The sequence below is a fragment of the Moschus berezovskii genome, chromosome 2 (assembly GCF_049115385.1).
Source record: "Moschus berezovskii isolate FMDL1 chromosome 2, NW_MosBer_1.0, whole genome shotgun sequence".
Classification (NCBI taxonomy): domain Eukaryota; kingdom Metazoa; phylum Chordata; class Mammalia; order Artiodactyla; family Moschidae; genus Moschus; species Moschus berezovskii.
In genome coordinates this window covers 33492566-33636744 of record NC_142461.1, presented here as the reverse complement: position 1 = coordinate 33636744, position 144179 = coordinate 33492566, and the positions used below count along the sequence as shown (strand labels likewise).

The 144179-nt window shown below is 39.4% G+C and overlaps 1 protein-coding gene across 1 annotated transcript; it reads right to left on the bottom strand.

Moving 5' to 3' along the window:
- Positions 1 to 52092: 52092 nt before the first annotated feature.
- Positions 52093 to 126561, bottom strand: BARD1 (BRCA1 associated RING domain 1). The gene is made up of 11 exons (XM_055398369.2): positions 126282 to 126561; positions 110909 to 110965; positions 105666 to 105814; positions 93200 to 94161; positions 83061 to 83141; positions 81216 to 81388; positions 75350 to 75455; positions 67444 to 67576; positions 66633 to 66725; positions 56677 to 56774; positions 52093 to 55337 (listed from the first exon to the last, which is right to left on the bottom strand). Exons 1-11 carry the CDS (start codon positions 126422 to 126424, stop codon positions 55005 to 55007), a joined length of 2328 nt encoding a protein of 775 aa, XP_055254344.2. The 5' UTR covers positions 126425 to 126561; the 3' UTR covers positions 52093 to 55004.
- Between the last annotated feature and the right edge of the window lie 17618 nt (positions 126562 to 144179).

Sequence of the window (144179 nt, the reverse complement as noted above, 5' to 3'; positions counted from 1 at the left end):
AGACATCCAAGTTCCAATGAGCCAAAGTGGGGAGATCACTGAAGCACCTGCACATTCAACAGAGACCTCAGAAGGACCATGCTTTAGTAATGGGGCTAAATTAGTCCTACAGTAGGGGCTACACAATACTCACTCAAACAAACCTTAAGAAGAAGCCTCAAAACTATCACAATATCCCAACTGCTTGCCAAACAAAATGCAACATTCTTTCTAAAAAGGACAAAAAAAGCTTGATTCTCAATAACTTATCATTACAACGTCTGGCATCCAATCAAAAATCACTATACATGCAAAGAAGCAGAAAAAATATGATCCATAACCAAGAAAATCAATCAAAAGGAAAAGTCACAGGATGTCAGAGGTAATTAAACTAGTACATAAAAACTTTAACACAGTTACTATAAATATGTTCTTGGATTTAAAGGAAAACACAAGCAAAATGAAGAAAGAAATGGAACCTGTGGGAAAAAAAGTAATAAGAACTTCTAGGAATAAAAAGTATGAAGTGATAAATTCACTGTATATGCTTAATATCAAGACACACACACTAACTTGAAGATACGGAAAAACAAACCATCCAAACTTAATCACAAAAAGAAAAAAGCAGCCTAAAAGTTAGCAAAATGAGACAGTATCAAGACTTTAAATATATATGAAATTTAAATACTGAAATTCAAGAATCAGCAGAGAGCAAAGGAAGAGACATTAAAGAACTAATGGTCAGTTTTTACAAAATTTGTTGAAAAACAGAAACCCACAGAGATCCAATATACTCAACAAATGCCCAGTAGGCACATCATAATCAAATTGCTGAAAACCAGTAATAAAAAGGCAATCTTAAAAGCAACCAGAGAAAAAAGACACGTCACTTTAAGGAAAACATTCCAAAAGATGGTAGAATGACATCTTTAAAGTGATGGAAAGGAAACTATCAACCTCAAATTCTATGTCCAGTAAAATTAGACTTCAAAGATGAAGGGAAAAATAAGGCTCTTATCAGACAACAAAAAAGAGAAACTTGTCACTAGAAGACCTGTTTGCAAGAAAAATGTATGTAATATTATCTACAGTTAACATGTAGGTAACATATACTTTTTATATTCCAAAGTTTTGACCTATTAAAATTAATATGAATATATTGTGGGATTTATAACAGTTGAAAAATTATAATGAAACAATGATAGCAAATGGGACAGGAGGGAGAAATGAATATAATGCTATTTAAGGCTCTTATATATAATATAAAGTTAGACTCAGGTAAGTTAAAAATAGGTATTAAAAATTCTGTAATAATTAGAATTCAGCAGACATAATTCTGAAAAGCTAAATACTATAATTTATAATTTATATAACATGAAATTTTATATATGAAGAAATGTCTAGAGTGAGGTAGAATATATTATTTGTCTGAATTTTGTATTGCTTGTGATACCTATCACCTCCACACAAAATGAATGACTTTTTTGTGATTGCTTTCTCTTTCTAAATACATACTGATTTTTACCTGCAATTTTGAATTTGGCCTTATGTACTATTTTTTTTCTTAAAGAAAGCTCTCAGAAGTATTTAAGCTTTAGGCCACACAAGACCTTTAGACAAGGCACTGCCTGGGATCCTGTAAGAACAGAGATGGGTTTTGATCAAGCTTTCACAACAGGCTGCAAGCTTTTGTGCCTGCTTGCTAATAAATGTTTTTATACGTGACAAAATTGGACTTAAGACTTGTTTCCAATAGAATATACTACCCAGTAAGGAGGTTACTGGGGAGGAGATCAAAGCAGGGTAACCATATAATTTATCATCCAAGTAGGCCACTTTTAAGAGTGCTAAGCTATTAAACTGAACGGTACACTAGAATAATAGGCACTAACAGAATCTGGTCCAAGCAAACAGAAACAACAGTTGCTCGCCTCCTTCTATCTACTGGAAGCTACAGATAGCTGCAAAAGGACATTTGACAGATAAAACGGGCTAGGTCAGTTGGTGACACGTATAAATATATGTGTAAATGCATTATATATATATATATACACACACACACACACACACACACACTTATGTGTGCAAATGTTAGTCTCTCAGTCCTGTCTGATTCTTTGCCATTCTATGGCCTGTAGCCTGCCAGGCTTCTCTGTCCATGGGGTGGCAAAGAGTTAGACATGACTGGATTAGATACACTACAGGCAACTATACATATATACCTATATATGGATACATGTATGCAGGTGTGTATATATGTATACACATATAACTGTGTATTCAGTTCAGTTCAGTTCAGTCGCTCAGTCGTGTCTGACTCTTTGTGACCCCATGAATCACAGCACGCCAGGCCTCCCTGTCCATCACCAACTCCCGGAGTTCACTCAAACTCATGTCCACGGAGTCGGTGATGCCATCCAGCCATCTCATTCTCTGTCGTCCCCGTCTCCTCCCGCTCCCAATCCCTCCCAGCATCAGAGTCTTTTCCAGTGAGTCAACTCGTCGCATGAGGTGGCCAAAGTAACTGTGTATACACGTTTATATGGTTTTATTTTTAGTAATTTGGTCCTCATTTTAGATATACTGTCTCTTTGGGAACAACTGGCAACCCACTCCAGTGCTCTTGCCTGGAGAATCCCAGGGACAGGGGAGCCTGGTGGGCTGCCGTCTGTGGGGTCACACAGAGTCGGACATGACTGAAGCGACTTAGCAGCAGCAGATTACTCTACTTAAAAGATACCGCTACCCAAGAGCAAAATGAGGGACTATTTTAGGCAGAATAATTCTGTTATTTGTGTTATTTGTCTTCATTATGGAATCCAGTTCTTCTTTGTGAGGCATGGTAAGAAAACCCCAGATGTCAATGTTTTCTCAGAAATCCATCAAGGCAGAGGTCAGGGTGCAGAATGTTTAAAGGGCTCTGCAAGTAGGAGCTACATTAAGTGTTTCTGGATGTCTGCTCTCTCTGAATCTGGTCCACAAACCTCCCTCTTTATATGCATTGATGACTATCTTTCAAAGAAACATGATACAGGAGCTGTTCCTGCCACTGTGATCTCATGAAATAAGTAAATATAACTACAATTCTCACAATCTTCTATTTTGGTCTGACTTCCTTAGACTCTAGAATTTGAAGCCAAACAATTTTGTAAAAATCATCAGATTTTTGGCACGTTAAGTTTTTGAAAATCTCAAATATTTTCAACTGATGCTCTTTGTCTATTTCCTATTTTGAAAGAAATCTGCCATCTCCCATTTCCCAAAACAGTTGCCAGTGGGTTTTCATCAGAAGAGGTTCTGGGCATGCATGTTAGTCAATATCCAAGTTTCCAAATGCAAGATGATACAAAGTCATTTGGAGAAAACAACTTCTCACTTGAGTGGCTTTACAGTTTCTCATTTGACAGTATGTTAAAGACAGAGCAAAGTAAAGATGGGCAACACAGAAAAAACAAAACACCCACTCTTGGTGTCCATGATTAAATCAACATTTACATTAAGAACAGTTTTTAGAAAATCTCTTCTGCCTACAACTTTAATTTTAAAAAATTCAAAAACAGCTCATTTTAATAGAAGTCGGACTACAGTCAGCAGAATTGTATGATTGCTTTCAGAGGCTTTTGTAAAAAGGGTATTGTGTTTATTTCCTGTTTTATAAATATTTCTAATGCTATTTGTACCAAGTTATTTGTCATTGGCCCCATTTTCATCAGCAAATTTGAAGCGAAATGGCTATGGATTGGATGAGTGAATTACAAGGACTGTAGGAGTTTAGGGAACTATAAATTGATGATTTGCTTGGCCAGTCGGTGTAACGCCTGGATTTTGCCTCATAAGTCCCCTACTCCAAAAGATCCCTTCATTCTGTTTCACTCTCTTGCTCTTTTCTGTCTTTATTCTTTATCCCTCCCTCCCTTTTTGATCTTTAGTTAATCTTCAGTTCAGTTCAGTCGCATTTGAGTCTTTGAGACCCCATGAATCACAGCATGCCAGGCCTCCCTGTCCATTACCAACTCCCAGAATTCACTCAAACTCATGTCCATCAAGTCAGTGATGCCATCCAGCCATCTCATTCTCTGTCGTCCCCTTCTCCTCCTGCCCCCAATCCCTCCCAGCATCAGTCTTTTCCAGTGAGTCAACTCATCGCATGAGGTAGCCAAAGTATTGTAGTTTCAGCTTTAGCATCAGTCTTTCCAATGAACATCCAGGACTGGTCTCCTTTAGAAAGGACTAGTTGGATCTCCTTGCAGTCCAAGGAACTCTCAAGAGTCTTCTCCAGCACCACAGTTCAAAAGCATCAATTCTAATGCTGGAGAGGGTGTGGAGAGAAGGGAACCCTCTTACACTGTTGGTGGGAATGCAGACTGGTACAGCCACTATGGAGAACAGTGTGGAGATTCCTCAGAAAACTGGAAATAGAACTGCCATATGATCCAGCGATCGCACTCCTGGGCATACACACCGAGGAAACCAGAATTGAAAGAGACACATGTACTCCAATGTTCATTGCAGCACTGTTTATAATAGCCAGGACATGGAGGCAGCCTAGATGTCCATCTGCAGATGAATGGATAAGAAAGCTTTGGTACATATACACAATGGAGTATTTCTCAGCCATCAAAAAGAATGCATTTGAATCAGTTTTAATGAGGTGGATGAAATTGGAGCCAATTATACAGAGTGAAGTAAGCCAGAAAGAAGAACATCAATACTGTATATTAACGCATATATATGGAATTTAGAAAAATGGTAACCTGAACCCTGTATAAGAGACTGCAAAAGAGACATAGGCATTTAGAACAGTCTTTGGGACTCTGTGGGAGAGGGTGAAGGTGGAATGATTGGGGAGAATGGAATTGTAGCATGTATATTATCATAAGTGACCAGTCCAGGTTCGACGCATAATTTTTCCTCTGTTCATTTCTTTGCATTTGTGCTTTTTTAATAAAAATACTTTTAACTGTAAAGAAAATAAAATTATAAAAAATAAATAAATAAATAAATAAAAGAGAAAAGCATCAATTCTTTGGCGATCAGCTTTCTTCACAGTCCAACGCTCACATCCATACATGACCATGGGAAAAACCATAGCCTTGACTAGACGGACCATTGTTGGCAAAGTAATGTCTCTGCTTTTTAATATGCTATCTAGGTTGGTCATAACTTTCCTTCCAAGGAGTAAGCGTCTTTTAATTTCATGGCTGCAAGCACCATCTGCAGTGATTGTGGAGCCCAAAAAAATAAAGTCTGACACTGTTTCCACTGTTTCCCCATCTGTTTCCCACGAAGTGATGGGACCAGATGCCATGATCTTTGTTTTCTGAATGTTGAGCTTACACACAATTAAGAAAAGGAGGCTCTCCTCATAGCCCATCATCATTCCTAGCTATCCACTTTGTTTTATTACGTATCTGTGTTGTCTCTGTTCCCATCCCGTTCACTTTCTCATCTCTAGTCATCTACTTTACTGTATTTAAAATATACCCCTAATGTACCATCTTTATGTGTAATTGATATAAACAAATTACATCTTTTGACCTAATTTGCTTTCTTTTGCTAACTTCTAATAATTTGAAAATATTTTTTACTGAAAGATCTTGTAAATTCTGTTAGTTGTATTTCTCAACATTTCATTGTTTCTTTTGCTCTTATGAAAGGTGTTTTGTTTTCTTATATTTTCTACTTAGTTTTTATTCTCTTTTGCAGAAGAAAGATATTGGTTTTTGCATGTGGAAATAATATCCAGCAATATTTATTTAGATATCTTCTATCTTCTGTTCTTTTTTTTCCCTTCCTTTCTGGGATTAATATTAAAGGTATTGGCATTTCTAACTTTAAGCTTCATATCTCTTAATTCTTTCATTCTTTCCATTTTTTAGAAATACTTATCTGATGCCTTAAAAGAAAGCCCCCAATGTAATCTTCCATCTGACTAAGTCTTACTTCAATTGCATTTTCTCTTCACTTGAACCCATCCATTGATTATTTCAACAGCTTAAATGTTAACTAAAAACTACTGAGTCAAAGTCACTGATGCTACATAGTGTAATCATGAGATCACACCTGGGTTATCTCTGACCTAATCCCTCATACAAAAACTTGTTAAAAAAATACATTTTTTTTCTTAAAGATGCCACTAATTTTTACCCAGTTAGCTACACAACAATTGATAACCAGACCATCACGTGCTTAGTCGCTTCAATCATGTCCGACTCTTTGTGACCCCATGGACTGTAGCCCACCAGGCTCCTCTGTCCATGGGATTTTCCCAGCAAGAATACTGGAATGGGTTGCCATTTCCTTCCCCAGACCATCATGAGATGGTGGTAAATGAAGCTGCAACTTTGAGAGACAGATAAATAAAACTTCAGTCTAGATTTTAAAAAAGAAAATAAAAATAATCTAAAAGAGTTTAATCTAGACTTTAAAAGGAAAGTAAAAGCTGCCCAGACTGGTCTCATACCGATGGCCTTTTCCCTGCTCTTACCACTCCATGGAGTCACAGGAGTCACAGCATAGTAGAAAGGTTGAACTCTCAGGGGCTTGCACATCACTAGATTCATGTGTGGACCATTGAGGGGCACTTCTGTTCAGAGTTCTGTGTCCTGTTTATTAACTGAAGGAACTAGCCTCATTATGAATACATCAGATTGTGCTTGTGTTTGTTCTTTGGATTCGCAGAGTGATTTTTAAAATACCTTTTTATAGGCTGAGAGCTTCTAAATGAACACAGAAACCATCAATTCAAAAAAAAACATCAGGCTTCAAAAGGAATGGGTAAATATCCTTTTTGCTGTGACTTGACAGCCCACACATAGGGGTCAAATAATAGACTGTCATTCATCTAAAGAAGACAACCTACTACTGACCTTGAGGAAACATGTATTTGCCCTTAATTTGTATGTAAAATTCAAAAGTCACTTGCACTGGAGAGAAGGCTGAGTACCTGTGTGAGGGGAGGAGTGAAGAGTTGTTGATATAATAAACCCAGTGTTCAGTTCAGTCGCTCAGTCGTGTCCGACTCACTGCGACTCCATGAATCACAGCACGCCAGGCCTCTCTGTCCATCACCAACTCCCGGAGTTCACTCAAACTCACGTCTATCGAGTTGGTGATGCCATCCAGCCATCTCATCCTCTTTCGTCCCCTTCTCCTCCTGCCCCCAATACTTCCCAGCATCAGGGTCTTTTCCAATGAGTCAGCTCTTGGCATGAGGTGGCCAAACTGGAGTTTCAGCTTCAACATCAGTCCTTCCAATGAACACCCAGGACTGATTTCCTTTAGGATGGACTGGTTGGACCTCCTTGCAGTCCAAGGGACTCTCAAGAGTCTTCTCCAACACCACAGTTCAAAAGTATCAATTCTTTGGTGCTCAGCTTTCTTCATCGTCCAACTCTCACATCCATACATGACCATGGGAAAAACCATAGCCTTGACTAGACAGACCTTGGTTGGCAAAGTAATGTCTCTGCTTTTTAATATGCTATCTAGGTTGGTCATAACTTTCCTTCCAAGGAGTAAGCGTCTTTTAATTTCATGGCTGCAAGCACCATCTGCAGTGATTTTGAAGCCCAAAACAATAAAGTCTGACACTGTTTCCCCATCTATTTCCCATGAAGTGATGGGACCAGATGCCATGATCTTAAGATTTCTGACTGTTGAGCTTTAAGCCATCTTTTTCACTCTCCTCTTTCACTTTCATCAAGAGGCTTTTGAGTTCCTCTTCACTTTCTGCCATAAGGGTGGTGTCATCTGCATATCTGAGGTTATTGATATTTCTCCCAGCAATCTTGATTCCAGCTTGTGCTTCTTCCAGCCCAGCGTTTCTCATGATGTACTCTGCATATAAGTTAAATAAGCAGGGTGACAATATACAGCCTTGACCCAGTGTACCATGTGGAAAGAGTAGGAAGGTCCTCAGGAAAGTTGTTTTCTGTCTTTGTCTGTTTTTCCTACTTATCTTCAGCTTTATCATCCATAGAAGGAAGATAATAATACCAATTCTCAAGGCCAATGTGAGATTTTAGTGAGAATTTATACCTATATTGCCTGCAAAGCACTCCATAAATGGTAGCTGTCACTTTTATTACCCTCATCATCATTAAAAAGGAAGGAGTGAATCTCAGTAATTCAGCTACCCACTCCATTGTTCTTGGGCTTCCCTGGTGGTTCAGACAATAAAAAATCTGCCTGCAATGTGGGAGACCTGGGTTCGATCCCTGGGTTGGAAAGATCCCCTCGAGAAGGGAACGGCTACCCACTCCAGTATTCTGGCCTGGAGAATCCCCATGGACAGAGAGATCACAGAAATAAAGCATTTTATTAAGATGTCACTCCAAACCTAACAAAGCTTTAGATTAGTTAGAAAACCAGCAGAAACGCCACAGCTAAGAGGCTTGGGAACACTGAACCAGAACCCAAAAAGTCACTTTAGACAAAGCACTTAAATGGAGTCAAAAGGATGAAGTGTTCACATGGAAAGAAAACTGTTGACCCATATAGCCTGTCCCACTCTCCATGCCATTTTTAAAGGGCAATTTGCCTTGATCAATCCCCATCATAATGTTCAAGAATAGGGAAATCTGTGGAGGGGCAATAAAGATAAAACAGGAGAGGGAGAAGTCATCAAGAATTCCTCTTGAAAAGGGCAGTCACCATTTGGAAAGAGTACTGTGAGAGGTTAGCAGACACTGTCAGCATCCAGTCTACATCTTCTTGGATCCCTCATTATTTTCGAACTCCTCATCCTAGCTTCAATGTGCACTTGCCCTCAAGGCCCACGGTGGTACTGTTCTATAAGGGACAGCACTTAGGGTCCAGCAGTTCTTTACTTGCACATATGGACAGCCTCAAATACACGAGAGTTTATTACCCCCAGGCTAGTCCTTGGCCAATGACTGAAAGTGCCAAAGCATGGAAGCCCAGTCTTATTGCCCTAAGTCACAAAATATGAGGTGCAATTTGTATCACAGAGTTTCAGGTGAAGTCTAGGGTATCATTTGCGGTTACACCTTTGTTTGGTTTCTTCCTCTTCTGTGTTTTACTTCCATCACTTCTCTGGTTTTCTCCTGAGAGAATCTTAAATAAATCACTTGAGCTTGACTTCTCCTCTCAGGGTTTACTTCTGAGAACACAACCTAAGACAGGGAACTGCTTCAGTTGTGTTAGCTGCAACAAGAAAAGAAAGCATAGGTAACAAAAGGCAACCTACTCTCTGATATTGGCAGAGCCTATTAACTGGAGAGCCCTTTGTTCCAGTGGATCTGAGAATTTAAACTTAGCTGAGACAGAGCTGGTATTTGTGTGATATAACCACTCCCAGACAAACTTATGTTCAAGTCATCTTCTCTGTAAAATATCAAATAATGTCTATGTCACCCTCTAAGATGTTCATACACATAAGTGGATTCTTTTTAAGAACTGGCCATGTGCTGAGTTTTCCATTAGGAGGAGCAAGAAACAAATGCAGATATTGCTCTGGTGAACCTATACAGGCACAGATTTAGGGTGCATTTCATTCTGGTTACGCATATAAAATTGTGGGAGACACGAGACGGTGTCTCAACCCCTGGGTCAGGGAGGTAACCTGGAGAAGAAAATGGCAACCCCCTCCAGTATTATTGCCTGGAAAATCCCATGAACAGAGGAGGCTGGCGGGCTATAGTCCATGGAGTTGCAGAGTCAGACACGACTGAATGTCTGAGCATGCACATATATAAAATACAGGATTTTAAGTTGTATTCAACAAGATGGAACTGAAAAAACAACAGCCATATATTAGACTAATCTTAATGTATTTCTTTTCCAGTGAGTCAGCTCGTCACATGAGGTGGCCAAAATATTGGAGTTTCAGCTTTAGCATCACTGGGTATTGGTTTTGCTTTGGCTCCATCTCTTTATTCCTTCTGGAGTTATTTCTCCACTGATCACCAGTAGCATACTGGGCACCTACCGACCTGGGGAATTCCTCATTCAGTATCCTATTATTTTGCCTTTTGATACTGTTCATGGGGTTCTCAAGGCAAGTATACTGAAGTGGTTTGCCATTCCTTTCTCCAGTGGACCACATTCGGCTGAGGTCCATGTGATCAGATCGACTAGTTTTCTGTGACTATGATTTCAGTGTGTCTGCCCTCTGATGCCCCCTCGCAATACCTACCGTCTTATTTGGGTTTCTCTTATCTTGGTTGTGGGATATCTCTTCACAGATGCTCCAGCAAAGTGCAGCTGCTGCACCTTACCTTGGACGAAGGATTGGGGGCAGGAGGAGACGGGGACAACAGAGAATGAGATGGCTGGATGGCATCACCGACTCTGTGGACATGAGTCTGAGTGAACTCCAGAAGTTGTTGATGGACAGGGAGGCCTGGTGTGCTGTGATTCATGGGATTGCAGAGAGTCGGACATGACTGAGTGACTGAACTGAACTGAACTGAATGTATTTCTTCTCCTCTTTCCTGAACACTTTAGTTATATAAAAAGCTTAACCCATCTGTGCCAAGTTTCTCATTCTGCTATCAAAGTCTAACATAATTGTAACATTTGCTTCCCTCCTTCCTTCAGTGATCACACACTGCTCTTCACCCTCTCAGCACCTCGGCAGCTCTTTTCTACCTTTCCCTGTCTCCTTTGTCTGGGTGTCCTCCCACCCTCCAGTAATTGAAGGCTGATGTCATCTGGAGGGGATATGCAATCTCTATTTTCAGAGCTCTGTCATCATTGCATCCGTCTGGCATCCTGTCATCACCCATCTCTGTCAGTTAATACGGGAACACAAACCTTCAGTGACATTATGCAAATGTATCACCTTCCCTGGAGAATTTCTACCTGGATGCCATTGTCTGGCTTTCACTGAAATAACACATTGTCCACTTCAACAGCTGTAATCTAATGTGTCAGAAAGACAAAGAAAAATCTTGACCTCAATTGCAAATGGAATCTATAGTTTCTAGAATGGAATAGCCTTCTAGACCAAAGGCCCCACAAGGAAACAATGCTTTAGAAATCCATGAGCCATGTCATGCAGGAGGAGACTTTGATAGAAGTTGAATTTAAAACTCATTGAGTAAAACTGCTTCTCCTGGGATCCAACAGTCAATGTAGGATTTTCATGATCTATACCACAACCAAAAGTGAAGTCACTCAGTCGTGTCTGACTCTTTGCGAACCCATGGACTGTTGCCTACCAGACTCCTCCATCCGTGGGATTTTCCAGGCAAGAGTACTGGAGTGGGTTGCCATTTCCTTCTCCAGGGATCTTCACAACCCAGGGATCGAACCTGGGTCTCCCGCATTGGAGGCAGACGCTTTAACCTCTGAGCCACCAGGGAAGCCTCAAAATTGAAGGGGAAATCACTCTTCCATTTTAGTCATGTTCTCCTCTTCTTCAGGTTCACTGGGTCAATGCAATTAACCTAGAAATACTAACCTTCCAAGATACTGAAGCATATAACCCCTCATTACTTATGCATCCTAATCAACTGCTGCTAAGTTGCTTCAGTTGTGTCCGACTCTATGCGACCCCATAGATGGCAGCCCACCAGGCTACTCCATCTGGCTTACCAACAATTACTCCTCACGATCATTTTAGCCACCGACATCCTTAGTCTTGTGTGGCCCTACATGCCATAGCTCATAGTTTCATTGAGACAAGTATTCAGTTTGGTTAGTTTTCTGTGACTGTGGTTTTCACTGTCTTCACTCGGATGGATAAGGGTAAGAGGGTTACGGAAGGTTTCTGATAGGAAAGACTAACTGAGGGGGAAACTGGGTCTTGTTCTGATGTGCGGGGCCATGCTCAATAAATCTTTAATCCAATTTTCTTTCAATGGGTGGAACTGTGTTCCATCCCTGTTATTTCAGTTCAGTTCAGTTAAGTTCAGTCACTCAGTCATGTTCGACTCACTGCGACTCCATGAATCACAGCACGCCAGGCCTCTCTGTCCATCACCAACTCCCGGAGTTCACTCAAACTCATGTCCACAGAGTCAGTGATGCCATCCAGCCATCTCATTCTCTGTCGTCCCCTTTTCCTCCCGACCCCAATCCTTTCCTAGCATCAGAGTCTTTTCCAGTGAGTCAACTCGTCGCATGAGGTGGCCAAAGTATTGCAGTTTCAGCTTTAGCATCAGTCCTTCCAATGAACATCCAGGATTGATTTCCTTTAGAATGGACTGGTTGGATCTCCTTGCAGTACAAGGGACTCAAGAGTCTTCTCCAACACCACAGTTCAAAAGCATCGATTCTTCGGCGATCAGCTTTCTTCACAGTCCAACTCTCACATCCATACATGACCACTGGAAAAACCATAGCCTTGACTAGACGGACCTTTGTTGGCAAAGTGATGTCTCTGCTTTTTAATATACTATCAAGGTTGGTCATAACTTTCCTTTCAAGGAGTAAGCATCTTTTAATTTCATGGCTGCAATCAGCATCCACAGTGATTTTGGAGCCCAAAAAAATAAAGTCTGACACTATTTCCACTGTTTTTCCATCTATTTCCCATGAAGTGATGGGACCAGATGCCATGATTTTTGTTTTCTGAATGTTGAGCTTCCAGCCAACCTTTTCACTCTCCTCTTTCACTTAACTCATCAAGAGGCTTTTGAGTTCCTCTTCACTTTCTGCCATAAGGGTAGTGTCATCTGCATATCTGAGGTTATTGATATTTCTCCCAGCAATCTTGATTCCAGCTTGTGCTTCTTCCAGCCCAGCGTTCCTCATGATGTACTCTGCATACAAGTTAAATAAGCAAGGTGACAATATACAGCCTTGACATACACCTTTTCCTATCTGGAACCAGTCTGTTGTTCCATGTACAGTTCTGACTGTTGCTTCCTGACCTGCATACAGGTTTCTCAAGAGGCAGGTCAGCTGGTCTGGTATTCCCATCTCTTTCAGAATGTTCCACAGTTTATTGTGATCCACACAGTCAAAGGCTTTGGCATAGTCAATGAAGCAGAAATAGATGTTTTTCTGGAACTCTCTTGCTTTCTCCATGTTCCAGCGGATGTTGGCAATTTGATCTCTGGTGCCTCTGCCTTTTCTAAAACCTGCTTGAACATCTGGAAGTTCACGGTTCACATATTGCTGAAGCCTGGCTTGAAGAATTTTGAGCATGACTTTACTAGCGTGTGAAATGAGTGCAATTGTGCGTTAGTTTGAGCATTCTTTGGCATTGTCTTTCTTTGGGATTCGAATGAAGACTGACCTTTTCCAGTCCTGTGGCCACTGCTGAGTTTTCCAAATTTGCTAGCATATTGATGATAGGATACTGAATGCTGAATCCCCAGGTCGGTAGGTGCCCAGTATACTACTGGAGATCAGTGGAGAAATAACTCTAGAAGGAATGAAGGGATGGAGCAAAAGCAAAACCAACACCTAGTTGTGGATGTGACCAGTGATAGAAGCAAGGTCCGGTGCTGTAAAGAGCAATATTGCATAGGAACCTGGAATGTTATGTCCATGAATCAAGGCAAATTGGAAGTGGTCAAACAGGAGATGGCAAGAGTGAACATAGACATTCTAGGAATCAGTGAATTAAAATGGACTGGAATGGGTGAATTTAATTCAGATGACCATTATATCTACTACTGTGGGCAGGAATCCCTTAGAAGAAATGGAGTAGCCATCATGGTCAATAAAAGAGTCTGAAATGCAGTACTTGGATGCAGTCTTAAAAACGACAGAATGATTTCTGTTCATTTCCAAGGCTAACCATTCAATATTACAGTAATCCAGGCCTATGCCCCAACCAGTAACGCTGAAGAAACTGAAGTTGAACGGTTCTATGAAGACCTACAAGATCTTTTAGAACTAACACCCAAAAAAGATATCCTTTTCATTCTAGGGGACTGGAATGCAAAAGTAGAAAGTCAAGAAACACCTGGAGTAACAGGCAAATTTGGCCTTGGAGCACGAAATGAAGCAGGGCAAAGGCTAATAGAGTTTTGTCAAGAGAACGCACTGGTCATAGCAAACACCCTCTTCCAACAACACAAGAGAAGACTCTACACATGGACATCACCAGATGGTCAACACCGAAATCAGATTGATTATATTCTTTGCAGCCAAAGATGGAGAAGCTGTATACAGTTAGCAAAAACAAGACCAGGAGCTGACTATGGCTCAGATCATGAACTCCTTATTGCCAAATTCAGACTTAAATTGAAGAAAGTAGGGAAAACCACTAGACCATTCAGATATGACCTAAATCAAATCCCTTATGATTACACAGTGGAAGTGAGAAATAGATTTAAAGGTCTAGATCTGATAGATAGAGTGCCTGATGAACTCTGGACAGAGGTTCGTGACATTGTACAGGAGACAGGGACCAAGACCATCCCCATGGAAAAGAAATGCAAAAAGGCAAAATGGCTGTCTGAGGAGGCCTTACAAATAGCTGTGAAAAGAGGAGAAGCGAAAAGCAAAGGAGGAAAGGAAAGATATAAGCATCTGAATGCAGAGTTCCAAAGAATAGCAAGGAGAGATAAGAAAGCCTTCCTCAGCGATCAATGCAAAGAAATAGAGGAAAACAACAGAATGTGAAAGACAAGAGATCTCTTCAAGAAAATTAGAGATTCCAAGGGAACATTTCATGCAAAGATGGGCTCGATAAAGGACAGAAATGGTATGGACCTAACAGAAGCAGAAGATATTAAGAAGAGGTGACAAGAATACACAGAAGAACTGTACAAAAAAGATCTTCACGACCAAGATAGTCACGATAACGTGATCACTCACCTGGAACCAGACATCTTGGAATGTGAAGTCAAGTGGGCCTTAGAAAGCATCACTAGGAACAAAGCTAGTGGAGGTGATGGAATTCCAGTTGAGCTATTTCAAGTCTTGAAAGATGATGCCGTGAAAGTGCTGCACTCAATATGCCAGCAAATTTGGAAAACTCAGCAGTGGCCACAGGACTGGAAAAGGTCAGTCTTCATTCCAATCCCAAAGAAAGGGAATGCCAAAGAATGCTCAAACTACCCTGTTATTTACCTCGGGCCAAAATATAGTGGAGATAATGAAGATAATGGTGACCTCCTTCAAAAGGTCACATGCATGCACAGCTGCACTAAGTGCCCCTGACTCTGCAGCAGGCCACTGCCAACGCACACCTCCACCAGAGGCTTCTGGACACTCACGGGCGAGTCTGGGTCAGTCTCTGTGGGGTCACTGCTCCTTTCTCCTGCGTAATATAAACACAAGGTTTTTTCTGTGCCAAACAGGATGGGTCATGGTGGAGAGTTCTAACAAAACGTGGTCCACTGGACAAGGGAATGGCAAACCACTTCAGTATACTTGCCTTGAGGACCCCATGAACAGTATGAAAAAGGTAAAAAGATAGGACACTGAAAGATGAACTCCCCAGGTCAGTAGGTGCCCAATATGCCATCGGAGATCAGTGGAGAAATAACTCCAGAAAGAATGAAGAGAGAGAACCAAAGCAAAAACAAAGTTGTAGATGTAACTGGTGATGGAAGTAAAGCCTGATGCTGTAAACAGCAATATTGCATAGGAACCTGGAATGTTAGGTCCATGAATCAAGGCAAACTGGAAGTGGTCAAACAGGATATGGCAAGAGTGAACATCAACATTTTAGGAATCAGTGAACTAAAATGGACTGGAATGGATAAATGTAACTCAGATGACCATTATATCTACTGCTGTAGGAAAAAATCCCTTAGAAGAAATGGAGTAGCCATCATAGTCAACAAAAGAGTCCAAAATTAAGTACTTGGATACAATCTCAAAAATGACAGAATGATATCTGTTCATTTCCAAGGCAAATCATTCAATATTACAGTAATCCAAGTCTGTGCCCTGAGTAGTAATGCTGACAAAGCTGAAGTTGAATAGTTCTATGAAGACCTACAAGACCTTCTAGAACTAACACCTAAAAAAGATGTCCTTTTCATTATAGGGGATTGGAATGCAAAAGTAGGATGTCAAGAGATACTTGGAGTAACAAGCAAATTTGGCCTTGGAATACAAAACAAAGCAGGTAAAATCTAACAGAGTTTTGCCAACAGAATGCACTGGTCATAGCAAACACTCTTTTCCAACAACACAAAAGAAGACTCTACACATGGACATCACCAGATGGTCAATACCGAAACAAGATTGATTATATTCTTTGCAGCCAAAGATGTAGAAGATCTATACAGTCAGGAAAAACAAGACTGGGAGCTGACCGTGGCTCAGATCATGAACTCCTTATTGCCAAATTCAGACTGAAATTGAAGAAAGTATAGAAAACTACTAGACTATTCAGGTATGACCTAAATCAAATCCCTTAGTTTATACAGTGGAGATGACAAATAGATTCAAGGGATTAGATCTAATAGACAGAGTGCCTGATGAACTATAGACAGAGGTTCATGACATTGTACAGGAGGCAGTGATCAAGACCATCCCCAAGAAAAAGAAATGAAAAAAGGTAAAATGGTTGTCTGAGGAGGCCTTACAAATAGCTGAGAAAAGAAGAGAAGCGAAAGGCAAAGGAGGAAAGGAAATATATACCCATTTGAATGCAGAGTTAGAAGAATAGCAAGGAGAGGTAAGAAAGCCTTCCTCAATGAATGCAAACAAATAAGAGGAAAACAATAGAATGGGAAAGACTAGAGATCACTTCAAGAAAATTAGAGATACCAAGGGAACATTTCATGCAAAGATGGAGACAATAAAGGACAGAAATGGTATGGACCTAACAGAAGCAGAAGATATTAAGAAATGGTGGCAAAAACCCACAGAGCTATACAAATAAGATCTTCATGACCAGATAACCATGGTGGTGTGATCACCCAACTAGAGCCAGATATCCTGGAATGTGAAGTCAAGTGGGCCTTAGGAAGCATCACTATGAACAAAGCTAGTGGAGGTGATGGAATTCCAGTTGAGCTAGTTCAAATCCTGAAAGATGATGCTGTGAAAGTGCTGCACTCAATATGCCAGAAAATTTAGAAAACTCAGCAGTGGCCACAGGACTGGAAAAGGTCAGTTTTCATTCCAGTCCCAAAGAAAGGCAATGCCAAAGAATGCTCAAATAACTACACAATTGCACTCATCTCACAAGCGAGCAAAATAATGCTCAAAATTCTCCAAGTCAGGCTTCAACAGTATGTGAACCATGAACTTCCAGATGTTCAAGCTGGATTTAGAAAAGGCAGAGATCAAATTACCAACATCTGGTTATATCATCAAAAAAGTAAGAGAATTCCAGAAAAACATCTATTTCTGCTTTATGGACTATGCCAAAGTATTTGACTGTATGAATCACAACAAATTGTGGAAAATTCTTAAAGAGATGGGAATACCAGACCACCTGACCTGCCACCTGAGAAATCTGTTTGTCGGTCAAGAAGCAACAGTTAGAACTGGACATGGAACAACTGCTGCTGCTGCTAAGTCACTTCAGTCGTGTCCGACTCTGTATGACCCCATAGACGGCAGCCCATCAGGCTCCCCCGTCCCTGGGATTCTCCAGGCAAGAACACTGGAGTGGGTTGCCATTTCCTTCTCCAATGTGTGAAAGTGAAAAGGGAAAGTGAAGTCGCTCAGTCATGTCTGACTCCTAGCGACCGCATGGACTGCAGCCTACCAGGCTCCTCCGTCCATGGGATTTTCTAGGAAGAGTACTGGAGTGGCTTGCCGTTGCCTTCTCCAATGGAACAACTAACTGGTTCCAAATCAGGAATGGAGTACATCAAGACTGTATATTGCCACCCTGCTTATTTAACTTCTATGCAGAGTTCATCATGAGAAATGTAGGGCTGGATGAAGCACAAGCTGGAATCAAGATTGCCAGGAGAAATACCAATAACCTCAGATATGCAGATGACACCACCCTTATGGCAGAAAGGGAAGAGGAACTAAAGAGCCTCTTGATGAAAGTGAAAAAGAAGAATGAAAAAGTTGACTTAAAACTCAACATTCAGAAAACTAAGATCATGGCATCTGTTCCCATTGCTTCATGCCAAATAGATGGGGAAACAATGGAAACAGTGGTTGACTTTATTTTTGGGGGTTCCAATATCACTGCAGATGTTGATTGCAGCCATGAAATTAAGACGCTTGCTCCTTGGAAGAAAAACTATGACCAACCTAGACAACATATTAAAAAGCGGAGATATTACTTTGCCAACAAAGGTCCATCTAGTCAAAGCTATCTTTTTTCCAGCAGTCACATATGGATGTGAGAGTTGGACAATGAAGAAAGCTGAGTGCCAAAAAATTGATGCTTTTGAACTATGGTGTTGGAAAAGACTCTTGAGAGTCCCTTCGACAGCAAGGAGATCCAGTCCATCCTAAAGGAAATCAGTCCTGAATATTCATTGGAAGGACTGATGCTGAAGCTGAAACTCCAATACTTTGGCCACCTGATGCAAAGAGCTGACTCATTTGAAAAGACCTTGATGGTGGGGAAGATTGAAGGCCAGAAGAGAAGGCGAGGACAGAGGATTAATGTTTGGATGGCATCACTGACTTGATGGAAATGTGTTTGACCAAGCTCCAGGAGTTGGTGATGGACAAGGAAGCCTGTCGTGCTGCAGTCCATGGGGTCACAGACTCAGCACCACTGAGCGACTGAACTGAACTGATCCTTAGTCTTTTCACTCAGCAAAGAGTTCTTAATTATTAACTGGGCCCAAGCACTCAATATATCCCAGGGAAAAGAACAGTAATCAATCACTAAGGGCCTGTTGTCAATGAGCTTGGAACCCAGTAGGGTAACTAAGAAATATATACACACAAAATAAGTAAGAGATTGTGCATTGTTTTGATAAACTACCAGTGTTTCAAGAAGGTAACATTTATAAGGAAAGATAGAAAATGAGTTTACAGTAATTTTTTTCTAGTTCCAGCTGTAACAAATGATCACTAACTTAGTGGCTTAAAACAGAACAAACTTATATGAAATACGGTCTCATAGTAAATAGTTCTGGAAGTCAGAAATCCACCATGTGTTAAAACACTAAAATCAATAAGATAATGCCGGTTTCTTTCTGAGGCTCCGGTATGAACTTAGTCGTGTCCAACTCTCTGCAGTCCCATGGACTGAACCCATCGGCTCCTTTGTCCATGGAATTTTCCAGGCAAGAATACTAGAATGGTTGACATTCCCTACTCCAGGGGATTTCCCAACCCAGGATCGAACCCCAGTCTCTCGTGTCTCCTGAATTAGCAGGTGGCTTTTTACCACTAGCACCACCTCGGAAGCCCCAGAGGAGAATACAATCCTTGCCTCTTCCATCTTTTCAAGGCTATTTCAGCACTTTTTTAAACTCATACTAACATCATTCCAATCACTGCTTCTGTCTTCCTTTCACCTTCTCCCAATCTGATATCCTGTGTCTCTTCTATAAGGACCCTGTGTATACATGGGACCGACCAGGGTAATGCAGAATAATCTTTTCATCCCAAGATTCTTAACTAAACCACATCTGCAAAGTTTCCTTTGCCATACAGAATAACACAGTCACAGATTCCGAAGATCAGGATGTGGATATCTTCAGGGGTAGGGAAGACATTATTCAGCCTACCACGAAGTGTTCCAGGACACCAAAGCTTTCTGATGAAAGGCATGGAAGCAGATGGGGATATTGCCCCTGGAGGAATGATTAGGGAAGAGCTTATACAGTAGAGGTAGGACATTTAAGCAGTAGGACAAAATGCTATAAGGGAGGCTGAAAAATATTTAAAGACAACTGGAAGCAATCAAAAGGGTAGAACAGAAGAATGTTTTTAAAAATTAATATAACAGTGTTGTACGGAATGATTTGGAATAAGAGTTACAAATATAAATGCTCTCGGGGCCAATCAGGTACCTTAAGTGAATGAAATGCTCATAGTATAAAAAGAACACACATGGAACTCTACTCATTATTATGTGCCAACCTGGATGGGAAGGGGTTTGGGGGAGAGAGAATGGATACATGTATAAGTACAGCTGAATCCCTTCACTGTTCACCTAAAACTACCACAACATTGTTAACTGGGTATACCCCAGTACAAAATAAAAAGTTTAAAGTTTAAAAAAAAAAAAGAACACCATCTTGGGAGGACAGGCGAACACAGGCTCCATTCTCAAAAGGCCAGCAATGGGCAGTCAAGCCAATTGTGGCCCTGAAGAATGCAGACCCAATGGTATCATAGCATCACATTTTTCAAAAGAAATGAGAAATCAGGATTTTTTAAATAACATTTCTCAATTTGTAAATATAAAAACCTCAAAATATATCCCCCAAACACTGTAATTTTGAAACAAAGCATGTCTGTGAACTTGACACACCCACAGCTGGCAGTCTGCAGCCTCTGGATGGATGAGAGGAAGGCAAGAGTCAGTCATTCAGTACTCTGACTGAGCCAGTCTCTGCTCTGCAAGTGTGACTGGGATTAGGAACAAGGCCATGAACTTAAGGGCAAGGAAACTGGAGTGGGTTGCAATGCCTCCTCCTGGGGATCTTTCTGACACAGTTATCAACTTGCGTCTCTTGCGTCTCCTGCTTTGGCAGATTTGTTGATCTCCTTTTGTTGATTTCCACATGTCAAAATATTATCTACCACTATCATCTAGATGGGGGGGAAACAAAACATAGACATACATGAGCGTATAATTAACTCTAAAAGTTCAGACCCACTAAGTGTCAGTGAGTATTATATCAACAGTTGCTTCAGGAATCAAAAGGACCTTGATTGTTTGACCTGAAAGAAACCCCTTTAGACACAATAGTTTCTCAAATTGGATTTGTTATTTGGCCCTATGTGTGTGTGTGTGTTAGTCACTGAGTCGTGTCCGACTCTACAACCCCATGGACTGTAGCTTGCCAGGCTCCTCTGTCCATGGAATTCTCCAGGCAAGAATACTGGAGTGGGTTGCCACTCCCTTCTCCAGGAGGTAGAACCTGGGTCTCCTGAATTGCGGGCTGATTCTTTACAGTCTGAACGACCAGGGGAGCCCCCATTTGAACCTAGTCATGTTCAGTCAAATGTCTTCATTCCTATTGCAGATAGAGTTGTGGCCTAGCCAATAGCCAATACCATCCCCGACTTCTTGCTAAGAAAATCTTGATTCTGCGCAAGCATCTGTACCCTTGTATTTAGTGAAAGCTGGGCCCCTCCCCAGATTGGGGAGAAATCCTTGTTTAGTATAAGTCAGTCATGGCAGTTCCATTTCCCTCCTCAGTGACTAGTTTCAGAACTGGTCCAACAATGCAGTTCTGACCACTGAGATGGGAAAGCAATTCTGTTGATGTTACTTGTAGGGGAGTCTTTTTATGCTCTTATGGAATGTAATCCACTTTAAGGACTGGCTAAAGGTCGGACACGACTGAGCGACTTCACTTTCACACGTTGGAGAAGGAAATGGCAACCCACTCCACTGTTCTTGCCTGGAGAATCCCAGGGACGGGGGAGCCTGGTGGGCTTCCGTCTATGGGGTCACACAGAGTCGGACACGACTGAAGTGACTTAGCAGCAGCAGTAGCAGTAACAAAAGTGCCACCTCACAAGGACCAGTGAATTACATCCTTAGGGAATTTCAGCCTTTGGGAATTTCAGCAGTACACGTAATTGCTTGCATAAATACAAATGCTTTCAGTTCGGTTCAGTTCAGTCACTCAGTCGTGTCCGACTCTTCGCGACCCCATGAATTACAGCACGCCAGGCCTCCCTGTCCATCACCAACTCCTGGAGTTCACTCAAACTCATGTCCATCGAGTCGGTGATGCCATCCAGCCATCTCATTCTCTGTCGTCCCCTTCTCCTCCCGCCCCCACTCCCTCCCAGCATCAGAGTCTTTTCCAGTGAGTCAACTTGTCGCATGGCTTTGGGTGCCTCATAAAATACAGACTGGCTTCCCAAATGGCACTAATGGTAAAGAACCCATCTGCCAATGCAGGAGACATAAGAGACGCAAGTTGATAACTGTGTCAGAGAGATCCCCAGGAGGAGGCATTGCAACCCACTCCAGTTTCCTTGCCTGGAGAATTCCATGGACAGAGGAACCTGGCAGGTTACAGTCCATAGAGTCTCATAGTTGGACATGACTGAAGCGACTTAGCAGGCATAAGTTTTTTTAAAATGTAAAAATTATATTAGTGTTCTCAGATGTTTTTAAAGTATAGTTAGTTAACAATGTGTGTGTTTCAAGTTTACACCAAAGTGATTCAGTTATACATATATATCTTATACGTGTATGTATTTTATCCTAATTGCCTACATTAGTGGTTCTCAACATTTTTTTTTCAGCTTTAACATATGTAATGGACAGTGTTCACAAGTTTCATTCCCTTCGTTATACAGATTTTGCTGATACAAAGAAAGAAATAGCTGGGAAATAAGAAATAACTGCATTACCTCTGGATGTAATGTAGTTACAAATCACATTTTTATTCATCCTTTCTTTATCCTTATATTCTTCCTTACTGGTAAAACTAAACAATAATTATTAAAATTGCAACTTCTAAGGATTTAAATGACTCATAATCTCTCACATATTATCAGCACAGTAATAGCAGTTGCATTTCAAGGACAAGGCTGTGAATTACAAACATTTCCCACCCAGCTAATGAATTACAACTCAACTCCCTTCCTCCCATATTAGAAAGCTGGTAAGAGAAGAGTTTGGGGTACACCTTAATTTTCAACAAAAGATAACTCATGGATAAACTTTAGTACTCTTGTTAGTAATAAATGACCTATACCTGGGTTCACAATCCATTTTATCACAGATGTGTAAGTGTGGCTTGACATCATTTTTGAGAACTGCTAGCCTATTAAAGGCAGACTAAAGTGTTTGTAAAGAAAAAATTTAATTTCATATGCTTGTGCCTTTGGGGAAAAAAGACATGCTCAGCATAGTAATTCTGGATCATTATAGAACATGCATTTGGAGAACAGGGTCAGTGTGTATTAATAATTTTTATTATTTTCTATCTCCCAAAGTCACAGCATTCATTCTACCTGTGGACTAGATTTTAATGAAAATGTGAAATGTTATTATATGAGAAATTGCATAAGAAAATTAATTCATCATGCAGATCTTATGCAGATTTTCAAAATCTCATTATGACCTTAATATGCAATTTCTAATGTTCCTTGTGCCTGGTGAGACAAAATGGTGAGGGAAGGGCAGCAGAGAAGTGGCTTAAAGTATTTAGGAGTCTGTGTTGATAGCGAAACTCAATGAGTCAACAGCAGTAGGAGGCAATCACAAAATCTCACACATTCTTTATTAGAAACATAATATTTAGAATGAGTTCTTTCTCTGCCTTGCACACTGTACCTAGATTCAGTTCAGTTCAATCACTCAGTCGTGTCTCTTTGTAATCCCATGGACTGCAGCACACCAGGTCTCCCTGTCCAGCACCAACTCCCAGAGCTTGCTCAAACTCATGTCCATCAAGTCAGTATTGCCATCTAACCATCTCATCCTCTGTTGTCCCCTTCTCCTCCTGCCTTCAATCTTTCTAAGCATCAGGGTCTTTTTCAAGATTAATATGTGCAAGTTGTACCTTACCTCCCTGAATGGGATGTGGGAAAAAAAGAGAATTCAAAGAGTAACTGGGATGGGTTTGGAATCCCACTGTATAAAAACTGCTTCAGAACATGCTAGGTGAGATAAGCCAGTCCCCAAAACTGTATGATTCCACTTATACGAGGGACTTAGAGGAGTCAAATTCATCGAGACAGGAGTTCAGGGGAAGGTGGAGTGTCGAGCTGTCATTTTGTTTTACTTTTTGCCCACACTGTGTAGCCTGTGGGATCTCAGTTCCCTGACCAGGGACTGAACCCAGGCCACAGCAGTGAAAGCCTGGAATCTTAACCACTAGAAGGGAACTCTGGAGGAATCATTTTAATGGGTATAGGGTTTCAGTTTTCTAAGATGAACAGAGCTCTGGAGATTGACTGCACAACAATGCTAATGTACTTAATTCTGTGGAACAGTTGACTTAAAAATAGTTCAGATGGTTAATTTTATGTTTTGTGTATTTTATCACAATTAAAAGCTTTAAAGGAAATCTGCTGAAAGGACCAACGGACTGGCTTATCTTGCTATTCAAAAGATAGTAAAGGAGAAAAGTCTTCTAAGACTAGATGAGGCCTTCAGCAGATGAGCTATTTCAATGTATTTCTAGAATAGAAAAAGCAGATGGAAGAATTGACAAATGAGATAAAATTATTGGAGCTGTAAGAGTTCAAACAAAGTAGAGATAATCTAATCTCCAGACTTAGGACAAAGACAAGGAGCAGGTAAGACAAAAGACAGGAGGGAGAGAGAAAGCAGATAATAGGTAATTGATTGCTGGTCTGTGTGCACCATGGAAAAGTTGATTCACTGCCCACTTACCCTCACATCCCACACTTGCATGTAGAGTAAAGGTGGCTGGTATTTACCTCCAAGGGAAAAAAGAAAAAGCAGGGAAAATTCCTAGACAATTTTTTTGAGATGTAGGGATAACTAGGGTAGCTAGTGAATGTATTCAGGCCTTTGAGGATAGTTCTGCTAAATCTGACACTTGGCAGTAATAGATAGCTGCCTCAGCAGTCCCTATGGAGACAAAAAACGAAACAAAAAAAGCTTGGTGGTATAAATACTAATACTGCCCTTATACATAGAGCTTCCCACCTATCAATTCCTTTTTCTAGAATTTTATTTAATATCCAAGGTTATCAAAAGCTGAGAAAAATCTAAAACATTAATGGTGAAAACCAAGATAAGTAACTCCAGATAAAATGAAACGGATTTTGCATCTTTAGATATTCACAAAGATACTGCATGCAGAAGATACAAGCAAAACTGGTGCCATGATTTTTTTCAAGTCTTATCATTTTTAATAAAGCTGAAAGGAAATTTTTCACCAAAATTTTAAAGTCAGAAACCTTCTTTAGGGTTTCAAATTTATGTATCTTTTTCCTCACTGTTGTTTTAAATATTCTACAACATCCAGGAAATATGTTAATTCCAAATCAATTTATAGTATCACTTGAGATAACATTAAGGAAAAAAACCCAGAAACTTATGATATTTAGAAAACAAAAGCACTTAAACAATTTCAATGTTTTTGAAATAAATTTTTCAATAGATAAATTGAAAAATATAAGAAAATCTCCCAGAAGATAGATTTAAAGATACAAGTATGAAAATTATCAAGAAAGAAAGTAAAAAAAGGGGAAAGAAAGCAGAAGGAAGGAAGGAGAGGAAGAGAAAGAAAGAAAAGAAGAAGAAAAAAAAGAAAAAGGACCTGGAGTTTACATTTGAACTGATGGGCAAATCAAAAAGAAGGAAAAAAAAGGAATATAAAAGATGTGTACATTCTGCACGATAGTTTAAAAAATACTTAACTGCACAACCCGGTACTCAGACATTCTGATTCAGGAGATCAAGGGTCAGACCTCGGCAACTATAATTTTACAAGCGCCTCAGTGATTTTGACTTTAGTGCAGTTGCTGAAAAAGGCTATTACTGTTTGGAGTGATCTTCGGTTGGAAGTTTGGGTAGAAATAAATGTAGAAAAGAGAAGAAAATTGACAAATGTGTAAAAGGTAATGAGTACTCTTCCCAAAATCATTTCTGCCACCCCCCATCCTTAAATGCTGGAAAGCTGTATCCATGAGGAAACATAAAAGTTTATATTTCACATCAAGGCTGAACCGAGGTAGGCCAATATCCTGTAGTTTTTATGCTTTGTTTAATAATGTTCAGTTGCTCAGTCATGTCCGAGTCTTTGCAACCATATGGACTACAGCATGCCAGGCTTCCCTGTCCATCACCAGCTCCCGGAGTTTACTCCAACTCATGTCCATTCAGTCGGTGATGCCATCCAACTTTCTTATCCCCTGTCATCTCCTTCTCCTCCTGCCTTCAATCTTCCCCAGCATCAAGGTCTTTTCAAATGAGTCAGCTCTTCGCATCAGGTCAAAGTATTGGAGTTTCAGCTTCAACATCAGTCCTTCCAATGAATATTCAGGACCGATATCCTTCAGGATGGACTGGCTGGGTCTCCATGCTGTCCAAGGGACTCTCAAGAGTCTTCTTCAACACCACAGTTCAAAAGCATCAATTCTTCGGCGATCAGCTTTCTTTATAGTCCAACTCTCACATCCATATATGACTACAAGAAAAACCATAGATTTGACTAGACAGCCCTTTGTTGGCAAAGTAATGTCTCTGCTTTTTAATATGCTATCTAGGTTGGACATAGCTTTTCTTCCAAGGAATAAGTGTCTTTTAATTTCACGGCTGCAGTCACCAACTGCAATGATTTTGGAGCCCCCAAAAATAAAGTCTGCCACTGTTTCCCCATCTATTTGCCATGAAGTGATGGGACTGGGTGTCATGATCTTAGTTTTCTGAAGTGAAAGTGAAGTTGCTCAATCATGGCCGACTCTTTGAGACCCCATGGACTGTAGCCTACTAGGCTCCTCAGTCCATGGAATTTTCCAAGCAAGAGTACTGGAGTGGGTTGCCATTTCCTTCTCCAGGGGATCTTTTCAACCCAGGGATTGAATCCAGGTCTCCCGCATCACAGTCAGACACTTTACCATTTGAGCCACCAGGGAAGCCCCAGTTTTCTGAAGGTTGAGCTTTAAGCCAACTTTTTCACTTTCCTCTTTCACTTTCATCAAGAGACTCCTTAGTTCTTCTTCACTTTCTGCCATAAGGGTGGTGTCATCTGCATATCTGAGGTTATTGATATTTCTCCCGGCAATCTTGATTCCAGCTTGTGCTTCTTCCAGCCCAGCGTTCCTCATGATGTACTCTGCATATAAGCTAAACAAGCAGGGTGACAATATACAGCCTTGACGTACTCCTTTTCCTATTTGGAACCAGTCTGTCGTTCCATGTCCAGTTCTAACTGTTGCCTCCTGACCTGCATACAGATTTCTCAAGAGGCAGGTCAAGTGATCTGGTATTCCCATCTCTTGAAGAATTTTCCACAGTTCATTGTAAGCCACACAGTCAAAAGCTTTGGCATAGTCAATAAAGCACAAACAGATGTTTTCCTGGAACTCTCTTGCTTTTTCGATGATCTAGTGGATGTTGGCAATTTATATAATGAGAAGATCAAAATATTGTGAAGAGGTTGACTAGGGGAAAGGGAAGGAGGTGGGCCCCCTAGTACTATATGAGGATGCATTCTCTCCATTAAGGTAACTCAAATCTTCTGAAGGATCACTGATTGCACTGTACTTGACAGACAAGGAAGAATTAGACCCTATCAAGTTTATAAAACTCTTCTCAAAACCCAAAGTGGAGCTTTTCCATTTTGGTGTGCTGCCTCCTGGAATTATTTTTTTAATTTCTTCAGGAAAAGCTATGAATGCAATAATGGAAAAGTGAAGGAATTGGGGAATTAGTCATTAACTGACTAAACTTGCAGAAATTCTTTCAAAAATATTATAAAGCTAGGCTTCCGCTATGCCTTCATTGAAAAAAAAAACAACTATATATATTTAGATCAATAGTGGCTAACAATAAATAATACTAATAACAAAACTAGTAATGCTGTGGCATAATTTTTATGCCACATAAAGTTTACACTGGGCTATGTCCAAGAACTTGACATGAATCTACTTATTTCATTTCACCATAATCCTAAGAGGTAGGGTTTAAGAGATGAAGTAATTTCTCCAGGTTCTTGCATCTAGGATTGATCAGTGGCAGAAAGGGTCTGAAATCTAACAGTCAGACTTCAGAATTTATCCTCTTTCCTTAAAGAATTTTTATTTAAACTTTACTTAAAACTTGTTTGTTTTAAGCTGACAATGGAAATGGAGAAAATACTGTTAACAATAGGACAATGAGATGATGGAAGGTCAACAGCTGTGAAAAAAATATTAAGAATAAAAAAAAAGTGAAGTCACTCAGTCATGTTCGACTCTTTGCGACCCCATGGACTGTAGCCTACCAGGCTCCACCGTCCACGGGATTTTCCAGGCAAGAATACTGGAGTGGGTTGCCATTTCCTTCTCCAGGAGATCTTCCCAGCCCAGGGACTGAACCCAGGTCTCCCACATTGTAGGCAGATGCTTTACCATCTGAGCCACTGGGTAAGTTCAATAAAAAAAAAGTAAGAAGGTAAATGATAAAAAAATAATCATCTTAATTTCAAGTGTACTGGGATATAACATGAAAAAATGGACATAGAATTGTACAGAAAAATTACGTATGTTAGCTTCTGCTGGCATGGAAATTATGGCTAGAATGTGGATAATACAATAATCAGATGTAATACGCAAAGAAGGTATCAAAGAGAGTGGGATTATTTGATGGAAAACATTCAGGTAAGAATTAAAGGAAAAACAAGTGAGAGTTTTGAGATCAAAGTAGAGAACACATTGTATAGCCTGGCTATGGCTAATAGAGCCTTACTACCTATTACAAAGATACCCAGAATGTAGTCAGGAGGGGCTATTTCCTTTGCTTCTTGGACAGATCAGTGGAAACAGAACGGGCTCTGACATAGAACTGCATTCAAACCTCAGATACATTATTTATCAAGGTAATATAATGCAAAATTACTTAATTTTCCTGAGTCTCATATGAAAAATAACAAAAACCTGCCAGACCACATGGTATTACAATAATTAATTAAAATAATACACACAAAAAAAGATACAAGGCCATTAAATGTCAGTTCTCTTCCTGGAATTCTTGTTATGCTAAAAGTAAGAGATATACACTTAACTTTCTCTGTTGTCCATATTGCTTCCATAAGAGAGAGAAAGAGAAAAACTGTTACATTTCACTGATTGTTAAACAATTAGGAAAACTGAGATCAAAGGTGAAGAAATATAAAGCATCATAGAAAACATGATAAAACCTTGGGAAGAGCCATCCATATCATCTTGGAATACGTAATAATAAAGGAACGCAGGTGTAAGATGAAAAAGAACAATGGCATGTTCTATTAAATGAAGTAATGACTTTTAGAGTAGGATCTTGTTCATACTGTAAATCATTAACTTTTCTTTATTTATTTTTCCCTTTCTTATCATATACTTTGACATCAAGAGTAGATATACTCCTAATAATCAATTGATTAATGAAGAATTCAAAGGGAAATTCGGAGAAGGCAATGTCAACCCATTCCAGTACTCCTGCCTGGGAAATCCCATTGACGGAGGAGCCTGGTAGCTGCTGTCCATGGGGTAACTAAGAATCGGACATGACTGAGCAACTTCACTTTCACTTTTCACTTTCATGTATTGGAGAAGGAAATGGCAACCCACTCCAGTGTTCTTGCCTGGAGAATCCCAGGGCCAGGGGAGCCTGGTGGGCTGCCGTCTATGGGGTCACACAGAGTCAGACACGACTGAAGTGACTTAGCAGCAGCAGCAGCAAAGGGAAATTAGAAAATACTTTGATATTAATGAAAATGAAGATTCAGCATACCAAAACTTATGGGATGCAAATAAATTAGTACTTAGAGGGAAATTTATAGCTATAATTTCTGTATTACAAAAAGAAAATGTTCTAATGAATAATTTAACTTCAAATCTGAAAAAACTAGAAAAAGAACAAACTAAACCAAAAGCAAGCAGAAAGAAATAATAAAGATCAGAGTGGGTAGAAGTGAAGAACAGAAAATAAGAAAGAAAATCAATAAAATCAAAAGTTGGTTCTCTGAAAAGATTAGCAATATTGGCTAAACCTTTGTTTAGACTGACCAAGGGAAAAAAGAGAGAAGACTAAAATTATCAGAATCAGGAATGAGAGAGGGTACATTACTACCAAGTTTACACAAACAAAAAGGATTTAAAACGAATACCAGGAACCACTGTATGACAAAAAAATTAGATAATCTACATGAAATGGACAGATTTCTGGAAAAACACAAGCTACTGAAACTAACTCAAGAAGATTTTTTTAAAATTTGAACATATCCATAACAGGAAAAGAGATCAAATTAATAATCAAAACGCTTCCTACAAAGAACAATCCCTGGCCAAGATGACTTTACTGGTGAATTATACCACATATTTAAAGAAGGCTTACCATTTGTCTTCCAGCGATCCTTCCCAAAAAAATTAGGAAAGAAAGCAACTTTACAACTCACTCTTGAGCCCAGAATTTCCCTGACATCAAAACCAAACAAAGACGTCACAAAAAAATATAATCACATGCCAACATCTCCTATGAATATAGCCACAGAATTCAACACAATACTAGCAAAAAGAATCCAGCAATACATAAAAAGGATTATTTACCATGACACAGTGGGATATTATCTCAGGCCAGCTTTAAAGTTTTCTTAATTTTCCTTGCATAAAATGACCATGTGTGAATACACAATATTTCTTTCAATGAAGCTACCAGCAAATCTATCCACTTTCAACAGTAAAATGAAAGAAGACAAAAACAGCTCATCCAACACTTTTTGACTGATTATTGGCACTTAATCACAGGAAAAAAAACTGCAATGGACACTAGGAAATGTAGTCTTTTGGTTAAATTCAAAGATTGCAAATCTATACTAAGAGAGGGAAGAATGCATAAAAGGTGACAACATCTAGAAATCTCTGCCATAAAGTGTAAGTGCGACAATGATGAAAATCTGCCAGCTCACCAAGTCTAAGCAAACAACAAGCATAAACAGTTTAAGTTTTTTCTTCTGTTTTTATGCAGTGATGGTAACTACTCTGTAGCCATTTACAAACATATATTTTTTCCAAAGTTATGTGTTAGATCAAAAAGTCATAATGTTCTATATATACGAGTTCTTGTTTTGAATCATTACACAATGAGGACAGACATTTAGAAAAAGCAAATAACCATCTAAGTAATGACAGCATCTGAAATTCTTTATAGGATGCCAAGACAATTTCTCACCAAACATAGAGACTTCTCCCCCTACTGGGGATTGAAGATAGTTATAAATCCTTCTGTCCCTCCTTCTGTGGGCTGTCTTCCGTCCCTGGGCAGGTCCCCTGATGTGCTCTGATCAACAGAATGCAGCACAAGTGATGCTGTAACTTCTGAGGCAAAGCATCAAGAGGTCTGCAGTTTTTTCCTTCACTGCTTGAAATACTATTCTCTTTGGAGCCCAGCTGACACAGTCTTAGCAGTCTAAGTTGAGAGGTCACACAGAGAACCAACACACAAGGAGGTTATGCAGCCAATAGCGGCTGCCCATCCTGTGAGTGACATTTATTGAATAGCCCAGCCCATTCAAAGTTACAGACATCTGCAGTCCCAGCTGATACTATGTGGAAGAGAACCACCCAGGTGAGTCCAATCAAGCCACAGCTTCATGAAATATGAATTTTAGCTACTAAGTCTTTCTTTATTGTAATAATAATTGACACACACCCTCCCATGTTAGATTGAGGACAAAATATATAATTTGCTTTCATCTGACTTAGACTTAAAATACTTGTCTTTTTTAAATGATTCTTCAGTTCAGTTCAGTCGCTCAGTTGTGTCCGACTCTTTGCGACCCCATGAATCACAGCATGCCAGGCCTCCCTGTCCATCATCAACTCCCGGAGTTCATTCAAACTCATGTCCATCGAGTCGATGATGACATCCAGCTTTGTTAAATCATCAGGAAAACACAACTTATCTGCACAAATAAAAAATTATGTTTTATCTTTAAATCCATACTGTCTTTACCAGTAGTACACCTGGTCATCATGTAAATATTTATTTAAGAAATGAGGATTTTCAAAAAATATATACATAATGTCAAAAGTAAATCTGGTGTAAAGAATGAAGATTTTTTTGATAAGCAGCATGCTGCTGCTGCTGCTGCTAAGTCACTTCAGTCGTGTCCAACTCTGTGTGACCCCACAGACGGAAGCCCACCAGGCTCCCCCGTCCCTGGGATTCTCCAGGCAAGAACACTGGAGTGGGTTGCCATTTCCTTCTCCAATGTGTGAAAGTGGAAAGTGAAAGTGAACTCGCTCAGTCGTGTCCGACCCTTAGCGACCCCACGGACTGCAGCCCACCAGGCTCCTCCATCCGTGGGATTTTCTAGGCAAGAGTACTGGAGTGGCTTGCCATTGCCTTCTCCGGATAAGCAGCATAAAAATCTCAAAAAAAACATTCTTTAGAAAATTATTTTGAGCATTTTAAGAATGACACTTAGAATGATTTCCTTCAAAAAATAATAAAAAAAAAGGAAGAAAGAAAACTGACTTTTAGTAATCTGTTAGTCATATTGAGTAGACTTCTGATGGCAGACTACTTTTGAGAACATATTTCCTGTATTATTAGAGTCTTGCAAGTTTTTAAGTTCAGATCCAAATTTCGAATTTGCCTATTTTACTACACTGAAACGACAAGAATATATGCATTTTTTAGATGTCTCTCATGTGATTACTTTGTGAGTTCAATAGTCAATGCCATTAAAGTCCCCCTTTTTAGTTCTTGAAGGTGAATTTATGTATGACTGAGAATCCAATGTAAAGATCAACCTTGGTTGCAATTTAAGATTATTCGATACCAGTAAGAGTATGCAATTATGAAGAACAGTTCAAAATATTCTTTCTATTCTACAAGGTTAAAAAAAATGTAAGGAATAAGAATAAAACATTTTTGCCTAAGCATTTCTCCTTACCTAAGAATGTAAATAACCCTTTTCAAGAAATAACTCATGACCGTAAATCATGTGATTATCAGAACTGCATAATAGTTGTACCTTGGTAACAATAAATGTACCTATAATTTTGATAGTGTAAAGCATTCATTTAAAAATACCATTGATTTTATTTATTTTTTATTACCTGACATCTATAACATATTTCAAATTTAGACAGGTGGCTAATATTCTGATAGTAATTTTACAGTTATCGCAATTCTATATTTTGAGATTAGAGAGCTTCTAGAGATATTATCCATTTCTAAAACAGCATACCTATTTGATGCCAAAAACTCTTCCCATTTCTTCTATAGTCAGTAACTTTGTTTTCTATATCTATCAGTGAATTTCTTCCCTTGATAGAAACCCTGAATTTAGAAAGGGTAGTGTGGTGTCAAAAACCAATTCTTTTATATCTATAAATGAACTAACAATTTACATTTACATTATTACTTCATGTGCAAAGCAACCCCAAAGGATAGGCAAAGATGATTATTCTTGTGATATAGGTCAAGAAAAGGAGGCTGTGAAAAGCCTTGTCCCAATCAACAGTTAGTAAATGGCCCAGTGGGAACTCAGTCCAGAATATCTAACACCTTGTCTAAAGCACTCGCTACTTTATTGTGTTCCCGATGACACAATATACTTTAACTTGAGGGATTGATAGCAGAACCTACAACTGCTGACTTTAAAAGAGAAGTGTAAATTTATTTTATGTTTCATTAGAAATTACAGAATATTGTAAAGGACAGGGACGTAAATAAAGTGTGGTTACTGTCAAAAACAGCCTTTACAAAAACAGCACCTCAGAAGAACATATATCTCTTCCCCGTGTCTTCTGATTCACGTCTGCTTAGCTTACTCAGAAAAAATAAATTTTTTACTACCACCTCCTCTGTGGAACCAATCTTGCTACAGAAGAGCAAAATACATGCTATTCTGCCTCACAAATCAAAAATATAGCTGCCTAAATTCTGATTTCAGAGTCGCCACTGTTGGCAATGATACATAAGCCAAAAGAATTTTTGTTTAAAAAAATGGTTTCAGTGTTATATTTTAATATATAAAATGAAAACATTTGGCAAAACATTGTATTTGAACACTGTTTCAGAAACACTCGAATTTGTTCTGATAGAGACAGAAATGTTTGACATCTTAAGTGATGGATATGTGAGTGTGCTCACAAGAGTGGCAGTCGCAGATCTTACTATCAGGAGGTGGTGATTTAATTTCACAAATTCTTGAGTTTTGTGTGGCAGAAACATGTAGCAAAGCTCAAAAAAATTGAGAAACACTGTCCTGGCCTAATCATGCCTAGCAGTGATTTGAAATTAGGTAAAGCAAAATCCTTCAAGCCATAGACAGTACATCTACATAAATATCAGAGCTTCTGTATGACTGCATCAGCTCTTATCTTTATAATGGCAAACACCCAGCGGCTGAAGCCAGCAAACTCCATCAATGACACAATGAAACAGGCCCAACTCATAACTGCAGGACACAAATATTCCTGTCTTCCTCCAAGAGCGATGATGACTCAAACATGAAAGGCTTGGTTCTAGAATATTTTTTAGTAAATTCCCCAGACAGCCCAGCAGAATTTCTCAATTCTTTTCATGTTCCTTGTTCACTAGACAGGATAAAGTTTGCCTCTTTTCTGCATTCTTTTGTCACTAGTTTGTTGTGTATAAACGAGCAAGAATCTTCTCTGAAATGGCCTATCTTATGAAAGGGTACAAATGAATTTCTTGGACCAAAGGCAAAAGAAATGTATATAGGTCACTGTCCTCTCTCAAATGCAGGCATATTAAAATCACATTACCTTCATATTTTAAAGCAGATAGGGAGAAAAAGTCAGTTATCTTTTTCAGCCAGGCTGTTTCCCAGCATTATAAGAAATTCACCATTAGCAGTGAATCTGGGCATTATTCTTTGTGGGCTCTACTTCTATCTGTTCCATCCATCTTGCATGGCCACTCCTGAAGACTTCTTTATTTAACCCATTACATATATATATAGCTGAAAAAAAGTATAAAACCATTGTTTATCAGCTTAGCTACTAAATATTGATGACTAAATTTTTTTAAATGAAACTCACTATCATTGGGACTTCCCTGGTGGTTCAGTGACTATGACTCTGCACTTGCACTGCAGGCAGCATGGGTTCAATCCCTGGTCAGAGAACTAAGATCCTGCATGCCACAAGGTGTGGCCAAAAAAAAGAAAGAAACTCAGTATCATTAAAATTACCCTGTTTTCTACCTACCATTTCCTTGTTTTTTTTTTTTTAATTTATTTTTTATTGGAGGCAAATTATTTTACAACATTATATTGGTTGGTTTTGCCATACATTGACATGAATTCGCCCCGGGTTTACATATAAATCAACTTCAGAAATGTGCACTTACCCTCAGATGAACTCAAGCCTTGTCAAGCAAAAAGACACTAAAATGCTATCTAAATATAATCCAATCAAGTATCCAGGGTTAAATAAACCTTTGATTATATAATTGTTTGAGCAATGTAGCCCAGGCACTAGTCTTTATTTTTCATTACAGATCAATAAGGCTAATGAAATCAACCACTGGCAGGGCAAATGTCGGGGTAATCCTCTGGTTCATCCTGGTCAGGAGACCTCCGATGTGAAAAGTTTACTCCAGAAATGAATCCAATGTGCAGTGAGCTGATGACAAATGGGCCCATTCTGATGGCTGCAAAGCCCCAGACGAGCATGTGCCTTCTGTTACCACAGCCCTCCTCTTGTCCTTCAGAGCAAAGATGATGCGATCAGTTCATTATCTATTTGAATGGATGTTCTGTGGTTTGGGAGTGAAGACAGGTTGAAAAAAAAACTTACATTCATTACTGTCTGGACTACATTCATTTATGAGAAGGCTGGCCAAGGACCGATGATAAGGGAATGGGTAATTAATCTCTGTGGAGTTCAAGCCCAGTACCGAGGCTTTGTGATAATTCTGCCTAACCAATTAAGGGAACTTCTTAAGACCTGGATGTGACCTTTAGATATGACCTTAAGATCTATATATGTGACATATATATATATATATATCTGTGTGTATACATATATATATAAAATGGCATTTACACGTCATCCTTTTACAATGGTCAAGCACATTTTTTTGTCTTAATATTTTAACATAAGTAGTAGGAACATCTTTTCATACCCTCTCCAACTTATTTCCCTCAGCTTTTGTGAGGTGCTTCTGCTCCTCAGGTTTGCTGATGGATAGGATACTAATGCTTCAATTCTTCCCTAGTTTTGTGGTGGTTGTTACTGTTCATGCCCTAAGTCATGTCCAACTCTTTGCAACCCCATGAACTGCAGCACTCCAGGCTTCCCTGTCCTTTACCATCACCTGGAGTTTTCTCAAACTCATGTCTATTGAGTTGATGATGCCATCCAACATGGAAAGCATGTAAAAGAGACCACGTAGTGTAGTGGTTCATAATGGGCTAACGTTAAATTAAAGTTAATTTGAATGATTCATGTCTGGCTCTCAATTTCCTCATCTGTAAAATGAACAGAAACATGTCTTGACATGTCTTGAAGGGTCATGAAGATTAAACAAATACATATAAGTTGCTTATTGTGAAAAGAGTAATAATTATACATGGAATTTGTCTTAGGAATAGATCTGAAAGGCAGCAGTCTAAACGGGGTAGGGAATTATTTTTATCTTATGTAATACAAAATCTAGAGGCAAATGGCCCACGGCTGGTACAGTGGGTCCCATTCTCTACCTTCAGGTCAGTTGCTCGGTAGTGTCTGACTCTGCGACCCCAAAGACTGTAGCATACCAGGCTTCCCTGTCCATCACCAACTCCCAGAGCTTACTCAAACTCGTGTCCATTGAGTCGGTGATGCCACCCATACAACTCATCCTCTATCGTCCCCATTTCCTCCTGCCGTCAATCTTTCCCAGCATCAGAGTCTTTTCCAATGAGTTGACTCCTCACATCAGGTGGCCAAAGTATTGGAGCTTCAGCTTCAGCATCAGTCCTTCCAATGAATATTCAGGGTTGATGTCTTCGGCACTCACCCTTCTTTGTTGTCCAACTCTCACAACTGTACATGAAAACCGGAAAAACCACACTTTTGCTATATGGACCTTTGTTGGCAAAGTAATGTCTCTGCTTTGTCATATGCTGTCTAGGTTGGTCATTAGTTTTTCTTCCAAGGAGCAAGTGTTTTTTAATTTCATGGCTACAGTCACCATCTGCAGTGATTTGGTGTTGTGTTAGTAGCTCAGTCGTGTCCACCTCTTTGTGACCTCATGGACTGTAGCCTGCCTATGTACATGGAATTTTCCAGACAAGAATACTGGAGGGGCTAGCTACTCACTTCTCCAGGGGATCTTCCCAACCCAGGGATCGAATTCATGTCTCCCACATTACAGGCAGATTCTTTACCATCTGAGCCACCAGGGAAGCCCCTCCAAGAAAATGACATCTGTCACTGTTTTCACTTCTTCCCCATTTATTTGCCATGAAGTGATAGGACAAGATGCCATGATCTTCATCTTCTGACTGTAGACTTTTAAGTCAGCTTTTTCACTCTCCTCTTTCACCTTCAACAAGAGGCTCTTTAGTTCCTCATCACTTTTTGCCATTAGTGTCGTATCATTTGCATATTTGAGGTTGTTGATATTTCTCCCAGGAATCTTGATTCTAGCTTGTGCTTCATCGAGCCCTGCATTTCACATGATGTACTCTGCATAGAAGTTAAATAAGCAGGGTGACAATAAACAGCCTTAACGTACTCCTTTCCCAATATTGAGCAGTTCGTTGTTCCAAGTTCAGTTCTAACTGTTGCTTCTTGACCTGCATACATGTAGTTTTGTGGTAATTTGTTCTTGATGCTATGGCCTCTGGTACACAATACACACATGTATCACCATGTATGAACACACATGTAGTCACATACCTATGTTGGCTAGCTCCTGATTCTTTGCAAACAGTTCCATTTTCTTTTGTTGCTGTTGCAGTCAACACTTTGCAGATGGGGTGATCATGTGACTTTCTGATCAGTGAGACAAAAGAAGTAGATTCGGGATGTGCCTTACAGAGCCAGCGGTTCTTTTGCTCTCTCCTTTCAGTCTAAAATGCAGACATGATAGCTAGAGCTATAAGGAACACCTGTATCAATAACAATGCTGTATGGTAGAGAGAAAGGCAAACAAGACAAGGAAAAGGAGGTAAGGCAAAAGTAAAAAGGAAAGATATACCCATTTGAATGCAGAGTTCCAAAGAATAGCAAGAAGAGATAAGAAAGCCTTCCTCAGTAATCAGTGCAAAGAAATAGAGGAAAACAATAGAATGGGAAAGACTAGAGATTCCTTCAAGAATTAGAGATACCAAGGGAACATTTCATGCAAAGATGGGCACAATAAACAACAGAAACAGTATGGACCTAACAGAAACAGAAGATATTAAGAAGAGGTGGCAAGAACACACAGAAGAACTATACCAAAAAGATCTTCATGACCTAGATAATCACAATGGTGTGATCACTCACCTAGAGCCAGACATCCTGGAATGTGAACTCAAGTGGGCCTTAGGAAGCATCAATACGAACAAAGCTAGTGGAGGTGATAGAATTCCAGTTGAGCTATTTCAGATCCTAAAAGATGATGCTGTGAAAGTGCTGCACTCAACATGCCAGCAAATTTGGAAAACTCACCTGGGGCCACAGAACTGGAAAAGGTCAGTTTTCACTCCAATCCCAAAGAAAGGCAATGACAAAGAATGTTCAAACAACCACACAATTGCACTCATCTCACATGCTAACAAAATAATGCCCAAAATTCTCCAAGTCAGGCTTCAACAGTACATGAATTGTGAACTTCCAGATGTTCAAGTTGGATTCAGAAAAGTCAGAGGAACCAGAGATCAAATTGCCAACATCTGCTGGATCATTGAAAAAGCAAGACATTTCCAGAAAAACATCTATTTCTGCTTTATTGACTATGCCAAAACCTTTTACTGTACGGATCACAATAAACTGTGGAAAATTCTTCAGGAGATGGGAATATGAGACCACCTTACCTGCCTCCTGAGAAATCTGTATGCAGGTCAAGAAGCAAGAGTTAGAACCAGACATGGAAAACAGACTGGTTTCAAATTGAGAAAGGAGTACGTCAAGGCTGTATATTGTCACCCTGCTTATTTTACTTCTATGCAGAGTATATCATGCAAAATGCCAGTCTGGATGAAGCACAAGCTGGAATCAAGATTGCCAGGAGAAATATCAATGACCTCAGATATGCAGATGACACCACCCTTATGGCAGAAAGCGAAGAACAAAAGAGCCTCTTGATGAAAGTGAAAGAGGAGAGTGAAAAAGTTGGCTTAAAGTTCAACATTCAGAAAACTAAAATCAACGCATCCGAGCCCATCACTTCATGGCAAGGAGATGGGGAAACAGTGGAAACAGTGAGAGATTTTTGTTTTTTGGCCTCCAAAATTACTGCAGATGGTGACTACAACCATGAAATTAAAAGACACTTGCTCCTTGGAAGAAAAGCTATGACCAACCTAGACAACAAATTAAAAAAGCAGAGACATTACTTTGTCAACAAAGGTCCATCTAGTCAAAGTTATGGTTTTTCCAGGAGTCATGTATGGATGTGAGAGTCGGATTATGAAGAAAATTGAGCACCGAGGAATTGATGATTTTGAACTGTGGTGTTGGAGAAGACTCTTGAGAGTCCCTTGTACTGCAAGGAGATCAAACCACGCCATCCTAAAGGAAATCAGTCCTGAATATTCTTTGGAAGGACTGATGCTAAAGCTGAAGCTCAATACTTTGGCCACCTGATGTGAGGAGCCAACTCATTGGAAAAGACTCTGATGCTGGGAAAGATTGAAGGCAGGAGGAAAAGGGGACAGCAGAGGATGAGTTGTATGGATGGCATAACCGACTCAATGGACATAAGTTTGAGTAAGCTCTGGGTGTTGGTGATGGACAGGGAAGCCTGGCATGCTGCAGTCTATGGGGTCGTAGAGTCAGACACTACTGAGCAACTTACCTGAAGGTAGAGAATGGGACCCACTGTACCAGCCGTGGGCCATTTGCCGGACTGGAATGCAAAAGTAGGAAGTCAAGAAACACCTGGAGTAACAGGAAAATTTGGCCTTGGAGGACGAAATGAAGCAGGGCAAAGGCTAATAGAGTTTTGCCAAGAGAAGGCACTGGTCATGGCAAACACCCTCTTCCAACAACGCAAGAGAAGACTCTACACATGGACATCACCAGATGTTCAACACTGAAATCAGATTGATTATATTCTTTGCAGCCAAAGATGGAGAAGCTGTATACAGTTAGCAAAAACAAGACCAGGAGCTGACTGTGGCTCAGATCATGAACTCCTTATTGCCAAATTCAGACTTAAATTGAAGAAAGTAGGGAAAACCACTAGACCATTCAGATATGACCTAAATCAAGTCCCTTATGATTACACAGTGGAAGTAAGAAATAGATTTAAGGGTCTAGATCTGATAGATAGAGTGCCTGATGAACTCTGGATGGAGGCTCGTGACATTGTACAGGAGACAGGGACCAAGACCATCCCCATGGAAAGGAAATGCAAAAAAGCAAAATGGCTGTCTGAGGAGGCCAAACAAATAGCTGTGAAAAGAAGAGAAGCGAAAAGTAAAGGAGGAAAGGAAAGATATAAGCATCTGAATGCAGAGTTTCAAAGAATAGCAAGGAGAGATAAGAAAGCCTTCCTCAGCGATCAATGCAAAGAAATAGAGGAAAACAACAGAATAAGAAAAACAAGAGATCTTTTCAAGAAAATTAGAGATATCAAGGGAACATTTCATGCAAAGATGGGCTCGATAAAGGACAGAAATGGTATGGACCTAACAGAAGCAGAAGATATTAAGAAGAGGTGGCAAGAATACACAGAAGAACTGTACAAAAAAGATCTTCTTGACGAAGATAATCACGATGGTTGATCACTCACCTGGAACCAGACATCTTGGAATGTCAAGTCAAGTGGGCCTTAGAGAGCATCATGACGAACAAAGCTAGTGGAGGTGATGGAATTCCAGTTGAGCTATTTCAAATCCTGAAAGATGATGCTGTGAAAGTGCTGCACTCAATATGCCAGCAAATTTGGAAAACTCAGCAGTGGCCACAGGACTGGAAAAGGTCAGTCTTCATTCCAATCCCAAAGAAAGGGAATGCCAAAGAATGCTCCAACTACCGCACAATTGCACTCATCTCACACGCTAGTAAAGTCATGCTCAAAATTCTCCAAGCCAGGCTTCAGCAATACGTGAATCGTGAACTTCCAGATGTTCAAGCAGGTTTTAGAAAAGGCAGAGGCACCAGAGATCAAATTGCCAACATCCGCTGGATCATGGAGAAAGCAAGAGAGTTCCAGAAAAACATCTATTTCTGCTTCATTGACTATGCCAAGGCCTTTGACTGTGTCGATCACAATAAACTGTGGAAAATTCTGAAAGAGATGGGAATCCCAGACCACCTGACCTGCCTCTTGAGAAACCTGTATGAAGGTCAGGAAGCAACAGTTAGAACCGGTCATGGAACAACAGACTGGTTCCAGATAGGAAAAGGAGTACGTCAAGGTTGTATATTGCCACCCTGCTTATTTAACTTATATGCAGAGTACATCATGAGGAATGTTGTGGAAGAAGCACAAGCTGGAATCAAGATTGCTGGGAGAAATATCAATAACCTCAGATATGCAGATGACACTACCCTTATGGCAGAAAGTGAAGAGGAACTCAAAGGCCTCTTGATGAAAGTGAAAGAGGAGAGTAAAAAGGTTGGCTTGAAGCTCAACATTCAGAAAACTAAGATCATGGCATCTGGTCCCATCACTTCTTGGGAAATAGATGGGGAAACAGTGGAAACCGTGTCAGACTTTATTTTTTGGGGCTCCAAAATCACTGCGGATGCTGATTGCAGCCATGAAATTAAAAGACGCTTACTCCTTGGAAGGAAAGTTATGACCAGTCTAGATAGCACATTAAAGAGCAGAGACATTACTTTGCCAACCAAGGTCCGTCTAGTCAAGGCAATGGTTTTTCCCGTGGTAATGTATGGATGTGAGAGTTGGACTGTGAAGAAAGCTGATCGCCGAAGAATTATGCTTTTGAACTGTGGTGCTGGAGAAGACTCTTGAGAGTCCCTTGGACTGCAAGGAGATCCAACCATTCCATTCTAGAGGAGATCAATCCTGGGTGTTCATTGGAAGGACTTATGCTGAAGCTGAAACTCCAATACTTTGGCCACCTCATGCGACGAGTTGACTCACTGGAAAAGACTCTGATGCTGGGAAAGGTTGGGGGCGGGAGGAGAAGGGGATGACGGAGAATGAGATGGCTGGATGGCATCACCGACTCTGTGGACATGAGTTTGAGTGAACTCCGGGAGTTGGTGATGGACAGGGAGGCCTGGCGTGCTGTGATTCATGGGGTCGCGGAGAGTCGGACACGACTGAGCGACTGAACTGAACTGAACTGACGGATTATTTATCATCCAATGCAGGGTAAGAGGTCTACTGCCCTAAACTCCCTCAAGGTATAGATATGCTGAGAATTGAATGACTATTTTCTTACAGATAAAAAATTACAAAACCACAAGCTTATCTTTGAATAAAGAAGCTTGGCTTACCTGCAAATTCTTAAGAAATTACAATATAACATAAAATGACATAAAGCAATTATCGTATATGCTTCATTTTGTTTATTCCTTCTTCCTCTTCCCTCAACCACAGTCCTAGGAGATTGATAGACTTTCCACTTGGTATTTCGAGCCTCCAAAATGTCTAAATGGTCATCACCAACTGGCCTTATCTTTTTGTGTTATCATTACTTGATAGCTTTCTCTTCAAACACACTTTTAAAATCCCATCACCTCCCCTACAGCTAGATGACTTCCATTTCATTTAACCAGATCTCCTATGAATACAGCCTTTACTTTTAGGCACTAAGGCTCATAAATCTCAATAGTACTACCTAAGGAAAAAACTTGATGCAAAGAACAGACTCACTGGAAGACACTGATGCTGGGAAAGACTGGAGGCAGGAGGAGAAGAGGATGACAGAGCATGAGATGTTTGGATGGCATCACTGACTCAGTGGACATGAGTTTGAGCAGACTCAGGGAGACGGTGAAGGACAGGGAAGCCTCGTGTGCTGCAGTCCGTGGGGTCGCAAAGAGTCGGACATGACTGAGCTACTGAACAACAAAAACAAAGGGAAAAACATGCCTGGCCAGGAAGCGTTAGATAAGAAGGCTGACTGCTTAGAAGGTTAGCTATGAATATCACGATACTTTGCATACAGAATATCACAGATAGAATCAGTGGACTTTTCTGAGCAAAGAATCAGTCAGCCATTTAAAATCATCATTCAAAGCCCCAAATCTCATTTGGAAAAGAAACTGTAGAACTTGTATCAGTTGACAAGTTGCTCCAAGCCCCACAGAACTAGCCTGCTTATTTTGTCAAATATTACTCTAAAAGGTTAGACTACACCTTTCTAAACAAGGGTATGTCCAATTATTTCCAAATGGGAGAAATAGTCCAAAGCACCGTTTTATTCCGTTCCATTCCATCGCTCAGTCGTGTCCGACTCTATGCCACCCCGTGGACTGTAGCCTACCAGGCTTCTCCGTCCATGGGATTCTCCTGCCAAGAATACTGGAGTGGGTTACAGTTTCTTTCTCCAGGGGATCTTCCCGACCCAGGGATAGAACCCAGGTCTCCCGCATTGGAGGCAGACGCTTTAACCTCTGAGCCAAATTTCTGGTTTTCAGAGGGATGCAAATACATGTTGAAGGCATTATACCCTTGCCTGCCCCTTTCTTTGCCTGGAAGCCACACTGATGAACCCATGAAAACAACTTCATAGATAGGAGAAGGTCAAACCCCAGTGCCTTAGAGGGAAGACAGACAAGAAAGCAGAAGTTGATTCACCCCTTAAAGCTCAACTCTGAGGGAAGTCCATTACCACCTAAGAATTATTTACCAAGCCAAAGGTCAGTGGTGATGGGAGAATAAAATATTTTTCAGACAAAATATTTAGAGATTACATTCTTTCTCGTGAAGCTACTGGAGGATATTCTCCATCAAAATATTGGTGTAAAGCAGAAAACAGGGACTCCCAATAGAGAAAAGAAGCAGGGGGGTTCCCAGGACCTGTGAAAGAAGGGAAGTCACAGGATGAAAGCGGGCAGCAGATCTGACAAGTGAGCAGTCAACACTCAAGAGGGGAAGACAGAAGGCTTAGGAGGAAAGTGTCCAGAAAAACACTGAAGCCAGTCTATTGCCCAACCAGGTGTTTCTTGGAGAAAAATAATATCATTAGACCTTTCTCAAAGATCTCAGGAAGTAGTGGAAGATGTAGACATAGGTTCAAACATCTGGGTGTAAATTTTAGAAACTAATAAAAATAAAACCAAAAATGTTTGCAAAAAGGACATGCAACCACTGCAGATAACTTGGAAGAGCAAGAAATATTTCCAGTCCTTATGGTGAAAACCCTGAAGAGAGATTTAAGCCACCTATTAGGAAGGTTTGTAGAGGAAAGATGTGCCAGGAGTGCCGAGATGACCGAGCATCTACCATAAGAGAAAATCAATACATGTCTAGAATGGATGAATCAAGAGAACCGAGAGCATACACACTTACTAATGGAGAAAGCAAATGCTAATGTGAGCTGCTGAAAGTGCGCAGAACGATTGCTTCTGGGGAGAGACAGAGAGAAGTTCAGGAAACTGATGCTTTTTCCTCTGAATCTTTTAGTATTATTTGACTTTTTAAACTATGTACACACATTACTCCTCAACAAAATGTAAATTCTTTTAACCACCAACGATCCATATTAAAAGCCTTTCTTACAATACATTAAAGAAAAAACTTCTTAATGACTACATCTGAATTCAGAGAAAACCAGCATGAATATTAAAAGCATACGTTTGGGGAGAGGAAAAGGTAGATGAAATAAATCTGGATAGCTTTAACTGCCGTTTAAATTATCTTAAGATTAACTTTGGTAACTAAGCAAATTAAACACTGATACCAAAAAAAAAAAAAAAAAACCTCTCATTTCCTATTCATGGCTTCAGTAAGATACATTTCCTATTTCTGACTTGACTTTCTAATTAAAGAAAAAACCTTCTAATAAAATATTGATAAAATATCATTCTCTTACAAAATGTTTAGTGAATATCATGGTGAATATTAATTCATTTGATCCTGAGTCCTAGAACCATTTTCAAAACATTAAGCTGCATGTCCAGAGCAAACACTGGTGGGTTCTTTTGCCAAGTAAGTCACTGGTAGTTGGTGCGAGACAGCCTTCCTGATGTCCTGACATAGAAATTCCCCCTAGGGTACAGGGCTCCTCCAAGCCCTTCTTCCTACAATGGTAAAGTAAGTAAGTAAGTAAAGTCGCTCAGTCGTGTCAGACTCTTTGCGACCCCATGGACTATAGCCTACCAGGCTTCTCCGTCCATGGGATTCTCCAGGCAAGAGTACTGGAGCGGGTTACCATTTCTTTCTCCAGGGGATCTTCCCGACCCAAGGATCCAACCCGGGGTCCTGCATTGCAGGCAGACACTTTAACCCCTGCTTTGCCAGACACAGTATCTGTGCAGCCATCTGTCTACTTGTTTGACTCTCCTACTGAAGTGTAAGCCCTTTGAGGACTGTGGCCACATCATTCACTTTCACTGCTCCAAGCAAGACATGATATCCAGCAGTTTCCCAATAAATATCTAATGCATCAATGTACACACTAGTGAGTGAATCAGTATCAGACTCTTGTTCAGTCTCCTTTAAAAATGTTAATGAGATCTACATTTTTAAAAGAAAAAGGGTAAACTGCATATGTGTAATTACTAGTGCATCTTTGCATACCACTTTAAAAAAGAGGATACTTACCGAAAAAGTCAACTGCCTGCCCTTTGTGCTTTTGCCATGTATCTGTAAAAGAAAGGTCAATGAAAAATAGCTTCAGATTTCGTTTACTTTTCAGAATGTATTCCTTTTTAAAAGAAATTAAAACATCATACCTGTTAATCATTACTTCCACAGCCAAGAAATAGAATATGAATTTACCACTACGTATCAGAACTCCAGAACTTACAGGAAAAAAGAAATGATTATTACAGTGAGAACGGTGATGATTTTAAGACACATGCATCAGTCACATCCTATAGCAAATTCCACATACCTTAGCTTTATAAATGTGTGATTTGACAGATCAGCTATATTACATACATAAGATATGGCTACATTGAGTCAAATTACACCACACACATTTTGCACTGCAACAGGTGCTTGAATCAAAAAATAATCTCTAAATGGTGTGACCACATCACAAATTTCCAACAAGAAATGGTACCAAAGATGTGACTTGCAACTGTGGGAAGTGCAGGCATAAAGATCACCTAGAGAGCTTTTTCAAATTATCTTCCTCCTTCTGACTCTCTTCCTGCCTTTGAGCTTGTTTTTCCCCTTCAACTGCCAACTAGGAGGGCATGGCCTCCCAGTGGAGAATCACTTCTAGACTGAGCCAGTTACTGACTGGAATAGGTCCTATACTTCCCATACACGGTGGAGAAAGCAACACACATACAAAGATTACTTAAGTTTTTCAAGCATGGCTGGTTTTAGTGAAGGTAAATAATTCTAACTGAAAAACCAATTTGACTAGTTGGCTGTGACTGCCTGAAATAAGAAAGATTTGAAGAAAGATTTGAAGATCCTTTTTGGTCTCGAATACAGATGTGATGACTGCTGAGGTGGAGGTGGGCAGGGCTGAGCAAACGTGTGATGAATGCTATCTCCTCTTCCAGATCAGCTTGAAAAGTTCAATCAAGTAGAAATCAGATTACAGGCTCTGTAACAGCGAACGCTTTGGATTTCTTAAAGAAACAATGTACCCTGGAATGTGAGATGGCAGAAGCAGAACAACACATGCCTTTAATGTGGGTCCTGCCAATAATGAGGTATGTAACCTAAAGGTCTCCAGACCCATTTCCTCATCTTAACGGGAGAGCTCCTCACTGGTCAAATGTTAGTCACTCAGTCGTGTCCAACTCTTGTGCAACCCCATGGACTGTAACCTTAGCCGGCCAGGCTCTTCTGTCCATAGAATTCTCCAAGAATACTGGAATGGGTTTCCATTCTCCAGGGGATCTTCCTGACCCAGGGATCGAACCAAAGTCTCCTGCATTGTAGGCAGATTCTTTACCATCTGAGCTACCAGTGGAACGTTGGCAAGGTGATCTGTAAGATCATTGGCAAGGTGATCTGTAAGATCTCTACCAAAAAGCCTAAAATTCCTTTTCCTCTTTTGGTTTTAGCTTCTAACCTGTAAGAGCTGGGGTGTTCTGAACCTTACATGTAAAGCTTCATCAACTCATGAAAACTGCAGCAATCAACTAAGGCTCATTTTAAAATTTTTATATTTTAAGCATAACTGTAAGTCTTAATTTAAATAGGTAGGGTGTGCACTGCATTTTATAGAGATGATAATGATAATGACTTAGCTTGACATTTTAAAGAAATCCTCTCTCTTTCCCCAGGACCAAAATGTTTATATAAATATGTATATGTATTACCAACCCAGACAGCATATTTTCTAGCAGAGACATTATTTTTGCCAACAAAGATCCTTCTAGTCAAGGCTATGGTTTTTCCAGTGGTCATGTATGGATGTGAGAGTTGGACCATAAAGAAAGCTGAGCGCAGAATTCATGCTTTTGAACTGTGGAGTTGGAGAAGACTCTTGAGAGTCCCTTGGACTGCAAGGAGATCCAAGCAGTCCATCCTAAAGGAGATCAGTCCTGGGTGTTCATTGGAAGGACTGATGTTGAAGCTGAAACTCCAATACTTTGGCCACCTGAAGAGAAGAGCTGACTCATTTGAAAAGACCGTGATGCTGGGAAAGATTGAGGGCACAAGGAGAAGGGGACGAGAGAGGATGAGATGGTTGGATGGCGTCACCGACTCAATAGACATGGGTTTGGGTGGACTCCGGGAGTTGGTGATGGACAGGCAGGCCTGGCATGCTGCAGTTCATAGGGTCACAGAGTTGGATACAACTGAGTGACTGAACTGAACTATACAGCTTTATCTGTAATAGTGAAGTGAAGTCATTCAGTCATGTCCAACTCTTTGCGACCCCATGGACTGTAGCCTACAAGGCTCCTCTGTCCATGGAATTTTCCAGGCAAGAATACTGGAGTGGTTTGCCATTTACTTCTCCAATCTCTGTAATAGAAATAACCCAAATATTCAACAGCATGAATTTGATAAAATTATAACATGCTTTTAGTAGGCAACTATACAACTATAGGAAATTACATATAAAAATATTCAATCACACGGGAAAATATGGGAAGTATATTTAGGATTTACATCCTCAGTTATAAAAGCTGTATGTGTGGGCGTGCTTGAATAGAAAAGAATGTTAATAATTGTGCTTCTGAGTTGTGGACTGACTCAATATTCCCAAGGCCCAAATAAATGTATAAAGTGGAAGTGGAGAGGCAGGAGAGTAAGGAATGATGGAGGCTGTGGAAAACTGAAGCACTCAAGCCCTTTCAATAGCATTCAATCTATTTTTTTTTTAACATTATGAAAACCAAAAACCAATTTGTCAGTTTATGGTTCCTGAATCTGGCTACTACTGTCTTCCTTGTGTTTTTATACTTTGCAGATTTTCTACAGTAATTATGTAATATTTCTGTAAGAACTTAAAAACTTGAAGGGAGTCACGTTGGTAAAATTCAAAAAAAGACCTATATATTTCACCGATGGAAGAATATTTTGGAACTATTATTTTAGCAGCAGGCAACGGGGAGTGATTTTTAAAATTCTGTAGTATTAATAATGAAAATATGAGTTTCACAAATTATTAACTAAAGGTAGAAAAAAAATCAATTTTGTTTTTTTAAGAGATGTGTAAAGATTGGGCTTCCCAGGTGGTGCTAGTGGTAAAGAATCTGCTTGCCAATGCAGGAGACACAAGAGACATGAGCTCGATCTCTGGGTTGGGAAGATTCCTTGGAGGAGGAAATGGCAACCCACTCCAGTATTCTTGCCTGGAGAATCCCCATGGACAGAGCATGGTGGGCTCCAGTCCACAGGGTCACAAAGTTGGATGCAACTGAGCTCAAAAAGTAAGGTTATCCCAAAGTCACACAGCACAAGGGCTGAGGTTCCAGAAAGTACTGTGACACAAAGCCGACAGGAAAGGTTTGGCCAGTGCTTTCTAAGGTGTACATAATAAGTATAGAAGCCTAAGCAATCCTGGTAACCAAAGCATAATACACACAATTCAGGGAATGAAAGCTAAATAAAATCTTACCTGAATGGACAGGAGAATCTACATAGATGGGGAAGCTTCACTCATAGCTGGGGAGAGAAGTCAGATGACAGAATTAGCCAGAGAAGCCAGGTCCTGGATGCTCTTAAGGCTAACATCAGTAAAGTGAAGACAGCACAGGCAGCATTTAAGCTAGAGTTGATGACGATGGCCAGAATGATTCAGGATCAAGACAACCAAGATCAGGACCAACTGACTTCTCAACGAGCTGCTTTTAGAGATGTCTCTGATCCATCTGCTCACATAGGAATGAAAGTGATCCTGTGAGTGCCTGCACAGTGCTCAGTGCTTTCATCCACCTTGACATCCAAGGGCAACAGACAGCATTTTCATACCTTTATAACTGTAGACACAGGTTAACTAAACTAGTAGATATGGTAAACAAGTCCAACTGACTTTAAAGCCTGTGCAGGAGGCATGCCCTTCCTGGGTCTTTAATCCAGTGAGCCATTAGGCTTACTGACCCTTCGCAGAATGGCCTGCACAGGCAAACTGGAGCACTGTGGCCAAAGTAATCCTTATCTAAGCTAGGGTGTTAGTCACAAACCAGGTCAGAGTCTGAACAGTTAAGTGTTTTCCCCACTTCTCCCACATCACCATTCTAGTAGAAACTTCAAGGTATCAAAAGTTGCGTTTCCATATACCAAAAACAAGGTACCAGGAATAGAAGAAAACAGTCTAATTTACAACTGCATAAGGGGAATACAACACCTAGGAATAAATTTAACCAGGTGAGACCTGTACTTTATAAGAATTTGAAGACAACATAACTAAATGGAAAAATATACCTTGCTCATTGAAGAATTAACATTGTTAAAATGTTCATACTACCCCAGGCAATGTACAATCAATCCCTATCAAAATACCCATGGCATTTTTCACAGAACTAGAACAAAGAATCCTAAAATTTGTATGGAACCACAAAAGACCCAAATAGACAAAACCACCTTGAGAAAGAACAAAGCTGGAGGCATCACACTCCCTGATTTCAAACCATACTAGCCCAGAAATAACCATGTATATATGGTCAATTAATCTATGACAAGATGCAAGAATATACAATGGAGAAAAGATAATTTCTTCAATAAAGATATTGGGCTCAGCACATCTTTATTACTCAAAATAGGAACCAGTAAAATCAACACATTTTTGCCAATAAGTTTGTTTATTCCTGTAACATAAAAATTTGTGCTTTGGAATTCAACAAACTCTTTGAAAGTGTTTTCTGCCTCCTGCTCATTGTGGAAGCATTTTCCCTGCAAAAAAGTTATGGAGATGATTGAAGAAGTGGTAGCTGGTTGGTGAATGGTCAGGTGAATATGGTGGATGAGGCAAAACTTCATAGCCCAACATGTTCAACTCTTGAAGTGATGGCTGTACAACGTGTGGTCAGGCGTTGTCCTGAAGAATTAGGCCTATTCTGTTGACTGATGCTGGCTGCAGGCCTTGCAGTTTTTGGTGCACCTCATTGATTTGCTGAGCATACTTCTCAGATGCAATATTTTCGCCAGGATTCAGAAAACTGTAGTGAATCAGACCAGCAGTAGTCCACCCAACAGTGACCATGACCTTTTCCTGGTGCGTTTGACTTTGGGAAGTGCTTTGGAGCTTCTCCTCAGTCTAACCACCGATCTGGTCATCATCAGTTGTATAAAATCCACTTTTCATTGCACATCACAATCTGAGAAATGGGTTCATTGTTGTTGTATAGAGTAAAAGACAACACTTCAAAATGAAAATCTTTTTAGTCAGCTCATAAGGCACCTACTTATCAAGCTTTCTCATCTTTCCAATTTGCTTCAAATGCCAAATGACCTTAGAATGGTTGTTCTTCGACACCTTCTAGCATAGCTGTTAAGAGTATAGCTTTGATGATTGCTCTCATTTGATCCTTGTCAACTTCTGATGGCCAGCCACTACACTCATCTTCAAGGCTCTTGTCTCATTTGCAAAGCTTCTTGAACCACCACTGCATTGTACATTTGTTAGCAGTTCCTGGGCCAAATGTATTGTTGACGTTGAGTTGTCTCCACTGCTTTGTGACCCATTTTGAACTCAAATAAGAAAGCTGCTCCAATTTGCTTTTTTTCTAACATCATTTTCATAGTCTAAAATACATATAAAATACATAACAAGTGATGTCATTAGCGAAAAAACATAAAGCGAGCAATGCTCATTAAAATGATGTATAACATTTAAGAATGTATTCTAATATCAAACAGCAAGATTCAACAATGCAAAACCACAATTACTTTTGCACCAACCTAATTTTTTAAAAAGTGTTGGAGAGAATGAGGAGAAAAAGGAATACTTGTGCTAGGTTGATGGGAATGTAATCGGTGAAAAGTGAAAGTTGCTCAGTCATGTCAAACTCTTTGCAACCCCAAGGACTGTAGTCCATGGAATTCTCCAGGCCAGAATACCAGAGGGGGTAGCCTTTCCCTTCTCCAGGGGATCTTCCCAACCCAGGGATGGAATCCAGGTCTCCCACATTGCAGGATGGACTCTTTATCAGCTGAGCAACAATGGAAGCCCAAGAATACTGGAGTGGGTAGCCTGTGCCTTCTCCAGGGGAACTTCCTGATCCAGGAATTGAGCCAGAGTCTACCTGCACTGCAGGCGGATTCTTTACCAACACTATCAGGGAAGCCCTATAATTGGTGAAGCCACTATAGAAAACAATAGGAAGTTCCCAAAAAAGTTAAAAATAGAACTACCATTATGATCCAGCAATCCTACTTCTGGGTATTTATCTGAAGAAAACAAAGACACTAACCTTGAAAATATATATGCACCCCAATGTTCAATGTAGCATTATTTACAATAACCAAGATACAGAACCTAAGTGCCCATCAATAGATAGTGGAAAAAGATGTGACATATATGTACAATGTAAATATACAATATTAACAAATTCAGCCATAAAAAAGAATAAAATCTTGTCATTTATGACAACATGGAAGGGCTTAAAGGGTATTTTGCTAAGTGAAATAAGACAGAGAAATACAATTATGATTTCACTTATATGTGGAATCTAAAAAACAAAACAGAAAAAGACAGATACAGAAAACAAACCAGTGGTTGACAGAGGAAAAAGGGGTGGGTGGGTTGGGTGTCAGGCAAAATCAGTGAAGGAGATTAAGAAGTAAAGACTTCTAGTTATAAAAGAAATTTAAGTCACTGGGATGTAATATGCAGCATAGGAAATATAGTTAATAATACTGTAATAACTGTGGTGATAAACAGCAATGAGTTAACAAGGTGACCATTTGAAATGTATGTTTAAGTACTGAATCACTATGACGCACACATGAAACCAGTACAATACTCTGTCAATTACATTTCAATTAAAAAAAAAAAGAACCACAAGGGAATCACTGTGTAATAAATGACACTCTTAATGATGATTCCAAATTACCAATGTTACACTGTATTCAAAAAAGTTTATTTAAGTAATACAGCACTTAATATACATTTGAAATATAGTACTCAAAAAGATTAAGCTTTTGTCAGCTGAAAGATTTCCTCACACATCCTACTGAGCCTCATTCTTCAACAGTGCAGAATTAGCCCCTTCTATAGAAGAAACAGAGATACGGAAGCACAAACAACTTTAATGGTTTACGGTAATTAAGAAGGAAGTTTGAATCTCTGACTGAAAAATGAAAACAGTTACAAGTGTATCTATACAGAAAATTCAAGAGCTTAACATCAATTAGCTGCTGTGAAAATAAATAGTTCAGGAAACCAAATATAAAAGTGCTTAATAGTGGGGCACAACACATGACAAAGAGGGAGGACAAACCGAGAGAATGGACGAAGGAAAGCGAGATGTAAATATCAGAAGTGTTTTTACAAATAGGGATTCAAATCAGAGGAAACAAACACAAATTTGTCTAGGATATGACCAATGAGGCAATAGAAAGCAACCAAAAGTCAGTTATAAATCAAAAATGACAACCAAAATCCCAGCGAGTCTTAAATTATTTAATCCAGACATTATCTAACCCCTCAGAATTGCTTGGTGCTAAATATGTTGTTCATCATTCTCCATTAGAATGAAATGCAAAACAAACACATTACTGGTTGAAGAGAGTGTTTCAGAGCTAATTCACCCTTTGAAGGTCAGGATCAGCAGTATTATTGTGTTCACATAATACATTTCTTGATATGGAAAAATAACATTGCAAAGAAGAAATTAAACTTTATTTTGAAACAATCAGCCAAATTTCAAACTTCAAATAAATGGATCTTAAAATGTTCATGAACTTCAGACTCTCCATATTCTAACCTAATGGTTACCAAAAGGGACAAAGCTGGCAAGTCTCAACAGTAATGCCCGTCCCATGTTTTCAATATTATAAGTACATTAAATTTCTAGAAAGACTTATTAAAGAATTCTACTTATTAGAAAAATGTTTTTAAATGATCCAATCTACCTTGCTGATTCACAAATAAGAACACTCAGATCACAGTAACCCTCCGAGGTCTCCCCATTCTCAGATGATGTCCTGTCCACTACTTTGAAGCCTTGGTGGTCCTGGAATCACGAGTGAGCCCTTTTCATTGCTACCATTAAACTTATTGTCACAGCCTTTTGTATCACCTGGACAAACTCTGTTCAAAATCAAGTAATTACCAACTTCTGCCCTCCCAGAAACCTAAACATGAAAAACAATTTATGAAGAAATTAAGACCTATGTAAAAATTATGTTAGGGATATATGTTAAGGTCTACTAGAAAGACTGCCTTCTAATTCACTTATATTTGACTAAAAACTTGTTAGTCTGGTGAGACTTCCTAAGAAATACTGAAATCAAAATATGTTAGAGAAAATGTTCTACACAGATAGATACATATACTATTAACAGTTATAAGCTGATTATTAATAAGCAAGTATATACAATAAAATTAATGAGCCCAATGTTGATTTTTACCAAAAAACAGTAATGTGAAGATGCAAATCATGATTTCCTGATTAAAAGACGTTTGTTCTTTTTAGAAAAGGGGGATACAAATGTAGGAACAAACATCCAAGTAAATTATAAGCAACTAAAACACAACTGTAGAAAGCAAAAGAATTTTAACACCTATGGTGGCACATTTAGACCAGGTAAACTATTATAATAAAACCAGAATAAATTATTTGATAATATTATCTGATTACTAAACGAAGGCAAATAATTTTGCTGGTGGCAGGTGTGGATTTTTTTTCATCAAAGAACATTAAAAGCAAGAGACATAATGATACCACTTGTAGATGTAACCAACAGTTCTGATACTGTCTCATTAATCTTTGATATCTGATAGCATGAACAGTGACTGCCCGGGTGGTGGTGGTGCTGCTGCTGCTGAGTCGCTTCAGTCGTCTCTGACTCTGTGCGACCCCACAGACGGCAGCCCACCAGGCTCCCCGATCCCTGGGATTCTCCAGGCAAGAACACTGGAGTGGGTTGCCATTTCCTTCTCCAATGCATGAAAGTGAAGTCGCTCAGTCGTGTCCAACTCTTAGCGACCCCAGAGACTGTAACCCACCAGGCTCCTCCATCCATGGGATTTTCCAGGCAAGAGTACTGGAGTGGGGTGCCATTGCCTTCTCCGCCAGTTGGTGCTAGGGGTAAACATTCTACCTGCCAATGCAGGAGATGCAAGAGGGTTCTATCCTTGGGTCTGGAAGATACCCTGGAGGAGGAAAATGGCAACCCACTCTAGTATTCTTGAGAGGAGAATCCCATGGACAGAGAAGCCTGGTTGGCACAGTCCATGGGGTTGCAAAGAGTAGGGCATGACTGAGCATCTGAGCACAATGTAAATAGAAAGACATGATGAATCAACACATATGCTAGTTTTAAAAAGAAAAATTCTTTAAAGCAATCTCAGCACTCAGCATCTAAATGGCAAATACAGAATGAATTCCTAATCTGGCAAACAATACTTATATATTTTTTAATTCAAGGAAAAAAAAATATATGAATGAGTCTACCTATTTGTAAAAATGTGACTGATGAAAACAGTGCAATCACTAGGTTATCATACTGTGCGATTTCAGTTGTCAAGAGGGAGCAACTCAAAGGACATCACACAATCTATAAACCAGCTGGAAGGAGCCATCCAGACTTTGCCCTGCCGAACCCTTTCTGGGCGATGATTAGACAAGTCCTCATAGATGATATACTGTGTGCAGAAGCGCTGATCAGAATCAGGTTTGGCATGGTACGCGACTGTATTGACGGTTTGAGTCACGTCACTGTCTGGCTTGGGTTTTCTAATGAGGATCTGGCCCCCACCGGCAGTGACAAGCTTAATAAGGTTGTCCTTTGGATGGTGTTTGAAGGTTCCCCCAAAATAGAAGTAACATCCATCAAACAGCTTTGGCAACTGAAAAAAAAACAAACAAAAAAGCTGATTAAATGCAGACAAAAATATTTTAAAACACTGCACATGAAATAAGGGAAATAAAAAGTCACAAGCAGTTAAGAAGCTATTTAATGAGGTGCAAGGACAAGACACACTTCAAGAACTCTTTGGGTTAAGAAAAATACTCATGAAAATAAAGGTTTCCTATAATTTTTTCTCCTGAAGACTCTGGCCCTTTTCACTCTTCTCACATTTTACGTGTGTTATGAATGTGTGTGTATAGGTGTGTTTGGTACACATACACATTTAAAATCTGTTCCTCAAACTTCTTGTATCAGAATGTTTATTCATACTTGGTAGGACTTAAAGCCTCAAGAATTCCATCCTACTGTATCTAAAATATGCTTTGGGTATACCAAGCTAAACTGAACTGTAAGTGTAACAGCTTGTCCATGGAGTTTTCCAACTCTGCCCATCCATATTCAGGTCCCTATATACTACCAACCCAGGTTTCCCCAGGGCAGCATGTGGGAGGGTGGCCTCCAGGGTTCTATAAACATTTTCCTTAGAACGCAACACATTAGAAAGCCATGGCCAGAGAGCCACTTAGCTATAAAACACATTTCTGTGTGCTTTATAGAAAAAGCTTCACAAGTCCCTTCTACAAAAATTCTTTTTCAACATTTTTAATACACCTGTATGTCAACAGAAAAATGGAATTTTGTCCATTAAAATCTCAATATGTGGTAATAAAGACATGCTTAACTAAACCTGAGCAGCAGCTCTGTCTTCTCCCAAACTACTTCCTGTTTCTAAGACTTCCCTCAGATTCTAACAGGTTTATGGTAATGTTTGAAACGCCCAGAATGCAGTAACAGTATGAAATTATTACCCTCTGGATTTTACTGCTCATTGTTATCATCTCTCAGAATCAAGCACTTGAAACGAGCACAATTATAATTTTAACCAGGGGTTTCCCTGGTGGCTCAGTGGTAAAGAATCTGTCTGCCAAGGCAGGAGACATGGGTTCGATCGCTGATTGGGAAAGATCCCACACGCTGTAGAGCAAATAAGCCAGTGTGCCACAACTATTGATCCTGGGCTCTGGAGCCGGGGAGCAGCAACTACTGAACCCCGCATGCCCTAGAGCCTGTGGTCCACACAAGAGAAGCCACCACAATGAGAAGCCCCAGCACAACTATAGAGAGTAGCCCCCTGCTGGCTGCAACTAGAGAAAAGCCTGCACAACAATGAAGAACCAACACGGCCAATAAATAAGTAACTACAAAGTTTTTCCTGATGCTGATAACAGTATTAATTTATGATAAGAACAATGAAAGTAGAATCAAAAGGAAAATACCAGCTGTTCTCTGTTGAGCCTGCTTTTCTGTGGTCCTTCAGGAATTTCATACTTTTCTTCCTGTTCATATTCTTCGCTTTGTAGACATGCTTTCACCCCTGGCAAAAACCAAGGATAAAAGCAAAATAAATATCAAGTGAAAACTATTTCTTTCACATTGAAATGAAGCCATTTACCTAAGCGATTTTTCCTCTTCAGGGTTAAGTACTGCTCTGAAACAGAAAAAGAAACCTAACTTATGCCAAAACAAAACGTAATAAAACTGATCTTTCCTTCAGAAGACTAAGCGATGAAGCAGTACTGAATACAAATTTGAGTTTTCTTTGTAAAAAACCTAAATCAATACATTATTCCATGTACAAAGTAAAAATCTAAATTTTAGTTTATGGCCATTATCAAAATTAGAGTGAATAAAAAGTCCCATGTTAAGTTCAGCTCACAATGATCTGACCCCGAGATCTAACCATCTGCCCCACTCATCCTGGCAATCCCATGTCTAACCTCCTGTTAGACTATAAGTGATCTGACATTCAGCAAAGTACTTGAGTCCAGAACACCTCATTTAAGCTGGTCACCTAACAGGGGCCCTATAGCACTTGTTAAAGTAAACAGTAAACCAGAGTCCACGACATGTTTAGAATTGACAGGTACACGCTGCAGTCACCAAGGAATGACTGGTGAGTATTTCAAATGCCTTAGAGTTGCTTCAAGGAAATCAGTCCTGAATATTCATTGGAAGAACTGATGCTGAAGCTGAAACTCCAAACTTTGGCCACGTGATGTGAAGAACTGACTTACTGGAAAAGACCCTGATGCTGGGAAAGATTGAAGGCAGGAAAAGAAGGGGATGACAGAGGATGAGATGGTTGGATGGTATCACTGACTCGATGGACAAGAGTTTAGGCAAGCCCCAGGAGTTGGTGATGGACATCCCTGGGACATCCTTCCCAGCCTGAAGTGCTGCAGTCCATGGGGTTGCAAAGAGTCGGACACGACTATGCAATTGAACTGAACTGACAGCTGCTTCAGTTGAGATGTTCCAAGATATTATATAGTATAACAAAAGTCAGACTATTTTAATGACTGAATACTCCATCTCTTCAAAAGCATAGCTTTGTCAAGGGACTGAATTTTTCTTAACTTGGAGCTATGAATGTATATTACAATTCAATGCTCAACGCTGGCATATCTCTAATTCTCTATCATGTGATTCTTAATTTTCTGCTAGTTTTGCCTGTATTTTGGGATCCTTTTCCCCCAATGTTTTCAATACAAGAATCCTATTTAGCTAAATCTGCTATGCTGAATCCTATTCTGATCAATAACTTATGCTGGTTTTATAAAAATTGGTTCTTTTGTATGTAATTTAAGACTATATTTTAAAAATATAATTTTAATAACCACTCACAGGGTATAAAAAACTATCTTTCCAATGAAGCTAATACTAAGCTATCAATTTTACCATTTATCGAAAATGAGTTTCAAAATAAAAATTATGACTAGGTCAAAATTATACCAGAAACACTGACAGTGTGCTTACATGATATCCTATATTAAATATCAATACAAAAAACATTACCAATATAACCAAATAACTGACTTACCTCAGACTTATTTCACATATAAATTATTCCTTTTACTTTATGTCTTAAATATGTAGCCCCCTTCTCCTAATGATATTTGCAGAGCATTTATACTGGTTACTTTAGATGAACTGTACATGCCAGTACATAAAGCCAAGAACTGAACATTGAATACCCCTATGATATCTAACTGTAACAAGTAAACAGCTAATGTATAACTACAGAAATAAATAAATACACTGTACCTATGCTGGCTGCTTACCCACCTTATGGGTTTATTTGACTGGTTATTTAAACTATCAAAAAATCATACTAAAATTATTTTAATTGACTCAAGGGATGTGCCAGCATTAGTCAATTAACAGAATATAGCCTCAACGGATAGCAGAATGAGACAAGCATGCCATCAAAAGAAATGAGACGGCAGACACCAAGAGGAAAGCTTTTGCAGTGTAAATATGCCTCAAGTCGTAAAACCTTCAGCCTTATAGTAATTGCTCAGTAAATTTCTGTGAAGGTAGTCAGAAAAATCCAAGGCTCTAATTATAATTGTTGCGTTAAATGAAGAATGCATTCCTCTGATATCTCTTACTACAAAAAGAAACATTTTGCCAACTCTTCTGCTACTTAATATCAACTAAAGAAGGAAAATATAGTTTCTCCACTCCCTGAAAACTAAGGAACAGTTTTCAGTTCTATGATAACATGGTAGAATTATTGCTGCATAGAAAACATGGAGAATTTTTTGTAGCCTGGGTGAGACTAATGCCTACAAGGGCCTTTCAAATTACATAATCATGGTGGGTATCTTGTGTTAAGTGGGAGGAAGTTAGGGAGACTGTAATGGTAATATGCACATCTTACTTAAAGACACAGAAATTAAATGATTATGATGAACTAAATCACATAAATTGTACCTGTTTTGGACTTAAGATTGCCAATTTGAAACTCCAGATGCTTCATCTAATCAAATTCTTCATTTCACAGGTAAAGTTAAATTCTTTAAGTGACATTAAGTGAGATAAAAACTCAGTTATCTTCCAACTTCTAGATCAGTTTTTCCTGTCTTTATTTTATTAAAAAAATAAAGCATCTTAGAAATGCCAAGTACTCTCTACTAAGATTTAATATATCTCTTAAAATAAATGAACTAACCACTAAACAGATGACTAAATAGGAGAATCCCTATTTTTAAAAGATTAGCCAAAAAATGTACCAAAATGTCAAAAACTGCTGACTACCTGGGAGGTTGGGAACAGGGAGAATAATGCATTTGGCTTTGTCTTCAGTGAATCAATGAGTTTGTTTAATTTGAAACCAAAGCTGCCACTCTCTCATTTGTACCCTTCACGTTTCAGAATAGTAATACTTGTCAGTAGACATTTATAATTACACTTCATATCAACTTCCTAGTTGACTTCTTTTGCGATAAACCAATTGAACAGATTTACAACAACATGAAAAGAATACTTTAAACTTTCAGTAACTTAAATGGTGATATCTAATCCAATTTCATTTACCCAAAGCAATGAAATGGACGAATCTACAAGCCAAAATACTATTTAAAGTTACTATTTTAACAAACCTAAATAGATAATAATTAAGGTAATTATTATTAAGGTTAAGATAATTATTAATAATAGAGAATAATCAAAGGTTTAATTACTCAATACTATAAGTTAGTTAACCAAACTGCAGCAAGAATTATTAAATCTATTTTCCATATTAAACAATCAGAACTTTCAAAATATTCCTAGTCATAAACTCATCTAAAGTAATAATATATACTGTAATCCTTAATATCTATAAAGACTTTAAAACAGGCCATTTTCACCAATTTAATATTTCCTTACTATATAGCAGAAAGACAATACTTAATAATCCTATGATAAACCACAACAGAATATTTTAAAAAAGGATGTATATATACATATAACTGAATCGCTTTGCTGTAAAGCAGAAATAATTAGCACAGTGTAAACCAATTATACTCCAATAAAAATACTTTCTAAAACTGAAACAAATTATATTTTGCATTTGTACTTAATAAAGTCCATATTATTTCATCATCTGCAATAGTTCAGCAGAAATAAAAATCTATGCAAGATCACTGCTTAACTTTCTCAGCTAAATAGGAGGATTTGAATCCAAACTGAAATGACTTTACATGAGTAACTTATATTGCTTATATAAACACAGATTTCTGAATATGCCAGAAAGATACATACTTTAAAATGTGTCAAGCCACTACCCTTGTAAAATGTATGCTTTATAATATCTTTACTTGTCCCAAGTTGTATTTTAAGATTGTGACCAAAGCTATCATTTTGCAGAGACATAGGAATGAACCAGCTATCTTATTAAAATGAAGAGATTCTTTTCAGTTCAGATGTATTCCTGATCATGTCTACCATTTGAGGTAAGCTTTCCTTGTGCCCTGATTTTATTACTTTTTGATATAGAGGTAAGCAGCCCAATTCCCAAACTACTGCTTAACTCAAAGTCATTAACTCTAACTCATTAAGGTAGCTCCGGCTTCCTAAGCAACATCTGGAACCTGCAAACTAATGCAGCTTATGAATTCTGGGACATGATTTTTTTTTTTTTTTGAAAGAGTCTTGTACCATCCAGAAATGTACTTCTTTATTTTAAATCTCCAGTAACCACTTTTGCCTCCTACTTTATAAAACCATACAAATCTATGGATGTGTATTTTCATTTTAGCTACAGGAACCACTGATGATGTTCATTAATTTCTATTAAGCTTAGTCACTTTTCCTAATTTTAGAAGGAAAAAAGGGACTACACAAAGGGAGTAGGTTCCTGAATCCACAGCTACACACAAATGATTATAGAATTCAATGAAGACAGAATAAAGCTTTAAAATGGAAATCTGTCAAATGTTCCAAATTCCAAATGTCCAAAGGGGACATGATCCCTCGATGAAGCCACAGAACGTGCTCACTCTCTTCAAAAGTAAGAGCAATAAACAAGCTCTTATTTTAAATAACTGTTATTCTTCTGGAGCCAGTGGCTATTTGCACTGACAATTAGAAATAAATATTACTCTCAGCCAACGCTAAATGGTATCCTAAAAAAAAAAAATAAAAATACAGAATCAAAAATTTTATGTCAAAATAAAAAATCCTAATAAATATGTCATTAGATCCAAACTAGGCACTAATATAACTCAAGAAAACTGCACATTAGTAAATTTCCTTTCTGATTCTATTAAAAATCAACACCCAAGTTGCAAAACAAAACAAAACAAAAAATTATTTTTTAGGTGCTTTTCTAGTGGGCTTTTCAGTCAAATAGCCTATCATATCACTAAATTTTAGACAAAAGGAAATTCTTTTTAAGAGGAAACTTTCTACAACAATGACAAAAATGGGAAAGCAACTTTTATTCTCACTGCAATTTTAAAAAAATTGCATGGCAAATAAAAGAGCTAAAACCAATATGAAATTCCACAGTGAGGATGGAAGGACAATAAAATGAAAGGTAATAAATGAAATACATAAAAGGTAAATGCTCCTCTCATGCCATCATAAACATTTGGATTTAGAAATCAACTGTCACAAGTCATTAGATTTTGCATTTTCATATAAATATCATTGAACAATTGTTTATTTTTGGCTACATTTAAAGCCAATATTCTAATTATAAGCAGATTTATACACAAAAATATATTTCTTCATAAGACAGTTTGCTAAGTTTATTTATTTTACTTAATTCATATTGAGAAGCAGGTCAACTTCTATCACAAAAATATATTACTGTATCATAAAATTTGCTTAGGCAAAATTTGGTATCAATTCTAAAACCTTGTATTATGAATAATAATATCAAAACAATCCTTCTCTTTATAAACGTGGTTAATGAACAAAGTAAGTCTAACGTCCAAAAATTTTCCTAATAAAATACTTTAAAAACTCATACTTGGTGCTCTTTTGTAGTCATATATTTAACACAAATTATTTTTGTAAGATTTCTATGTTCATTGGACAAGAACCATATTAAAATGTATCTGGCTAGATCTGCGTTAACAGGTATGAACAATTCATTGTATCAGATTCAAGCAATATACACATATAGGTTCTAATTTCCCTGATTAAGAATGAAACCATTAACTCCTCAATAAATTTTGAGAAAAGATCAAAAAGAAGATCTAATTGTTATTAGAATTTAAGAATTTGAATTTCCTCCTAAAATATTTAAGAGACATATACTGATGTTAAAACTGTTATAAACAAATAGACCTTTACCTAATTCAGCACATAATTGTTTACTTCCTTCGCCTGTACATATTCACACATTTATGTAATACTGACAGAAAAGATATAAATGTTTTACGCTCTTTAAAAAGTTTAAACAAATTTGTTTTCCATATTTCAGACCTAAGTTATAGTATAAAAATATAAATATTTTTCAGAAAATATTTTTAAGCATTTCAGAATTTTCTTAATTCTCTGACACTCCAGTTATTCCCCCCTATTTCTTGTTATAAGAAATAACAATATAAATCAGTTTTTTTTTCCTTTGCTATTACTTGCTTGGGGTATATCTCGAAATATGACTATTATTATATTAACAGATGTTACTGTTTTTTTTTCTTAGACATTCTTAGGTAAAAGATTTCTGTAAGCATGAAGTTGCCTAATCTTAGTTGACAGAAATGCTTTGGTATATTTATTTTTTGATAATTAGCAAAATATGAATAAAATTTTTCTTTATTTTAAAAATCCCATAGCACTCTCAATATCCATTTAAAGAAAATTTTAATTGAAAAGCATGTTCATTAATCTGATTGATTATGAAGTTATTTATAAAATGATGATGTAGTGATTGCTTTTTAGGTTCCATCTTCCACATCTAAAACAAAAATAAAGCAACACTGTATCTGGTCCTTCTTCTCCTCACAGATAAAAGTCCAGAGTTAAAAAAAAAAAGTCCAGAGTAAAATGTTTGGCACATTCCCACACCAATTTCCTTAGGTGCTAAGGTCTTTCAAAACTTCTACATTTTATTTCAACTCAGATGATACTGGGGAAGAAGAAGAGATTATGAAAGAAAAGATGACAGCCATCTGCTCTCCCCTTCAAAATGAGGCAAGAAATGAAGAGGCAGAACTCAATTTTTTTCCAAAAAAAAAAAAAGGTTAGGCTAGAGGAGATTTGAAAGCAGTGCACTGAAAGAACAGTTCAGTAAAATACATTTTATCTTTCTGAAGGTTAGTTTACATCTTTAGGATGCAGTTCCATCTTCTTCATTCTCTAAGAGATGAATACAATTTATACATCTCTTTTTCAATCTAGCTACCTCTTTACCAAAATCACCCTGTACAGGGATGGTTATTAGTTTCCTGTGAGGAATCGGCACCAAAACCAGGACTAAAGTAGAATCTCAGGCACAAATTCAATCTTGAAGAAGGAATTTTCCTATCTATACCTCCTGTTTCTATAAAATAAATACCATCTGATAAAATACCTGTAAAATAAATATGATGAAAGACAATGCGTGGTACAATAGCATAATTATGTCCTATTCTTAGAATGTTCATGCACAGTTCATTAACTATGACACTATAAGATGCTCCATATATATAAAGTAGAAAAATAAGAGATATTAACCAGTTAAGAGAAAAATACATTTAAAAAGAAAACTTCCAGTTAAATTTGGATCCAAGGAATCCAGACTGTTTTATATAATTATTTTTGTTAATTTATTTAAATTTGTTTAATTTTTTAAGTAAGTCAATTCCCTATAGAGAAAGTTTACATGAAACTTCCTCTTCAGTCTACTTGGTTTATGGAAAATAATGAAAAAGTTAATACTTAACATTCTACAGAGTTCAGCCAGTAAAGATTTTGTCTTTCAGTCAAGTTAGTGAATATCTCAAACACAAAATCTAGTTTTAATAACTCATAGATCTTTGTGATTAGTTTTGAAAGCTTTGGCCCACCGTATTGTTCCTTAATATAGATGATTTTCAACTAACTTTGAATAGCTCTGAACATGTTTTAAAAATCACACTAAGTTGCCTGACATTAAGAACACAAAACCATAGAAAAATATATTAGGATAGAAAGTGTTCTTGAAACTATTTCTTGCAACTAAACCCAGCAACTATTTAAATTCACTGTCTCAAACCCTGAACCTATTCCTCTTTGGACTTTGAATTAGAAAATACGGGGATATGAAGTTCAATAAGAGATTCCATCCACCTTTTATCCTAAAAGAACCATTGATATTATAGTATGTTATTCACTGCTGTGACAATCACCAAATAGCACACTATTAAGTCAGCTTGAGTCCATCACTGATTCTATAAAATTGACATGGCCAAGCCATTAAAGTGACAAAACTTCCATTTCTTAAAGAAGGCAGATTTTATGGAAATGAATCATGTAGTCTGTATATGTAACAAGATGCAAGTTCAGCAAATTCACAAGAACTAGACTTACAGGGTAAGTGGTAAGTGCCTTAATATTTAAAATTTCACATAGCTTCTTTATTACTGAGATTCTTATTACTGTCCATTCCTTTCTATAACTACTGGCAAGGTTTCTGGCAAAAGTTCAGTACAAAAACATCTATAATCATGGAAACATTTTAGGTCAATTTTTAAAATACTGAGGTCCAATAAGACTTGACACAGATCTGAAACAGAAACAAAGGTCCAAAAATAAGAGACTAAAGAAAAAACTTTTTTTCTACATAAATGGCCATCAGTCCAACTTCTTCTCATACTTTTTAGCTTGCTGACTGGCAGAGTAGAGTAACAGATAGAGGCTAGAACAGATAGAGTGGCGCTGCTAGTTATATATGTCACAGACCAAATCAGTGGAGACAACCATCACAAGAAAAGTGGTAGCTGTATTTTATTGAGATGAATATCAACCGCTGAAAGAAAACTTTTTACCAACCAAGTTAATTTCAAACAACAGATTAATAATATAATTAAGGCTTTGATTGAACAAAGCCACTCTACCATAGAACCTTGAAAGTACAAATCTATAAAACAAAAGATTTCTCAAACTCTAACCCATCATTTGCTTCTTACAAAGAAAGTTTCATTAAAAACACTCACTATTCTTTAATTTTTTAATTTGAAATAATTATAGATTTACAGGTGATTGCAAAGAAATGTACAGGAAAGACTCATGCACTCTTTTTCTGTATCCAGTGTTAATATCTTACACAACAATAGCACAATTATCAGCACCAAGAATTTGACATTGATACAGTCCAAAGAACTTACTCAGATTTCACCATTTGTGTGTGTGTGCACACAGACCTGACATTTAATCATATATGAAGACTGTGTAACACAACTCTCTCCAAGATCAAGATATTCAACTGTATCCTAACAGGACTTCCCAGGTCCCTCTTTAACAGACACTATTCTATTTATAAACAATCAGTTAGCAAAAAGGTCATTTCATTGTCCTATTTTAGCTGTCATATCAAAAGTAGAAGACACTTTAGTGATTGAGGAGTAGAAAATAACCTTGTACAAGCTTTCTTTTTATTTTGTTAAATCCTAGGTAAAACAAACAGGTGAGAGCTGGAAAGGTGAAAGGCAGCTGCAAAGGTGAAGGTGGTTGACTGCTAACTAGAAAGAGTAACAGGAACACATTTTCATTAGAGGTTTAGAGAACAGCTAGTGTAATTGCCCCCAATCAGGTGGTACAAGACAGTCTCAATTTCCAAAGACCTTCCTAAAACAAACCATATTAGCTGAGAGAGCTAAAGAGAGTTACGCAGATAAGTTTTTGGACATCACAAGGAAAAGCAATATACTAATTTCATTTAATTAGTCATATTTAAAATAAGCATTTATTGAGTTAATATATCATACAATGGTAACATGGCCTTCCCAGTGGTAGAGAATTCATCTGCCAAGCAGGAGACGCGGGTTCAATTCCTGGATCAGGAAGATGCTCCGGAGAAAGAAATGGCAACCCACTACAATACTCTTGCCTGGAAAATCCCACTGACAGAGGAACCTGTCTGGCCACGTCCATGGGGCCACAAAGAATCTGACATGACTGAGCGACTAAACAACAACAACAACAATAATGGTAACACAGATTGCTTAAGTTTACAGGTCTATTATAGGATCCATTTACTCTGGATTAAAATAGTTGGTATTACAGAAAGATTTTGACATGAGAACATATTTGTATATATTACCAAGAACACCTAAATGATACCATTAATATGAAAACCTTTTTCAAAATGTAGGGACTAAACAGAGGTAAAAAACATTAGCATAAGGTCCTTAAATAATTACTGGCAATACTGCAATATAAAAATAAAATTAGTCTATTTAATTCCCTTTTTAATTCTCCCAAATCTAATACTTACATTCAAACTTTAGGATCCAGCATCCACTGAGAATTCCAAGCATACATTTCACAGTGCTTTGAACTGTATCCCCAGGAACAATGACATGAGTTACTACAATACAAAGGAAGCAGTAAGAGAAACAGAAATATAAACCAAAATAATCATTTAACTAGTCCACTTACATCTGAATTTTCTTCAAAGGCAACAATTTTTACACTTCGGTAAAGACTTCTTTATTTGGTTTCATTCTCTATTATGGCTACCAACATGAAAAATCAGATCATAAACCATACAGAGTGTCTGGGTCTTTGTGACCCTATGAAATATAGCCTGCCAGGCTCCTCTGTCCATGCGATTCTCCAGGCAATACTAGAAAGCGATGCCATTTCCTCCTCAAGGAGATATTCCCAACTCAGGGATCAAACCCACATCTCCTGCATTGGCAGGTGGATTTTTTTACCACTGAGCCACCTGAGAACCCCAAAGTCACAATGGCTTTTCTCTTCTATTTCTATTTCCAATTACAATTAAGGAATTAAACAAAGCATTACATTGTTCAACCATTTATCTGACATTAGCAAACTCATAAAACGGCTCTTCTGACATATGCCCTAAAATAGGGGCAAAGCTTTAAACTTTATATTTCCTAACTAAATGAAGACTGTAAGCAATTTATAACTGTAGAAACATTTTAGAATTACTACCAGATTCAAAGTATATAGTCAGATTCCAATGGGTAAAATGTATAAATTATCAAGGTGAGTTCTACAATGGAATTACCCATTTAAAATTCTCTTCTACCAAAACTAAATAAATAAATAATCCTCACCTGTATTGTCAAACTCAGCACATTTTTTAGCTTTAAGAATCGTTGCAAGCTCACTGAGCATTTTCTGTTGTTCAGAAGAAAGTCCACTGCCTATCAGTGCAAGAGGCCCATCCCGACGTTGACTAGTGTTTACCTGTCAATAGAAGAGGTGATGCCATAGTGTCAAAAACATTTAAAGGCTACAGAAAGATTAAACTGAGTTTCAATTGATATGAGCTTGGATTTCATTCCTTGATTTACTTTATCTAGTAATTCCCAATAATTTCCATTGAATCGTCACTCAGAACCTTAAAGCTCCATGCATCTGGATATCTGCTTTTCTATTTCTTTACCCCTTACCCTCAATAAAACACATTTGGGATACCTCTCTACAGCTAGGGTGTCTTGTTTCCTTGATTCTAAAGTGGATCTCTCTAGGGTTTTCTAACTTCATTCTGTTACCAGTAAGCCCTACCTTTTTATAAAGTAACCCCAAATACCCACTTAAAATGATCAATTCTCTACCCTCCCCCAAACTAACTTACTCCAACAGAGCTAGACCCAACCTAATGTGTCTAATTTAAACCGAGGTTACGTAAAAAATGAAAAAACACCAAGGCTTCTAGAACAGCACTGATCTTGAAGATAGAAAACAAAATTTTAACACTGAAAGAATTATTTTTCAAAACCAACAAAGTAAAAACAGACAAGGGAATACTGAAGTTATTACATCAGATTCACCAACAGAAATAAGTCACTGCAGTTTATGAAAAGGAAAGTGTTCTAACAAAGATTAGTATTTTCTCTTTAACAGAAAGAATTTACAGGAGACAAAAAAAGGTAAGAAATTTAACTCCAAGAAATCGGAATGAGAGTTAGCCAAAAGCTACCTGATGAAAAAGAGCAATGACCCAGCAGATAAGAAAGAAAGGGTAGATGAGCACTACTGTATTACAAGATAAAAAGCAAGACATAATACTTTAATTTTCAAATACAACACAAAGGGCCCTCCTACATGTATGAGTGTCTAAGTATTCTGGACCTCTTGGCTCTCAGAAGTTGCACAGAACATGAGTGAAACACTGCAGGTATAATTACCAGTATAGTTCAGCAACTAGATTGAAGGAAATTTATATTTAAATATTCACTTCACATATCTGAATAATGATAATTTATCTGGTCTGATGCCCTACAGTATTACATGTAAATTTCTGGCTACATCTCTAAACAGACTGATCTCAATAATTCACTCACTCAAAATGTATTAAATAGGATTCTACTATGTATTAAGCCATTATGTATTCATGACATTTTAAAAAACATTTCTATAAAGTTTTTTTAATGACAATGTTCAGCACTTAAAATTTCAGCTTCCTGAACTACTTTTCTCCAAGGTTCAAGTTACAGAGGTTTTACTGGACATGCTGTGCACACACCACACACATACTGACATCACATTTCTGTCCATTTATCTTTCCTATTCACTCAATTATAAGATGAGGTAACCATGTTTAACCCAAACACCGTAAACACTCCATAGCATGAAAATAGCTTAGTCTACTTTATCAATTACTATATTACAATCATATTAAAAAACAGCTTTTCAAATATTCTTGTCAGTTTACAAATGAGCATCATAAAGTAGTTCTAAATGGAACATATTACTTTTCAATTTTTATAACTCCACTTCAGCTAAATGAGTTCTATCATTTGAAAATAAAATAAGTAAAAAGTGCACAAAATAAAAAGTGAAAAGATATCAATTGTAAACACAGCATATGATACTACTTCCATCAACCTCAGGAAAGCACCAAAGTGGGTCAAGCATTTTTCTATCTAGTTTCTAAACTTGAATAAAAAACAGAAACTGGCACTAATTTCTCATAATTAAGGAAAGATATTAAAAATAAACAAAATCAAGCAAAGAGCTGTCAAAGCCACATGTCTAATTTGGGGCAGGAGATGGGAGTGTGGAGGCATTTGATTGGAGTAAGCAGAGGTCTCAGAATCAGGAGCTTCAAAAGCTGTTCAGAAAATAATCCAAAAGTACAATATTCTGTTTTTAGAGATATTAGATACTATGTACACTGGCATTAAATAAACTTATCTAAGGAATAATTTCATATGAAACTTTTTCTTTGAAAAATTAATTACTCTGAATTTACCAAAATCAATGAGCTTATTAAAAATAGAGTTTAAAAAACTACAACAAGAGCCAGAGGGAGCGAGGAAGCATGCCATGTGGCTCCCTACATTTGTTCCTAGTGGAGAAAACTGCTAGCACCAAGGACTTGAAACGGGAACGTGTCTGGGGGATTCAAGAAACAGCAAGGCAGCCTATGTGGCTGAAAAAGATGCGTAAAAGGGAGTCTGATGCTGTTTGGCGAAGCATATCTCAGATCTTTTCTTTAGTGAGTGTACACAAAGAAACAACTCTTTCAACTTAAGGAATTGTTACCGTTCATGATCATTTCCTTAGCCAAGTATCTACCATTAAGACAGTAAATAACGATATTCACTCACAGGCAGTGTCCATGTGACATGCAGAAAGTATAGGTTTCTTACATTTAACAAAACACAAGAGTAATTGGAAGGCTAAATTAAGAGGAAGATTGCCACTCTCAGATTTCAATAATACTATTAACATATCTTTATTTTTGACACATCTAAAATAATCCCTTCCCAGCTTTTTATATAAAAGAAATATTGGCAAATGACAACTTAGTTACATTATGTTCTACCAGCAGAATCCAAGTCCAAATGAATAGAGTAAGGATCTATATCAGTTCAGTTCAGTCGCTCAGTCGTGTCCGACTCTCCGCGACCCCATGAATTACAGCAAGCCAGGCCTCCCTGTCCATCACCAACTCCCGGAGTACACTCAAACTCATGTCCACAGAGTCGGTGATGCCATCCAGCCATCTCATTCTCCGCCGTCCCCTTCTCCTCCCGCCCCCAACCTTTCCCAGCATCAGAGTCTTTTCCAGTGAGTCAACTCGTTGCATGAGGTGGCCAAAGTATTGCAGTTTCAGCTTTAGCATCAGTCCCTCCAATGAACACCCAGGATTGATCTCCTTTAGAATGGACTGGTTGGATATCCTTGCAGTATAAGGGACTCTCAAGAGTCTTCTCCAACACCACAGTTCAAAAGCATCGATTCTTCGGCGATCAGCTTTCTTCACAGTCCAACTCTCACATCCATACATGACCACGGGAAAAACCATTGCCTTGACTATATAGTTAAGTACAATAGGACCGAATGAATACTGACCTAAAATTTTCTTAATATTCTGAACTGTCAACTTCTAATTGATCTATTGGGGGAAAAAATGTGATTTTTTTTTTCCTCTGATGGGCTAACCCTGAGCAAATCACACTACATATCAGTTTTCTCATTTATAAAACAAGGAAATTAAACTGATTTCTAGGTTCTCTTCGAGGTCTATAGATAGGGCACACTTACAAGGCTGATATCTGGAGCAAGGTGACTAAGAGTTTTCAAAGAATAAGGGTAACCAGGCTGTGATAGCATCTACTGGTGTTCAGTTGCTCAGTCATGTCCAGCTCTTTGCGACCCCATGGACTGACTGCAGCATGCCGGGCTTCTCTGTCCTTCACTGTCTCCTGGGGTTTGCACACACTCATGTCTACTGTAGTGGTGATGACACCCAACTATCTTATTCTCTGTTGCCCCTTGCTCCTCTTGTCCTCAATCTTTCTCAGCATCAGGGTCTTTTCCAATGAGTTGGCTCTTTGCATCAGATAGCCAAAGCATTGCAGCTTCAGCATCAGTCCTTTCAAAGAATATTCAGGGTTGATTTCCTTTCAGTTTCAGTTCAGTCACTCAGTCATGCCTGACTCTTAGTGACTCCATGGACTGCAGACTGACTGATTTATTCTTCTTGTTGTCTAAAAGACTCTCAGAGTCTTCTCCAGCACCATACTTCAAAAGCATCAATTCTTCGGTTCTCAGGCTTCTTTATGGTCCAACATTCACATATGTACATGACTACTGGAAAAACTATAGCTTTGACTAGATGGACTTTTGTCGGTAAAGTGATGTCTCTGCTTTTTCATATACTGTCTAGGTTTGTCATAGCTTTTCTTCCAAGGAGCAAGTGTCTTTTAATTTCATGGCAGCAGTCACCATTTGAAGTGATTCTGGAACCCAAGAAACGACCACCTCAAATTATAAACACCTTCAGTTACCTCCTTATCTTAAACAATTAGGTCAATCACTACTCCGCTGCCCTTACTGGACAAGAAGCCTTCTCTGAACAGTTCTGCTGCTGCTGCTGCTAAGTCACTTCAGTCGTGTCCGACTCTGTGTGACCCCATAGACGGCAGCCCACCAGGCTCCCCTGTCCCTGGGATTCTCCAGGCAAGAACACTGGAGTGGGTTGCCATTTCCTTCTCCAATGTGTGAAAGTGAAAAGTGAAAGTGAAGTCGCTCAGCCGTGTCCAACCCTTAGAGACCCCACGGACTGCAGCCTACCAGGCTCCTCCATCCATGGGATTTTCCAGGCAAGAGTACTGGAGTGGCTTGCCACTGAACAGTTCTAGATCTCAGTTTACCCTTTTCTCTCATTTTCCCCATCTGAGCAGTTAAGATACACTGAGTCCATCACCCCTCTCTCTTTAAAGCCTCTCATCTTCACTTCACACCCCCATCCTGAACACCACTTGCAGTTTCAATCCTCTCCACTTTACGTGGACACACAACAACAGCCTCCTCACCAGTCTTCAGTCCCCACCAGCCCTCACTAACCCCCAGAGTCCCATTCCACTGAGAGACACACTGAGGGTGCCTCACTAACTGGGGAATAAAGTCTCCACTTCTCCACAGAGAGCTCAAGGTCTTTCACATTCTGATCGCAACCCAGGTCTTTACTTCCAATTCCTCTTCAATGCACCTCATACTCCTCTCACACTAAATTCTAGTTTCTCAAATTTCTAAGGTCCTTTATGTCTCCTTGTCTCTGAGCAGCTATTCCTTAGATCTAGGCTTCTATTTCTGCTTCGTGTACCTGATTGCAGTGGGCAATGAAAATCCATTCCTCACTCCTTTAATAGAGTCCTAATTCTGTTCAGATCTTCAAGGATTGACCCTATCTTCAACCACAATGTATGTCAAAAGCAATTATGTGACCAGTTCTGACCAATAAGACATAGAGGAAGTCCACTGGAAGGCTTGTGGGAAAGGTACTGAACACTGTTGTATCTGGAATTGTGGTAATCATCCTTCAATCACCAGGAGGGAGATTAGTGAGGACACAACCACCACACTGAAGACAGTGAAAACAGAACAGAAAGAATTTAGATCTTTGGTGCAGCCTTGTAACTGCTAAGCCAAATTATAATAAGAGCTGTCGTATATCGAGATTATATAAGAGAATACACTCTTTAAGTATTTGAATGAATGTTTTCTGTTATTTGCAGCCAATATAACACAGTATTAGATATCTTGCTAAAAACTGTACCTTTAAAGGCTTACTTAGACAACATGTTACCTTCTCTTCTGATCCCTCCTAAAATCAGCTTCTTTCTTTAAGACACTACTACATATTTGTATGGCGTCTATTATAAATTCACTACAGTCTGTAATAATTTTTTTTAAATCCATATTCCCCACTAAACTATAGGTTCCTAAGGAATAGGCATTCTTTCCACAAGGCAGCAAATGGCACCCATATCTACTCCATTGCTAAAGTAGAAAGTGGAAGTGTTAAATCGCTCAGTAGTGTTTGACTCTGTGATCCTATGGACTGTAACCTGCAGGCTCCTCTGTCCACGGAATTCTCCAGGCAAGAATACTGTAGGGTGTTGCCATTTCCTACTCCAGGGGATCTTCCTGACCTAGGGATCAAACCTGGGTCTCCCATATTGCAGGTAGATTCTTTACCATCTGAGAAAACAGTGAAGCCTAAGTCATATTAATTCTACTCTTTCTCCACACTTTGCCTATAATCCATCCAAAAGTTTTGTTGGCAATAACTCAAAAATACATACCAATCTCATTACTTCTCACAACTTCCATTGCTGTTCCCTTAATCCAGGTCGTCATGGTCTCTCTCTCTTCTTTACCAAGAAACAGTCCAAGTAATCTCCCTGTTGCCACTCTTGCTGCCACCCCATCTTTTGATTACAAGTTGCCAGAGTGAACTTTCTAAAGTATAAATCAGATTATACCATTGCTTGCTTTAAATTCTTTCAGTGTTTTCCCCATTACTCTTAGATATATCCTATGCCAAAGCCTTTGAATGTGTGGATCACAATAAACTGTGGAAAATTCTGAAAGTCTGTGGGAAAATGTCTGAAATACCAGACAACCTGACCTGCCTCTTGAGAAACCTGTATGCAGGTCAGGAAGCAAGAGTTAGAACTGGACATGGAACAACAGACTGGTTCCAAATAGGAAAAGGAGTACCATCAAGGCTGTATAATGTCACCCTGCTTATTTAACTTATATGCAGAGTACATCATGACAAAACCTGGGCTGGATGAAGCACAAGCTGGAATCAAGGTTGCCGGGAGAAATATCAATAACCTCAGATATGCAGATGACACCACCCTTATGGCAGAAAGCCAAAAAGAACTAAAGAGCCTCTTGATGAAAGTGAAAGAGGAGAGTGAAAAAGTTGGCTTAAAGCTCAACATTCAGAAAACAAAGATCATGGCATCTGTTCCCATCACTTCATGGTAAATAGATGGGGAAACAGTGGAAACAACAACAGACTTTATTTTCTGGGGCTCCAAAATCACTGCAGATCGTGATTGTAGCCATGAAATTAAAAGACACTTACTCCTTGGAAGGAAAGTTATGACCAAACTAGACAGCATATTAAAAAGCAGAGACATTACTTTGCCAACAAAGGTCCGTCTAGTCAAGGCTATGGTTTTTCCAGTGGTCATGGATGGATGTGAGAGTTGGTCTGTGAAGAAAGCTGAGCACTGAAGATTTGATGCTTTTGAACTGTGGTGCTGGAGAAGACTCTTGAGAGTCCCTCAGACTGCAAGGAGATCCAACCAGTCCATTCTAAAGGAGATTAATCCTGGATGTTCATTGGAAGGACTGATGCTAAAGCTGAAACTCCAATACTTTGGCGACCTAATGTGAAGAGCTGACTCATCTAAAAAGACCCTGATGCTGGGAAAGATTGAGGGCAGGAGGAGAAAGGGACGACAGAGGATGAGATGGCTGGATGGTATCACCAACTCGATGGACACAGATTTGGGTAGACTCTGGGAGTTGGTGATGGACAGGGAGGCCTGGCGTGCTGCGGTTCATGGGGTAGCAAAGAGTCGGACCCGACTGAGCGACTGAACTGAGTCACCAGCAATAATGACTTTCTCTCTAACCTTCAAACACACCAAGGTCACCCCCCGAGGAACCTACACACTTGCTGTCCCCTCTGCTAGGACACTTGTCCTCCAGATATTCAACTGGGTGCTCCCTTGACATCAATCAAGTTTCAGACCAAATATCAGTTCTTTAAAGGCCCTCCTTGATGACCCAGGTAAAATGGTACCTTTCTTGAAGCCCACAACCTCCAGTCTATTACACTCTATAAAGTCTTCTTCAAAGACTCATTTGTAAGTTTCCAAAATTATTTTATTTATATTAGTTTATATATCCACAGTCTGTATCTTTCCCAGCTCTCATTAGAAAACGTACTTCTTGAGAATAAGAGTTCCATCAGTCATATTTATTGCTGTATGAATGCTACCTAAAATATGGAGGGGGGAAAACAATAAATATTTGTTGATTTATTCTGATTATATCTTTGAAATCACAACAGCTACTACATAGAAAGTGCTCAACTGGTGAATGAAAGCAGTTCACTAACTAGAAATTTTGCCATTTTGTTCATTTTATAATCAATTTCAATAAAACACACAAATGTCCCAAGGCTACATCCATACTCACTACTGAGCAATGGCTGGTTAATGATGATTCCTTCTCCGGTAGCAGCAACAGCGATTTCATATTTTTACTGTCTGCATAATCCACAGGCCGTAGACCAAATATGTTGCTGTTAAAATAAGTACAGATGGGTTTAAGTAAATAAAATGTGTGATCTGATTTTTAACTAAATGAATACACTAGTGGAATCATTTTTTCAACTTCCCTAATAAGACACAATTTTTTGAAAATAAATGACTCAAGAATTCACATAAGGCATAAGAATCAAGTACTATAAGCTGCTGAACAATAGAAAAAATATGTGAAAATAGAAAAAAAGATGTGAAATTTCAATTTAACACCAGGCCATTACAGGAACTATCTTTAACTGAATATAGTGTTACTTAAACATGATTTTTTTTCACAACTCTGTATTGGTATTCAATTTCATATTTTAAAATATAGCTTCATAATTATTAATCACTATGGGCTGATTGCATGCTTTCAAATGCAAATAAAAATAACTTACTGTAGATGTTACAGGCTCTATAGTCTATATAAACAAATACAGAAATTAGATAAATTCACAGGATAGGTATTTAGATTCACTAGAAGGAAAACTATGCCACATGACAATTTAATAAAGTAGTAAACAGGACATTTTAAAATTAATTTTTAATAAGTATGTACACTACAATCTATAATAACTACAGCCATTACAGAAAAACTGATGTAGTTCAGAAAGCATGTTGCCGCAGACTTCCCTGCTGCATTAATTTGAGAGTCACAGAACATTATAATGGAAGAGACCTCAGACACATGGTCTGGCTGTTACTTCACTGAGAGAAAGCTTCCACTGACTTGACAAAGGTCTCGCTTTCCTTCTATTCATTCTAACAATATTCCATATCGCCCATGATTAGTCTTTCAATCATAAGGACACTGTTAAAATTACAGCACTTTGTCTAATATTCCACTTCTTTACATACAGTTTCAAAATGATTTTAATGCATTATATCATGGCAGAAAAGTTTTCTAAACTGAACCTGACTTTTGAAATCTTCTCTGGTTTTTAGATTATAGAATATCCATACAACAGTCATTATTGTTCATGTAAAAAAAATGCAATGTGTTAAACAGGATATAAAATTATAAACTTGGTACTGTACGAGCTTTTAAATTTGTATCAGATGTGTAGGAAAAGATCTGGATGGAAACAGGGAAACATTAAGAGGGAGAGAAAGGAAGAAGGTGTCAAATCTGAGAGCACAGAGATGAGAGATACGAGCACCTACTGGGTTTACAGTCAAGGTCATTAATGACCTTGGAGAAAGCTGTTTTGATGGCAGAGTGGAAAAGAAATGAACCACAGCAAATGTTTCTCTAATGACTGCTATTCACGACTATCAGGTTCAGTCACTCTTTCTCCTTGGGCAAGTGCTACGTAAACTCTGATCAACGTGTATTCTCAGATTCCCTTACATGCCCAAGTCCTATAACATCATCCTCTTTCTGCAAAGTCCACCCTGTTACCATTTTTCTTCAAATTCAGTTGAAGTGCTACGTCCTCTAGAAAACCTTTCATGACTTCCTCTAGTCATATTTCTAGCCCCTATCCTAGATATTCATAGAATCTTGGGGGCATTGAGCTATGAAGACATGTATCATACTGTTCTGTAACCACTAACATAGTTGTCTGTTCACATGTACTAGAATACACGTAGCAGATAAAACAATTGGGGAGATGAAGATATAAAGGGAGCAATGGAGAAGAGTGTAAGAGAAAAATCTAACACACATTCCGTTGGAAATCCAGGAAAAGAAGTCGCTTAGTCGTGTCCGACTCTTTGCGACCCTATGAACTGTAGCCTACAAGGCTTCTCTGTCCATGGGATTTTCCAGGCAAGAGTACCAGAGTGGTTGCCTTTTCCTTCTCCAGGGGATCTTCCTGACCCAGGGATCAAACCCAGGTTTCCCACATTGCGGGCAGACGCTTTACCCTCTGAGCCACCAGGGAAGCCCAAGTAGAAAGAAGCCTTTAGCTTTGAGATAATGAAGAAGATTCCAAAATGTCTCTTCTAGAGCTAAAGAATGGCATTTAGAAATTTAGAATAGACAAAAGGACACTACTAATCTACAACTTCAATTAGGCAAAACACCAAGGGCCAAAGAAGGAAGGATAAAAGAACAGTTTTTGCCTTTTCTCGTCTCTACCCTTCTTTTAGAGATGGAAAACATCTAGTCCTGGTTACTCTGAGACAAGATATATTAAGAGTAAAATACATGGTAAGCAGAGAAAAAAACAGAAGCACATCTATCAACTCAGATTTCAGAGTCTGAGATATTAACGGCTTAAACAGAAACTGAACTTTAGGCAAAAAAAAAGAAAACAAAAGAGTAGTAAGAACTCTACAAAATCTCCACAACCCCCTCCCCATGCTCTACTTCAGATGTGGAGGAAAGCACAGGGACAAATTTCATCTATTCTCACCTGTTAATACTTAACTCTAGAAAAACAATATATAGAACATTGGCAGAAAGAAAAATAGACCTTAAAAATGTCAAGGCTGGAGGAATTACTTTGGGTGGCCTTGATTCCAGGAATGCCCAATTGGCAAGAGACTAACAATTCTACCCAGGGAGCACACATCATTCACTCACTCCAATGAATACCAGGAACCAGTTCTACCATCCGAGATAAGGTGCAGCTTACAGAACCTTGGATTGACACATTCTCTTCATAGAAATAGTGAAGTTGGGAGCAGAAGGAGGCAATTCCTATTTTCATCTTGTCTGTCCCTTTAACCAAGAGATGAAAAAATATATCATCATTTTATGGATTCAGAAAAGTGCAAATGTTAGTCGCTCAGTCGTGTCCGGCTCTTTGCAACCCCATGGACTGTAGCCCACCAGGCTCTCTATGGGATATTCCAGGCAAGAATGCTGGAGTGAGTTACGATTCCCTTCTCCAGGGGATCTTCCTATCCCAGGGATCGAACCCAGGTCTCCTGCATTGCAGGTAGATTCTTTACCATCTGAGCCACCATGGAAGCCCTTTATGCATTCAGAAAACTGAGTTGTTCAGTCATGTCCGACTCTTTGTGCCCCCATGGACTATACAGTCCATTAAATTCTCTAGGCCAGAATACTGGAATGGGTAGCCGTTCCCTTCTCCAGATCTTTTCAACCCAGGGATTGAACCCAGGTCCCCCACATTGCAAGAGGATTCTTTACCAGCTGAGCCACAAGGGAAACCCTTTATGCATTCAAAGACTTACCAATTCACCATACAAATAAATGTGGGTACAGACTACCTGGCATGCTACAGTCCATGGTGTCGCACAGTCGGATACTAGTGAGTGACTGAACAACAGCAGACGACATCAGGCACTCAGGAGGGCCTGGGAGAGCAGGCATGATCCCTGGAACACAGAGCACACAACCGAATGCGAAGACAGAAAGAGGCAGGTACACTACCCCTCCATTTACGACCGGGAGGAAGCACCATACACAGACGAAGGACTCGCTAAAGCCAGCCAAAAAGAATATACCACACAGAGCAAAAGCATATCTGATGGTTAGGAGGCAAAGCAGCTTTGCACATCTTAAGGAAATGAAAATTTAGAAAGGCTAGTGCAAAAAAGTTGAAGAAGGGGGACAGGAGGGACTGGAGAGAGGAGGAAAGCTGGACCACCTGAGGCCCTACAAATGAGGTTCTTAAGACTGACTTCTATTTTAAAAACATTAAGAGTTACTGGGAAGGGTTTTAGGTAAATAAGTCATTTGGCCAGAGCTGTATATTTTGAAAGCCCTTCCGCTGTGTAGTATGAAAAGTAATCTGAGAAGGAGATCAGTTAGGGAAATGGTGAGGCTAATCATGTCAACAGCAATGATCACAAGATAAAACAGAAACCAAAAAATACAGAAAATACTTAAGTACGATGACCAACCGTCCAGAACAGAAGGAATAATGATATTTAGAAATAGCTCCCAGTCTGTTACACCTTAAACTAAATCAACTCTTTCACTGTCCTACAGTTGCCTTAGTATCCTCTACCCAAAATCATCCCTGACTTCAGTCACCAAATAAACCTGTCTTCCCTACTATCCAAATGGTACCAACCAGCTCTCCAATGCAGTAACCATCTGGCATATGTGACTATTTAAATTAATTAAAATATATTTTAAAATGTATTTCCTCAGTAGCAACAGCTCAATTTCAAGTGCTGAATAATAAGAGATGTCCAGTGGCTACTGAGTGCCTGCAACTGTCGTGGAGCATTTCCATCAGTGCAGAAAGATCTACTGGACAGAAATGGGCTGGCGGTGTACCCAGACCTGCTGCTTCACCCCAAACCCTGTTGGGAACAACACAGCCATCTGAGAAGGCACCTCTGAAGGCAGACCCACTTACCGTCTTAGACCCACACCTTGTGTATTAATGAGCTTCACAGTGCAGTGAAGAATCGTGGTGTACAAACCATATGACAGACCCTGTGTTTTGGCTCATTAATCCCCACTAAACTCTGAAGAAATAGAAAAGCAGCAGGCATCACCCATGTTTTATAGGTGAGGACACTAAGGCACAGAAACTAACCTGACTGAAGCTATAAAGGCAATAATGGAGTCACAAATAAAAGCTGGAATCCCTAACACCCTGACCAGTGCTCCATTCGTTAGAGTAGTCAAGGCTGATTTAAGCGCCCATGAACAGGAACTATTCTGCTTTACCTGAACAAAGCAACCACCTGCTCGACCAAATGGATCGCTATCCCCACAAGAGGGTCATACCTGTTAGACATGTATATATGTATACATACACATAAACACATGGCCTAGTATAATACACATGTATGTAATGTGTGTGTAAGAAATTTTTAAAAAACAGAAAAATTTAAAAAATAAAAGAGATGTATTTTCTGAGTTTGCCCCAACCATCTTATCACATGTGATGAGAAATAAAGGACATTAAAAACACCAAAACTAACAGCACCAAGGTATGGTAGATTCCGATATTATTATTCATCTTTCAACTATATTATATGATTACCCATTTTTTTAAAAAAATGAAACCTAGAAGATCTGCATTTTGTAACCTTTATTCCCTTCTGTAAACAGAGCAATTCCTGACTTGTGTGTGCTCCTTCCAAACCTGCAGCAGTAATGGGCAAACAGAGAGGCAATTCTTGCATTTTCATTTCAACTACTTCATTAACTAGAAAGAGTAAAATAATACATAGGGAGACATGAACCAAGTTAGAGATTACAGATATAAAATCCACATACAGCATTTACTTGTGACACTCTTGACAACAGCAACTTTAAAATGCAGCCACCAGCATTCACTGATGTGTCTCTGTGCTCCAATCCTGGGAAACGATTTACCTGGAGGTTCACTTGAATGATGTGAAAAATCTAAGAAATAATTTGACTGCACTTGCCTAACATCTGAATTCTTACATATTTTAAATGTGGTTATACTAAATATTCAGGAAAAGAAGAAAAGGAATAGAAGATTTACAACAATTCTAAAGTACTGGGGAGCATACAAAGTAGTTATTTACAGGCTTCTAATTCTTGCCTTATTAATAAGTATGAATCAATCTATATAATATAAAAACTGAATGACTTTTTTCAGAAACTCGAAGCTTCCAAAATTAATCTGAAAACTGTTTCTGGATTAAAAGATTACACCTCCCTTCGACATGTAAGAATTATAAAAGGGCATGAATGCTGATTTTAAGTCTAGAATATATTGGCCACATCTACACATAGTTGGAAAAAAAAAAAAACGGTCATCAACTTAGGTAGTAAAGTCTCTGCTTCATCAAAGACCTTGTTTCAATAAAAAGTCAGCGGAAAAAAACAGGCTTTAAGGTGAACTACTTACACTGCCTCCCTGGAGGCTCCATAGGCGAGTAACAGCTTGACAATGTCCACATGCCCATTCTTCACTGCGTCATGAAGAGGGGAGTCGTTCTGATACCCAGTGGTGTTCACCAACGCCTTGTGCTGGAGCAGCAATTCCACCACCTTCAGGTGCCCGTGATTGCAGGCTTCATGCTGATTAAAGGAGAGTGAGAAGAGTAATGAGGAAGGCCAATGAATAATATCATAACAAAGCCACACTTCAGAAAAATAAATACGAACCTCAATCAGAAAACTGGTTCTTACCTATATACTCATACAGACCATAACTTACTAACAGAGTAAAAGCACTCTTAATAGTCTTTAAGGTAAGATAGGCCACAATCAAGATTTATGGAATTCATGAAAAAGGATTTTGCTCACTTGAGCCTTGGGTCAAACGCTCTTTACTTGGACGAAAAAGTAGCTTTAGTCCAATTACAGCTCCTAAACTGCTCTATAGCAAGAAATTTAAAACAAGAGGAAAAAAACATAGAAAATATTTCAAAACCAGTTCATGCATAAAATCTGAAATCCTTCAAGGCTGAATAGTATTCACTAAATCAAGTGCTTAGCCACAAGCTAAGTGGCACATATATATGTAAGCACCCAGCAAAGTGAATATCCTAGAATGAGAATTGATGAGACAAGCCTCTCTAGTTGCGGAAGCTACAAATATTGTACGGCTGGTGTCAGTTTAAAAAGATATAACACAGAGGAGGTGCTCAGAAGGAACATAATGAATGACATAACTGGTAATGGTGCAATGTTCAAAGATGCTTCACACTGCAAATCTTCCCTATGTTTAATGATCTGCTAACAATGCTACTGTGTTGTATTCTCAGAAACCTCTGGCATGCCATGCCTTTTAAGTACATAGCTTCAAATCTTAATAGGCAAAATACCACACTGAATGCTAGTAGGTCTATTTATAAGAGAAAGGACTCCAAATTAGGTCTCATGTCGCCTAAATCATTCACCAATTTTTATTAAAGTTTGCCTCAGTTGCTTAAAAGAAAAATTAACCTTTCTTTGAAAAAGTTAGCCAGACTATGTGTGGAGTCCAAAAAACAAAGTGACTCTAAACCAGAATAAACACTCCCAACTTAAAAAATTTCAGGGAGAAGTCATTATAGATAAGTTTAAAACCTTTTATGCACCTGGTCTAATGAGAATCTCTCCATTTCTTCATATTTACAGTTCACAGAATAAGGGTATCCATCTCATCTTTGATAGTCTATGGTTGTATTCGAACCACATGCTAACTGTCCTAATGGTCCATATAGCACTTGTTTCATGTACTTGTGCCATTCTTTTTCCAGATTGCTCTTCACATTGTATTTTTAGCAATAAAAAGCAAAGACTTTAAAAATTATTTAATGTGAGCAAACATTTCCTCTGTGTGTCTGTAACTGGACAGGGTATAAGTGAGGCCAAGACAGATCCTCAGTAACAACCACTGCCATGTGCTACATTCCTATATCCAGTTCTTGACTTCTTTTTCCCGAAAACTGTGGTTCCAATGACATGAAGTGCTGCAGAATAGAGCCTGATGTCTGTTGTAGCACTTCGCTTTCCATCCATGTGGTAAATTCAGCAATATAGTGAACCAGATTCTTAAATCTAGATGTAGTCAGTCAAAAGGTAGGCAAGTTTTCACCTGTCACAACTGAAAAGCTAGATGAAACATGATGTTAACCTTATTTAAAATATGAGTTCTTCAGATTAAAAAAAGACTATATATATGGCAGAGGGGGATATATAGACTACATAACTATAATAACTATAAACCATAAAAAGAAAGATAATAAAAAACAAAGAAAACTACCAACGGTGTCCATCCAGCATGGTCTTTAACATTTGGGTCGCTTCCACTTTGTAAGAGGTATTCAACAGAAGGGATGTCGCCCTAGTAAAACAATGAGAAAGAAATTAAAAACCATCAAATAAAGAAAAAAGAAAAAAAAACCATGATTTTGTGTTTCTTCTTTAAGATTTTTGTCTTCCTCAAGATAAAATTTAAATCTGCTCTATGCCCATTGCTCACGAGTCAATACAATAAGTTACTCATGCATGGATTGTTCTGAGATACCAACTCAAAACCATGTAGTCCATCTCTGAACAGAGACCAATATCTCTGCTACTAGCAACCTGTATCAAAATTCATGTCAAAACACCAAGAACAGTAGCCAAAGTTCATCTGATCACAATGAAGTTTTTAAAGTCACCATTTCTTTCGTGAAAATCATCCTTCTGGAGCATACAAGAAAATGGTTTCTGATTATCATTTAAAATAAAATTAAAGCCAAGAGGGCATCTTGGTGAAGCCAATGTTAAACCCAAAACTGCTGTCTTATTGGTAGATAATAACGTCTTATTCTCAAGACATTAATTTAGTTTCAGCTCAGTTCAGTCACTCAGTCGTGTCTGACTCTATGTGACCCCATGAACTACAGTACGCCAGGCCTCCCTGTAGATCACTAAACCCCAGAGTCCATGCAAACCGATATCCATTGAGTCGGTGATGCCATCCAACCATCTCATCCTCTGTCATCCCCTTTTCCTCCTGCCTTCAATCTTTCCCAGCATCAGGATCTTTTCAAAAAAGTCAGCTCTTTGAATCAGGTGGCCAAAGTATTGGAGTTTCAGCTTTAGCATCAGTCCTTCCAATGAACACCCAGGACTGATCTCCTTTAGGATGGACTGGTTGGATCTCCTGGCAGTCCAAGGGACTCTCAAGAGTCGTCTCCAACACCACAGTTCAAAAGCATCAATTCTTCGGCGCTCAGCTTTCTTTATAGTCCAACTCTCACAACCATACATAACTCCAGGAAAAAACCACAGTTTTGACTAGACGGACCTTTGCTGGCAAAGTAATGTCTCTGCTTTTTAATATGCTATCTAGGTTAGTCATAACTTTCCTTCCAAGGAATAAACATCTTTTAAATTCATGGCTGCAATCACCATCTGCAGTGATTTTGCAGCCCCCCAAAATAAAGTCAGCCACTGTTTCCACTGTTTCTCCATTTATTTGCCATGAAGTGATGAAACCAGATGCCATGATCTTAGTTTTCTGAATGTTGAGCTTTAAGCCAACTTTTCCACTCTCCTCTTTCACTTTCATCAACAGGCTTTTTAGTTCCTCTTCACTTTCTGCCATAAGGGTGGTGTCATCTGCATATCTGAGGTTACTGATATTTTTCCTGGCAATCTTGATTCCAGCTTGTGCTTCCTCCAGCACAGCGTTTCTCATGATGTACTCTGCATATAAGTTAAATAAGCAGGATGACAATATACAACCTTGACGTACTCCTTTTCCTTTTGGGAACCAATCTGTTGTTCCATGTCCAGTTCTAACTGTTGCTTCCTGACCTGCATATAGGTTCCTGAAGAGGCAGGTCAGGTGGTCTGGTATTCCCATCTCTTTCAGAATTTTCCAGTTTATTGTGATCCACACAGTCAAAGACTTTGGCATAGTCAATGAAGCAGAAATAGATGTTTTTCTGGAACTCTCTTGCTTTCTCCATAATCCAGCGGATGTTGGCAATTTGATCTCTGGTTCCTCTGCCTTGTCTAAAACCAGCTTGAACATCTGGAAGTTCAAGATTCACGTATTGCTGAAGCCTGGCTTGGAGAATTTTAAGCATTCCATTACTAGCATGTGAGATGAGCACAACTGTGCGGTAGTTTGAGCATTCTTTGGCATTGCCTTTCTTTGGGATTGGAATGCAAATTGACATTTTCCAGTCCTGCAGCCACTGCTGAGTTTTTCAAATTTGCTGGCATATTGAGTACAGCACTTTCACAGCGTCATCTTTTAGGATTTGAAATAGCTCAACTGGAATTCCATCACCTCCATTAGCTTTGTTCGTAGTGATGCTTCCTAAGGCCTACTTGACTTCACATTCCAGGACGTCTGGCTCTAGGTGAGTGTGAGTGATCATATTCACCTTATTTTCTCAAAGTTATTTTTCAGGCAAAGGCAAGGCTTATTTTCACCAGAAAAAAAAAAAAAAAAAAACTGACAGCTTACTCTGAAATGTAGAATAATTAAAAGTTATATGTGATAAAACTTACATACACCAATGTTGTGTTTTGAGAAGAGCTTCTTCAGGGAGAAGGAAATCTCTCTCTTACAACAAGCAGCGCCAACTCCTATGAAATAAGCTATTCTGTATTGGTTGGAAAATGTAGAAGTCACTAAATCCCCTCAAGACAGTAACATTTGCTTTTCAGTTCAGTTCAGTCACTCAGTCGTGTCCCGACTCTTTGCGACCCCATGAATCACAGCACACGAGGCCTCCCTGTCCATCACCAACTCCCGGAGTTCACTCAAACTCATGTCCATCGAGTCAGTGATGCCATCCAGCCATTTCATTCTCTGTCGTCCCCATCTCCTCCCGCCCCCAATCCCTCCTAGCATCAGACTCTTTTCCAGTGAGTCAACTCGTCGCATGAGATGGCCAAAGTATTGGAGCTTCAGCTTTAGCATTTGCTTTTACTGGGCTGTTTTCAGACTACCTCTCAAATACAGCAAATCTTAAGATGGTAGCTTACTCAGTTTTCTAAAAAAGAAAAAAAATATCTTCATGCAATATATATTTTTAAGTTCCTAAATTACCAAAAAGACCTGAAATATTCAATGAGCCTAAGAGCAAGCACTCTATATGCTTCAAATCAGTTGCGCAATGTCCAATAAAAAATATTTCCCATAGTTCCTCAGAGGAGCAATTCTACATCTCTGGTGAAAGTTAGCGTACACTTAGTTACTTTTGCACTATGTTTAAGTCAGTTCCAAATGAACTCAGGAACATCTGTCAAGATACAAATTAGATTTTTTTTAAACAATCCCATGAATACTGGGGCAGATGAACTGCCAGAACCACAACATTCCCAACCTTCAAAATGAAAGTATACAAAAAAAAAAAAAATACACAAAAACCTTCTCAAAAATGCCCTGAATCTAATTCTACACAGCAATCACAAAAACATATTAAAGAAGCCTATAAAATAATATAAACACAACTGTGTAATGGAAGAGTCATATGAAAGTCACATAGACAATTAGAGTGACAATTTGGAAACTAAAAGCAGAATCTCTTCTAAAGTTGCTAGCTGGTGGTAGTATTTTTCAAGTCACCTCTTCATATTATCAAAGGTGTCTTCTGTTAACATTTTACCCCTAGACTACCCTGAAATGTACAAACAAAGCTAGTGGAGGTGATGGAATTCCAGTTGAGCTATTTCAAATTCTAAAAGATGATGCTGTGAAAGTGCTGCATTCCATATGCCAGCACATTCGGAAAACTCAGCAGTGGCCACAGGACTGGAAGAGGTCAGTTTGCATTCCAATCCCAAAGAAAAGCAATGCCAAAGAATGCTCCAACTACCACACAACTGCACTCATCTCATACGCTAGTAAAGGAATGCTCAAAATTCTCCAAGCCAGGCTTCAGCAATACATGAACCATGAACTTCCAGATGTTCAAGCTGGTTTTAGAAAAGACAGAGGAACCAGAGATCAAATTGCCAACATCTGCTGGATCATCAAAAAAGCAAGAGAGTTACAGAAAAACATCTATTTCTGCTTTATTGACTCTATAAAGCCTTTGACTATGTGGATCACAAAAACTGTGGAAAATTCTGAAAGAGATGGGAAATACCGGACCACCTGACCTGCCTCTTGAGAAACCTATAAGCAGGTCAGGAAGCAACAGTTAGAACTGGACATGGAACAATAGACTGGTTCCAAATACGAAAAGGAGTACGTCAAGGCTGTATATTGTCACCCTGCTTATTTAACTTATATGCAGAGTACAGGAAAAATATCAATAACCTCAGATATGTAGATGACACGACCCTTATGGCAGAAAGTGAAGAAGAACTAAAGAGCCTCTTGATGAAAGTGAAAGAGGAGAGTGAAAAGGTTGGCTTAAAGCTCAACATTCAGAAAACTAATATCATGGCATCCAGTTCCATCACTTTATGGCAAGTAGATGGAACAACAGTGGAAACAGGGCTGACTTTATTTTGGGGGGCTGCAAAATCACTGCAGATGGTGATTGCAGCCATGAAATTAAAAGATACTCACTCCTCGGAAGGAAAATGACCAAACTAGACAGCATATTAAAAAGCAGAGACATTACTTTGTCAACAAAGGTCTGTCTAGTCAAAGCTATGGTTTTTCCAGTGGTCACATATGGATGTGAGATTCAGACTATAAGGAAAGCTGAGCACCAAACAATTGATGCCTTTGAACTGTGGTGCTGGAGAAGACTCTTGAGAGTCCCTTGGACTGCAAGGAGATCCAACCAGTACATCCTAAAGGAGATCAGTCCTGGGTGTTCACTGGAAAGTCTGATGTTGAAGCTGAAACTCCAAATCTTTGGCCACCTGATGCAAAGAGCTGACTCATCTGAAAAGACTCTGATGCTGGCAAAGGTTGAGGGCAGGAGGAGAAGGGGACAACAGGATGAGATGGTTGGATGGTATCACCAACTCAATGGACATGAGTTTGAGTGAACTCCGGGAATTGGTGATGGACAGGGAGGCCTGGCGTGCCATGGTTCATGAGGTCGCAAAGAGTCGGACACGACTGAGCAAATGAACTGAACTGAACCCTGAATTGTATAGCTGATATGCATATTGCTTGTTTTTTATACTCAGTCTGTTTTTTCCTCCCTAGTTTTGAAAAGTTTGTCATGTTTTCTCCTTCTCCTTTATGTAGATACAATGTCATACACATAAATGATGTGTCCACAGTAATGGGGTAAGCTTGAACCAATACCTAGTTTCCAGGAAATAAATTAACTTCTCCTTCTGATTTCTTGAAATTACTTTCAAACAGAAATACTCTCAAACAGAATATTTTCTGAGTAATAAGAACTCACTTCTAGGCTTCTCTCAACTTACAAGAATAATTGAGATTCTCTTAAACCACAGGAGGAGGAAAAATCAGAGGAAACAGTATTTACCAAGGCTTATAAAAATTTTTAAACAGACTTGATGTTTTCAAATAATACCTTAAAGGGAACATGTGTCACATTGAATCTTCTTATTGCTAACCTTTCATTCTAATGAAATGTTCTTCACATATTCATGCATATGGCATCAATATAAGTTAACTTTTCAAAAACAAATACACTCACACACAAAACTTTTTTCTTATAAAGGTAAGCTCTTTAGAATAAATATCTGTATAAAAATAGTACAGAACAGTACAGTTTAGTACAATAATAATGACCTACCCAAGGTGGCACGAGTTGTAAAGAAACTGCCTGCCAACGCAATAGATGCAAGAGATGTGGGTTCAATACTTGGGTCGAAAAAATTCCCTGGAGTAGGAGATGGCAAACCACTCCAGTAATTTTACCTGGAGAATCCCATGGACAGAGAAGCCTGGTGGGCTACTGTCCATGGGATCACAAAGAGTAGGACATGACTGAGTATATACACACAACAACACCCAAAACGGTTAAGTTTTTACACATAAATGAACTAACCAGGTACCTAAAATTTCTCCTTTTATCAATTAGGTACTGTTGTTGCCAGCTTGAAGATAGAGGAAAAGGGCCACATACCCAGGAATGTGAGTCTCTAGAACCTGAAAACAGCTCTTAGCTATAAGCCAGCAAGAAAACAGGATCTCAGTCCTACAACCACAAGAAAGTATACAGTTCCTGCGAATAACCCAAATAAGCAAGGAAATGGGTTCTCTCTTAATGCCTCCAGAAAATAACACTGCCAATGAACTGATTATAGTCTGGTGAGACTCACACCAGACTCTGACCTAGAAAGCTGTAAGAATATTAATTTGCCTTGTTTAACTCACTAAATTTGTGGTTTCTAGCTATGACAGCAACAGGAAACTATTTCAAGTGGCTAGGGCAAAAAAACACAAGTAACTTCCACTAGGGTGATAGCTATGGCCAACAAAGATACCTGGAAGTAGGTATGGGGCAAGATATTAAAGAATTTTAGTAATGACGTGGCCAAGCTCAAAGGTCCTTCTATAAAGCCATCACTGAAGCCAGGGATGCTAACCAGCCCAATAGAAGAGCAGAACTACTGTGGGATTCTCAGACCTCAGCACATGCACCAGGTGTACACAGTGCAACAGTGCACACTTGGGATCTGAGGGAAACAAGGAAAATGTGGGCACTGCACGTTTACAAGATGTTTCTGGAGAAAATAATAACAACAACAACAAAATCTATCTGATAGCAAAAAACTTCCTCTGTTCTGTCGACCTGCAATGTCATCAGATCTGTATTCATCACTCGGCTGCTGTAACTCTTTCCTTTTCCCTGCTCTTTGTTCCATGTTATAGTATGGCTGACCCTTGAATAAAACAGATTTGAATTGCATGGGTCCACTTAAACACACATTTTTTTTCAATAAATATACTGGAAAATTTTTCAAAGTTTGTGACATTTTGAAAGAACTTGCAGACACACCAGGTAGCATAGAACTGTCGGAAAAAATTAAGAAAAGTTAAGTATGTCATGAATGCATAAAATATATGTATATAACAGTTGATCCTTACCCTGATCTATGGTGATATTTAAATTAAATTAATAATGCATTAGTATTCTCACACTTTTATAACTTTGCTCTCAAAGAACTACACTACCATTCAAGATGCCTCTCTGTACAGTATGCCTCTCTCTTGCAACTGGAGAAACTGCACATCAATCTATCATCACAGGTAAGTCATTTTTTTTTTTTAATATAACAATATTTCCAGTAGTGTTATTATGAGTATGACACTGTGGGCCATAAAAATCTTATGATTCACTTACAGAGTATAGGCTAGACTACAGTGATGCAACTGTATCAATTACACTAGTCTACCATAAAGCAATCACACTGCTACTTCACTATCAATACCTGTTAATAAATATGAATTTCTTTTTTCACAATATCTTTTCATTTTTATGTCTAGTGTTAGTACTGCATATACCAAGTAAACTATTTTATAAAGTACGAGATAGCACTGATGTATGTACTGACTATTCATCTCATAAACAGACAACATAAACTAATGTTATTTTGTATTATATAAAAGCAATACAGTATCATAAATGTTTTCCTTATGATTTTCTTAATTAACACTTATCTCTAGCTTCCTTGGGACTCTCCTGTGGTTCAGCTGGTTAAGAGTCCACCTGCAATGCGGGAGACCTGGGTTCGATCCTTGGGTTGGGAAGATGCCCTGAAGAAGGGAATGGCTAACCACTCCAGTATTCTGGCCTGGAGAATTCCATTTTCTGTTTTAGTCCATAGGGTCACAAAGAGTCAGACACATCTGAGCAACTTTCACTTCTAGCTTCCTTTATTGTAAGAATACAGTATATAATAGTTATAATATAGAAAATATGTATTCACTGACTGTTTATATTACTGTTAAGGGCTTTGAGTCAATAGATGGCTATTAACTTTTTAAAGAGTCCAAAGCTATATGTGGATTTTGACTGTGTGGAGGTCAGCCCTCCTAACCCCTGCCTTGTTCAAAGGTCAACTGTAGTTTTAACTTTAGAGTCACCTCAAATCCTTTTCTGAAGTAGGTGGATAGAAAGCATAAACAAGACAGCAGAACTATAGCAATTGGTTTTCAAGTATGCACAGATTATTCATTCTGGGTTGCAAACAAAAAAAAAAAATCAAGATAGTAAGTGAAATGAATACTATTTATAAAAAGATAAATATACTGATAAATTCTTCGATTTTTCTTCAAGTATTTGTTTAGACTATTAAAATCAAGCTGAGATGGTAAGCATACACTCTACTTACAAACAACTTTTCAAAGAACATTACTGTTAAATAACTTTCTTAAAGGTATTGTATCAGAATCTGCCAGTGAGTTACAAAACAGTATCTGATAAGTTAGAATCAAAATTCTAGTTCTGGCATTACAATTTTTAAGTAAAATGAAAATATGACAAAACTTGCATTGAAGCAATTGTGAACACTATCAATGGAGAAAATTCACCAAGACAGCATCATGCCACCATATTTTCCTGCCTTAAGATTCCCCTGGGCTTTTTTCCATGGCCATGCTGAGCATAGATAAAACTATGGCCTGAAGGCTCAACACCTGGTTTTGTGTGCAGAGATTTACTGGTTTACAATATTGTCTATGACTACTCTGGCACTAAAATAGAGTTGAATAGTTAAGACCATATTACTACAGAGCTGAAAATATTCACTTAATTTCTCCTTTAATAAAGACTTTGCCAAACCACGGCCTGGACTCTAGGTCCTAGAGATCCCCACTAATAAAGATAAATGATTCCTATGATTGAAAGAAAAATTCTCTACCAAAGTAAGTGGATGCTTAAGGGTGCTCAGAAAATAATTCCCAGAAAGCAGAATGTAGAAACTAAAGCAGTCTACATTCATGTACTAGCTAGAAAAATGAACAGAAGACATTGATTACTATGCTAACTACTTATATCTATAAAGCATTAATAACACTATAATGTTAATACTGTTATACCTACTGTAATACACACACACAGACACACACACACACACACATATAAATAAAACAAAGAAGACAAAAAATAGTCTGATTTTTTTAAACCTTGCAAAAATCAGACTAAAATGGAACTAGAGCCAACTCCAAAAATTCAAGTTGTTCAAAGTATATGGACTGCCTAGAAAACAGTCATCTTACACGGGAACCAGACAAAGAACATTCTACATTCATCATTTATTAGAAGATAAGCAAGAAAAGAAAAGCATTAGAAGAAACTCATTTTTGTTTTTTTCCCTTTCTACACAGAAAGAATATATCTGGACTCGGCCTACTCCATGTTCCTCTCAAACATTTTATGATGCTCACCACCTTCTTGCTCGTGGGTCTCAAGGGGTTCTTTCCAGACCTCCCAAAGTTCTCTACTGATGCAAAAGACCTGGTTCCCAGTGAATTCACTGTAAGATCACAAAAGCTAGCCTAATTCAGTACTAATCTTTCCTATATTATCATTTCATAACACCTGCATGAATTCACAAACCAAAGTCTATAAAGCTGTGTCGCTAAGTGCTCCCTCTATGTCCAGCACTTGTGTCAATTTCAAAGAGTAACCACTGCAAGTACCTCATGCTCAGCAAAAGAGGTAGCTTCCAAAAAACAAATATTGCCACTTCCGAGGTATAGAGGCAATAAACAGACATAACTCAAAGAATGGGCTATTGAACAGGCTGGCTATGGGGCCCAGAGAAGTCCCTCTGTGGTGAACCACAGGAGTATTTCATGACACTCAAATTTTCAGTCACTGGAGGGATGCACAGGCCATGTAGTGCAACCTCCTGGACTCTGCACGGGCCCGCTAGGCGGGTCAAACGTACAGAAGCTCATGCCTTCTCGAATTGCCCTGAGCTCAGAAGCTGGGTAAAAGACATGTTGCCAGCAGTAAACTTGGCAATGCTGTGTCTATATCCATAAAGCATGAAAAGAATGGGCAAACAAAATGGTGAACACTGAACAACCCACTGAAAGTGAAAGTTGCTCAGTCATGTCCAACTCTTTGTGACCCCATGGACTACACAGTCCATGGAACTGTCCAAGCCAGAATACTGGAGTGGGTAGCCTTTCCCTTCTCCAGGGGATCTTCCCAACCCAGGAATCGAAGCAGGGTCTCCTGCATTTCTTAACCAACTGAGCTATGAGGGAAGCCCAAACAAAACCATTATGGAACAGAAAAAACCAAAAGCACTTGGCAAAGTTGAAGCTGAAATATGGAAATACTGGCTTTCTCCTGCAAGGTCACGCTCCTCTGGCCCAGGGCCCCTGCTCTGAGGTAGGGTTCCAGTCCCTATCAATTCTTGCTTCCCTGGTTCACAGCAAGTACCACTATGGTCAGGTTAATTAGCCTAGTAATCATGTCATTTTTCACAAACTCCAAAGAAACCATTTTATACTGGGTCTCATTGTGAAGCTGTATTTCACAGAAAGCATCCTACCTTAATTGAAGCAATATGGAGCAAAGTCTCTCCTCGATGATTTCTCTTCACAGCTGTAAGGCTAATGGGCCACAGCTTTGTTGCTGAGGGACTACACATCATTCGTCTGTAACTTGGACTGTTCAGTGTAGAAGGCGGTGTACTTGGTGAAAGGCTAATGGATTCATCCAATATAGTACGGCTTCTCCTCCTTAACGTGTCACCAACTTTAAGTTCGTTTGAAGGTGGTGAAGAACAGCCAGGCAATGGCATGTTTTCTGAGAGCACTGTTTGCTTAACAGAGTTTCCACCAGTGTTCTGACTGCTGCTTCTGCATCTCTTAGAAACAGGACTGGAAATTCTGTTGTGACGCCCACGCTTCCCATTACGACCTGATGGCAAGGATTTCTTGGACGGAAGATAGTTTGCAGAGACTGTCTTCTCAGGAGTCACTACTTCATTCTTGCTCTCAATTTCTGGAGACTCTATATGCTCAGCCAATGGTAAAGAGACTTCAGCCAAGCTCCCGAAACATTCAGATTCTGTTACGGACCCACTTGCTAGTAAGTCTATTTCACCATTTATCTCCAGGTTAGCAATCACAGATGGTTGGCTACAGAAGGATACCAGCTTTTCCTTACTTTCCTCTTTGGAGTCAAGGTCACCATCTTCCTTTTCTGCCTCTAAATTCCATTTCTGGTTGATTTCAGCTAAAGTTTTCTTTTTCTGTTTTTTTCTAGATTTTGTGGAAGGTTTCTTAGGCCCCTCAGAAACCTCCACCGGAGGGCTCATAGAGACAAATTCGTACATGGAGTTCTCCTGAGCATTTCCATCATTTTTCACAGAAGGCCGGGTTTGCACTGAAATTTTATTCACAGTATATCTGACTTTCTTACTTCGAGGACTAAACCACATTTTTATTGAATTCTTCTTATTGTGTGCATCATTAAATAAACTTTTCCTAGATGTTTCTTCTTTCAAATCTGAGAGGAAAAAGGAAAAGAAATTTGTTACATCAACTTAATCTCTCTCATCTTGAGCTCCCAAAGAACTGCGTTGATAGTTCTCCTAAGGTGTATCACCTTTTATTTGTGTACCTCTTCCTTCCTTCCTACATTATGAAAGCAGATATCCTCATTCAACAAATATTTACAGAGTCCTACCTGATTTTAGACCATGTTCTAGAAACTTATATTCCACTGGGAAAGACAAAATATACAAACAAATAATTAGAACATACAGTCTGCTGTATAGCCACAGGGAAAAGCTATATTAAATAAACAGATTAACAGGTGAGATTTATTAATAAACAGTAGTCAAAAAAATTAAGACTTATTAGCTGGGGAGGGAATAAAGTCAAGGAAAAAAAAGACTTATTAGCTGATGCTTAATTTTAAAAGAGGACTTTTGAAAATTAATCAATATAGTTCACTATAAAACTAAAAAGAAAAACAGGTGGTTTTTCGCAACAGATATAGAAAAATATATACACTGGCCAAATCCAGTATCCATTCATTATTTTTAAAAAGGCTCAGCATTAGGGATAGAAGGAAACTTCTTCAACCTGCTAAGGACATCTACAAAACTACACACCACTAGTGCCATCCTTAATGAATAAAAGCTGGACTACTATTTTGTTCCTCCTATCTTGTTTCTGTCATCAAGACAAGGCAAAGATGTCCACTCTCACCATTCCTATTCAACATCACACTGAAAGTCTTGGATAGCACACCAAGGTTAAGAAAAAGATAAAAATCACATGAATTAGAAGATATAAAAATATATCTGCTCAAAGCTAACTTGATTGGCTATATAGAATATCCCAAAGAATCTCTTAAAAAATCACTAATAAAACAAGTGACTGTTCAAGGTCATAGAATACAAAATCAACATACCAAGTTCAACTGCAACTGTATTTCTATGTACTAAAAACGAACATATGTCAACTATCAGACAATGCAAATTCTTGTTGGCAATGTTAAAGACTTCAACACTTATGCTAAGAGCAAAAGAAAACCACTAAAATGTGCTTTCAATCAGGTGACATGACTATATCTGTGTTTTTAAAAGATCCTCTCTTGGCTGGAGTGTGGGAGAACAGGTTGGAAGAGGACAAGAATGGATGCAAGAATAATCGTTAAGAGGCAAAGTAGTAATATAAGTAGAAGGTAACAGCCTAGAGAGGTGATAGTAGAGAAAGAAGTAGGATTATTCGAGAAATATTTAAGAGGTAAGATTACAGGATTTGGTGATGAAAGGAATAAAGGAGAAGAAGGTAACAAAAACAAATCATATGTTTCTTGCTTATAGCACTGGAGGCACCTAGAGAAAAAACACTGATGCTGGCAGGGACAATCTGCTCAGGCTCCTGAGCACACTGACAGGCTCCTGTGGAGTGTACCAAGAAGGCAAGGCCCTGGATGCTTTTTACCCAGGCCATTGCTCAGGACTGTGTGTGCAGCAAGCAACCCTGAGCGAGCAGCAGTGTTTCCCCAGGGGAAAAAAAGCAGGCCCATTTCTGCTTTTATGTGCATGCTAACGTGCTTCAGTCGTGTCTGACTCTGTGCCGCCCTATGGACTCTAGCCCACCAGGCTACTCTGTCCCTGGGATTCTCCAGGCAAGAGTACTAGTGTTATATACAGTCAATTCCCCAAAGTTCAGGTTCCTTTCCTGTATCGCAACCAGCTGTATGTGCAGGAATCCATGATGGGCCCTTTGCCAAGTATCATCACAGATGCAAAGGTGCACTGAGGAATTTCAAAGGCAATGTGATAAAATATTTGCAAATTTTTTTACCCATGTACTCTTTAACAAGGCAATTTTACCTCTAGTAACCTATCTTACAAAATATACAAAATATTCATACATGTGCCTGCAAATCTGGATGTGTGAGTGTTAACTGCAGCAATATTTGTAATAGCCCAAATGAGGAAAAAAGTCAGTATTTATCAACTGGAAATCGGTTAACTATGGAGCATTTATATTACTAAATCTTATGGCACGGCTATACACATCAACTAACATGCAAAGATCCTCAAGACACTTTAAGTGTAGTACAATCCTATTTACATTTAAAAAATTCTATTGTGTTTATATTCAAATATTTTCATAAATTCATAAAAGAAAGATTAGGAAGGTTAACTAAGAACAGCACCTCAGAAAAAGATTTTGTGTTTTTGGTTGGGAATAAAGGGGAGAGGGGGACTTTCACATCTTACTCTACATACTTTCATACTGCTTACTCAGCTGCTGAGAGAATGTTCTATTTCTTATGTAAATTAAACAAAAAGAAAATAAAACTTGTATAAAGTTGTATACCTAATTGGTGACTGAGCTGGCATTTGAATTCCTAAGTTTTCACCGAGTAAAAATTAAAACTTTTCACTAAGTACATACTATATGTAATACTGTGATTTATAAGAAATATACATTTGGTCTTTATCCACCGTTATTGTTGCTGTTTAGTGACTAAATTGTGTCCAGCTCTTTTGCGACATCATGGACTATAGCCCGCCAGGTTCCTCTGTCCATGGGATTTCCCAGGCAAGAATACTGGAGAGGGTTGCCGTTTCCTTCTCCAGGGGATCTTCCCAACACAGGGATTGAACCTGTGTCTCCTGCATTGGCAGGCAGATTATTTACTACTGAGCCACCAGGGAAGGCCACTGTACCAGGCAGAGAGTTCCTAAAACCCTTCAAATTTCCTATATGAACCACAGGGGCATCTTTTGTTACATTTAATTGTGTTCCTAGTTACCGAAAGAGCTCCGGTAAAAAAGATAAAATGGGTGTCTTTTATTATTCATAACAAGCCCTGGTTCAACAACACCTGAGTTTATGTTAATAAGATATCAGAAAGTCCCTAATGTTGGAGGCTGGTTGCCAAGGGAACCAACCTGGATTATAGGGTTAGAACTTTCAATCCCAGCCCGACCGACCTCCAGGAAGAGAGGGACAGAGGTTGAGCCAATCACCAAAGGCCAATGATTTAATCAATCAAAACCTTGATCAGGCTTCCCTGGTGGCTTAGACCATAAAGAATCTGCCTGCAATGCAGGAGACCCAGGTTCAATTCCTGTCTTGCAAAGATCCTCTGGAGAAGGAAATGGCAACTCACTCCAGTATTCTTACGCAGAGAATCCCAGGGACAGAGGAGCCTGGTGGGCTACCGTCCATGGTGTCACAAAGTCAGACACGAATGAGCAACACACACACACACACACCCCTATATAAAGAAGTCTCCAGTTTTAAAAAAAACTCCAAAACACAGGTGGAGAGTTTCCAGGCTGATGAACGTATGAAGGTGATGGGGAAGCTGTACACCCAGAAGGGACATAGAAGCCCTTTGCCCCTTCAACACACCTAGCCCTATGCACCTCCTTCTGTCTGGCTATTCCTGTGGTATATCCTATTATAATAAACCAGGAATCTGGTAAGTAAAATGATGCCTGGATTCTGTGCGACACTCTAGCAAATTATTTAAATTCGAGGTGTTGACAGGAGCCTACAATTTATAGCCAGTGGGTCAGAAGCACAAGCTGGACCTGAGAGTGGCACCTAGGAGGAAGTGGGGGCGGTCTTGTGGGACTCCTAACCTGTAAGATTTGACACTGCCTCCAGGTGGACAGTGTCAGAATTGGGTAAACTGACACCCAGCTGATGTCACACAATGGCGTGTTGTGTGGAAAACCCGCACATCTGGTGTCAGAAGTGAAACAGCACTGTATGTAACAGCAGGGTGAGTGGTTGTGGTGGTTTAGTCACTAAGTTGTGTCTGACTCTTGCAACCTGCAGCCCACCAGGTTCCTCTGTCCATGGGATTTTCCAGGCAAGAACACTGGCATGGACTACCATTTCCTCCTCCAGGGGATCTTCCCAACCCAGGAATCGAACCTGGGTCTCCTGCATTGCAGGCGGACTCTGTACTGACTGAGCTGTGAGGGCAGCCCAGCAGGGTGAGTAGAGGACACATAAGGGGAAGAGAGCGGTTCCTTGCACAGCACACAGCACAATCTTTACGTGCATTCTACTTTTTCAGACCTGCCAATCTTGCCTATTAACAGAGGCGCCAGGAATAGAGAACGAACTGTACAGCATTTCACTTTCTGATTCTGGCAGTGGTCCCTCTTCAAACTCTCTTGCTGTGTTTTTGCCCTTAAGCCAGTTCAGTTCAATTCAGTTCAGTCGCTCAGTCGTGTCCGACTCTTTGCGACCCCATGAATCACAGCACACCAGGCCTCCCTGTCACAGCACGCCAGGCCTCCCTGTCCATCACCAACTCCCGGAGTTCACTCAAACTCATGTCCATCGAGTCAGTGATGCCATCCAGCCATCTCATCCTCTGTCGTCCCCTTCTCCTCCTGCCCCCAATCCCTCCCAGCATCAAGGTCTTTTCCAATGAGTCAACCTTTATTCAAAAATATTCCCTTAACATTCTCTTTTCTCACTCCATATGGACAGGTAAAACCAACCCAGTCAGCCCAGCACAGTGGTGAGCATGTAAACAATGCTCAGAAAACACTGATGAATTGATGAATAAATTATTTGGTATATTCTCTTAAATTCCCTGGTGGCTCAGATGGTAAAGAGTCTGCCTGTAATACTGGAGACCCGGGTTTGATCCCTGAGTCAGGAAGATCGCCTGGAGAAGTAAATGGCAACCCAGTCCAGTATTCTTGCCTGGAAAATCCCATGGGCGGAGGAGCCTGGCCAACTACAGTCCATGGGTCGCAAAGAGTCAGACACGACTGAGCAACTTCACTTTCACTTTCATGTTCTCTTAAATCTTGACTGGTATTTACACAAGGGAGGTTAGAATTCAATTTAAGGGCCAGAAGAAAGTTGAGGAATTGTCCAATTCTCTCATTTTAAATATAAGGAATTAAAAGTTGAAAGAAGAGGGAGTCTCCCATCTCCCAATCCAATACTCTTCTCTCCACACACACTGGATTATCAGTTATGAAGAACACCAGAAAAGCAGGGAAACTGGAAAAACCACAATCACCAGGATCACCTGAGAGGATTGACAATGACCAACAAATAACTTCACATTGCCTAATGCTTACTCCCCGAATTAACATAGACTGAATCTCCTACAACTAACTAGGACAAGTAGAATAGGTTTTATTTGTCCTATTTTAAAAAAGAATAAGGAAGTTATTTGACTAATGTTTTTCTCTTGCAAGGTCACTCTTCATTCAAGCTGAAGCATGCATGAGTGCTCAGTCGTGTCTGGCTCTCTGCAACGCTATGGACTATAGCCCACCAGGCTCCCCTATCCATGGGATTCTCCAGGGAAAAATACTGGAGTAGGTTCCATTTCCTCCTCCAGGACATCTTCCGAGCCAGGGATGGAACCCGTGTCCCCTGCATCGGCAGGCAGACTCTTTTCCAAGAGTTCTATATAGAATCTTTCTTACATTATGGAATCTAGAGAAAAATTTTAATGAAGTTCTAACACTAAGGTTGCTTTAAGAAGAAAACCAACTTGTGCATCTTACTCCTAAGGACTGGTAATAGGAAGTAAACATGTATGGATGTTACCACGGTAAAACTGTCAAGTGTGTTATTTCTATGAAGCTTTCATACTTAAAGAGATACACAGTAATTTTAATTTCATTTTTCTATTGTTTCTTGGAATACATTTCAACATTTCTCATGTCTTAAAATATTAGCAAGAAAAAACAAAGGTATGAAATATTATATTGAATTCCTTTTAGATACTCTTTATTCACAAAGAACAGTTTAAAATTTATTTTAATACACGAGAGGATTAATAAACTCTCAGATCTCTAAAGTTCAAAACCCCTTTGGTGTATTCTTTCACCTCATGTTTCTTAAGTACAAAATTCCTATCTTTATAAATAGATTTGCCAAGTAAAAAACAGCACTTTAAACAGATTAAGAAAAATGAAACACTGGATTTTGAAAATCAACTTGTATTTATCTCTGGAGAAATTTCAGAGATATGATCTCTGTCAAGCAAAAAAATTCAGTGAAACCCCCACTCACTCCAAAGAAGCTATTCCTTCCTCCTGGGAATGAAAAAGGAAGCCACTGCACTGAAAAGTCAGTTAACGATAAGCCAGCTCGAAGGAGAAGAGGGTATCAGAGTGAGAGCAGACCCTCTAACACCCTTTTTCCATCCAAACTGAACTGATGCTCAGAAAAGTGCAATTAAGACAGGATCTTGGAAATAAAGACAATCCAAATGAAGATCCATTCACACAGACTTTACATCTAAATTCAACATCTAAATGTCACTTTTCTCTGCAGTGACAAATAGATTTCAAAACTAAGTCCTTTCCAACATAATCTGGAGACGAGAGAAAAGGTCAAAACGAAATGTTATCAGGATTACTTTTTAAGAAAGACTCAGAATTACAAAGACTTAAAGGTTAATCCTTTGCTAGTCTGTAAAAACTCATACTTGAGTTTTTTAATTTAATATTAAACACAGCTGATGACATTTTCAATTAAAAGCATTGAACTCTGAGGTCCTTAACAGTTATAAAACTTGAAAAATGTAGAATTAGGCATTTTAAAGGAAAATTAAGACTTGCGGGTAGTAATAACATAATTCACTAAAAAAATCTAAACCTAAAAAGACAACAGAACTTCAAACTGAGGAGCACATATTTTCTTCAGTAATAACATAATCAACACTTTAAAATGAGGAACACAAATAAAGGAGTAAATGAAGACAGCATATATTCATGCAATTTACAAGTACACAATAATCTCACTAATCTCACTAATCATCCAGTAATAAATTTACTCAGGATGATTTTGATGATGCATCTTGTCCTAACTAAGCAATAATGACTACAGCAAACACGATTTTAAGTGTTGGATTTTACACAGCATAACTAAGTTAAGAGTGTAAAAAAGAAAACACGCCACCGCTATTGGAACAGAAATCAAACTATCAACAGCTGCAACAGGTTTTATGGGTGAAAGCTTTTAAGTATAAATTATCATAGTCATTTCATGAAGAAAAACACTGGTTCTTCCTCTACATAGTAAATTTCTTAATGATGATGACATTTAAAAGAATTCTATTCACTGAATTTAAATATTTCCGAGTACTCCACAAAACACCGAGGAACAGAGATGTACATGCTGCTAAGGAGCTGCTTAGCCAAGTTTTTCTTCAAATTTTATAATAAACTACAGAAAAGGGAAGCAATTAGCAAATGTTATTTAGCTATCATTGATCTACATCAAAGGATTATAATGATGCACATTGTGTGCCTTTCAAATTATTCTCTATTATAGGTTTCACAACAGAAGTTGAGAAATCTCTTTGACAAACTAGTCCCTTATTAAAAATCAAAGGAAAGTACTTTGCTACCATCTGTGCAACATTAATGCCTTCACCAAAGAATGATTATTTTGTAAGTTAAGAAGTATTCAGTTCTATTTAAAACAAAACAGCAGTGACACAGCTATTCAAATGCTCATCTTCATCTATTATAAAAAAGTCATAGCATATATGAAACACTATGCTATTCGCTGCAGAAAGACCAGCATCTCTCCCAGAACCTTTCCTAACAGAAAGGAAAATTGAGACCCATGAAAGCATAATCAAAGTGTTGCTGTTTTTTTTTAATGTCACCAACACCAACATATGCTTCACAAAACCTGACCAGCACCTGCAATGTCTCATTTAATAAGATGGGGGGCAAGAGAAAATAAAAACTTTAAAGTTTAATGCCACTCGTAGAAAGCAGATTATATTTTAAAGAATAAGGTAAAATTACCCATAAATGGTTGTCAGAAAAATTTATGGCAATCTCTTCTCTTTAAAGAACACTGAACCAAGAAAAATCTGTTCAAGTATTTAAAAGCTCATTTTAGAAAGTATTACTATAAATTAGGCTTCTTTGTCACCAGTATACCATATACCATGTCCATGATTTGACAAGTTCTTCCTAATTACCCATTTTAATTACAGTAATTATATATTTTATAGTAAATGAAAGTAACAAGATTCATTCAGAAGTTAAATTGTGAATTACAGGTTTAAAAAAAATAGAGAAAACGTGGCTATGTCCAACCATTCCACTTAATTAATCATATTCAACAGATTACCATTTAATAGAACCATATGATTTTGGAGCTAGAATTTAGGAATCACTTAATCTAATATCTTTATCTTATAATTAAATTATTTTCCAAGTTCCTCATTACAAAGAGGATGAACCATTATTTGTCACCAACTGTTAGCTCCCTTTACATAGTCATCTAGTTTGCCTTATAATATTTTGGCTTTAGAAGTACTTCCTAGATAAAAAATATATGGAATAAACTATAAAGACACAAAGGATTTACCAAAAGAAACCACCTCAATTTCCTTCAAGACTAAATCTGTTTTGGGTGGCTAAACCTTGAGAGGAAAAGGTGATAATGATGCAACTTACAAGAAGCAGAGAATACTTTGTACCATGGAAATAACACATCCAGATAGAAATTTATACTTCAATATATTTATAGTCTAGATACATTTCATCTTTCTAAATATAGCAAAAGAGATGTTACCATTATAAAATGGATTACTGAAACCAAAATGTAAGAATTTGTTTTAATATTGTTTTAATTAGGTTTAGTCTCTAGGATATGAATTAGTCTTAACACTGCCAATCTTTTTCTAACACAATTCAACAAAATACCCACACTCCTAACAAAGTATTGCGCTAAATGATAAAACAACATGCAAGACACTGACAATATGACCATCCTGCATAACCTAGGCCCTCAGTTTCCTCACCTATAGAATAAAAATCCTAAAATTATCGTTATAGGTTAGGTAAACAGTGAAATTTCAATTCACTTTAAAATAAGTAAAATGTTAAAGCCAGCACAGCTCAAGTCTGATAATAACTAATGTACTCATCATTCATTATAAGGAAAATAAACACAAAATGGCCTTTGGAAACTGAATCACTGTAATTCACTCCCCACGCTCCACCTCTGCTCTTAGATGAGAAAGACAGAATTCCAGAAGGCCTCAGGTTCCACACAAAAACTTGCTCTCTACTCGGCAATTTTCCTACATCTCTTTTTTAATGATGAAATAGCAAGGCATTTAATATTCCAAGGTCCATGAAATGTGAAAACCATACTGATAACTCAACTAACAGTAAAATTTCTTAAGGAGCCCCCGACTGCTCGTGGCACCACATGGCACGCAGACCTCAGTAAGCCAGAAGCGACTACAAGCAACCCACTGAAGGTTATTCTGTTCCCCTGTTAGTACCATCAGAGGTGTCACAGTGCTTCTTTATGGGCTAACCTGTGTCTCTCCCAAAATTCACATTTGGAAGTCTTAATCCCATTATCTTAGAACATGACCTTATTTGGAAACCGGGTCATTGCACATATAATTAGTTAAGATGAGGAAGATGGGGCTCTAATGCAATATGAACCATGATCAAACAAAAAAGGGAAATTTGACACAAACATGCATATATGGAGAACACCACATGACCGCCTTCTACAAATCAGAGAGAGAAGCCTGGCACTCATCTTTTCCTTGCAGGCCGCAAAGTAACCAAACTAACCTACCCCTTGATTTCTAGCCTTCAGAACTATGACACAGTAAATTTCTATTGTTTAACCCACCCAGTCTGTGGGACTTTTTTACAATAGTCCTAGCAAGCTAACATCTGACTATACAGCAGCTGAAGAAGAATCAAATCAGAACATCATGACAGCCACAAACAAAATAGCACCCAAATTTCAATGCCTGGCTGACATTCCTAAAAGGCCACAGATCTTTAAGAACCTGATGCAAGCCACTTTCACACAGACATGACATTTTTCATATTGCACATTTAACTCAAGAGAATCACTAAACCCCACCCTCAACACTGCTAAAGATACATGGACTCTTGATTAATTCCTGCCTAATCAATGGTATAGGGATGGGAAGGGAGCAGTTCATACAGCCATCTTTTCTAAAATATAAAGTAAAACACTATCAGCACTGCCTCTGATAAAGAAGGAAAAGAACACAGATGAACTAATAAAACTTTTCCTCATTGTGCCTTTAAATAGGTTTACGCAATTTTTTAAAGGTAAGTACTTCTAAAAATATGTGCATATAAAATTATATCTGAAAATAATGAAAAACTTATCACCATAGCACATTTTATCATGAAAGAATAAAATCTAATACAATAATCAGAAAACTAGATAAAGAAAACTTTTCTTTGGTAAACTATGGTTCAAAGTCTTCTCAAAAATATGGACGTGGTCAGTAAGACTCAAAGTAGTTGTCTTATTTCTTTATTTTGCCCAAACAACTTCAACTTTAGTAGTTGACAATAACGTATCATGTTGGAAAATAAGATCATAAATTTTAAACAATAGAAAGTCTACCATTTTATATGAGCTTAATCAATCATTCATGGCATCCTACCAGTCAAGAAAAGGTTCTCCCATAAACACAAGCTAACATGGTATTATCTGGTCAATAAAAAAACAATTCCAATATCTGATTATGAAGATTCAAAATGTTTTACTTTCTTTCCACAGCTGATTAGCTCTCAGCAGAAAGCACAATGGGAAGATACATAGTTAATACATAGAGTCTAAGAACAATTTGAAAAACATTAACCTCTGTTTAAATAGAAAAGAAAATGAATACTACGTTACGATCTTTCAAAATGTGCACACCTAATAAATCTGTAGGAAAGTGAACACAGAAGGTTGCATTCTGTCTTGTGAAATGATATTTAAGTGAATTTTAAGGACAAAATCATTATTACTAGGGACAAAAATCACTACACCATATATATTATACAGAAATTATTGTAACAGTAAAAAGCAGGCAGGAAGAGAAGAGGACGACAGAAGATGAGATGGTTAGATGGCATCACTGACTCCATGGACATGAGTCTGAGTAAACTCCAGGAGTTGGCGATGGACAGGGAAGCCTGGCGTGCTACAGTCCATGGGGTCGCAAAGATATGATGCTGGGAAGGATTGGGGGCGGGAGGAGAAGGGGACAACAGAGAATGAGATGGCTGGATGGCATCATAGACTCGATGGACATGAGTTTGAGTGAACTCCGGGAGTTGGTGATGGACAGGGAGGCCTGGGGTGCTGTGATTCATGGGGTCGCAAAGAGTCGGACATGACTGAGCAACTGAACCGAAGTGACTAAACTGAACTGAAAATGCGGGTAGTGTAGGTGAGGAAAAAATCTCTGAACTGACAATCAAAAGAAAGAGGCTTTATTTCTCCTGCTCCTGGTACTAACTGTATAGGAGACTTCAGGCAAGATCATTTAACTTCTCTGGACCCTGGCTTCTCATCTATAAAATAAGGGAGTCGACTTAATTATCTCTAAGGTACCTGTCACATCTTGATACATAACACTATAAACCTTCAAATCTGAAATAAGTCATTCATATTTTATACATTTATAAAATCAATATGAACCTCAGTTATTTAAGAGAGACAGTGATGCTTCCTTCTTACCTGAAAGATCAGTGTCATGCAGCAAATTCCGAAGCTTACTACAGAGCTGGATCATGCTGTCCAGCTGTCTGTTTATCTTCACATCTTGCATCCAGGCTGGGGTATAACATACTGGACATCCGCTTCCAATGCAGTCACTTACACAGTTACTTAAAAAGGATCAAAAAATATATAGATATCAACACACACTCAGCAGAATCTAAATTCCAAAAAATAAACAGCGTGAACAGAAGTAAATGAAGCAGAGGTTGTTCTAATAAACACTGGTCAATCATAAAATATTAGTTGAAACTGATTTTGAAAGAGTATATGACATGAACACACACATCATGCAATCCACATCTAAAGCTGCTTATGTAACTTGCTACCAATAGACTATACCTGGCCAGACAAGAGTCTGCATAATTATTCTCTGTAAATAAATCTATAGCTAGCTTCTAAAGAGAGTACAGAGGGAGATTAAAAAAAAAAATTTAGTCCCTAATGCATACAAGCCATGCATATGAACCTTTCCTATTCTAAACCTAACACTGTGCTTCACAGAAATTCCAAAACCTACTGCAAGTCAGAGGTAAAGGTATTTTTTCTTTTATTTGTGTACAAGTGTCTAAAGGCTTTTAAAGTGGTTTTTGAGAAAAGATTTTGGTTCTTTCAGGTACTTTTAATCTGTAGACTCAGTTAAATGACCTCAGATTATCTGTCCAAGAGTTACATTCTCAGTTAGGAAGGCTTTTCTTAAATTTCTTGACAGCGTAAGAAATCCGCTTAGGTAAAGACAGGTAAAGAATCCGCCTGTAATGCGGGAAACCCAGGTTCAATCCCTGGGTTGGGAAGATACCCTGGAGGAGGGCATGGCAACCCACTCCAGTATTCTTGCCTGACGAATCCCCATGGACAGAGAAGCCTGACAGGCTACAGTCCATGGGGTCACAGAGACTGAGCAACTAAACACAACACAACACAACACCACCATCTGTGACTCTGATGAAGATGTGCACAGGCTTTTGTTCTCAAATCCCCACTGAAATCTATCTGTGAATCCCAAAACAAGAACCCTCTACGCTGCATGGTGGGAGTTCCCTGGTGGCTGAGTGGTTAAGATTCCAGGCAGTCACTGCCAGGGAGCAGGTGCAGTCCCTGGTAGGTGAACTGAGATTCTGCAAGCTGTACAGAACAGCTGAAAAAACAAAAAAAAAAACCTTCCGCACCTACTTTAGCTTCACCAGATGGGCTGCAGCAGGAAGGGGTAAAATAACAGCCGTAACAGCCACATCTCCTCCAAACACCACACCCTTTTCCTGTGACCCTCTTGTCTGCAGGCAGAGGACTCCTCCCACAAAAGCCCCCTTCAGAATATTTAACCTGTCTTCTACTCAGCAAAGGAGAAGGAAATGGCACCCCACTCCAGTACTCTTGCCTGGAAAATCCCATGGACGGAGGAGCCTGGTAGGCTACAGTCCATGGGGTCGTGAAGAGTCGGACACGACTGAGCAACTTCACTTTCACTTTTCACTTTCATGCACTGGAGAAGGAACTCGCAACCCACTCCAGTGTTCTTGCCTAGAGAATCCCAGGAACAGGGTGGGCGGGGCTGCCATCTACGGCATCGCACAGAGCTGGACAGGACTGAAGCAACTTAGCAGCAGCAGCAGTTACTCAGCAAAACAAAGAAATCTGCAAAAACTTCAGTGCCACCCTGCCATTTTTTCTTTGGTTTGCCAAAGTTATTTTCCCTTAAAAAGTGTTCTTTAATATTACTATGCAATGTGTTTATTGTCTTTATTTTTAAATGAGTTAGTATTGTTTAAATGTCTCAGTTTCACATGGGAAAACACACACCCATAAACAAAAGCTCTCTGAGGGGCTCAATTTTCAAGAATGCAAAGTAGTTTGAGCCCAAAATGTCTGGGTCCCCCTGCCACATATCCTGAAGACTTACATCTGAGAGTTCATGACTACTTTTATCAGGGACTGGCACGAAAGTATGATATTCTGAAGCTGCCTGAACGTGTCAGTAAGTTAAAAACCTGTGTTCCCTCCAACCTTCCATGACTCCAAGGCTTCAGCTGCACTACGACATATTAAAGTCATCTTTTAAAACCACATGGCGGTCAGAGAAGGCAAGCGTAGGATGATTTGACAATAGCACTGAAACCTGTATATTACCATATGTAAAATAGTTGACCAGTGCAAGTTCGATGCATGAAGCAGGGCACTCAAAGCCAGTGCTTTGGGACAACCTAGAGGGATGGGGTGGGGAGGGAGAAGGGAGCAGGGTTCAGGATCGGGAGACACATGTACACTCAAGGCTGATTCATGTCGATGTATGGCAAAAACCACCACAATATTGTAAAGTAATTGGTCTCCAATTAAAATCAATAATTAAAATAAAAAAAAAAACTACATGGCAGGAGTTCCCTGGTGGCCTAGTGGTTAGGATTCCAGGCATTCACTATGATGGCCCAGGTTCAATTCCTGGTTGGGGGACTGAGATTCCACACGGATGCACAGCACAGCACCCCAAAATGAAAACAAAACTTCAAGTCATTTGCAGCACTGGTCAACAGCTTTAATATCTCCAAATCTCCAAGAGACACAAACAGCTACCCTAATTCTTGGCACCATATGATGAAAATGAATCAAAACTACACTGATTCAGTTCGTTCTTCTGTTGACATACAGACGACCATTTTCTCTTTTAAGATGGTTCTCATGCCTCTCTTAATCTTTCATTGGTTGTTTTAAATCACAGATCCCTTCAGAATCCAATTAAAGGTATGGTCACACACACATATACATGCCTTACATACAGACCCCTTCAGAATCCAATTAAAGGTATGGAACACACACATACACACATGCTTTAAAACATACAATTTCAAGTTTGTTATGCTCTAGCTGTGTAACTGATCTATTATATACAGTGAGTACAACACCGAAATGAAATAAATCTGCTTATTCCAGAGTGGAGGCAGGGAGCAGACTAATTTTAGATAGGCATTACGGGAGGCCTTTTGGAGGAGGTAATATTTGAGCTGAAATGCAACTGATGAAAAGCTAGGCTCACAAAACTCTGGCAGACAGAATTTTAGACAGGCATTATGGGAGACATTTGGAGGAGGTAATATTTGAGCTGAAATACAACTGATGAAAAGCTAGCCTCACAAAACTCTGGCAGAAGTACAGTTCAGATAGAAAAATCAGTGAGTGCAAAAGTCCTGGGGCAGGAGTGAGTTTGACATGTTTAATGAACAAAAAGAAGGTGGCTGAACAGTGTGGTCCGAGAGGCAGTCAGAGACTCTGCCCTGTGCAGAGTCTTAGGGACCCCAGCGCTGAGTATTCTGATTGTAAAAGGAAACCACTGAAGGATTTTTAGAGTGGTAATGATATGAACGTGATTCAGATTTTCAAAAGATCACTCACAAGAATGTAGAAAATGGAGAAGGGGACCAGCTCTGAACGTTTTACAATAGGCCAGGGAGAGATCATTTGACGGTGGCTTGGATAAAAACATAAACAGGAAATAGAAAAGTGGGAAAATGAAAGACTTAGGGTACATTTTCAGGGCAAACTGAGAACTTTATGATATGGGATAAGCAACAAAAATAGCAGCCGGGTGTGCCTACTAGTTTCTGCTTTGAGCAAGTTTGGTACCATTTATTCCAATGGCACCATTTACTGCTATGAAGATTACCGAGGCAGGAACAGGGTAAAGGCGAGGAAGAGCAACAGATCTGCTCTGAACATACCAAGCCTGGAATCCTACTTCATTATCCAAATGGAGTTATCAGGTAGGCAAGAGATACTCTTTCCTACCCCATCTTCCTGCTGGATGTGCCCTATGGAGCAGACCTATGTTTCTACAGAGAAACAAAATCCGGACCCTAACCATAGCCATCTCCCACAGTCCCCAGTGCACCCAAGTCACACGGTAAATTACTTTCATATGTGCTTAAACTTCATATCGCAGTTTACTCATGCCAGATAATCACAGTCATAACTTGAAATAATTAAAAGATTGATTCAAAGGAGGATATATTAACCCTGTCTCACAGACAATTAAACTAAGACATTCACTCCTTTAATTGATTTCCTCTTGAATAAGAAATAAGATGAGATGAAAATCTAACACTCTAACCTCTCAGCCAGGGCTTTAGTGGGTATAATTTCATAGCAACTGTTATGGCTTGAATTGTGTTCCCCCACAAAAAGATGCTTAAGTCTTAAACCCCAGGACCTGTGATCTTATCTGGAAACAAGGTCTTCATAAATGATCTAGTGTAGATGAGATCATTAGGGTGACCCTAATCCAATATAACTGGTATTCTTAGTCTTATAAAAAGTGGACATTTGGACACAAATAGGCTACTCTGGCCACCTGATGTGGACAGCCCACTCATTGGAAAAGACTCTGATGCTGGGAAAGATTGAAGGTGGAAGGAGAAGAGGGCGACAGAAGATGAGATGGTTGGATGGCATCACCAATGCGATGGGCATGAACTTGGGCAAACTCTGGGAAAAGGTGAGGGACAGGGAGGCCTAGCCTACTGCAGTCCATGAAATCACAGAGTTGGACACGACTTGGTGACTCGACAACAACGAAAGGCACACATGGGAGACTGCCATGTGAACTTGCAGGCTAAGAGCAGAGTGATGTATCTCTAAAAGGAAATATCGCCAGAAACCAAAGATTCTCTACCAGAAGGTAGGAGAGAGGCATGGTACAGATACTCCCTTACCTCCCTCAGAAGGGGCCAACCTCACTAACACCTCGCTATCAGACTTCCAGCCTCCACAACTGTGAGACAATAAATTTCTGTTGTTCTCAAAGTCACCTGGTTTTTGGTACCCTGTTACGGCAGCCTTTAGAAACTAATACAGTAAATGATAAGAACTTAGGTTTCACAATTTGCAGAGGCCTAGATTCAAAATTAACTGGAAGAGTAAAAGAGGCATATTTGAATTATATAGTAATTAATTTTCTCTCCAAACTCAGTAAAGCTATTTTCTAAGCTTTGTACCTGTGCATAAGTTATCCTCTTTGACCTTTTAGCTTCTGATTTGTAAATTAAGATAGATAAAAGGATCAAAGGGAGAAATGTACAGTAAGTCATTTTGCAGTACATGAGAGTTATACAACAGAAAATAATACTAGTATCAACATGATCATGTGACTATTACCTTAGACTAATACACTTACATTAAATGTGTGTGTCTATCTACCATAAGTCATCATTACTTACCTACAGAAGATGTGCTCACATCCGCCTAAGCACACAGGCTCCCTCAGAATATTAGTGCTGTTTGAAGAAAGAAAAATAATGAAGACTTAGGTCACTGTTAAAATATTTTTTACCCAACATTTCATGAGTCCAAGACCCAACACTACTGTACTTGTTTCTCAAAACATCAGATATTAAGGTCATATTCATTTGAAAGGGTGTAACTCCCTGATTAAATATTGTATCATCACACATCTGCTGAATTCAAATAGCAACTACCAAACTCAGGACAACTGTAACACTTTTTATAACACATATGCTGTGAAATCATAGAAAGAAGCAACTTTGCTCAATATCTTTGAACCTCTTTCAAGTAAAACCAACCACTGGCCATTTCTTTCAATTCATGATTCAAAGTGTAGACCATAAAACTCAAAATGAGACTCACAAACAGAATGACTATACAGTGTACTGTCCAAATGAAAATACTTCTGAGAGTAAAGGGGAGTGATAACTGGATAGAACAGCAGGTATAAACCATGACTATCATAGAAAAATAGGACATCTGGTCCCCTTGATCATAAAAATTCATGGTTTCCCATTAAAAAAAAAAATTGCTTCCCAGTTGTTGTCAAGTAGCCATCTATTTTTTACAGATGTCTTTTCAGAAATGCAGTTATTCTTTCTATTTACAGGAAATTGTTTTATTCTTTAAAGCAACTGGCAATAAGAATCATGAGGTTGGCAGTCTGCAGAAAATTAAGTATCCCCAGCACTGTCCATCAAAAAACACCTGCTAAGTTTGATAATCCTAAAGAAGGTAAAGCTGCTTAACAATAAAGACAGATCAAGTCATTAAAGTCAGAGGGCGTAATGAGGCAAGAAAAAACAAGAGAAGTAAAGTTTTTTAAAAATGAACTTTTTTTGGTTTATTATGCTAACCCTAGGACCTTTAGGTATTTACATCATTATTATCCAATTGTCTCTGCACACATCTCACATATCAATAAAAATAGTTTTCTACGTTTCTTGAAAGATCAAATGCATCACACTGCACATTTTAACTGATATGAACATTAAAGTGAAATTGAGTTTTCAGCAAGAGTGCTAAAAACAGAGCACACCCACAATGTTATTCTCAAGATATTGAAAATGGTGCTCACTGACATTAAAAAATCCATCACTTTCTAAAAACTCAGAATATCTGATTTCTCTATCACACTACATAGAACATAGTGATAAAAATATGACTTGTGCCGGCAACTTCTGGTAATTCAGATGATCTCTGCTGCAGTGCTCACGCTAGTCCTGTAATTTCTTGTTCATTATTTGAGCTACCAAACCTAACCTCTGATCGCTGAATAAAAGTGTTAAACTCTACTTCATTACAAGCTCTGCCTCTGAGATCTCAAAAGTGGTGTGACCAAAAGCCCTCTTGTCATAATATCCCCCCTCCCTTTTACCCCATCACCCTGACCAAACCTCCACATTCAGGTTGCTCTCCATCTGGAGAGACTTCCGTTCAGTATTAGCTGCTTGGATTCCCTACCAGCCCAGGCCTCAGGGTTTTACATGCTTCAGCACCATCTTCACCATCACCCTAATTCTACTAACCTCTCAGACACTTAAGAAAGCCAATCTACAATGCTAGACAGACCCCCCCAGTCAGCTCCTTCCATGCCTGCACTCAGGTTCTGAATAACCACTATAAAAAGACAGAAATATATACAAACTTGTCTCTAAAACTCATCAGGTAGTTTCCTCACTGTTGTATCTCTACCAAAACGATGTAGTAGATGTTCTGTGAGTAAACAAACAAATGAATAGACTATTAAAGCAATGCCCAAGCTCTGCTGCTGCTGCTAAGTCACTTCAGTCGTGTCCGACTCTGTGTGACCCCACAGACGGAAGCCCACCAGGCTACCCCGTCCCTGGGATTCTCCAGGCAAGAACACTGGAGTGGGTTGCCATTTCCTTCTCCAATGTATGAAAGTGGAAAGTGAAAAGTGAAAGTGAAGTCACTCAGTCGTGTCTGACCCTTAGCGACCCCACGGACTGCAGCCTACCAGGCTCCTCCATCCCCAAGCTCTAAATCCCATTAATCTTACTGAAGTCAAACAGCATGAGCTTTGTCCCACCAGATTTATTCTTACTTCCCTGCCCTCCAGGTTCAGAGTAGTCCTTGGATCCCTTATCTTCTCTGCTTTCTAAAAGAGTCTATTAACATGACTATAGCCACCTTTCATCTTCTAGCTGCATCTAAACATGCAAAATTAATCTGTCAGGCAACATTAAAAAAAACGCTTTAGACTCTACCCCCACTCTACCTTCCGCCCCAGCTCTTCCCTTTCTTGTATATTTAAGATCTTAAATAAGGAATCTCACCAACAAATCCAGGAGTCCCCAATCATTTATAGGACCAGGGACTAGTTTTGTGGAGGGCAATCTTTCCATGCACTAGTGGGGGAGTGGGTGGGGTCTGGGGATGATTCAAGAGCATTACATTTATTGTGCATTTTATTTCTATTATTATTACATCAGCTCCATCTCTGATCATCAGGTGTTAGATCCTGGAGGCTGGGGACCCCTGACCTAACCTGCCTTTTCTTCCTAGCTTTAACGCCCATCACTCTGTTCACAGGGCTCACCAAAACATGTTTTGGTCCACATTCTCCCCGATATCCCTGGGAAATAACATCAACCTCACCTTCTTTCCTGAAACCTTCCCAGAGTTTTAATTTTCTTAATTTGCGGAGTTCAATACTTCCTTAGCTGCTTCTTTTCCTATTTCTCAATGGAGGTGTACCCTCAGGATGCAGCCCACAGCCTTCTGGCTTTCTCTGCCAATACTTGACTCAATGACTTGATTCTATTTATAAACTTAAATTGCCTTCCTAAAATGACTCTGAATTTCCTGATCTACAGTTCTTACCCTTCACCCCATCAACAAGATACTACAGTGCAATTAGCAATGAATCTAGTACTATTAATAACTGGTCAACTATAGTAAACATTTTAATTAATGACCTCGAAAATATATGACCTTGCTGTTAATAAATGAGAAAAGACACTGGGAGAGTGAATGAAAAGTACATGCATGTGTGAGTTAGGGGAAGGAGCAGGGAGGGGAGTGCCAGAGCAAAAGCTGGGAGTAGTTCAAAAGAATTCTAATGGAAGAGCTCAAAGAATAGATTTGTTACACAGAGGGTGACACTGATTTCTGTCAAAAGTGAGACTTTCTCAAATGTCTAGAGCTTCGCTGAGAAGACGCTCTGTAATAAAAGAATTCTTATTACAACCAGACAATACCTATCAAAATTTTAAAAGTGCCAAGCTTTAACTCAACTCTTCTACTGCCAGCAATTTATTTTTCAGATAATCTCAGATGCTTGCAAAACTGAAACTTCAAAACAGTAAAGACATCTATCTAAACAAGACACCAAAAGCTTCCAGAGACTGAGATAAAATGTTAGATATATATACATACATATTTTTTTTAAAGAATTCAGAATAGCATCAGTCATCTTAAGGGAGACAATGGACATTAAGTCTTCACAGTAATGACTAAAAATTATTTTGTACTTCGAATACGATATCCAGTCATCTTCCACAGTAGAAAGTTGCTCACTGGTAATCAGAAAAGTCATCTTTCTGAGTAGGAAGTTAGGGAATTAACAAATAATGTCCAAAATGGAAAAAAAAAATCTAGAACTAGCAATAGAAACACATTTGGTCATGTGGAAGTTAAAAGAATTAAGAGATGAAAGAGGCTGTACCTGGAGTATAGAACTCAAAGGTGACAGGAATGAGGCAAAAGAATGTTTCATTACAGTATCCCATTTCATTACAAAATCCCATTGATTTTGTCAACTGTGCTCAGGCATAATTTCAATTTAAAAATTTTAAATGTAAAGAGACAAGGACACGGGCATTCACTCTAGGCCAAGTCTTGTGTTTATATAGCACAAGACTGGAAACTAAATTTCTACCAAGAAAATGGTTAAATAAATCATAATACGTCTACCTGATCTTTGGTATCCTCTCATCTGAGTGCTTATTCAAATGGAGAACCACTTAAGGGGCACACAGGTAATTGAGCTCAGTGGGTTCTTGAAGAAGGTTCAGACTTAACTTGTCATTCATTCAACAAATATGAATGACTGTATCCTGTGTTATTTTAATTCTTTGGCATACACATGTATTACTTTCAGGTTTTAAAACCCAATTTTAAACAGTTCTTCACAATTTGGTTACTCCAAAGCAAAAACTCTTATCACACCTGTCAGTGTTTGTTAACATTTCTCGAACACCTTAAGTCCAATGCCAAGCCCAGGACTGCTCACACTGTCCCCAGCCTAGAATATATCAACAGTTTCTCTTCTTCCAACACTATTCAAGCCCAACACATTTTCCAAATACTCTCCAGGATGACAGAATAAAAGTGACACTAAACAAAGAAGCATAGAAACACTTGGAATTTTGTTTCCATACCATTCACTTCTGCAGAATCTGTATGCCACAGCAGACACACACAGGACACAAAGCTGACTGCATTATACTCCTTCCTAAGGGGCTTACTAATCTAGTTGCTCCTGCTGCTGCTAAGTCGCTTCAGTCGTGTCCAACTCTGTGCGACCCCATAGACAGCAGCCCACCAGGCTCCGCCGTCCCTGGGATTCTCCAAGGCAAGAACACTGGAGTGGGTTGCCATTTCCTTCTCCAATGCATGAAAGTGAAAAGTGAAAGTGAAGTCGCTCAGTCGTGTCCGACTCTAAAGCGACCCCATGGACTGCACCCTACCAGGCTCCTCCACCCATGGGATTTTCCAGGCAAGAGTACTGGAGTAGGTTGCCATTGCCTTCTCCGACTAATCTAGTTAGGTAGCTTCATAAGCCAAGTTAACATGTGACTTAAGTACAAAATATTCTAAAGTTTCACACATGGCAACAAGCAGGGGCTCTGGAAACCAATGTTGAAAACTAAGTATTTTGTATTTTATCTTCCTGATTCCTTTTTTAAAGTCTACAAATAGATCATAGTCCTATGGACAAGAAATCTTGACTTTCATTTTTTCTGAGCTCCCCAGAACACCATTACCTAGCTAGCATGGTGCTATGTGATTTCAGTAAATCCTTAGTGAATGAATCAAGCGAAAGACTACATACAAAAATGCATTTATATTGGAAATTCTATTTTATCTTCACCCTGTATTTTGTCTGATATACAGGGGAAAAAATCCAGAGGAATAAGAAAATATATTTGCATGGTAACAGGATTTCTGCACCTTGAAAATTCAGCTACTTTACTTTTTTCCATCTGCTGTCATACTTTTGTTACTTTACATGTAGTTGATTTAGAAAGACCTGTAATCAGAGGATTATAACTAAGTGAAGAAATAAGTAGGGAAAACAAACTTTTATTTTTAAAGGTCTTACTGACAGAAAATTTTCTTTGCAAAGAAGAAAAAGAAAGTAAATTCAGTTGAGATCACAATACTGAGGCAGACCTATTTCTGAACTGAACTGGTCCCTAAGTTACCATGAGATATCAACTGCTATTTAGTATTAGGCAAGATAACTACTTGGCTTCCCTGGTGTCAAAGTGGTAAAGAATCTGCCTACCAAGTAGGAGACTTGGGTTCAATCCCTGGGTCCGGAAGATGCCCTGGAGGAGAAAATGGCAACCTATTCTAGCATTCTTGCCTGGGAAATTCCAGGGACAGAGGAGCCTGGAGGGCTACAGTCAATGGAGTCACAAAAGAGCTGGACCTGATTTAGCTGATTTAGACAGCTACTACAATGCTCATGCATTTCAGAAAATACCCATGCTATTTTTAAGCTTGGACCAACACACTTACCAAAATGCAGAGGCTCACCAAGTTAATTAAACAATCTGGGTTTTTTTCTTAAGGGGAAAAAACAAAATTGTTAGCAAATAAAAGAATATAGACAATGACAGGAAAGCATATTATTTTGCACAGTTATTCTGTATGTCAGATTCAAGTAAATCACAGGGAAAAATAATAATTCATGTCTAATTATTCAAGTCAGTCGCTCAGTTGTGTCCAACTCTTTGTGACCCCATGGACTGCAGCACACCAGGTCTCCGGGTCCATCTCCAACTCCCGGAGCTTACTCAAACTCATGTCCACTGAGTCAATGATGCCATCCAACCATCTCATCCTCTGTCATCCCTTTCTCCTCCCACCTTCAATCTTTCCCAGCATCAAGGTTTTTTTAAGTGAGTCAGTTCTTCACATCAGGTGGCCAAAGTACTGGAGTTTCAGCTTCAGCATCAGTCCTTCCAATGAATATTCAGAAGTGATTTCCTTTAGGATGGACGTGGACAGATTGAACCTCCTTGCAGTCCAAGGGACTCTCAAGAGTATTCTCCAACACAGCAGTTCAAAAGCATCAATTCTTAAGCACTCAGCTTTCTTTACAATCCAACTCTCACACCCATATATGACTACTGGAAAAACCATAGCTTTGACTAGATAGACCTTTGCTGGCAAAGTAACGTCTCTGCTTTTTAATAAGATGTCTAGATTGGTCATAACTTTTCTTCCAAGGAGCAAGCATCTTTTAATTTCATGGCTCCAGTCATCATCTGCAGTGATTTTGGAGCCCCCCCAAAATAAAGTCTCTCACAGTTTCCATTGTTTCCCCATCTATTTGCCATGAAGTGATGGGACCAGATGCCATGATCTTTGTTTATTTAATGCTGAGTTTCAAGCCAACTTTTTCACTCTACTGTTTCACTTTCATCACAGGGCTCTTTAGTTCTTCGCTTTCTGCCATAAGTGTGGTGTCATCTGCATATCTAATTATTTAGTGTCAATAAATACTGAATAAATCAATGAGTCAAACATCAAAGGCGTTAATAGAATTCTATACCTTAATGTCTAATAGAATAGAATCTACTATTATGAGACAGATAAGCCACAGAGAATATCATGTATATCCAACTCAAATAGTTTCGGTTCTTTTGTCTTACGATATACCCTTTCTATCAAAGCAAAACAGTATCTAAGTAATTGCTGATACTCCTGTTCTTAAAGTATCACTTCCCCTACCAGGTGGCTCAGACGGTAAAGCATCTGCCTACAACGCAGGAGACCTGGGTTCAATTCCTGGGTTGGGAAAATCTCCTGGAGAAGAAAATGGCAACCCCAGGATTCCTGCCTGGAAAATCCAGCGTTTCTCATGATGTACTCTGCATATAAGTTAAATAAGCAGGGTGACAATATACAACCTTGATGTACATCTTTTCCTATTTGGAACCAGTCTGTTGTTCCATGTCCAGTTCTAACTGTTGCTTCCTGACCTGCATACAGGTTTCTCAAGAGGCAGGTCAGCTGGTCTGGGATTCCCATCTCTTTCAGAATGTTCCACAGTTTATTGTGATGGACACAGTCAAAGGCTTTGGCATAGTCAATAAAGCAGAAATAGATGTTTTTCTGAAACTCTCTTGCTTTCTCCATGATCCAGCGGATGTTGGCAATTTGATCTCTGGTGCCTCTACCTTTTCTAAAACCTGCTTGAACATCTGGGAGTTCACGGTTTACATACTGCTGAAGCCTGGCTTGGAGAATTTTGAGCATGACTTGACTAGCGTGTGAGATGAGTGCAACTGGACGGTAGTTTGAGCATTCTTTGGCATTGCCTTTCTTTGGGATTGGAATGAAGACTGACCTCTTCCAGTCCTGTGGCCACTGCTGAGTTTTCCAAATCTGCTGGCATATTGAGTGCAGCACTTTCACAGCATCATACTTCAAGACCTGAAATAGCTCAACTGGAATTCCATCACCTCCACTAGCTTTGTTAGTAGTGATGCTTTCTAAGGCCCACTTGACTTCACATTCCAAGATGTCTGGCTCTAGGTCAGTGATCACGTTATCGTGACTATCTTGGTCGTGAAGATCTTTTTTGTACAGTTCTTCTGTAGTATATTAAAAAGCAGAGACATTACTTTGCCAACAAAGGTCCATCTAGTCAAGGCTATTGTTTTTCCAGTGGTCATGTATGGATGTGAGTGTTGGACTGTGAAGAAAGCTGAGCGCTGAAGAATTGATGTTTTTTTAACTGTGGTGTTGGAGAAGACTCTTGAGAGTCCCTTGGACTGCAAGGAGATCAAACCAGTCCATTCTAAAGAAGATCAATCCTGGGTGTTCATTGGAAGGAATGATGCTAAAGCTGAAGTTCCAATACTTTGGCCAGCTCATGGGAAGAGTTGACTCACTGGAGGGATTGGGGGCAGGAGAAGGGGATGACCGAGAATGAGATGGCTGGATGGCATCACCGACTTGATGGAGGTGAGTCTGAGTGAACTCCGGGAGTTGGTGATGGACAGGGAGGCCTGGCGTGCTGTGATTCATGGGATCGCAAAGAGTCGGACACGACTGGGTAACTGAACTGAAGGGCAACCAGGAAGGAAAACAATACCTCCAATCCAGCAGTTAGTAGCCTGCAGCCACTCCCTACAGTGAGCCCAGAGGCTACTGGCCCCAAATAGCTGAGATGCCTCTGAAAGGAATGACTTCTGAGCCCAGACTTGCATCTTCCCATATGTAGAAAAATGCTAAATTCCTTGACCTGAGATATCTGGTTTTAATTCACAAAAATACTTTTGATATTCAATATTTTGTTGCAAACTTCTTTGTAAACTGACTCCTCCCAGCCCCCAAGCAATTCTCTCAGGGTTACCTGACATGCTGTCTCCGTGCTTGAAGTCCTAAAACTTCCCACCAAATAAAACATAACTCTCAAATTCTAGGTTTGACCATTTTTTAAGTCGACATTTTTATACCCTCTTTCCCACTTACTTCCAGGAATATGCTTTCAATTGCCCTGTATTTGCTGGTAACTTTCAAATTTGCACTCTGAGCCTGAAACTCTCCTCAGGCCCAGACCTACATAACAGTAACTTCACTTGCAAGACCATCTCCTCTGCTACAGAGGTCAATAACTAAAAGGTGCTCAATGTGTCTGGTAGGGTTCCCCAGCAGTCACAAGCCCTATATAACACCAGGTCTGTGTAGCCTGTTACAGGACTGCGCATGTCCTGGTTCTAGCTCTAAATCCCTAGGGGAAAGACCTGCACCTTTATATCTGCCCTGAAGCCTTGTTGTTTTGTTCAGTGGCTAACTCCTGTCCAGCTCTTTGCAACCCCATGGGACTGCAGCATGCCAGGTTTCCCTGTCCATAACCAACTCCCGGAGCTTGCTCAAGCACATGTCCATCGAGTCTGTGATGCCATCCAACCATCTTATACTCTGTCGTCCTCTTCTCCTCCTGCCTTCAATCTTTCCCAGCATCAGGGTCTTTTCCAATGATTGGGCTCTTTAGATAAGATGGCCAAAGTATTGGAGGTTCAGCTTCAGCATCGGTCCTCCCAATGCATATTCAGGACTGACTTCCTTTAGGATTGACCGGTTTGATCTCCCTGCAGTCCAAGGGACTCTCAAGAGTCTTCTCCAGCACCACAGTTCAAAAGCATCAATTCTTCAGCTTACATCCTTCCTTATGGTCCAACTCTCACATCTGTACATGACCACTGGGAAAACCATAGCTCTGACTATACAGACCTTTGTCGGCAAAGTAATGTCTCTGCTTTTTAACATGCTGTCTAGGTTTGTCAAAGCTTTTCTTCCAAGGAGCAAGCATCTTTTAATTTCATAACTGCAGTCTCCGTCTGCAGTGATTTGGGGTGCCCAAGAAAATAAAGTCTGTCACTGTCCCCATTGTTTCCGCATCTATTTGCCATGAAATGATGGGACCGGATATGATGATGAAACCTTAGTCACTGTGTCAGTTCAGGTCAATACAGTTCAGTCGCTCAGTCATGTCCGACTCTTTGCGACCCCATGAATCACAGCACGCCAGGCCTCCCTGTCCATCACCAACTCCCGGAGTTCACTCAGACTCACCTCCATCAAGTCAGTGATGCCATCCAGCCATCTCATTCTCTGTCGTCCCCTTCTCCTCCAGCACCCAATCCCTCCCAGCATCAGAGTCTTTTCCAGTGAGTCAACTCATCGCATGAGGTGGCCAAAGTATTGGAGTTTCAGCTTTAGCATCAGTCCTTCTAATGAACACCCAGGGTTGATCTCCTTTAGAATGGACTGGTTGGATCTCCTTGCAGTACAAGGGACTCTCAAGAGTCTTCTCCAGCACCACAGTTCAAAAGCATCAATTCTTCAGCGCTCAGCTTTCTTCACAGTCCAACTCTCACATCCATCCATGACCACTGGAAAAACAATAGCCTTGACTAGACGGACATTTGTTGGCAAAGTAATGTCTCTGCTTTTTAATATACTATCTAGGTTGGTCATAACTTTCCTTCCAAGGAGTAAGCGTCTTTTAATTTCATGGCTGCAATCAGCATCTGCAGTGATTTCGGAGCCCAAAAAAACAAAGTCTGACACTGTTTCCACTGTTTCCCCATCTATTTCCCATGAAGTGATGGGACCAGATGCCATGATCTTTGTTTTCTAAATGTTGAGCTTCAAGCCAACCTTTTCACTCTCCTCTTTCACTTTCATCAAGAGGCTTTTTAGTTCCTCTTCACTTTCTGCCATAAGGATGGTGTCATCTGCATATCTGAGGTTATTGATATTTCTCCCAGCGATCTTGATTCCAGCTTGTGCTTCTTCCAGCCCAGCATTCCTCATGATGTACTCTGCATATAAGTTAAATAAGCAGGGTGACAATATACAACCTTGACGTACTCCTTTTCCTATTTGGAACAAGTCTGTTGTTCCATGTCCAATTCTAACTGTTGCTTCCTGACCTGCATACAGGTTTCTCAGGTGGTCAGGTGGTCTGGTATTCCCATCTCTTTTACAACTTGCCACAGTTTATTACTATGGGTAATTATCCCCCAGGAACCTATGGAGGATTCCTGGCATTTCAAATGAACTAACCAGGTCCTCTGGTACCTCCACCTGCAATGTAATCTTAACCAAATGCTTTAATATCTTAATTTAACAAACACTAAGAAACTATATGTCCAACACTGTGGCTGCAAATGTGAACCTACCCTTATGAAATGTATAGTATAAGTGAAAGAGACAGCTGCTAATCAAAGAAAAAAAAATACCACATAAGTAAATAAATCCCACAATTTCGAGGACATGATACAATGGTTTGTGCCCTTTTCTTTGTGTATATTCACCTAACTAAAAAGTTTTAAATTATATTTTCCATCCAAACTATGCTAATAATTCTAGAATCTGAGAACAGGAAACAGTATGAAAAATCAAGTCATCCACTTTCCTCATTTTACTTATGAGGATGCCAGAGTCCAGGGAAAGTTACACAAGTGGCTCTCTTTAGGGAGTAACAATGCTTCTAATCTAGGATCTGACCTTGTTCTAACTCTGCCCACCTGACTCACTCCCTTGTTATTCTATATACTTTTCAGCATATTTTCATTTGCTATAATCTTCTATCTGGCTTCACCTATAAAAATCTGAACCCCAATTCAAAAGCTCAGGAAGCTTTCCTCCATTAGCCCCACACAAGTACTCATTTCTGCATCCCCTAATTTACCCTGGACTGTGTGTTTGGGTAACACATTTCACCTCTTACAGCTAAAGATACCCTCCTTGAGGGTGGAAAGCCTCAGGGCGTCAGAACACATAGGTTGTGCCTCAGCAGTAGCTCATTGTCCTAACAATGAAGGCAATAATCATCCCATCAAAGGGTCGATGGCCTGTAAAAAATGCCTCTGAACAATCAGAACTAATGAAGAAAGACAAATTCCTGATGCTGGCATCAGTAATTCTTATCCTTTATTTCACAAGCATCCATATAGCAATTCAAACAGAACACACACTGCTCTGAATACCTTATAAATATTAACTCATTTAATTCCCTTAACAAACTTACAAAGTAAAAACTACTAACTCATCTTGCAGATAGAGAAAAGGAAACATATAAAGATGAAATAATTTGTCCAAAATCGCTGAGGCAGGATTTGAGGCCAGGATCCAAAATTCATTCTCTTAACCACTAAGCTATGCAACTTCAAAACAATGTCCATCACCTTTACTATTAATAAAATGACCAGAGATAATTTAGAAAAATCGCCTATCTTAAAAAACACAAAACTACATTTTTACTTTTTACTAAAAGTTGATTTAAAAAGTCATTAGAATAAGGACCTATAGTACCACACAGAGAATATTCAATATCAATGGTTTTTGGTAATAAACCATAATGGAAAATATGAAAAAATGTACATATATAATAACTGAATCACTTTGCTGTACACCAGACACTAACACAACACGTTGTAAATCAACTACACGTCAATTTTTTAAAAAGTCACTAGAATTCCAAGTCAAAATTGTGGTAGATGCTAAACTCCAACCCCCACCAAAAAAATATATCAAGAGGTATCTAATTATTTTAACTGACAAAACAGTGTCAAATGACACCTGGGCTTTCACACTACATTTCCTAATTCCTGCTTCCTTTAGGAACACATTATTCTCATGTTTTCTGTCAGCCTCTCAAATGACAGTCTTCCTGTTGCATTTTTCCAAATTTTTAAATAGTTACTATTCGGTTGTGAGGCATGCACTTAACACAAATGTCACATCTGGCCTCTTGAACAATTTCATCAGCTTCGCCTTGAAGTCACACTCACATTAAAGGTCAAGAAAGGATGCCCTGTAATGTAGCCAATCCACCCTCACCCACCAGTAATGCTTGCTCCAAAACAGATACAATGTGCTACACAGGACAGGTGACAGCTGGGAACAGGAGATGGATAACAGCTGCAAGCTGAATGTGAGAGTAATTGGGGTAATCACTAGCCCACTGGGTAAAACTGTGAAGCTCTATAAAAAGGACATACTGACACACAATTGCAGATAATATGATGCTGTTTTGAATGATGTGTACCAAAAGCAAGACACAGGGCATCCTGAGTTGCTACTTTCAAGCTATGATACAGCCACTAGGCAAAGCAAGTGGGAAGACTAGGCTGGTTTTCTCCCATACTTTACTCACCACAAGACAATGTCAAATGTGCAGTGACAGGAAGAGGAACACTAATCATTTCTAAACACTAAACTCCATTTGACACTAAATTTTCCATCAGAAAGGATTTTTTTAACCTTAAGATGTTTTAAAATAGTTTGGCAAACTATTGCCTATGCACCAAATCAAGCCTGTTTTTGTACAGCCTTTAAGCTAAGAATTTTTTTATGTTTTTAAGGGTTGTAAAAAACAAAAGAACAGATAGTGTGTGGCCAGCAAAGCCTTAAATATATACCATATGACCCTTAGAGAGTTTACAGAGCCCTATGTTAAAATAGACTCTTTGCCAGCTGAGCTACGAGGGAAGCCCAAGGAATAGCTAAGATTTAGTTAATCCATCAGTGGTTCACATATTAATTTTGTGTTTTCAATCACTGGAGTTAAATATTATTAACCATGCAGGATGAGTTGTAGTAAAAGTCTGGACCTAGTTACTGATGTCTACTTTCAGTCTTTTTTGGCTCTTATTGTTTGCTCACTTTAGTAAAACTGGAAAAAATACTGGTAGGGGATAAAACTGAAACTGGCCTTATTAGATTTCAGGACAACCTATAGATTATTCCTATAGATTACCTCTTTTGTCCACCTTCCCCCAAACCATTCAGCAAGCAGACTGTATTTTTGTATTTTTATAAGACACTGTTGAAGGACTTCCCTGATATCCAGTGGTTAAGAATCTGCCTTGCAATGCAGGGAATGTGGTTCCGTCCTGGGTTGGGTAGCTAAGATCCCACAAGTTTTGCAGCAACTAAGCCCACAGTGAGTGACTCAACTACTGACCCCATGTGCCGCCAAGGAAAGATCTCCCACATAACAAAACGAAGAAAGAAAAAGGTCCCACATGAAGCAACTAAGATCGAATGCAGCCAAAAAAAAAAAGACAACTATTGTCAATCTCTTGTTCTATGATAATCAACACAATGGCGACCCCAATAGTCGAACTCTACTGTCTAGTGAAGCAACATGCTGCTACCCTCGCACCTTCCATACTGAAATGTACCATTTGAATGTCTAACTTTCATTGACTTTTAAAGGTGTGACTACAGTTGCTTCTGTTTTAACAGCCAGCAGAGCCGGTTTGTTTGAAATTTTTTATTCTCAGATGGATGACCTGTGAGCTACGGGAAAACACACACAATCAGAATGTCTTCATGTACAAACATGCCACTTTTCTAGAGTGTTACGATGTCATTTCATCACAAGTTTTAAAGTTTTTGTAAAACAAAATGTAAGTACAAAACTCTGACAGTTAAGTCCTTTCAGTTTGACAAAGTTTCTATATTACTTATGCTTTCTGTACAACTAAGTTCTGTAAGTTGGAAATCACAGTGAGAAAACAAAGTCCAAAAAAGAAATATGACCGAACAGTCACAAGCAGAGAGAAAAGCTGACAGAGTGATAGTGATGCAGAAATACTGAGCTGTGCACGCAGCAGGGGCTCAATAAATGATTTTTGAGCAGGAAAAGTGAGATAAACCCTTTTCTGGTTTGATAAACCTTCTTGACCTGTATATTAGGAGAAGCTAAAGGAAAAGGAGAAGCAAGGAATACCAGTCATAAAAATGATGGAATGAAAACCTTGAAATGAAAGGATTCCCATGGTGTAACAGTATGAAGGAAAATAAGCAAAAGGTAATAACACATAGCATCTCTAGGAGCTGGAATCCCAAGCCACACAGTCTTTGATCAAACCAAGGAAATGTGGAATTGAACGAACAACTGACAGTGTCCATTACACTGGCATCTTCAATCAATCGCCAACAAGGGTACCCAAAACTACCCCTCTCCAAATAAGGCTGCGACGGAGAACTGGTCAAGGGGCCAGTTCAGCAAAGTAACGGCTGCTTTATATTTAGCGGGCCTCTTCAAACCTTACAGCCCTGGGCCTAAGGTTCTGAAATTACCCTGGAAACAAGAACCAGGGGCAAGATGAACAGTGCAGATGCCTCAGCCCTATCGATTCAAACTCTGGAGGCGGGAACTGGGCTCTTCCTCTTTAACCACACCTCTAGACTCTTGCCCGCTAAAGTTCAAAAACTACCATCTTAGATGGTGTTTGGTGCAACTGAAAGTCAGAAAGTCACCCGGAAAGGACTGAATGGGGGCCAGACAGGGGAGAACGAACACCGGATCCCTGCTGCTGTTCAGTCGTAAGTCGAGTGGAACTCTTTGCGACCCCCCTAGACTGCAGCACGCCAGATCCCTGGGCAGGTACTAACTCTACTCGCCCGCCCAAACAGGGGGCGGGAAGGGCAGTGGGAATAAGAGGAGGAAATCGGAGGTTTGAGAACACCCCTGACCACGCCGCGGCCCTCCCGGCAGCCCCCTCGAGAGTCGGTCTTTACCAGCGTGAGCAGCGCAGCAGCTTTTCCAGCCGGTCAAGCGCGGCGCGGCTGTGGGCCCAGGCCCCGCGACCTGCCGGCTTCATGGCGGGCGCGGGATGAAGCTGGTTCCCGGAGCGGACCCGCGGCTGCCGGTTCCCCTGCATCGCCCCGCCCTCGCGGGGTAGGCTCCTCCGAAGGCGGGAGGCTGGGACAATTCCAGCAACCTCCGAGACCCCGGAGGCCGGCGACCCGACCCCTCGCCCCCAGCCCGAGCAGTTCCTAGGTCTGGGTCAGTGGGACGCCTAGGGGGCGGGGCGCGCGGGGTGGGCGGGGCGCGCGGGGTGGGCGGGGCAAGGCCGGAACGCGCCGAATGTAGGGGCACGCTAGCCGGTGGGGCGGGGCCTAGGCAAGGGGCGCGGCCGCCGCAGGACCCCTGTGTTGGCGGGAAAAGGGGCGGGGCCACAGGCTGTCTGGCGGGATAAATGCGAAACACTGAGAAAATTCTAAGGAACTTCCACTGAATTTAACCAATGGAAAGTCACAAGCCGAGAAGTTTTATCTATGTTACTCACTCAGCCGTGTCTAACTCTTTGCAACCCCCGTGGACTGTAACCCGCCAGGCTCCTCTGTCCATGGGATTTTCCAGGCAAGATAACTGCAGTGGGTTGCCATGCCTTCCTCCAGGGGATGTTCCGGACCCAGGGATGGAACCTGGGTCTCCTCATTGGCAGGCGAATTCGTTACCGTCTGAGCCACCAGGGAAGCCCTATAAGGAGTGCTATTTCGAGAGTTGCTTTGTTTGGAAAAGCTTTGCTGTGACACTGAAGATGCCACTCTTGATTCCTAAGGAAGAATCTTTCTTTTCTTTCCGCACTTCCTCTTCCACCCCCACCCCAGGCTTTTCTGTGATCAGCATATATACAGAAGGGCTTTCCCTGTAAAGCGTCCACCTGCAAAGCGGGAGACCTGGGTTCGATGCCCGGGTCGGGAAGATTCCCTGGAGAAGGAAATGGCTACCCACTCTAGTACTCTTGCCTGGAAAAGTCCACGGACAGAGGAGCCTGGTAGGCTACGGTGCGTGGGATTGCAAAGAGTGGCACACGACTGAGCTACTTCACTTAGATATAAACAGACACTAACTACTACTTACCCCTTCACCCCGCCCCCATCCACTCCACTGCCAAATCTTTGCATTTCTTCCCCCTTACTCTCAAATTTTCCCATTTCTGTCTTCACAACAGGTCCAGTTGTATCATTTTTGCCTAGATTTTCCCCATCACCTTCTAGCTGATTCGCTGGTGTCCCCCCAAGTCCCCTTCAATCTTTAAGCTACACTGCAACTGTCTAAAACATTTTCAAATAAACCCATGGTTAGTAGAAGTGGAAGGAGAAAACTAAAGATTTTAACTGACCTATGATAGCACGAGAAACTAAGCACATAGATATATATATACACATATGTGGGTATATATATATATATATATGTGCTTCATTGGAAGGACTGATGCTAAAGCTGAAACTCCAATATTTTGGGCACCTCATGCGACGAGTTGACTCACTGGAAAAGACTCTGATGCTGGGAGGGGTTGGGGGCAGGAGGAGACGGGGACGACAGAGAATGAGATGGCTGGATGGCATCACCGACTCGATGGACATGAGTTTGAGTGAACTCCGGGAGTTGGTGATAGACAGGGAGGCCTGGCGTGCTGTGATTCATGGGGTCGCAAAGAGTCGGACACGACTGAGCGACTGGATTGACTGACTGACTGACTGATGTGCTTAGTCATGTCTGACTCTTTGCGTCCCCATGGATTGTAGCCCACCAGGCTCCTCTGTCCATAGGATTCTCCAGGCAAGAATATGGAGGTTGGTAGCCAGCCCCTCCCACTGGGGATCTTCCCAACCCAGGGATCGGCCCAGGTGTCCCACATTGCAGGTGGATTCTTTACTGTCTGAGCCACCAGGGAAGCCATATAAATTATATGTAAATACATATTATTCATATATTTCTATTTATATGTAAGTATATGTTTCCATTTATATATATATATGTTATAAATTTCAAAAATTGTATTAGTATATTCTTTCTTATAATAATTTTTTCCATTCTGGCCTAAAACATTTATTAATATACCCTGGAGGAGGATATGGCAACCCATTCCAGTATTCTTGCTGGGATAATCCCATGGGCAGAGGAACCTGGTGGGCTGCAGTCCATGGGGTTGCACATTCAGGAATGAGTGAGCAATTGAGCTTGTATTTATTAACTTATTTAAGTTCAGCTGTAGCCAAGAAGTTAATCCTTGACTTTTAACCCTGTCAAGCCATTCTTTACAATTTGCAGACAAAACAAGCTTTCAGTTCAGTTCAGTCACTCAGTCGTATCTGACTCTTTGCAACCCCATGAACCACAGCACACCAGACCTCCCTGTCAATCACCATCTCCCAGAGTCCACCCAAACCCATGTCCATCGAGTCAGTGATGCCATCCAACTATCTCATCCTCTGTTGTCCCCTTCTCCTCCTGCCCTCATATTTCCCAGCCATCAGGGTCTTTTCCAATGAGTCAGCTCTCTGCATCAGGTGGCCAAATTATTGACGTTTCAGCTTCAACATCAGTCCCTCCAATGAACACCAAGGACTGATCTCCTTTAGGATGGACTGCTTGGATCTCCTTGCAGTCCAAGGGACTCTCAAGAGTCTTCTCCAACACCACAGTTCAAAAGCATCAATTCTTCGGCGCTCAGCCTTCTTTATAGTCCAACTCTCATATCCATACATGAACACTGGAAAAACCATAGCCTTGACTAGATGGACCTTTGTTGGCAAAGTAATGTCTCTGCTTTTTAATATGCTATCTAGGTTGGTCATAACTTTCCTTCCAAGGAGCAAGTGTCTTTTAATTTCATGGCTGCAATCACCATCTGCTGTGATTTTGGAGCCCAGAAAAATAAAATCAGGCACTGTTTTTACTGTTTCCCCATCTATCTGCCATGAAGTGATGGGACCAGATGCCATGATCTTAGTTTTCTGAATGTTGAGCTTTAAGCCAACTTTTTTACTCTCCTCTTTCATTTTTATCAAGAGGCTCTTTAGTTCTTCTTCACTTTCTGCCATAAGAGTGGTGTCATCTGCATATCTGAGGTTATTGATATTTTTCCTGGCAATCTTGATTCCAGCTTGTGCTTCTTCCAGCCCAGCATTCGTCATGATGTACTCTGCATATAAGTTAAATAAGCAGGGTGACAATATACAACCTTGACGTACTCCTTTTCCTATTTGGAACCAGTCTGTTGTTCCATGTCCAGTTCTAACTGTTGCTTCCTGACCTGCATACAGGTTTCTCAAGAGGCAGGTCAGGTGGTCTGCTATTCCCATCTCTTTCAGAATTTTCCACAGTTTATTGTTTAGGAAACTTAAAATGTTAAATGAACTTAGAGAATTGGTTGGCAATTTCAGGAGTCAGTCTTTTATTTTTTTAATCATAATTTTAAAAATTTTATTGAAGTATAGTTGATTTACAGTGTTGTATTAATTTCTCTGTGGCTTCCCTGGTGACTCAGACGGTAGAGGATATGCCTGTCATGCAGGAGACCCAGGTTTGAACCCTGGGTCAGGAACATCCCCTGGAGAAGCGAATGGCTATCCACTCCAGTATTCTTGCCTGAAGAATTCATGGACAGAGGAACTTGGCAGCTTCAGTCCATGAGGTAGAAAAGAGTTGGACACAACTGAGAGACTGACACTTTCAATACTTTTCATATATATATATATATATATATATATACATATTCTTTTTTATGTTCTTTTCCATTATGGTTTTTCACAAGATATTGAATATAATACCCTGTGCCATGAAGTAGGACCTTATTGTTTAGTCATTAAATATGTAATAGTTTGCACCTGCTAACCCCAAAGTCTCAGTGTCTCCCCCCAAACCCCCTCCCCCTTGGTATCCACAAGTCTGTTCTTAATGTCTGTTTCTGTTTCATTTATGTTGTACTTTAGATTACACAAAGCGTAACCATATGATATTTGTCTTTCTCTTTCTGACTTCACTTAGTTGATAATCTCTCTAGATCCTTCCATGTTGCTGCTGCTGCTGCTGCTGCTAAGTCACTTCAGTCGTGTCCAACTCTGTGTGACCCCATAGACGGAAGCCCACCAGGCTCCCCAGTCCCTGGGATTCTCCAGGCAAGAACACTGGAGTGGGTTGCCATTTCCTTCTCCAATGTGTGAAAGCGGAAAGTGAAAAGTGAAAGTGAAGTCGCTCAGTCGTGTCTGACCCTTAGCGACCCCACGGACTGCAGCCTACCAGGCTCCTCCATCCATGGGATTTTCTAGGCAATAGTACTAGAGTGGCTTGCCATTGCCTTCTCCGCATGTTGCTGCTTATGGCATTATTGCTTTCTTTTTTATGGCTGAGTGGTATTCCACTGTAGATATGTACCAGACCGTCTTTGTCCATTCATCTCAGACAGTCCTACTTCTAATCCCACTTCCTCTACTGAATAATCGTGTGATTTAAACCAAATGTTAAGTTCTCTGAGAATTTGTTTCCCTGACCTGCCTCTTGAGAAACCTGTATGCAGGTCAGGAAGCAACAGTTAGAACTGGACATGGAACAACAGTCTGGTTCCAAATAGGAAAAGGAGTACGTCAAGGTTGTATATTGTCACCCTGCTTATTTAACTTATATGCAGAGTACATCATGAGGAACGCTGGGCTGGAAGAAGCACAAGCTGGAATCAAGATTTCTGGGAGAAATATAAATAACCTCAGATATGCAGATGACACTACCCTTATGGCAGAAAGTGAAGAGGAACTCAAAAGCCTCTTGATGAAAGTGAAAGAGGAGAGTGAAAAGGTTGGCTTGAAGCTCAACATTCAGAAAACAAAGATCATGGCATCTGGTTTCATCACTTCATGGGAAATAGATGGAAAAACAGTGGAAACAGTGTCAGACTTTATTTTTTGGGGCTCCAAAATCACTGCAGATGCTGATTGCAGCCATGAAATTAAAAGACGCTTGCTCCTTGGAAGGAAAGTTATGACCAACCTTGATAGTATATTAAAAAGCAGAGACATTACTTTGCCAACCAAGGTCCGTCTCGTCAAGGCAATGGTTTTTCCCGTGGTCATGTATGGATGTGAGAGTTGAACTGTGAAGAAAGCTGATCGCCGAAGAATTGAACTGTGGTGTTGGAGAAGACTCTTGAGAGTCCCTTAGACTGCAAGGAGATCCAACCAGTCCATTCTAAAGGAGATCAATCCTGGGTGTTCATTGGAGGGACTGATGCTAAAGCTGAAACTGCAATACTTTGGCCACCTCATGCGACGAGTTGACTCACTGGAAAAGACTCTGATGCTGGGAAAGGTTGGGGGCGGGAGGAGAAGGGGACGACGGAGAATGAGATGGCTGGATGGCATCACCGACTCTGTGGACATGAGTTTGAGTGTACTCCGGGAGTTGGTGATGGACAGGGAGGCCTGGCGTGCTGTGATTCGTGGGGTCGCGGAGAGTCGGACACGACTGAGCAACTGAACTGAACTGAACTGAACTGAATTCGCAAAATAGGGATTTATCCTATAGATTTGTCAGATTATTAAATGAGATAAATGTAAAATCACTTACATCATAAGTACTCAAAACCAATGTGAAGATGACTGGTACTATGAATGCTTTACTTATCCTAAAATACACTGAATACTTTTATCAGATGCCTTTTATTTTTTATCAGGGCATACTTTACTTTGTGATCAGAGTAAATGAAAATTTCTCATTTTAGTCAAATATTTTGAGAACCAAATAATTGTTCCCGGTCTATTCATAGTGCTGTTAAGTGAATTATGATGCAGGCGCAATGAGTTCTTTCTCCTGTTTGTTTCCTTTTTCCTTCCCTCTGCCACTGTTCCATAGGTCTTCCCCAGTGACTCAATCAGTAAAGAATCTGCCAGGAATGCAGGAAATTGCCTGCAATGTAAGAGGCCCAGGTTCAATCTCTGAGTCAGGAAGATCCCCAGGAGAGGGAAAAGACAACCCGCTCCAGTATTTTTGCTTGGGAAATCCCATGGACAAAGGAGTCTGGAGGGCTACAGTCCACGTGATCACAAGAGTTGGACACAACTTAGTGACTAGACCACCACCACTGCTCCATTTCCTCCCACCCCCCAACCTCACAAAATTCTTGGCAGCTGTTTTGTGGTGGCCATAGTTAACTGGTCAAGAGAATAGGTGAAGTTATTCTTCCATCAGCTACTGCCCCTTCCATTCCCTTACTCCCAACCCCGCAGTGCTGCAGTTCAGCTGGCTGATGCTTAGCTTTTAGGTGAGACGGGATATGTGTTTTTAAACCAACTCTTCCTCCCAGCCCTGGATCCTGAATTTCAAGAGCCAGTTCTTTCTCACACATCCACTGGGCTTACAGGTAAAAAGATGAGCAACCTTTCAGGATGAGGTCCACCAACAATGTGGGAAATCCTGAAATTCTGCTCCCAAAGAAAACCTCCCCTGGGAAATCTAGTCCACTTATAGGATTTCAGTGGAGTCTTAGCTTAGGGCATTAACAATATCCCTTCTCTGTTTTAAAAGGGCAAAATGGTATCTTCATATCACTTGATGGCAAATAGGGAAATAAAGGAAACAGTGACAGATTTTATTTTCTTGGGCTCCAAAATCACTACAGACTGTGACTGCAGCCATGAAATTAAAAGATGCTTGCTCCTTGGAAGAAAAGCTATGACAAACCTCAATGAAAACCTAGATGGCATATTAAAGAGCAGAGATATCACTTTGCTGACAAAGGTCTGTATAGTCAAAGCTATGGTTTTTCCAGTAGTCATGCACAGATGTGAGAGTTGAACCATAAAGAAGTCTGAGTGGCAAATAATTGAAGTTTTTGAGTTGTTGTGCTGGAAAAGACTCAAGGAGTCCCTTGGACTGCAAAGAGATCAAACCAGTCAATCCAAAAGGAAATCAACCCTGAATATTCATTGGAAGGACTGATGCTGAAGCTGAAACTCCAATACTTTGCCCACCTGATGCGAAAAGGCAACTCATTACAAAAGACCCTGATTCTGGGAAAGATTGAGGGCAGGAGGAGAAGGGGACGACAGAGGATAAGATGGTTGGAGGGTATCACCAACTCAGTGGACCCGAGTTTGAGCAAACTCTGGGAGATGTGAAGGACAGGGAAACCTGTCATGCTGCAATCCATGGAATCACAAAGAGTCAGACACAACTTAGCGACTAAACAACAAAATAGTATCTTATATCCCTTTCTGTTTCCCTGCAAAGACCTCCTGAATCCTTCAGAATTTAGGCTTGTTGCTTCATTTCACTCCTAGTCTTTCGTTCTCTTCTTCCAATGAACTATTATTCCCCAGAACCTTAGAACCTTGGACTCTTCCAAAATTATTCATCCTACCCCAGTGTAACACTCTGGTACCAGGAGGTAATCTGAATGATACAAATTTTCTTGCTCTAGCCTACTTACCCATTCTGCTCTCTCCATGCCCACCCCCTCCTTACTGTGATTACCATCTGTAATTCTACTTTGGGCTTCCCAAGTGGCACAGTGGTAAAGAACCTGCCTGACAACATAGGAGACACAAGAGATATAGGTTTCATCCCTAGGTTGGGAAGATCCCCTGGAGTAAGAAATGGCAACCCACTTCAGTATTCTTGCCTGGAGAATCCCATGGACAGAGAAGCCTCAAAGAGTGAGACTAAGCACAAGCATGAATTCTACTTTACTCCAAACGGGCTTCCCTTGCGGCTCACCTGGTAAAGAATCCACCTGCAATGTGGGAGACCTGGGTTCAATCCCTGGGTTGGAAGATCCCCTGGAGAAGGGAAAGGCTACCCACTCCAGTATTCTGGCCTGGGGAATTCCATGAACTGTAGAGTCCATGGGGTCGCAAAGTGTTGGACATGACTGAGCCACTTTCACTTATTCCAAAGGCATCTTGTGCCTGGACCTCTTTCACAATATTCAGGCTCAGTATAACCATTTGTTGAAAACAGTCTAAATGCTAACTTGTTTGTTGTGTTTGAAGTATTTTACAAGTAGTAAATCTTCCACATATTCATTTGGATGAACACATATAACAAGCAAAATGGGAGAAGCATAATACCCAGACTCTCAGCCCATGGAATGTAAGCTATCCCACAAATTTAGCATGTATACTAGTTCTTCTCTGGCTTTTAATTATGATGCCATGCAGTGAACTCGACCACCTCAGTTCTTTTGAGTGCTTTCTCCTTAACGGATATAAATTTTGTTTTCAAGGACCTCTATGAAACCTCGAGCACTCCCCAGAAAATGCAGTTTGAAAACAATTGATAAAGAACAATCGAATGTGGTAACTGATGGAGTAGAACAAACCTCCCCCGCATCTAGGGGGGTGGTGTCTGCTCTCTACCTATAACTGAGCCAGCCTTCCTATGATGTGAAAATGCCATTAACCTAAGTTAAAGTCATGAGTTCTGTGCCATTTTTTCTGGAAACCAGTGTGGCATAATGACTAAGTGCCTTGGAGCTCTGGAGTCAAGCAAAACTGGGTTAAAAACCAAACCCTGTCATTTCCTAGAATTGTGTCCATGGGCTCATTGTTTATCCTATCCTGGAACTTAGTTTCATCTTTTGCAGACCTCAGATTAATGTATAACAACCTCACATTCATAGGGTTGTTGTGAGAAAGGAATGACAAACTTTGAAACTCTTCTAAACCAAGAAGGCAGCACAGCCAGTGCAAATCCCTTCACAATGGGCTATCCTAAACTTTAATGCATATATTAAAGCTTAAGTCACAGAAAATGCACAACACATTTTCCCATTTTTAGAACCGGTTTTAGCATTGTTGAGTTACACTAAGCCAGTTACCCTTGCTTTAAAATTCTCTTATGAAAGAGTACCTCTTCTGAACAAGAAGGAGCCACTCAATTCTGTGCCTATCTCTGGAACAGAGATACTAGCTGTAGCAATTCCTTTGCAAATATGATGTCATAACTCTGAAAAGAAGCTTGAATTCTGTTTAATGCCCATAATCTCTCTTAGTATGTTCGCAGATGCAGTATCTACTGAATTCCTAACATCATCCTTGGCATGGTGTTAGGACTTGATAATAAAATCCTTATAGTTTTTGTTCAGTTAACTTGGAGATCTTTTATTTACAACGTTTTGTTCCTCCTTTAAGAGCAAGAACACCTCAGCAGTTAAAAACAGTAATTTGGGGGACTTTCCTGGTGGTCCAATGGTTAAGACTCTGTGCTTCCAATGCAAAGGGCGCAAGTTTGATCCCTGGTCAGGGAACTAAGATCACATATGCTGTGCAGTGCAGCCAAAAAAAAAAAAAATAGTAATTTTGTTCTATGTACTATAAACAGCATTATGAAGCAAACCAAACAGTATGGTCAAAACTAATCAGTACCCGCCCCCTGCAGAACCATATGATGAAGGTGGATCCCCTCTTGATTAGTACAGTGTGCATACCTGTATTGATCAAGTTAGTGGCTGCAGCCTCTTTGTGTTGCATGTATAGACACAGTCTCAAGGTCACTTAGACCTTGGCATTTACTGAAAAACTACCTAAGTCTCTAGAAGCATAGTTTGAAATGGTTTCTGATAGGATGTTAACCCCATTCTTGTGGGCACCTACCAAATTTCTGTCACTGGATCAGAAGAAGTAACTAGTCTAAGGGCATGGTTATATTAATAAGTCCCTTCAGCAGAGAATTTAAAGGTTTTCGTGTCTTCTGTATTTCCTGATCATTTATCAAATTCGGTCTGACACAGATATTTCACTGGTCATTGTTTTTTGTTCAACAAACTTCAGAGTTCAGCCCATTCTACTGCCTTTTATTGCTTGCTGTTTTTAAGGAGATGCCTCAGTAGAAACCCCCTTTTTCTGTACAGTGTAATTACTGAAGCACATAAAGTGGTTATAGCAGGAATTTATCACTTTCAGGTGGAAATACTCCCAGCCAAATAAAAGATAGAGTAGGAATGCCAGAAGCAATTTATAACAGGCTCACTGACATTTTGTGTCGAGAAGCTCTACCACTGAATAAGCATCAAGTCATAAATCTCTGTAAACGTGATTAAGGCAAGCAAGTTATTCTTTGAGGGGACACCATAATAAAAGAATGTTGTGATGCAAAGCAGGAAAATTCTGTTGACAAAAATCACCAAAAACAGCTGTCAGTAAAATTTACAAACAGCTTGTTTTAAATTCTGTAGAATTCCAGCAGATGTTTGTTTGCACATAAAGTGTTCATTTAGGAAGCAAGAATTGGCCCTAGTTTGGGTTCCATTGTGTTTCAAAATTTTGTTATCAGTTTAATCAAAATTCATACAATAATTTAAATTTCTTTCCAGGGACAAGTGAGAGGTAATCAGTATATTTAAGTAAGCCTTAGACACAGTATATGTTCAATAAATAGTGAAATAAATGAGTGAATGACTGTATACCACTGTCCCTGAAATTACAAAGTACATTTCAGCTTTTTTTCCATTCACGTATACTGTTTTGAAAATTATGGTTTGTTCATATTGAATTCATTTTGCTAGTGTTGGTAGTAATCCTTAATAGCCCTTCAGAAATAGATTTTAGAGTTTAGAACATTGAATTAAAATTTAGTTACTATTGTAAAGTTGCTCTCTGTGAGAGAAAGTTTATCAAATCTCTCCTCAATATTTTGCTTATGCCTTCATTTAGTTGCTTTTCTCACTATTTCAAAGATAGTTTATATATTTCTTCATCTGTGAATAGAAAATACTTCATTGCTATTGTACGGATAAAGTAAACTAATATCCTTAGCAAAGTCCTTGATTGATACATGGTAAACTCTGCTGGAATCCAGATTGCTGGGAGAAATATCAATAACCTCAGATATGCAGATGACACTACCCTTATGGCAGAAAGTGAAGAGGAACTCAAAAGCCTCTTGATGAAAGTGAAAGAGGAGAGTGAAAAGGTTGGCTTGAAGCTCAACATTCAGAAAACAAAGATCATGGCATCTAGTCCCATCACTTCATGGGAAATGGAAAAACAGTGGAAACAGTGTCAGACTTTATTTTTTTGGGCTCCAAAATCACTGCAGATGTTGATTGCAGCCATGAAATTAAAAGACGCTTGCTCCTTGGAAGGAAAGTTATGACCAACCTTGATAGTATATTAAAAAGCAGAGACATTACTTTGCCAACCAAGGTCCGTCTCGTCAAGGCAATGGTTTTTCCCGTGGTCATGTATGGATGTGAGAGTTGGACTGTGAAGAAGGCTGATCGCCGAAGAATCGATGCTTTTGAACTGTGGTGTTGGAGAAGACTCTTGAGAGTCCCTTATACTGCAAGGGAATCCAACCAGTCCATTCTAAAGGAGATCAATCCTGGATGTTCATTGGAGGGACTGATGCTAAAGCTGAAACTGCAATACTTTGGCCACCTCATGCGACGGGTTGACTCACTGGAAAAGACTCTGATGCTGGGAAAGGTTGGGGGCGGGAGGAGAAGGGGACGACAGAGAATGAGATGGCTGGATGGCATCACCGACTCTGTGGACATGGGTTTGAGTGTACTCTGGGAGTTGGTGATGGACAGGGAGGCCTGGCGTGCTGTGATTCAAGGGGTCGCGGAGAGTCGGACACGACTGAGCGACTGAACTGAACTGAACTGAAACTCTTACTACTATCACTTATTACTGTACAAACTCTAGATTCAAGAATAATAAAGTGATAAGAAATTTATTCTTAGGTAATAAGAATGACAATATCCTCTTCGATACTCAGATCGGAATCCAGTATTTTTCAACTTTTAAAAATATACGTTCCCTCAGCCTCTCTCTTTCTCTGTGTGTGTGTGTGTGTGTGTGAGTGTGTGTATGTGACACTAGTGGTAAAGAATCTACCTCCCAAAGCAGGAGACTCAAGAGACACAGGTTCAATTCCTGGGTCAGGAAGATCCCCTGGAGAAGGAAATGGCAACCCACTCGAGTATTCTTGCCTGGGAAATTCCAAGGACAGAGGAGCCTGGCGGATTACAGTCCATTTGGTAGCAAAGAGTCGGATATGACTAAGTAATTGAGAACACACATGCAATTTTTAGATGTTAATTGGGAGATTAGGAAGTTTCCTCAAATGATAAAAGCTTATCTTAAAAATAACTATACTAACACTTTTCATTGTTAAGACAGATATACACAGTGATAATCTCACAGTAATAAATTTATAAGAATTATTCAAATCATTGAGAAAAATATACAGTCATTCCTCAATATGGGTCAGGAGTCATAGGGTAGGGAGGGGGAGATTGGTTCCAGGAACTGCCATGGATACCAAAATCTGAGGTTGCTCAAGTGCCATGTAAGCCCTCTGCATCTGCGGGTTCCATATCCAAGGATAAAGCAACCTTGGACCATGTACCAAGTTTGGGATCCACAGTTGGTTGAATCTTAGGATACAGAACCCACAGATAAGAAGGTCCAACCGTACATTTACTAAAAGAATTCTATGTATACGTGGACCTGCACAGTTCAAACCCCTGTTATTCAATGGTCAAATCTATCTATTGGTTTTTAATTTCCAAAAAGAGTCTATAGAATGCAGACTTACCATGTAATCTTAACAATCACCTAATGGTACAGATGTCATTATCTCTTCAATAGACAGAAAAGAGGCTTCAGATTGTTTAGTAACCATCCTAAGGACACACAGTTTATAAATGGCAGAGGTGGGAAATAGATCCAGGTCTGCCTGTCTTCAAAACCCAAGTTTTAAGCACCTGCATAGCCTACTTTTAATTAAATTTAACTTCCAAGGATTTTTAAGTCCAAATTAAAGACCAGAGCGCATACTGACTTTCAGCACAATTACTCATTATAAAATTATAGAAGTTTAATTCATAGTCTTTTCCCTCAAGAGAATTTACTGTCTACAGATAAGACTAATATAAGAAACAATACAAATTATCTGAGACAGGTTATAATTAAGTATTTTATTATGCAGTGCATCTGTAAGTATCACAAAATGTCAGAGGACAGAGTGTTTAAAATTGCTTATAGAAGACTGGGGTGATGGTGGATGTTTTTATGGGAGAAGTAAAAGTGGGAGTTCAGTCTTGGAAGATAAAAGTTTGAATTAGTAGAAAGGCAGAGGAAGATTATTTCAAATGGGCAAAGTCATATAACAAAGAGACACATGATGGGGGAACATTGGCACCAGTTTGACCGGAACAAAAACATTAATTGGAGCATATGAAATGACTGTTTTTGTAGGTCAAAATTGGTCAGGTAACAGCAATTTCAGCTGGCTCAAGCTAATACATATTAAATAGTAGTGATTATGTATAGCACATGTAAGTGAAAGTTGCTTAGTTATGTCTGACTCTTTTCTCCAGGTCAGAATACTGGAGTGGGTAGCCTTTCCCTTTTCCAGGGGATCTTCCCAACCCAGGGATCCAACTCAGGTTTCCCACATTGTAGGCGGATTCCTTACCAGCTGAGCGACAAGGGACACCCATGTATAGTACATAGCTGAGTGCAAAAAAGAATTTCTGGAATTTGGGAGAGGAGTCTATGAAAAGCCACTCTCTTGAGAGGGAAGCAAACAGGAATCAACCAATAATGGCTGAGATTATTATTTCCTCATTTATGCACTGTAAGAGAGATTTGGAAATAGGTTGCTTAGATATTCAAATAAAAACCCTGGTTCAATTAAAGCAAATCGAATAAAATTAAAGGACTGAATTTTTTTTTAAACTTGCCTTTTCAAGGCAACTCGAGCATGAGAATAAAAACTAACTCACATTATTAAAAACAACAGTTCACATTTATATAGTTTTGGCATCTATCAGTGATGTATGGTAGTTGGTTTCAGTTCAGTTCAGTCGCTCAGTCGTGTCCGACTCTTTGCGACCCCATAAATCACAGCACGCCAGGCCTCCCTGTCCATCACCAACTCCCGGAGTTCACTCAAACTCATGTCCATCGAGTCGGTGATGCCATACAGCCATCTCATTCTCTGTCGTTCCCGTCTCCTCCTGCCCCCAATCCTTCCCAGCATCAGAGTCTTTTCCAGGTAGTTGGTTTATACAGGTTCAAAAGATCCAACACTAAATTTGTAGGAATTTTACTAGCTATTTGTTAAACATAGCCATTATCAAAAAACATGTAAGCTTAGAATTGAATAAATTGTTTCTTAAAAGTAGTAAATATTTAAAACTCATCACGTCCTAAATGTTTTACTACATTTTAAAAATTACCTATCTTCATAGTGTGAATTATATTTTTTAGAAATTTCTATGATGAACATACTATAGTACATAAAGTTGTGCCTCTGCACATTTCTTGTCAGCTTCATGATCAGTAACCTCCTCTTGGTGGCTTGAAATCTATGTTAGTTACAGAATAATATGTCATGTCTGTAATTCTTATATTATGAATGGGTACAAAAAATTGATGATTTGTTTTTCCAGTATTCAAAACTAAGTCAGCAAACAATTCACTCACATCACTGATAAACAGGTTTCACTTTATCTTATGAATTTAACACGAATATCAACCAATATGTGTGGGAATTATGCTGAGAAAGCCAGTTATTCAACACTTAACAGCAGAATAGTACATCTTCCCATCTGGTGTCTCCCTTGTCATCCCCACCTCCCCACACCCCCCACACACTCCCACAGCCCTGCATGAAAGTCTTCAGGTTACATTTCATGTTCATGCACAGACTTGGTGCTGTTGGCTATAGTATTGGCATATAGCTTTTCCCTCTTCCCAGGCTTTGACTCAGAGTCCCACAGTGATTCCTGCTGCCATATGCTCTGAGATCCTGAGATTCTTACTCCTTTGGGCTCCAATACCCCAGTCCAAAGCTGTCTCTAGTGGCTATCTTTGGAAGGTTCTCTGGGTCAACACTGTTTTATTAAAATAGGGAGATTTCCTTTTCTGCAATATTGTACCTGGGAGCTTCCCTGATAGCTCAGTGGGTAAAGAATCCTCCTGCAATGCGGGAGACCCAGGTTTGTTTCCTGGGTGGGGAAGTTTCTCTGGAGAAGGGATAGGCTACCCACTCCAGTATTCTTTGGCTTTCCTTGTGGCTCATCTGGTAAAGAATCTGCCTGCACTGCTGGAGACCTGGGTTCAATCCCTGAGTTGGGAAGATCCTCTGGAGAAGTGAAAGGCTACCCACTCAAGTATTCTGGCCTGGAGAATTCCACCAACTGTATAGTCCATGGGGTCACAAAGAGTCAGACAAGATTGAGTGACTTTCACTCTCACTTTCAATATTGTACTTATTCTGAACTAATTATGTTGCCTCGTGCCTTAAGTGTCTCCCAAAAATAATATATGAAGTTGACTCTTCTAGTTTTGCTGTGCTTTTTATGTTCACATCACACATTTCTGAGGGCTGGTTTGGAGAAGCACCTCCTAACCTACTTGACCTTCTCTGTGTGTTTCTAGCAGGTATCACTAGCTAATACACTGTTCATTTAACTTATTTCTCTGATTTAATATTTGTATTTCCTTATGGAATGTATGCTCCTGGAGAGCAGAGGGTGTTTTGTCTACTCATTTCTATAACCCCAGCACACAGAACAGCACTGGGGGCTTAATAGGTATTTACAAAAATGAATGAATGGGGACAATGTGACAGTTCTTATGCTGTAGTCAGAATTAGCTTGGCCCTTTGATGCTGAGGCATTATTTCTGGACCAAATTTGCTCTACATTCCCTTTAATTAAGAGAAAGTTTTTGTTTTTTATTTTTCTGTTTGTCCTCTGCTGCTGCTGCTGCTGCTAAGTCGCTTCAGTCGTGTCCAACTCTGTGCGACCCCATAGACGGCAGCCCACCAGGCTCCCGCATCCCTGGGATTCTCCAGGCAAGAACACTGGAGTGGGTTGCCATTTCCTTCTCCAATGCATAAAAGTGAAAAGTGAAAGTGAAGTCGCTCAGTCATGTCCAACTCTTCAGGACCCCATGGACTTCGGCCTACCAGGCTACTCCGCCCATCGGGTTTTCCAGGCAAGAGTACTGGAGAGGGCGATTCCTAAATCATTTGTGCCCTCTGCTGTGCTGTGCTTAGTCACTCAATCGTATCTGGCTCTTTGAAACCCCATGGGCTGTAACCCACCAGGCTTCTCTGTCCATGGGGATTCTCCAGGCAAGAATACTGGAGTGAGTTGCCATGCCCTCTTCCAGGGGATCTCCCCAACCCAGGAATTAAACCCAGGTCTCCCGCATTGTAGGCAGATTCTTTACTGTCTGAATCACCAGGGAAGCCCAAGAACTGAAGTGGGTAACCCATCTCTTCTCCAGGGGATCTTCCCAACCCAGGGATCAAACCTAGGTCTCCTGCATTGCGGGCAGATTCTTTACCAACTGAGCTACCAGAGAAGCCGCATTTGTGCCCTACAAGTTCTCTAAAGATGATTTAACTCTTCTCCTTGGTGGGTTTTCCTTAGACTCCCCTCCCCACACCATTCCCTAGTCATACATAGAGTCATAACTGGAAAGTTATAACGTAACCTGTCTGAAGAGAAATAAAACCTTTGAGTGTGTAAAATCAGAATGTTTTTTTTAAAAAATGCATTTTCTTAATGGTTCAAATCAGAATTTCTTTTGTGAGATGGTTTGGTAAAATTCTTGATAAGATGTCTGGCTAAGAAGATTATTCATAAAAGCTAAAGCAGCAATAGGCAGTGTTTAAACTACTGTGGACAAGGAGAAAAAAAATTAGCTTTGGGGCCTGGGAAGGATGAAACGGGGAGGGGGGGACAGAAAGAAGATCCAACAAGACTGTCACGGGATAGGGCTTGCAACAAGAAAAGGCAGCCAATGAAGAGTCCCAGGAGTTGGATGGTGAGAATTTTAAGAACAAGTCCTTAATAATGGAACTCTTTTAGTTGGCTATAGGATTACTATGGAAACAAATCTAAATTCCGTGGATTTATGGGGCCTGGCTCCCTGAAAAATGCTATGGATGCTCTCTATGTACATTGAGGTAGAGATAATGGTATTTCATGTCTCTTACGCCAGTGAAGTAGCTGAACATATTTTCGCTTACAGATCAGAGCACATCATCATATGCTGCCAAGCCCCCCACCCCACCCCCCAAAAAAATTACAGATAGGAGCTGGTTGGCAATCTGGGACCTTGAAATGATGAGGAAAGTATGAAATTGTTAACAAAAATGGTGAGAGCCCAGATTTGAGCAAGTCTGCTTTGAAATCTAATCTTTTGTTTTATCTCAGTAGGGCCACTGGGTAAGAAGATTCTGGGTTTTTTGTTGGTTTATTATTATTTTTTAAACATCAGATACTTTCTGCCCCCAAGGGGAAACATTTTGCTCTCAGAACAAGAAGGAGAAAGGCTGTGGTGTTGGAAGATGTTTCAGGCTTCTAGCATTTCACCCTGAAAACCATCCAAACAGCCCACCAAATGTGTGTTTATTCTGCAAGAGGCAAGAGACGAGAGTCTATGTAGGTAAAAAACTACCTGAAATTTTTTTCTGATCATATTATCTTCTCAATAGAGTTCTATTTTCACATTCAGTGACATGATGTCCAAGATTTTCACACCTTTCTGGCTTATTACTTTAGGTGATTGTAGGTGCTATGATAGCAGTAATTATCAAAACCCAGAAAGAACAGGAAAAGGAAAAAGACCCTTTGTTTTCCAGCTATTTTTAATGGTTAAGGCTACTTATAACAAAAAGGAGAAATATACTTCAAATGTGTACATATTTTTAAAAGGATTCATGTGCATCTTTTGGGGTAGGAGTAGGGAGGTAAAAAAATAGGAGACATGGCATAACAACTAATGAATAGGCTAAGAAACAAAAACAAAAATGAAAACAGGACATTGTACTTGAGACTTGGTCCAGAGCACAGGGTGCAGGTTCAATCCCTAGTCAGGGAA

Coding starts and splice junctions, on each gene's coding strand:
- BARD1 (XM_055398369.2), bottom strand. CDS start 126,424: ATGCAGGGGAACCGGCAGCCGCGGGTCCGCTCCGGGAACCAGCTTCAT. Junction 94,162..105,665: donor GCATGACACTGATCTTTCAG/GTAAGAAGGAAG, acceptor TTTTCCTCTCAG/ATTTGAAAGAAGAAACATCT. Junction 75,456..81,215: donor GGAGCCTCCAGGGAGGCAGT/GTAAGTAGTTCA, acceptor TTATTTTAACAG/CAACATATTTGGTCTACGGC.